Source organism: Esox lucius, chromosome 24 (genome assembly GCF_011004845.1).
Source record: "Esox lucius isolate fEsoLuc1 chromosome 24, fEsoLuc1.pri, whole genome shotgun sequence".
In the NCBI taxonomy this organism is placed as follows: Eukaryota; Metazoa; Chordata; class Actinopteri; order Esociformes; family Esocidae; genus Esox; species Esox lucius.
Window position 1 is genome coordinate 1,700,818 of NC_047592.1, and position 142,278 is coordinate 1,843,095.

The 142,278-nt window shown below is 43.4% G+C and overlaps 9 protein-coding genes across 17 annotated transcripts in view; 2 read left to right on the forward strand and 7 right to left on the reverse strand.

The window, feature by feature from the left end:
* Positions 1–1,243: 1,243 nt before the first annotated feature.
* nfxl1 (nuclear transcription factor, X-box binding-like 1) lies at positions 1,244–26,969 on the reverse strand. 2 transcript variants are annotated; one of them, XM_029117778.2, is made up of 23 exons: positions 26,881–26,969; positions 25,603–25,858; positions 24,924–25,115; positions 23,636–23,745; positions 22,042–22,172; positions 20,965–21,143; positions 20,585–20,746; positions 20,403–20,503; positions 20,083–20,197; positions 18,998–19,122; positions 18,654–18,776; positions 18,364–18,454; positions 16,111–16,231; positions 15,701–15,860; positions 14,885–14,973; positions 12,891–12,912; positions 10,242–10,367; positions 7,784–7,950; positions 7,199–7,268; positions 4,492–4,596; positions 4,050–4,136; positions 3,458–3,511; positions 1,244–2,695 (listed from the first exon to the last, which is right to left on the reverse strand). In XM_029117778.2, the coding sequence occupies exons 2-23, from the start codon at positions 25,847–25,849 to the stop codon at positions 2,519–2,521; spliced, it is 2,754 nt and encodes a 917-aa protein (XP_028973611.1). In that variant the 5' UTR covers positions 25,850–25,858; positions 26,881–26,969; the 3' UTR covers positions 1,244–2,518. The 2 variants fall into 2 exon arrangements, with proteins under 2 accessions (XP_028973611.1, XP_028973610.1); XM_029117777.2 differs by having other exon boundaries at positions 26,840–26,937.
* A 641-nt stretch (positions 26,970–27,610) lies between these two features.
* cnga1b (cyclic nucleotide gated channel subunit alpha 1b) lies at positions 27,611–39,636 on the reverse strand. The gene is made up of 15 exons (XM_034290765.1): positions 39,368–39,636; positions 38,953–39,009; positions 38,647–38,730; positions 38,397–38,501; positions 37,988–38,094; positions 37,791–37,852; positions 37,363–37,475; positions 36,639–36,768; positions 33,892–33,977; positions 33,571–33,664; positions 33,335–33,469; positions 32,940–33,083; positions 30,536–30,767; positions 28,961–29,136; positions 27,611–28,597 (listed from the first exon to the last, which is right to left on the reverse strand). Exons 1-15 carry the CDS (start codon positions 39,616–39,618, stop codon positions 28,367–28,369), a joined length of 2,007 nt encoding a protein of 668 aa, XP_034146656.1. The 5' UTR covers positions 39,619–39,636; the 3' UTR covers positions 27,611–28,366.
* Positions 39,637–46,951: 7,315 nt separating this feature from the next.
* LOC105010009 (alpha-2,8-sialyltransferase 8F) lies at positions 46,952–53,139 on the reverse strand. 2 transcript variants are annotated; one of them, XM_034290757.1, is made up of 8 exons: positions 53,059–53,139; positions 52,123–52,209; positions 51,148–51,292; positions 50,808–50,920; positions 49,997–50,083; positions 48,781–48,898; positions 47,888–48,052; positions 46,952–47,405 (listed from the first exon to the last, which is right to left on the reverse strand). In XM_034290757.1, exons 1-8 carry the CDS (start codon positions 53,130–53,132, stop codon positions 47,280–47,282), a joined length of 915 nt encoding a protein of 304 aa, XP_034146648.1. In that variant the 5' UTR covers positions 53,133–53,139; the 3' UTR covers positions 46,952–47,279. The 2 variants fall into 2 exon arrangements, with proteins under 2 accessions (XP_034146648.1, XP_034146647.1); XM_034290756.1 differs by having other exon boundaries at positions 46,952–47,462.
* Positions 53,140–61,915: 8,776 nt separating this feature from the next.
* On the reverse strand, positions 61,916–62,759 carry LOC117593965 (keratin-associated protein 6-2-like). The gene is made up of 2 exons (XM_034290772.1): positions 62,734–62,759; positions 61,916–62,318 (listed from the first exon to the last, which is right to left on the reverse strand). The coding sequence occupies exons 1-2, from the start codon at positions 62,757–62,759 to the stop codon at positions 61,916–61,918; spliced, it is 429 nt and encodes a 142-aa protein (XP_034146663.1).
* A 972-nt stretch (positions 62,760–63,731) lies between these two features.
* LOC105009063 lies at positions 63,732–67,213 on the reverse strand. The gene is made up of 5 exons (XM_034290763.1): positions 67,192–67,213; positions 66,014–66,160; positions 65,302–65,385; positions 65,012–65,050; positions 63,732–64,396 (listed from the first exon to the last, which is right to left on the reverse strand). The coding sequence occupies exon 5, from the start codon at positions 64,382–64,384 to the stop codon at positions 64,058–64,060; it is 327 nt and encodes a 108-aa protein (XP_034146654.1). The 5' UTR covers positions 64,385–64,396; positions 65,012–65,050; positions 65,302–65,385; positions 66,014–66,160; positions 67,192–67,213; the 3' UTR covers positions 63,732–64,057.
* A 5,744-nt stretch (positions 67,214–72,957) lies between these two features.
* LOC105009062 (sodium/hydrogen exchanger 9B2) lies at positions 72,958–82,225 on the forward strand. Of its 2 annotated transcripts, none has more exons than XM_029117816.2 (12): positions 72,958–73,103; positions 73,931–74,056; positions 75,635–75,805; positions 76,071–76,213; positions 76,323–76,450; positions 78,458–78,633; positions 78,959–79,065; positions 79,341–79,490; positions 79,707–79,815; positions 80,996–81,132; positions 81,340–81,514; positions 81,776–82,225. In XM_029117816.2, the coding sequence occupies exons 2-12, from the start codon at positions 73,942–73,944 to the stop codon at positions 81,901–81,903; spliced, it is 1,539 nt and encodes a 512-aa protein (XP_028973649.2). In that variant the 5' UTR covers positions 72,958–73,103; positions 73,931–73,941; the 3' UTR covers positions 81,904–82,225. The 2 variants fall into 2 exon arrangements, with proteins under 2 accessions (XP_028973649.2, XP_028973650.2); XM_029117817.2 differs by lacking the exon at positions 72,958–73,103 and adding an exon at positions 73,121–73,574.
* A 5,046-nt stretch (positions 82,226–87,271) lies between these two features.
* Positions 87,272–107,326, forward strand: LOC105009064 (sodium/hydrogen exchanger 9B2-like). 5 transcript variants are annotated; one of them, XM_034290744.1, is made up of 13 exons: positions 87,272–87,347; positions 87,894–88,019; positions 88,708–88,875; positions 91,894–92,036; positions 92,213–92,340; positions 98,998–99,173; positions 100,380–100,417; positions 100,578–100,646; positions 101,237–101,386; positions 101,640–101,748; positions 105,341–105,477; positions 105,700–105,874; positions 106,670–107,326. In XM_034290744.1, exons 2-13 carry the CDS (start codon positions 87,905–87,907, stop codon positions 106,732–106,734), a joined length of 1,473 nt encoding a protein of 490 aa, XP_034146635.1. In that variant the 5' UTR covers positions 87,272–87,347; positions 87,894–87,904; the 3' UTR covers positions 106,735–107,326. The 5 variants fall into 5 exon arrangements, 4 of the variants coding, with proteins under 4 accessions (XP_034146635.1, XP_034146636.1, XP_034146634.1 ...); XM_034290745.1 differs by having other exon boundaries at positions 87,302–87,360; XM_034290743.1 differs by lacking the exon at positions 87,272–87,347 and adding an exon at positions 87,371–87,801.
* Positions 107,327–112,816: 5,490 nt separating this feature from the next.
* LOC117593956 (butyrophilin subfamily 1 member A1-like) lies at positions 112,817–122,862 on the reverse strand. Its single transcript, XM_034290759.1, has 5 exons — positions 122,655–122,862; positions 120,638–120,991; positions 116,445–116,726; positions 114,448–114,612; positions 112,817–114,297 (listed from the first exon to the last, which is right to left on the reverse strand). Exons 1-5 carry the CDS (start codon positions 122,722–122,724, stop codon positions 114,221–114,223), a joined length of 948 nt encoding a protein of 315 aa, XP_034146650.1. The 5' UTR covers positions 122,725–122,862; the 3' UTR covers positions 112,817–114,220.
* A 7,136-nt stretch (positions 122,863–129,998) lies between these two features.
* Positions 129,999–142,278, reverse strand: part of LOC117593954 (butyrophilin subfamily 1 member A1-like) — a 13,182-nt gene continuing 902 nt past the window's right edge. The window contains exons 2-5 of one of the 2 annotated variants that reach the window (XM_034290750.1): positions 136,034–136,387; positions 134,292–134,573; positions 132,761–132,922; positions 129,999–132,610 (exon numbers count right to left, since the gene is read on the reverse strand). In XM_034290750.1, the coding sequence (XP_034146641.1) occupies positions 132,471–132,610; positions 132,761–132,922; positions 134,292–134,573; positions 136,034–136,387 (938 nt within the window). In that variant the 3' untranslated portion in view covers positions 129,999–132,470. The remainder of the gene's footprint in view (positions 132,611–132,760; positions 132,923–134,291; positions 134,574–136,033; positions 136,388–142,278) is intronic. The other variant, XM_034290751.1, reaches the window with a different exon arrangement.

Below are 142,278 nucleotides of genomic sequence, written 5' to 3' on the forward strand. Positions count from 1 at the left end.
AACCATCAGCGCTATGTTTGGAGCAGGGTCAACAAGGCCTATAGTGAACAGAATACCATCCCCACTGTGAAGCATGGTGGTGGCTCACTGATGGGGGGGGGGGTGTGTGAGCTCTACAGCCACAGGGAATCTTGTGAATCTTGATGGCAAGATGAATGCAGCACGTTATCAGAAATACTGGCAGACAATTTGCATGCTTCTGCATAAAGCTGCGCATGAGACGCTCTTGGACTTTCCAGCACGACAATGACCCTAAGCACAAGGCCAAGTTGACCCTCCAGTGGTTACAGCAGAAAAAGGTGAAGGTTCTGGAGTGGCCATCACAGTCTCCTGACCTTAATATCATTGAGCCACTCTAGGGAGATCTCAAAAGTGTGGTTCATGCAAGATGACCAAAGATTTTTGCATGACCTGGAGGCATTTTGCCAAGATGAATGGGCAGCTATACCACCTGCAAGAATACTGGGCCTCATAGACAACTATTACAAAAGTCTGCATGCTGTCATTGATGCTAAAGGGTGCAATACACAGTATTAAGAACTAAGGGTATGCAGACTTTTGAACAGGGGTAATTCAAATTTTTTCTTTGTTGCCATGTTTTGTTTTATAATTGTGCCATTCTGTTGTGACCTACAGTTGAATATGAATCCCATAAGAAATCAAAGACGTGTTTGCCTGCTCACTCACGTTTTCCTTAAAAATGTTACATATATTACCAATACTCCAAGGGTATGCAAACTTTTGAGCACAACTGTATTTCCTGAACCTAACTTCTGAGCCGGAAATCTCTCTAGTGGGTGCCGGCCAAGGAATCCTGTGGATATTTACCATGTTTTATCATCTTTGTGCCAAATGTCCTCACTCTGAATTATTTTCCATGTTTTCACACTGTGTTTTGAACAGTAATCAATGTTCAGACGTGTTCATTATTATAATTACAATCTTTACAGCTGACAGAGGCTTCTGCTCAAAAAGGTTGTGAGACAGTGTGTGTGTGCGTGTGTATGTGTGTGTATGTGTGAACAGGTAGGGACACCATGCAAAGCCCCAATTACCAGCCAGGGTCACACTAGGGCACCCACAAATACACACACATGGCCTCAAACAATCTTTGTGTGTGTGTGTCCATCTGTCTGTCTGTCTGTGTGTGTGTGTGTGTGTGTCTGTCCCACCTCAGGTTTGCAACCACAAACATCATTGAGCATCAACCATCATTAACGTCAGAAGAGAAATCCAAACCCCATTAAGTATTTCTAAATTCATATTTTATTACAGAACCAAAAACTAAACATCCTATCATTCATCATCAGCATCATTTAGACAAACAGGAAGACAACATGCAGGAGGACGACTTTCCAAGTGGCGCCCTAAACCCCACACAGCACACTACTTTACGTCAGGCCCTATAATTCATCCAGTAAACTACTGTAATGCCTCATGTACTCTGAGGGCACTATGGAAGTAATTAGGCTGCCATTTGGAGTGTGCCCTCTCCTGTCATCACATGATCTCATCATCCAGCCATCATCCTGTCATCACATGATCTCATCATCCAGCCATCATCCATCAAATAAACCTTCAGAGGGATTCATCTGTTCTAGAAAAGACATCTGATCCAGGATCAGATGGACCTTCGAGAATAGATATCCGATCCAGGATCAGATGGACCTTCTAGAATAGAGACCTGATCCAGGATCAGTTGGACCTCCTAGAATAGAGATCCGATCCAGAATCAGATGGACCTTCTAGAATAGAGATCCGATCAAGGATCAGATGGACCTTCTAGAATAGAAATCCAATCGAGGATCAAATGGACCTTCTAGAATAGAGATCCGATCCAGGATCAGATGGACCTTCTAGAATAGAGACCTGATCCAGGATCAGATGGACCTTCTAGAATAGAGACCTGATCCAGGATCAGTTGGAACTCTATTACAGCATCTGATTACATGGATAAACACAGAGGACCTGATCTTACATCAGCATGATTCTATCCACCTAATTGGTCTTTTGACCAATCAGGTCAGATCTTTTCACACAATCAAACAGATCAGATCAACAGATCAATTGGTGACCGACCCTCAGAATGTGAATGCAGCCTTTCACACGCGACACCTCAGGGGCCCAGACTCACAGAAGAGACTGAACAAACAATAACGTTAATAATTACAGTAATGATAACAGCAGTATTAACTATACCAGAAATAATGGTGATTACAGGACATAAGATAAAAGTATTTCACGTAAATATTCTCATTCAGAGGGAGATGAAACAATCATTGATGAGTCTCCTCTTCTGTTATTGTAGACCGCTACAAAAGGCTGAGAACAGGGGTGGTGTCTGTGTGTGAGACAGTGTGTGTGTGTGTGTGTGTGTGTGTGTGTGTGTGTGTGTACTTGACAGAAGGTGTGTCCTCATCCCAGTTGAATGAAGAAGAAGTGTGTGTGTGTGTGTGTGTCAGAGTGGTGTGTGTGTGTCTGAGTGGTGTGTGTGTGTTAGAGAGGTGTGTGTGTGACTTCATCCCAGGTGGATGAGGTAGAAGGCAGCAGCAGCCAGTAAAACTCCACACAGAGGAGCCATGACCACCAACTTGTACCTCCTCCACCCACTTTCCTCCTCCTCTTCCTCCTCTCCTCGCCTCCCACGCTTCTTACGCCTGCCCTTCTGACGCTTCTCAAAGGCCTCCAGCTCCGCCTGACACAGAGAGAAGACTTAACTGTCCCGGTGGTTATGACAGGATAACGGGAGGAACCAGGGGCTCATAGAGGGACCAGGGGCTCACAGAGGGACCAGAGGCTCACAGAGGGACCAGGGGCTCACAGAGGGACCAGAGGCTCACAGAGGGACCAGGGGCTCACAGAGGGACCAGGGGCTCACAGAGGGACCAGGGGCTCACAGGGGGGATCACAGGAGGGGTCACGAGAGGGGGGGGGGTTCACTGGGGGACCAGGGGTTCATAGAGGGACCAGGGGCTCACAGAGGGACCAGGGGCTCACAGAGGGACCAGGGGTTCATAGAGGGACCAGGGGCTCACAGGGGGGATCACAGGAGGGGTCACGAGAGGGGGGGGGGGTTCACTGGGGGACCAGGGGTTCATAGAGGAACCAGGGGCTCACAGAGGGACCAGGGGCTCACAGAGGGACCAGGGGCTCACAGAGGGACCAGGGGCTCATAGAGGGACCAGGGGCTCACAGAGGGACCAGGGGCTCATAGAGGGACCAGGGGCTCACAGGTGGGGATCACAGGAGGGGTCACGAGAGGGGGAGGGGGGGGGGTTCACTGGGGGACCAGGGGCTCACAGAGGGACCAGGGGCTCACAGAGGGACCAGGGGCTCACGGGGGGGGGGGGGGGGGGGGGTCACGGGAGGGGTCACGAGAGGGGGGGGGGGGGGGGGGGGGGGGGTTCACTGGGGGACCAGGGGTTCATAGAGAGAATCCAGCAGTGTTCCAACTCACCTGCTGTTTTCTGGCTTCCTCTTCTTGAGCCAGTCTCTCCTCAGCTTCCTTCACCTACAATGGTTATATGACAGAAGCATGAGTAAACACACACACACACACACACACACACACACACACATCAGGCATAGAAAGACAGACAAGCAGAGACAGACAGACAGGCAGAGACAGACAGACAGGCAGAGACAGACAGGCAGGCAGAGACAGACAGGCAGAGACAGACAGGCAGAAACAGAAATGCAGACACAGACATGCAGAGACAGACATGCAGAGACAGACATGCAGAGACAGACATGCAGAGACAGACATGCAGAGACAGACATGCAGGCAGCAGGATGCCTCTATTTCTTCAGGAAGATTGGATGATCCCTCTCCACAGCACTTGATACTATTGTCCATTAACCATGTCTAGATGACTACAAGACATGCTGGGTGAGACAAGTGTGTGTGAGGGTCTGGTACTGCACATTCCATAATATGGCTGTAGAGCGTCATTAGTTTTAGGAAGTCATTTAGAGTGCTGTATTAGAGCCTGGCAGCCCCCAGATATTGGTGTTACAGATAAGCTGTAATACCAGGGTAAAAGGGTTACCTCGTAGGCCTTCCTCTTCAGGGTGATACAGGCCTCGTCACACTCCACCTGGGTCTGGTCCTCACGGGCCTTACAACACAGCAACTCCTACACACACACACACACACGTTTACATTAAAGTAGACCCCCACCTCGATGGTTGTTTTACAAATTGACACTCAAGATACTGTGTTCTCCACACAGACAGGCTGTCGTGACCTCTGACACTGAGCAGTGACCTGTGACACTGAGCAGCCCAAATGAGAGAATCAGGGTCCAGCTGGCTAGCCTCTCCCACCAGGGTCGGCTGCCACGCCCACTAACCACTAATATCACCACACAGACGGACACTATGGAAGGTACCTTGGGAAGTGATGCACTCTGGGAAGGCAGACGGACGCTATGAAAGGTACCTGGGGAAGTGATGCACTGTGGGAAGGCAGACGGACTCTAGGGAAGGTACCTTTTTGATCCTCTTGCAGGGACACTTGAGTTTGACCTTGTGGGAGCATTTGTCCTCACAGCTTCCTGGATGACAAAGGTCCTTACAGCGATGTCCACAGCTTAGCTAAGAAGAGAGAAACACACACCCTCACACAACCATCTCCTACTCAACTACAGACAGAGGAAGAGAGAGAAACACCCCCCCTCACACAACCATCCCCCTCTCAACTACAGACAGAGGTGGAGAAGAATGTGGCGGAGGGGGGATTTAGAATCAAGCCAGATCTCAGAGTCTTCATCACGTTGCCAGAAAGCATGAATGGACCATAAACAGCTTATTCTCTGTCTGATTAGATTACCTGCAGAAGGATCACTACAACATAACACCGTTCCAGCAGGAAATTAGATCACCTGTGGTGACTGTAATTCAGACATTCTGACGTACCTACCAGTAAAGAATGAGAACAATCTGTGCTCCCAGAAATGTCCAATTTAAGGGACCTGATTCTGAGGTTGCCAGTGAAACATCCAGACACACATTGATTGTGTCCTTGTGGGGACTGACCTTAACCCCAAACACTAACCACTACCCTACTGGACCCTAAACCTAACCCCTACCCTACTGGACCCTAAACCTAACCCCTACCCTACTGGACCCTAAACCTAACCCCTACCCTACTGGACCCTAAACCTAACCCCTACCCTACTGGACGCTAAACCTAACCCCTACCCTACTGGACGCTAAACCTAACCCCTACCCTACTGGACGCTAAACCTAACCCCTACACTACTGGACCCTAAACCTAACCCCTACCCTACTGGACCCTAAACCTAACCCCTACCCTACTGGACCCTAAACCTAACCACTACCCTACTGGACCCTAAACCTAACCACTACCCTACTGGACCCTAAACCTAACCACTACCCTACTGGACCCTAAACCTAACCCCTACCCTACTGGACCCTAAACCTAACCACTACCCTACTGGACCCTAAACCTAACCCCTAGGTCCAAACGGAGTTCCAGCTCACTGAGACCGGTGAAACCACAAGGTCAAATCTTCCTTGTTTAACTATCCTCATGGGGAACTTTTGGTCCCACCAAGACAGTGGAACTGTACGCACTCACACACACACGCACGCACTCACACACTCCTGATGTCTGAACGGTTCACTGAGAGTCCATTACAGCTCTGGACCACAGGAGAGAAAAGGCACAGAAAAGCAAGTAAATTGTTCCCAGGTGTGAGTGTGTCCATGTGTGTAGCTGTGTGTGTGTGTCCGTCTGTGTCCGTGTGTGTGTGAGTCCGAGTGTGTCCGTGTCTGTGTGTGAGTCCGAGTGTGTGCGTGTGTATGTAACCTTAAGACAGAAACACTGGCGCCACAGATCTGCATCGATTACCCTTCACAGAAAAACATCTCAGAGAGGGCGAGAGAGAGGGACAGATGGAGAGAGGGAGACAAAGGGGGAGAAAGAGAGGGGGGTGTGGGGGTGAGTAGAGGATGGAGTGATATGAGGGAGAGTAGAGGAGGGACTAAAGCAAACATTTTGCTCCCCACACTCCTCCCCCTCCCCCCCCCCACACTCCTCCCCCTCCCTCCCTCCCGCCACACTCCTCCCCCTCCCTCCCTCCCGCCACACTCCACCCCCTCCCTCCCTCCCGCCACACTCCGACCCCCCCCTCCCTCCCTCCCTCCCGCCACACTCCTCCCCCTCCCTCCCTCACTCCCGCCACACTCCTCCCCCTCCCTCCCTCCCTCCCTCCCGCCACACTCCTCCCCCTCCCTCCCTCCCGCCACACTCCTCCCCCTCCCTCCCTCCCGCCACACTCCACCCCCTGCGACTGAAGCAACACAGCTCTTGTCACCTGCTCACTGGCTCCAGGACAGAACCCCTCGCACGGATAAGATAGATCAACACGCGTGTTCACTCTTCCAGGACACGCTATCAGTGTTTTTCACAGCCATACATCTGAGTGTGAGGGCAGGCAGACAGACAGGGAATGTACCAGCCAATATTATTATATTATTATATTATAATACAGATGCCGTGTGAGACCGTGTGACAGATGCCGTGTGAGACCGTATGACAGATACCGTGTGAGACCGTGTGACAGATACCGTGTGAGACCGTGTGACAGATGCCGTGTGAGACCGTGTGACAGATGCCGTGTGAGACCGTGTGACAGATGCCGTGTGAGACCGTGTGACAGATGCCGTGTGAGACCGTGTGACAGATGCCGTGTGAGACCGTATGACAGATGCCGTGTGAGACCGTATGACAGATGCCGTGTGAGACCGTATGACAGATGTCGTGTGAGACCGTATGACAGATGTCGTGTGAGACCGTATGACAGATGCCGTGTGAGACCGTATGACAGATGCCGTGTGAGACCGTATGACAGATGCCGTGTGAGACCGTATGACAGATGCCGTGTGAGACCGTATGACAGATGCCGTGTGAGACCGTATGACAGATGCCGTGTGAGACCGTATGACAGATGCCGTGTGAGACCGTATGACAGATGCCGTGTGAGACCGTATGACAGATGCCGTGTGAGACCGTATGACAGACGCCGTGTGAGACCGTATGACAGACGTCGTGTGAGACCGCATGACAGACGTCGTGTGAGACCGTATGACAGATGTCGTGTGAGACCGTATGACAGATGCCAAAGCCATTTAAATCCAAATCTGATAAAGAGAAGAGCTCAGGAAACGGTACCTGTTTAGGACACTGGTTCCTACAGGATCCAAGATCACTCTTCACCGCGTCAGGGGCACTGCTGAACTTCCTGTCAACATACAATGATAGTGAAGATCAATAACAGATGACTTCCTGTTTACATAAATTGAAAGTGAAGGTCAATAACAGATGACTTCCTGTTTACATACATTGAAAGTCAATAACAGATGACTTCCTGTTTACATACATTGATAGTGAAAGTCAATAACAGATGACTTCCTGTTTACATCATTGATCGTGAAAGTCAATAACAGATGACTTCCTGTTTACATACATTGATCGTGAAAGTCAATAACAGATGACTTCCTGTTTACATACATTGATCGTGAAAGTCAATAACAGATGACTTCCTGTTTACATACATTGAAAGTGAAGGTCAATAACAGATGACTTCCTGTTTACATACATTGATAGTGAAAGTCAATAACAGATGACTTCCTGTTTACATACATTGACAAGGGTCACTGAACTGTTGTTTAGCCACTGATTCTGCTATAAATACTGTATAAGAGGTATACAGTGTGTGTCTGGCAGTGACCGTGTGTGTGTGTGTGTGTGACATACAGGCATTCGATGTAGAGGAGGGAGATCTTGCAGTGACATCGTTGCCGGATCATCTGTTGGCATGGGGGGCACGGCCCCGGGTGGCATGGCAACGGGCAGAGGTGGGGGCAGGCCGGGGGGCGAGGTTTAACACAGCCCTCCTCACACAGCTCACACTCGGATCCCACCTAGACAGACAGACAGAAAAGACAGACAGACAAGACAGACAGAAAAGACAGACAGAAAAGACAGACAAAAGACAGACAGAAAAGACAAGACAGACAGAAAAGGCAGAAAAGACAGACAGAAAAGGCAGAAAAGACAGACAAGACAGACAGAAAAGACAGACAAGACAGACAAGACAGACAGACAAGACAGACAGACAAGACAGACAGAAAAGACAGACAGACAAGACAGACAGAAAAGACAGACAGAAAAGACAAGACAGAAAAGACAAGACAGAAAAGACAAGACAGACAGAAAAGGCAAGACAGACAGAAAAGGCAAGACAGACAGAAAAGGCAGACAGAAAAGGCAAGACAGACAGAAAAGGCAGACAAGACAGACAGACAGACAGAAAAGACAGACAGAAAAGACAGACAGAAAAGACAGACAAGACAGACAGGACAGAGGGAGAGTTAAATAGGTGTCATATGTAAATAAGGTTTATCCGATTTATCAAATAATCGTACTTCTCTCCCCACACTGGGATCTGAGAAGGTTTCATGAATGAGGGCCAATGATACTGTCTGACAGACATAAGGCTTTCTGTGGAAAGTTCCAGAAAGAGTTGGAGACAAAGCGTGTGTGTCGGTTGTTCCAATTGTGATATTCCTGTTCATGATGATGTCACAGGGAGTAGAATTTCCTCATCAGGATCAGAAACACCCCCACATGTTCTCCTTGCCCTCACCTCCTCTCCCTTCACATACCATGTTTGACTACAGACCGTGTTGACTACAGACCGTGTTGACTACAGACCGTGTTGACTACAGACCGTGTTGACTACAGACCGTGCTGACTACAGACCGTGCTGACTAAAGGACTAGAGACCATGAGGAGTTCAGACCATGTGAACTGACAGAATGTGTGTGAATGTTTTTTTTGGTGAGAGAGATAAAGCTATCACCTACTTTATGAGTGTTTCTAAATGTGGAGAACGAGAGAGAGTGTGACGGACAGACAGAGAACAAGAGAGAGAGAGGGAGAGAGAGTATAGATGAAAAAGGGTATAGAGGGACAGGGGTACAGTGGGACAAGGGTATAGAGGGACAGGGGTACAGTGGGACAGGGGTAAAGAGGGACATGGGTACAGTTTGATAGGGGTACAGTTTGATAGGGGTATAGAGGAACAAGGGTACAGTGAGAGATGAGTACATTGTGATAAGGGTATAGAGGGACAGGGGTATAGAGGGACAGGGGTACAGAGGGACAGGGGTATAGAGGGAAAGGGTATAGAGGGACAAGGGTACAGTTTGATAGGGGTACAGTGAGACGGGTACAGTGAGAGACGAGTACATTGTGATAAGGGTATAGAAGGACAGGGGTACAGAGGGACAGGGTTATAGAGGAACGGGTACAGTGGGACAGGGGTATAGAGGAACAGGGGTACAGTGGGACAGGGGTATAGAGGAACAGGGGTACAGTGGGACAGGGGTATAGAGGAACAGGGGTACAGTGGGACAGGGGTACAGTGGGACAGGGGTATAGAGGAACAGGGGTACAGTGGGACAGGGGTACAGTGGGACAGGGGTACAGTGGGACAGGGGTACAGAGGAACAGGGGTACAGTGGGACAGGGGTACAGAGGAACAGGGGTACAGAGGAACAGGGGTACAGAGGAACAGGGGTACAGTGGGACAGGGGTACAGTGGGACAGGGGTATAGAGGAACAGGGGTACAGAGGAACAGGGGTACAGTGGGACAGGGGTATAGAGGAACAGGGGTACAGAGGAACAGGGGTACAGAGGGACCAGGGTACAGTGGAACAGGGGTACAGTGGGACAGGGGTACAGTGGGACAGGGGTACAGAGGAACAGGGGTACAGAGGAACAGGGGTACAGTGGGACAGGGGTATAGAGGAACAGGGGTACAGTGGGACAGGGGTATAGAGGAACAGGGGTACAGAGGAACAGGGGTATAGAGGAACAGGGGTACAGAGGAACAGGGGTATAGAGGAACAGGGGTATAGAGGAACAGGGGTACAGAGGGACAGGGGTACAGTGGGACAGGGGTATAGAGGAACAGGGGTACAGTGGGACAGGGGTATAGAGGAACAGGGGTACAGAGGAACAGGGGTACAGTGGGACAGGGGTATAGAGGAACAGGGGTACAGAGGAACAGGGGTACAGAGGAACAGGGGTATAGAGGAACAGGGGTACAGTGGGACAGGGGTACAGTGGGACAGGGGTACAGTGGGACAGGGGTACAGTGGGACAGGGGTACATTGTGATAAGGGTACAGAGGGACAGGGTTCATACCTGTAGTTTGGCTGTTGTGACACGGTGACATTCCTTACTGCAGCTATGGTTACCACAGGTCAGAGGTCGACCACACACACGCTGACAGGAGAAGGGACCTCTCTGGTGGCACGGGACTGGACTCACCTAACACACACACACACACACACAGTAGTTAATACACACATTATAAATACACACAACACTGCTATACTGATTCTAATACACAAGTCTGTCGGTCCGTCTGTCTGACTGTATTTTACAACAGTCATTCTGTGTGTGTGTGTGTGTGTGTGTCAGTGTGTCTGTCTTTATCACAGTCATTAAATTACACAAGTCATTCTGTCTGTCTGTCCTCCAATGAAGGTGAGCATGAGTTTGCTTTTTGTGGGTGTGTGTCCCTACTAAAGAGACAGTGTGTGTGTCCCTTGTAAAGCAGTGTGTATGTGTGTAACTAATAAATGACTGTGTGGGTGTGTGGCAGTCTGTACTAAATGAGAGTGTGTGTGGGTGTGCTCCTCCTAAATCACCGTGTCCTTACTAAAGGAGTGTGTGTCTGTTCCTACTAAAGGAGAGAGTGTGTTCTTGCTAAATCACTGTCTGTTATGTAAGGAATACTAAGGCAGTCTAAATGGAATCAAGACTATTAGAAAACAGAACAGATAACAACCTTGAGATACAGACAGACTGAGAGATGGAGAAAGAGGAGGACAGGGGAAAGAGAGATGGACAGAGAGAGAGAGCAAGAGGGCAGAGAGGACAGAAAGAAAGAACAGAGGTTCAGATCACTAGGAAGGGAGAAAGGGAGATGAGAAAGACCAGAGAAGGAAAGGTGAAAAGAAGAGGTGGAGAAGAAGGGATGACATTACATTTTAGAACAAAAGAAAGAGTGGAGGGAGTTATTTTGGTTCAACCTGACCTTTATGTTATTACTGGATGAAGGGAGGTAGAAAGACAGAAGGAAGAAGAGGCTGGAGTTAGACAGGCAGGATAGAGAGAGTTAGACAGGCAGGATAGAGAGAGTTAGACAGGAAGGAGAGAGAGAGTTAGACAGGAAGGAGAGAGAGAGTTAGACAGGGAGGAGAGAGAGAGTTAGACAGGGAGGAGAGAGAGAGTTAGACAGGGAGGAGAGAGAGAGTTAGACAGGTAGGAGAGAGAGAGTTAAAAAGAGAAATGTTTTGGAAACCCCAAGATTAGAAAACACTGTGGGTTTAATGAAAAACTAGTGGAACTATATCACCACATTTATCCATGCCTCAATCTGCTGCACAATATGTAGATCCGACCAAATTCAGAGAAGGGATGAAAGAGAGGCAGGGATGTGGTAAGGGGGAAGGGATGAAAGAGAGGCAGGGATGTGGTAAGGATGAAAGCGTGAAAGAGAGACAGGGATGTGGTAAGGATGAAAGCGTGAAAGAGAGGCAGGGATGTGGTAAGGATGAAAGAGGGAAAGAGAGGCAGGGATGTGGTAAGGATGAAAGAGGGAAAGAGAGGCAGGGATGTGGTAAGGGGGAAGGGATGAAAGAGAGGCAGGGATGTGGTAAGGATGAAGGGATGAAAGAGAGGCAGGGATGTGGTAAGGATGAAGGGATGAGAGAGGCAGGGATGTGGTAAGGATGAAGGGATGAAAGAGAGGCAGGGATGTGGTAAGGGGGAAGGGATGAAAGAGAGGCAGGGATGTGGTAAGGATGAAGGGATGAAAGAGAGGCAGGGATGTGGTAAGGATGAAGGGATGAAAGAGAGGCAGGGATGTGGTAAGGATGAAAGAGGGAAAGAGAGGCAGGGATGTGGTAAGGATGAAAGAGGGAAAGAGAGGCAGGGATGTGGTATGGATGAAAGCGTGAAAGAGAGGCAGGGATGTGGTAAGGGGGAAGGGATGAAAGAGAGGCAGGGATGTGGTAAGGATGAAAGGGGGAAAGAGAGGCAGGGATGTGGTAAGGATGAAAGGGGGAAAGAGAGGCAGGGATGTGGTAAGGATGAAGGGATGAAAGAGAGGCAGGGATGTGGTAAGGATGAAGGGATGAAAGAGAAGCAGGGATGTGGTAAGGATGAAAGGGGGAAAGAGAGGCAGGGATGTGGTAAGGATGAAAGGGGGAAAGAGAGGCAGGGATGTGGTAAGGATGAAGGGATGAAAGAGAGGCAGGGATGTGGTAAGGATGAAGGGATGAAAGAGAAGCAGGGATGTGGTAAGGATGAAAGGGGGAAAGAGAGGCAGGGATGTGGTAAGGATGAAAGGGGGAAAGAGAGGCAGGGATGTGGTAAGGATGAAGGGATGAAAGAGAGGCCGGGATGTGGTAAGGATGAAGGGATGAAAGAGAGGCAGGGATGTGGTAAGGATGAAGGGATGAAAGAGAAGCAGGGATGTGGTAAGGATGAAAGGGGGAAAGAGAGGCAGGGATGTGGTAAGGATGAAAGGGGGAAAGAGAGGCAGGGATGTGGTAAGGATGAAAGGGGGAAAGAGAGGCAGGGATGTGGTAAGGATGAAGGGATGAAAGAGAGGCAGGGATGTGGTAAGGATGAAGGGATGAAAGAGAGGCAGGGATGTGGTAAGGATGAAGGGATGAGAGAGGCAGGGATGTGGTAAGGATGAAGGGATGAAAGAGAGGCAGGGATATGGTAAGGATGAAAGAGGGATGTATAAATCTGGAGTTGATATAAAAGCATAGTTACCTCATGTTCTCCAAGACAAGCCCTGCAGAGAGAAAAGACCTGTTAGTTTACACACACACACACACACAAACACACGCACACACACATGCACACACGCAAGCACACGCACACACGCACGCACGCACTCACGCACACACTCACGCACGCACATGCACACACAACATCAGCATGACCACTTGCTCACAAACAAACAGATCAGTGTGTGTGTGTGAAAAAACAGTTCATTGTGTGTGTGTGTGTTGGTGTGTGTGTGAACAAACAGATCAGTGTGTGACTGATGAAAGGCTGGATGTGCAAGCTCCAACATACACAACCTTTTCATTACATATTACCGGTGTTTGCTATTGCACATCAACCAGACCCGTGTGTGTGTGTGTGTGTGTGTGTGTGTGTTCTGATGTAGTTCAGATAACTTGGCTCTACAGAGGAGGTCTGGACACCATATGGCGAAAAACAAAGACCCCTGTTAGTCTGTCAATGTGTAAGAGTGTGTGTGTGTAGGAGTGTGTGTGTGTGTAGGAGTGTGTGTGTGTGTAGGAGTGTGTGCTAAAATTACAAAAACTGGGAGAAGTAAGGACATATTTTTTTTATATGTTAAGATTTAGAATTAGGCATCAGGGTTGGGGTCAAGTTAGATTTCTGGGATTAAAATGTTTTGAATGGGACTACCCTGAATTGCTGATGCTCACTGAGAATTCAAGATTGTGTGTGTGTGTGTATTAGTGAGTATGTTAGTGTGTATGTTAGTTAGTGTGCACTAATGATGCAATGGTACGTGATGGTAATGATGCCCACGGTTCGGTACGTATCGCGGTTAGTGGTAACGTTATGGTTCGGTTCGGTATGTATTGCGGTTCGTGGTAACGTTACGGATCGGTACGTATCGTAGTTGGTGGTAACGTTATGGTTCGGTACGTATCGTAGTTGGTGGTAACGTTATGGTTCGGTTCGGTATGTATCGCGGTTCGTGGTAACGATGCGGTTCGGTACGTATTGTAGTTTGTGGTAACGGTAACGGCACAGTTCGGTACGTATTGTAGTTTGTGGCAACGATGTGGTTCAACTGATTGTAGATGAATCAAGCCAGGACAACTGAATGTAGATCAAGCCAGGACCACTGAATGTAGATGAATCAATCCAGGACAACTGAATGTAGATGAATCAAGCCAGGACCACTGAATGTAGATGAATCAAGCCAGGACAACTGAATGTAGATGAATCAAGCCAGGACAACTGAATGTAGATGAATCAAGCCAGGACAACTGAATGTAGATGAATCAAGCCAGGACAACTGAATGAAGATGAATCAAGCCAGGACCACTGAATGTAGATGAATCAAGCCAGGACCACTGAATGTAGATGAATCAAGCCAGGACCACTGAATGTAGATGAATCAAGCCAGGACAACTGAATGTAGATGAATCAAGCCAGGACAACTGAATGTAGATGCACTAGTTCTGCTTACAATGATCACAATGTAAACAAAAGCAAATTGTGTGTTAGAGGACGGTTTTTTAACCCTCTAGCAGCAACGTAATAATTATGAAAAACGTAAAGATATTTTACACTATTTTTATTAGTTATTGGGCTGCTCTTCTCCCCTTATGACAAAACGCGCTCTGTGTGGTCGGTAAAACGTCAGGTTGACGGGACACTGTTGGCAATGCAACGAGACGCGTATTGTGTCGTTTATACTTTCCTGTTCACAAGCTACGCGTCTGGTTCTGTGGATCTGAATCTGCAACGTGTGTGTGGTCTGCAGCACAATAAGTGTGTTGTGTGGGTGTGGGTGTGTATGTATGGGTGTGTGTGTATGTATGTGTGTGGGTATGCATGTGTATGTATGTGTGTGTGTGTATGTATGTGTGTGGGTATGTATGTGTATGTATGTGTGTGTGTGTATGTATGTGTGTGGGTATGTATGTGTGTGTGTGGGTATTTTTGTGTGGGTGTGTGTATGTATGTGTGGGTGTGTATGTGTGGGTGGTACATACGTTGGTATAGGCACCATACAGGGGGGGCAGGGAAGAGCTTTACAGACAAACGCTGGTTCTGATGGCTGCTCCCATGGGCCAGCTAACACCTGCAGAGACGCACACACACACACACACACACACACACACACACACACACACACACACACACAGACACATACACGAAGTGTAGTAACTCTTGTTAAAACCTGTGACTCAGCAATTCTGAAAAGGCCCCTCAGTAGCTCACTAATGAATTTAAATTACAGAATTACTGTAAATAACTACTGCAATGAATCATTAACTTTTATAAAACACATCACTAAGCTACACTACAAACAATACTTTAAAGGGCACTAGTTTAGACCAGAACAGGGCATGTTTTCAATATTTTGGTGGAGCTCCGAGGGGACCCCAGGGCGAGGGGTTCCCAGGGCGAGGGGACCCCAGGGCGAGGGGTTCCCAGGGCGAGGGGTTCCCAGGGCGAGGGGTTCCCAGGGCAAGGGGTTCCCAGGGCGAGGGGACCCCAGGGCGAGGGGACCCCAGGGCGAGGGGACCCCAGGGCGAGGGGTTCCCAGGGCGAGGGGTTCCCAGGGCGAGGGGTTCCCAGGGCGAGGGGTTCCCAGGGCGAGGGGTTCCCAGGGCGAGGGCACGCCATGTGTAGAATATCCTTGTGTTTCAGTGACAGGGAGGCTGATAGTTCTTCAGCTCACCATCTGAGGTAACAGAAAAGCCTCTACTAGGGACCCCAAACATTATCCCCGAAACCAAACCCCGAAAACCCAACTTTACCCCAAACCTAATCCAGACACCCACACAGACGTCCCAGACAGTCACCTTGTCGCTGGTCTTGACCATGACCTGGTCGTGGCAGGGCTGTGGGCAAGTGTGTGGGCACCGCGGCAGAGCCAGCAGACATGGCTGGCGACAGGGGGGGCAGGGCCCAGGGTGGCAGCGATGTGACTCCCTGCTGGGGTGGTGGCAGGAGGGGGGAGACCTGGGGGAGACAGAAAGGCGTGGTTGACATGTTCATAATGGCGGAGACACTAAGGTGTGGTGTATATAAATACATGTCTTTGAGTGTATAAGTGTGTCAGGTGTATATGAATACATGTCTGTGAGTGTATAAGTGTGTCAGGTGTATATGAATACATGTCTGTGAGTGTATAAGTGTGTCAGGTGTATATGAATACATGTCTTTGAGTTTATAAGTGCGTTAGGTGTATATGTAGAAGTGTGTGGATAACCTGCACAGTTCTTTACAGCGCGGTGGCTTGGTGCTCCTCTCCCGACCACAGGGAACCGTCAGAGAGGTTTTGCCACACACACACTTCACCTGCACTGTCTCTGGACACGGGTAGCAGCTACCTAAACACACACATACACACACAGTTCACCTGCTCTGTCTGTGAGTTTGAGTAGGCCTGTGTGAAGGTCAGAGACCATTTCACCATGCTGAGTCTGCGTTATACCAGTAGTGTGTGTGAGAGGACATTATAAAGCTGAATCTTGACCTCTGAACAATACTTCAGTCAAATAACCTTTGTAACGCCCGTCTGTTTCCTCTTCCACAGCTTCATCAGTCTATTATGATCATGGAGGTTTCAGCCAATCACCATAAAGCGACTGATAACCCATCCTGCCTGTGTCGCACCCAAACCTTTCCCCCAGACAGCACGACACCCTCTCTTCCCCTGCATCCACAGCCTCCAAGCTGAAGGGAAGCCAATAGGAAAGGCGACACGGAGGGGGAACACATTATAAATGTCCTGTCCAGGTTTCTGGAATCGGCCACTCAGGTCACAACACAGGAAATCAGTTTTACAAGAGACACACACACACACACACACACACACACACACGTCTGTACAGCCAGTCTCCGCTCAACATGAACATTCCTGAACTAATCGTTTTAAAAGGCTGTTTCATTTTGCAGTGCCAAGGTTCTCATTACCGCTGTGCACAACCACAACTAGTCCATTCAAACAGAGAACGGTTCTGTAGCTCTAGGACAGAAAGAAAGGTTCTGCAGCTCTAAGACAGAAAGAAAGGTTCTGCAGCTCTAAGACAGAAAGAACGTTTCTGTAGCTCTAAGACAGAAAGAACGTTTCTGTAGCTCTAAGAGAGAAAGAACGGTTCTGTAGCTCCTAAGACAGAAAGAACGGTTCTGTAGCTCTAAGACAGAAAGAACGGTTCTGTAGCTCTAGGACAGAAAGAACGGTTCTGTAGCTCTAGGACAAAAAGAACGGTTAGGTAGCTCTAGGACAGAAAGAACAGTTCGGTACCTCTAGGACAGAAAGAAAGGTTAGGTACCTCTAGGACAGAAAGAATGGTTATGTAGCTCTAGGACAGAAAGAAAGTTTCGGTAGCTCTAGGACAGAAAGAACGGTTCGGTAGCTCTAGGACAGAAAGAACGGTTCGGTAGCTCTAGGACAGAAAGAACGGTTCGGTAGCTCTAGGACAGAAAGAACGGTTAGGTAGCTCTAGGGCAGAAAGAACGGTTCTGTAGCTCTAGGACAGAAAGAACGGTTAGGTAGCTCTAGGACAGAAAGAACAGTTCGGTACCTCTAGGACAGAAAGAAAGGTTAGGTACCTCTAGGACAGAAAGAATGGTTATGTAGCTCTAGGACAGAAAGAAAGGTTCGGTAGCTCTAGGCAGAAAGAACGGTTATGTAGCTCTAGGACAGAAAGAAAGGTTCGGTAGCTCTAGGACAGAAAGAACGGTTATGTAGCTCTAGGACAGAAAGAACGGTTCGGTAGCTCTAGGACAGAAAGAACGGTTATGTAGCTCTAGGACAGAAAGAACGGTTCGGTAGCTCTAGGACAGAAAGAACGGTTATGAAGCTCTAGGACAGAAAGAACGGTTCGGTAGCTCTAGGACAGAAAGAACGGTTCGGTAGCTCTAGGACAGAAAGAACGGTTCTGTAGCTCTAGGACAGAAAGTACAGTTCTGTAGCTCTAGGACAGAAAGAACGGTTCTGTAGCTCTAGGACAGAAAGAACGGTTCTGTAGCTCTAGGACAGAAAGAACGGTTCGGTAGCTCTAGGACAGAAAGAACGGTTATGTAGCTCTAGGACAGATAGGTTTTTAAATTTATTTTATTCCCCCAAACCCCGTCAATTATCGGCCAATGCAAAACCTGCTGCAAACAAACACACTCACACACATGTATCGGACTTGAGAGTTAGTTGGCCCAGAGATCTAAAGCAAAGTCATTCATTACCTTCTAACAAACAACTGCCCTTCTTGTGTAAGTTAGTCACAAAATAGACTGTGATAACACAACACACCATCATGCACAACTACAACTAGTCCATCCATGTTCTACAATTTGACGACACTAGCTGCTAACAAAATGATGCAAGCACGCACACACACAGACACACACACAAACACAGTAGTGCTCTCAAGCTGTAGAACATTCCATTGTTTGACCTTTGACCCCGTTGTGTTGTGTCCCACTCCACTAATCACAGCGTGACTTCCTTGGTGTGTGTTACCTTGGTGACAGACGGAGGGACACTTGTGGTTCCGGCAGCCCAGCGTCCGACCACAACTCTGATCACATGGTGGGCAGTTACCAGGGCAACACTGTCAACACAGAACACACTGCATCAGGCGAGGGTCAGAAACTCAGGGGGGGAGGGTCAGAACTCATGGTGGGGCCAGAACTCATGGTGGGGCCAGAACTCATGGTGGGGCCAGAACTCATGGTGGGGCCAGAACTCATGGTGGGGCCAGAACTCATGGTGGGGCCAGAACTCATGGTGGGGCCAGAGGTTGGAATCACCTTTCTCCGGCACTGATGGCGTGAACATCCTCTGGTGTTGGGGCATTTGGAGTCACAGAGGTACTCCTTATGACACGGCATAACACGTGTGTACCTCCCACAGCGACACTGTTTCTCCACCTCCTGGAGATGGGAGACGGAGAGACGGACGGGGAGACAGACAAGGGAGACAGACGGTAAGGTGGGTTATTGAAACTCTATATGGTCATAACTGCCACACCCATTCTAGTAGTTACAGTCCAAATATGTCTCTTGGTAGGGTAACAATGTGTGTGGGGTTGCATGTGTGTGTGGGGGTTGCGTGGGTGTGTGTGTGGTTGCGTGGGTGCGGTTGTGTTGTCTACCTGACGGCAGGTCTCACATGGTCCTCGGTGACACCTCATGGAGCAGGTGTGTAAGCCACACTCCATCAGCTTGTCACAGGTGTCACCACAAGTGGGGACGTCCTCTGTACAGGGGAGGGAACATTCTGGAACAGACAACACACAGTCACAGACCAGGCAACACACAGTCACAGACCAGACTACACACAGTCACAGACCAGGCAACACACAGTCACAGACCAGACTACACACAGTCACAGACCAGACTACACACAGTCACAGACCAGGCAACACACAGTCACAGACCAGACTACACACAGTCACAGACCAGACTACACACAGTCACAGACCAGGCAACACACAGTCACAGACCAGACTACACACAGTCACAGACCAGACTACACACAGTCACAGACCAGACTACACACAGTCACAGACCAGACTACACACAGTCACAGACCAGGCTACAGTGTCATGAAAGACAACATAAGTCACATACAGAATATTCAAAAATGTTGTGTCACAGAAAGCAAGGGGGACAGTCAGGGGGGACAGTAAAAGGGGACAGTCAGGGGGGACAGTAAAAGGGGACAGTCAGGGGGGACAGTAAAAGGGGATGGTCAGGGGGGACAGTAAAAGGGGACGGTCAGGGGGGATAGTCGGGGGGGACAGTCATGGGGGGACAGTAAAAGGGGACAGTCAGGGGGGACAGTAAAAGGGGACAGTCAGGGGGGACAGTAAAAGGGGACAGTCAGGGGGGACAGTAAAAGGGGACAGTCAGGGGGGACAGTAAAAGGGGATGGTCAGGGGGGGCAGTAAAAGGGGACAGTAAAAGGGGACGGTCAGGGGGGACAGTAAAAGGGGACGGTCAGGGGGGATAGTCAGGGGGGGACAGTCAGGGGGGGACAGTCAAAGGGGACAGTCAGGGGGGACAGTCAGGGGGGACAGTAAAAGGGGGGAAAATCAGGAGACAGTCAGGAGCAATCAATGACTGGTCAAATCAGAAAGGAACCTCAGGCAGATCTCATCCACGGGAGGCTCTGGGACTCAGGGGGTGTGTGTGTGTGTGTGTCTCAGGGTGTGTGTTGGGGTGCACGTATATTTACTTGACTTTCCACAGGGACAGGCTCTGTTGCCAGATCGGGGACAAACCCCACACACCCCTGAGTGACAGACCCTCTCACAGGTGTGATTCCCACAGGACAGAGGACGCCCACACACCTAGAGGGAGAGGGGAAGAGAGGGGGAGAGAGGGGAAGAGAGTCACCTTTAATCTAGAATGTCACGAGGCGTGTGTACGAGGCGTGTGTCCGAGGCGTATGTCCGAGGCGTGTGTACGAGGCGTGTGTCCGAGGCGTGTGTCCGAGGCGTGTGTCCGAGGCGTGTGTCCGAGGCGTGTGTACGAGGCGTGTGTACGAGGCGCTACCTGTGGGCAGTGCCACACTGGGCTGGCACATTGTCTCTCTGCTTCCTCTCGTCCACAAACACACTTTTGGACACTGACCCTGGGACACGGGTCACACACACCTGAGACAGAGACACATGGCAACGGAGGTTGGTCAAACTGGTAAGATGTGTTTTTTATGTGTGTGCGCGTGTGTGTGTTACCTGAGTGACAGCTGCTGGTACAGGTGTGTTGTCCGCAGGGCAGGGTCTTGCCACACCTCTTCTGACAGGACCAGGGCTTGTTGCTACAGCGACGGGGGAGGGGCGAGGCCTTGCCACACATGCAGCTGACTGACACCATCTTGGGGCACGGAGGGCAGGGGCCTGTAACACAAACACACACATGGGTCAACACACACACACGCACACACACACGGGGCTGCAACACACACACACACGGGCCTGCAACACACACACACACACACGGGCCGACACACACACACACACACACACGGGCCGACACACACACACACACGGGCCGACACACACTATCGCCTTTACACAGATGGTCTGTGTGTGTGTGTGCGCACGCGTGTGGTTACCTGGATGACAGAGGAGAAGACAATGGTGTCCGCAGGCTGGACTGAAGGCCTTGTCACACACCAGACCGCAGGAGTGAGGAACCAACCAGGGGTCAAGAGGAGGGTCCTGGACCTTCCCACAGTAACACAGGTACCTGCTGGGCGTCTGGGTCGGGCTGTACTCATAACGACACTTAGGACTGAACACAAACACACAGCACAGTTAGTCAGGTGTCTGTACCCCAGGAAGGTGGTCAGGGGTCGGTACCCCAGGAAGGTGGTCAGGTGTCTGTACCCCAGGAAGGTGGTCAGGGGTCGGTACCCCAGGAAGGTGGTCAGGTGTCTGTACCCCAGGAAGGTGGTCAGGGGTCGGTACCCCAGGAAGGTGGTCAGGGGTCGGTACCCCAGGAAGGTGGTCAGGGGTCGGTACCCCAGGAAGGTGGTCAGGGGTCGGTACCCCAGGAAGGTGGTCAGGGGTCGGTACCCCAGGAAGGTGGTCAGGGGTCTGTACCCCAGGAAGGTGGTCAGGGGTCAGTACCCCAGGAAGGTGGTCAGGGGTCTGTACCCCAGGAAGGTGGTCAGGGGTCTGTACCCCAGGAAGGTGGTCAGGGGTCAGTACCCCAGGAAGGTGGTCAGGGGTCAGTACCCCAGGAAGGTGGTCAGGTGTCTGTACCCCAGGAAGGTGGTCAGGGGTCTGTACCCCAGGAAGGTGGTCAGGGGTCTGTACCCCAGGAAGGTGGTCAGGTGTCTGTACCCCAGGAAGGTGGTCAGGGGTCTGTACCCCAGGAAGGTGGTCAGGTGTCTGTACCCCAGGTAGGTGGTCAGGTGTCTGTACCCCATGTAGGTGGTCAGGTGTCTGTACCCCAGGAAGGTGGTCAGGGGTCTGTACCCCAGGAAGGTGGTCAGGGGTCTGTACCCCAGGAAGGTGGTCAGGGGTCTGTACCCCAGGTAGGTGGTCAGGTGTCTGTACCCCATGTAGGTGGTCAGGTGTCTGTACCCCATGTAGGTGGTCAGGTGTCTGTACCCCAGGAAGGTGGTCAGGTCTGTGCCTTCCGGGAACTGACGGAGCCCCGTGGGGGTCAGAGGTCAGAGACTCACCAGGGCCACGGATGATCTTTCTTTCCAAAGTCTTCGTCAGTGACAGAAGAGATGAGGAAGACGCTGTCCTTGGCCCACTTCTGGATACAGGGAATATGGAAGAGACTGAAACATCCGGAACAACTCCAGACCTGAAGGGGAGGACCGGGGGGGGCATTAACAGAAATATGAACCGTATAATCCACGGTGTGTGTGTGTCTGGGTGTGTATTTGTGTGTGTGTGTCATGAATCACTGCCTGGATTCTGAGTGTATGATCATAAGTCCCCACAAAGACAGTAAAGTCACTAAGTCACTAAGAAAACTGCTATTTAGTTCAGGGTTAAACTTCCAGTAGGGGTTACTTAAGTGTATTCATTAAGGGTTACTTAAGTGTATTCATTAAGGGTTACTTAAGTGTATTCATTAAGGGTTACTTAAGTGTATTCATTAAGGGTTACTTAAGTGTATTCATTAAGGGTTACTTAAGTATATTCATTAAGGGTTACTTAAGTGTATTCATTAGGGGTTAGGTTTAGGATCAGGCTAGAGACAGGGTTACGTTAGGTTTAGGATCAGGCTAGAGACAGGGTTACATTAGGTTTAGGATCAGGTTTAGAGACAGGGTTACGTTAGGTTTAGGATCAGGCTAGAGACAGGGTTACGTTAGGTTTAGGATCAGGCTAGAGACAGGGTTACATTAGGTTTAGGATCAGGCTAGAGACAGGGTTACATTAGGTTTAGGATCAGGCTAGAGACAGGGTTACGTTAGGTTTAGGATCAGGCTAGAGACAGGGTTACGTTAGGTTTAGGATCAGGCTAGAGACAGGGTTACGTTAGGTTTAGGATCAGGCTAGAGACAGGTTTACGTTAGGTTTAGGATTAGGCTAGAGACAGGGTTACGTTAGGTTTAGGATCAGGCTAGAGACAGGGTTACGTTAGGTTTAGGATCAGGTTTAGAGACAGGGTTACGTTAGGTTTAGGATCAGGCTAGAGACAGGGTTACGTTAGGTTTAGGATCAGGTTACAGACAGGGTCACGATAGGTTTAGGATCAGGTTTAGAGACAGGGTTACGTTAGGTTTAGGATCAGGCTAGAGACAGGGTTACGTTAGGTTTAGGATCAGGTTACAGACAGGGTCACGATAGGTTTAGGATCAGGTTTAGAGACAGGGTTACGTTAGGTTTAGGATCAGGTTTAGAGACAGGGTTACGTTAGGTTTAGGATCAGGTTACAGACAGGGTCATGATAGGTTTAGGATCAAGTTTAGAGACAGGGTTATGTTAGGTTTAGGATCAGGTTTAGAGACAGGGTTACGTTAGGTTTAGGATCAGGTTTAGAGACAGGGTTACGTTAGGTTTAGGATCAGGTTTAGAGACAGGGTTACGTTAGGTTTAGGATCAGGTTTAGAGACAGGGTTACGTTAGGTTTACTGGTCTCAGGTGTGTAGACTCACTGCCTGGTTTCCCTTGACAGAGGGTTGAGGTTAGGTAAAGGTTTGTTGACTTACTGCCTGGTTTCTCCAGACCCAGGCGATGCAGATGAGACAGGTGATAGACTTACCGCCTGGTTTCTCTTGACTGAGGCGATGCAGATGAGACAGGTGATAGACTTACCGCCTGGTTTCTCTTGACTGAGGCGATGCAGATGAGACAGGTGATAGCGCCCGACTGGAAGGCATCACTCAGGTATTGACGAGTCCTCTCCAGCTCTGTGATGTCACCGCCTGGTGGTGGTGGGGGGGGGGTGTAGAGAGGGAGACTGTTGTGGGCAAGAGCATCTGAAAGACCCTCCGTCAGACAGTGGTCAACACACACCAATCATGACGCGGCAGTAACCACACCCACCAATCAGAGGCCCAATTACGTCAAACACAGACAGTAAAGAGCACTAGACTGGAGCCTCTGTCCCTGAGATCACACAGCCACTCAGAGTCCTGCTTATTAACATCAACATCCTGTGAAACCTGGTCTCTGAATACTGAATACTGGTCTCTCTCACACACACACACACACACACACACACACACACAAACTAATGAATCCAGAGGGGTATACTACGAAGGGAGTTCAACCTACTCAGATTTAACTAGAGGTTATCAAGGAAAGTCAGGGTTGACAAACTAGTTGATTCTGTGTTAACTTACTGGAGTTTGTGCGGGTTCAACCTAAAGGGGCGTGTTCTGCAACGCAAACTGAGTTGTTGCCCAATGGCTCGTGTTCTGTATTCTTCACCCGGAAGAATGCATGTTTATAATGTCAGGATATGAGGAGTTTAAAGCAAGGTTGACGGCTAAATCTAACTCCCTGGCAGCGAACAAAGACAAGGAGGCTTGTTGGCAGCACATTGCCGACAGAGTAAAAATGTAAGAGCAGCGTTCTTGTCATATGTTCTCTTTTGTCTTATAGAGTCTCAGCCCATTTGTAGTATGACTGATCGCATAAAAAGCATATTTGATCTTTAGAATGCTTGAATGGCGAGGGAACAACTGCAGGGAATACAGTATTCTGATCAGATGTTCAGCATCACTGATGGAATACATTAAATGTCCGCTGGCAAAATATCGCAGAAGCAAAGCACACGTGTCTGTTACACAGTGAGGGCATTACTCTGGTAGTGGCATTAGATATGTCTGGCCCTAGAAGCAGCAAAGATACAGAATTCCCTCAGATGAGGATCGATATCTTTATTAGAGACCATAATCGGGTGAAACTGAAGGAGTTCCACGCTCTCTAAACATCTTCGCCCTATGGAGCAGGCGTCTCACTATTGGGTCTTACAAACAAACTAACTCACTCCTGACGTTACCTTAATAAGCAGGTTACCTGGCTTTGTAGTACACCCCTCCAGTCTCACACACACAAACAAACAGACCAGAACTCTGACAACACAGGGTCCCCTCACCTGTCTGGTCTGTGTAGGTGACGAGGGCGGAGGCCAGAATCTGTCCGCGTTTCCCCTCTTTCCCCAGAACCTCCACACCATCCTCATCCTCTTCGTCATCTGAGGAGGAGCTGTACTGGCTCTGAGCCAATCGTTGAGCAGCAGCCTGGTTTGACTTCCTGATCTCCTCAAACTTGGATTGGCTGGACGCAGCTGTCAACCAGTCAGTACAGGTACTCAATCAATCAACACAGGTAATCAGTCAATAGAGATAACTAATGGATTTACTTGATCTGTCAGTCAGCACACAGTCAAACAGCCAGACAGATACATATTATACCCGTCTCACCTCCTACCCGTCTCACCTCCTACCCCTCACCTTCCCTCCTACCCCCCACCTCACTCCCCTCACCTCCCCCCCTCACCTACGTCCCCTCACACCTCATTCTCCTCTACCTCCCCTCTCACCTCCTACCCCTACACCTCTCCCTCCCCTCTCATCTCATCTCAACTCCTACCCCTCACACTTCCCCTCCTACCTCACCTCCTACCTCTCCTCCCACCCATTTCCCTTATTCCCTCCCACCCACCATCCTCTCCACCTCCCTCTTCCAGTCCATCCCCCTTTCTCTCCCCCATCCTCCCCCCTTCCTGTCCATCCCCCTTTCTCTCCCCCATCCTCCCCTCTTGCCAATCTTACTGTTTTTTGGTGGATCCACCATGTTCTTTCCTCTGTTGACAGGTTTTGTTGAAGCGGTAATGTTCTTCCCTGCTCCTCTTCCTCCTCCTCTTCCTCTCCCGTCTCCAGCCCACACCCCTCCAGGAGGGGTCGGGGTTGCTGCTGCTGGAGCCAACACCTTCTCTCTCTCTTTCTGGGGTCGCGACACTTGACCCTGAGACTGACCCCGGCCACGACCCCGACCCTGTTGACGCCAGGCCGGATCCATGGCAACGACCTGTGACAACGCATGACAGACACACTACTATGAACGGACATAACCAGTATATGAAAATCTATGTCAGCTAAGACACCAATATCTTCATAAAACCAATACTGTTCCAGAGTAAACAATGCGCCAGAAACCCTCCACAGACAGATCAACACATGGGAGTGTTATGGTGCCTGGAACCCAAGCTAACAATGTATATTCATTGATTCTGCCTTTTCCCATATTTGTTCCTATTCTAGACCAGATGACAGGGTTTCATTGCAGACACCAGGACCGTGTGTTCCACGGAGAATGAACTTCATGCATAACTTCAGCAGGCTCCACCTCCCACCCATGATGGCCCCAATAACGTGTCTCTCTCTGCTTACGGACACTAGACGTCCCGACGCACTCGGGATACATAGAAAACTGTTCCATTTGAAACGTACATCTTACTGCGGCAGAAAGAGGGGAAGGCCTACTAACACCCAGCAACTTGGACACAGCATTTATAACTAACCACTCTTCAAACCATGCTTAACCAGTTTTGTAACATCCGCCAGATCAGTCATACATAGTATCAAGGAGGCAGATATCATAGCGCTATTAGTTAACTAGTTTAGCTTTTTAGGATCATGCCCAGAACAATCCACAGAGTGAGGCTGTGCTTCTTTTCTTATACTATAGGTTACTGTAGCTAGCTGTGTTCACTTTAGCATGGCAAACTGAAGTTAGCAGGTTAGCTAACAGACAACTAGCTGAGTAATTCTAGTAGTACTGGTATTTCCATAACTAGTAGTACATAACTACAGCCCGAGATTGAAGTCCCCGTTATATGTGGTGCTACTATCAAGAGTGATAGTAGACAACTAGCTACGTTTCTAACGCAGTGTATTCAAGACAGCAATATCGTAACATATACTTCAGCCCCATGCATTAGAAAACCGTGATTTTTTAAATTCTAAATACTGGTTTCTATTATATTTTCATTGATTTATGCAGACATACCAGACGATTCACCCGAAACCACTCGGCTTGTTCACACTCACCAAGAGCGCTCAGTGCGCAAACTCCAAGAATTGTGCCGCTCAGTGGGAATTGTAGTAATCAAGGGATGGTTTTGTACCACTAGGCAATGGTGAGACCGTGTCTAAGAAACTACAAGTTCCAAATTACATGAACGTAAAAGGGGCTGTGCAACGTGTCAAACCAACGTTATCGCGAAGTTAGTTTAAAAATGTCAGATAATTTTCATTCAGTCACAGCATTTACCGGTGGCTACAATGAAATCATTTGGACTGTGAGTTATAAATAGGTCGAATACAGACTGTACTTTGCAAATAAATAGCCCTTTACATAATGAACATACATTTTTATATAAAATAAGAGACAATAGCCATAAGTACATTAATGATTATTAGTTTGCCCAAAAGGTCAGCAGATGGCGGTAGTAGTCTTTTTAACCAGTACGGGACTTCCCTGATGTTTAAGTTTTGTAATGTTTTTGTTAGTAATATTGTTTTGAGGATCATGTATAATGTATAAATGAATAGTTTGCAGATTGTGTGTTGTGGATAATGTATTAATTAATAGTTTGCAGCCAGCTGTGAATGATGTACAAATTAATAGTTTGTAGACTGTGATAAGGATAATCATTTTATCATTTGCACACTGTGTTGTGGATAGTTTATGCATAGCATTCTACTGTGCAGCACAATCAAATAAAGGCTATGCCTCTGTTTGTCAATTAAATTGACATCACATAAAATATGACACACATTGGTTGAATCATTTCTTTATTGGTTTTATGAAGTAGCATTAGGCGCATTAATTTACTTAGTTGACATTTTGTGGCTTTGTAATATCTACGACCAAACAGATAAGATGTGGTTGGTTCCTGAGACAGTTTATCGTAGGGTAGCTGTGTAAACACTGCGTCTGTGAGGATAGGGAAAAGGTTCTGTGACACCGCCTCTATTCAGAGACCACGGCTTGGCTCCGCCTCCATTCAGAGACCACGGCTTGGCTCCACCTCCATTCAGAGACCACGGCTTGGCTCCGCCTCCAGTCAGAGACCATGGCTTGGCTGGGCCCCAGATGTTTCTAAACAAGCCCTGTAGAACCTGGCCTTTGTTCCCAATTCAGGCCACCACATTGGACCGGTGCCAGATCGGGCAGGTTCTGCCGGGCCGGCTGCAAACTTACCATACATCCTATTTATTTCCCTTAACTAATCTGATCCTTTGACCAATCGGACCGGCGTTGAAAAGAAGTAAGCACTGAAAAGATCTAATGTTAAAACACCATTGTCAAAAGGCCAGTTCATCTGGAATTGCATTTTTATAAGAACTGGGCTTTGTCTGTTAACAGCCCATAGTATGTAGGGAAGAGGGGTCCATTTGAAATGCAGGTGATGATAAAGGGATGATGAAGAGTTCTCCTCACACGACACGACAGCTCTGTCTCCATTCTTGACACTGTTTTCAGCACAGAGAAAGTCCACCACAGGTTTGCCATAGAGTTGAAAGCTGGGGACTATTGGGTCTCCTTGCTGGTTGCCGGGGGAACACCTCCCTCGGTCCCGGTGACCTCCTCGACCTGTGGAATCACCTTCTCCAGTTTGGTGACACGCCGTTTCAGTCGGCTCTGGGCCGCCTCGTGCTCGGCCAGGAGCCGGGCGTAGCGCGTTTGGAGTAAGTCTAGGGTTTCTGTCATCTTCTCCACCTTCTCCTCCATGTCCTTTGGGTCTGGACCCTGTGCTGCCACCTAGTGGATTAGACACAATCTAGGAGTTAATCAATACATAATTCAATAACCCTCAGAGAGTCTTTAGGTTCCTGTTCCTACGCTGCCATCTAGTGATCATCTGTTGATATGACCAGTCACTTGATCGATCAGTTAATATAACAATGACAAATCAATGGGTCAGTCACTTGATCGATCAGTTAATATAACAATATCAAATCAATGGGTCAGTCAGTCAATTAATTAACAAATCAGGGTCCAGCAGGCCTTCCTTATCTTCGTCACTTCACCCCCAACGTTAGCTTTATTTAGGGTGGTAGCTGTTCTTACTGCTGTGTTATAAATATGTTATAACTGTAAAATAGATAATATCTAATAGCAGACCTCCAGGTCCAGCAGGCCATCCTTCATTAGAATCTGTCGTCCTTTCTCTTCCAGCATGGCCTTGGCGTCTGGGTACTCCGTCAATGCCTCCATGAGGTCGTCTTTAGACAGGCAGAAGAGATCTGAGTACCCGATACTCCTGATGTTGGCTGTCCTCCGGTTTCCTGCCCTAGAGCCTGGAAGAAAATAAAGCACAACTTTAATATTAACCCTGATATCTGGCTCCAGTATACTGGATATAATGGAACGATAAAGCAGTACAGTCGTTTTACTAACTCTTAGTCCAGTACAGTTGTGTTACTAACTCTGAGTCCAGTACAGTCGTGTTACTAACTCTTAGTCCAGTACAGTTGTGTTACTATCTTTGAGTTCAGAGCAGTCTTGTTACTAACTCTGAGTCCAGTACAGTTGTGTTACTAACTCTTAGTCCAGTACAGTTGTGTTACTAACTCTGAGTCCAGTACAGTCGTGTTACTAACTCTTAGTCCAGTACAGTTGTGTTACTATCTTTGAGTTCAGAGCAGTCTTGTTACTAACTCTGAGTCCAGTACAGTTGTGTTACTAACTCTTAGTCCAGTACAGTCGTGTTACTAACTCTTAGTCCAGTACAGTCATTTTACTAACTCTTAGTCCAGTACAGTTGTGTTACTAACTCTTAGTCCAGTACAGTCGTGTTACTAACTCTTAGTCCAGTACAGTCATTTTACTAACTCTTAGTCCAGTACAGTCATTTTACTAACTCTTAGTCCAGTACAGTTGTGTTACTAACTCTGAGTCCAGTACAGTCGTGTTACTAACTCTTAGTCCAGTACAGTCGTGTTACTAACTCTTAGTCCAGTACAGTCATTTTACTAACTCTTAGTCCAGTACAGTCGTGTTACTAACTCTTAGTCCAGTACAGTCGTGTTACTAACTCTTAGTCCAGTACAGTCATTTTACTAACTCTTAGTCCAGTACAGTCGTGTTACTAACTCTGAGTCCAGTACAGTCATTTTACTAACTCTTAGTCCAGTACAGTCGTGTTACTAACTCTTAGTCCAGTACAGTCGTGTTACTAACTCTTAGTCCAGTACAGTCATTTTACTAACTCTTAGTCCAGTACAGTCGTGTTACTAACTCTGAGTCCAGTACAGTCATTTTACTAACTCTTAGTCCAGTACAGTCGTGTTACTAACTCTTAGTCCAGTACAGTCGTGTTACTAACTCTTAGTCCAGTACAGTCATTTTACTAACTCTTAGTCCAGTACAGTCGTGTTACTAACTCTGAGTCCAGTACAGTCATTTTACTAACTCTTAGTCCAGTACAGTCATTTTACTAACTCTTAGTCCAGTACAGTCGTGTTACTAACTCTTAGTCCAGTACAGTCGTTTTACTAACTCTTAGTCCAGTACAGTCGTGTTACTAACTCTAACTTTGTCCTTACTTGAATTTCTTTAAAAACTGTTCTCATGTCCATGTCTAACTTGCATGTTAATGGTTTTGATAATTCATGTTACCTTTCGATGAATACCCTGCCAAGACATACAGTTTCAACCTCTTTCAAAGTAAATAAATAAAGCCTATATCTTACAAACCCTTTATTGCTAGGATGCTGATCTCCCCAAAGTAGCTTCCATCACTAAGGACGACGAACTGTTTGATCCCGTCGTCCGCAACAACGGCCAGCTTTCCTTCCTTGATGATGTACATCTCACGTCCGATGTCACCCTTCTTACAGATGTAGTCGCCCGGACTGTAGACCTGTGGCTGAAGCTTCAGGACCAGCTCCACCAAGAGGCCAGCCTCACAGTCAGCAAAGATACGCACCTGGAGGGAGCAGAGGGAGAGAGGGAGTAGAGGGAGAGAGGGAGTAGGGGGAGAGAGGGAGTAGGGGAAGAGAGGGAGTAGAGGGAGAGAGGGAGTAGGAGGAGAGAGGGAGTAGAGGGAGAGAGGGAGTAGGGGGAGAGAGGGAGTAGAGGGAGAGAGGGAGTAGAGGGAGAGAGGGAGTAGGGGGAGAGAGGGAGTAGAGGGAGAGAGGGAGTAGGGGGAGAGAGGGAGTAGAGGGAGAGAGGGAGTAGAGGGAGAGAGGGAGTAGGGGGAGAGAGGGAGTAGAGGGAGAGAGGGAGTAGAGGGAGAGAGGGAGTAGAGGGAGAGAGGGAGTAGGGGGAGAGCGGGAGTAGAGGGAGAGAGGGAGTAGGGGGAGAGAGGGAGTAGAGGGAGAGAGGGAGTAGGGGAAGAGAGGGAGTAGAGGGAGAGAGGGAGTAGGGGGAGAGCGGGAGTAGGAGGAGAGAGGGAGTAGAGGGAGAGAGGGAGTAGGGGGAGAGAGGGAGTAGAGGGAGAGAGGGAGTAGGGGGAGAGAGGGAGTAGAGGGAGAGAGGGAGTAGGGGGAGAGAGGGAGTAGAGGGAGAGAGGGAGTAGAGGGAGAGAGGGAGTAGGGGGAGAGAGGGAGTAGAGGGAGAGAGGGAGTAGGGGGAGAGAGGGAGTAGAGGGAGAGAGGGAGTAGGGGGAGAGAGGGAGTAGAGGGAGAGAGGGAGTAGAGGGAGAGAGGGAGTAGGGGGAGAGAGGGAGTAGAGGGAGAGAGGGAGTAGGGGGAGAGAGGGAGTAGAGGGAGAGAGGGAGTAGAGGGAGAGAGGGAGTAGGGGGAGAGAGGGAGTAGAGGGAGAGAGGGAGTAGAGGGAGAGAGGGAGTAGGGGGAGAGAGGGAGTAGAGGGAGAGAGGGAGTAGGGGAAGAGAGGGAGTAGAGGGAGAGAGGGAGTAGGGGGAGAGCGGGAGTAGGAGGAGAGAGGGAGTAGAGGGAGAGAGGGAGTAGGGGGAGAGAGGGAGTAGAGGGAGAGAGGGAGTAGGGGGAGAGAGGGAGTAGAGGGAGAGAGGGAGTAGGGGGAGAGAGGGAGTAGAGGGAGAGAGGGAGTAGAGGGAGAGAGGGAGTAGAGGGAGAGAGGGAGTAGGGGGAGAGAGGGAGTAGAGGGAGAGAGGGAGTAGGGGGAGAGAGGGAGTAGAGGGAGAGAGGGAGTAGGGGGAGAGAGGGAGTAGAGGGAGAGAGGGAGTAGAGGGAGAGAGGGAGTAGGGGGAGAGAGGGAGTAGAGGGAGAGAGGGAGTAGGGGGAGAGAGGGAGTAGAGGGAGAGAGGGAGTAGAGGGAGAGAGGGAGTAGGGGGAGAGAGGGAGTAGAGGGAGAGAGGGAGTAGAGGGAGAGAGGGAGTAGGGGGAGAGAGGGAGTAGAGGGAGAGAGGGAGTAGGGGAAGAGAGGGAGTAGAGGGAGAGAGGGAGTAGGGGGAGAGCGGGAGTAGGAGGAGAGAGGGAGTAGAGGGAGAGAGGGAGTAGGGGGAGAGAGGGAGTAGAGGGAGAGAGGGAGTAGGGGGAGAGAGGGAGTAGAGGGAGAGAGGGAGTAGGGGGAGAGAGGGAGTAGAGGGAGAGAGGGAGTAGAGGGAGAGAGGGAGTAGGGGGAGAGAGGGAGTAGAGGGAGAGAGGGAGTAGGGGGAGAGAGGGAGTAGAGGGAGAGAGGGAGTAGGGGGAGAGAGGGAGTAGAGGGAGAGAGGGAGTAGAGGGAGAGAGGGAGTAGGGGGAGAGAGGGAGTAGAGGGAGAGAGGGAGTAGAGGGAGAGAGGGAGTAGGGGGAGAGAGGGAGTAGAGGGAGAGAGGGAGTAGGGGAAGAGAGGGAGTAGAGGGAGAGAGGGAGTAGGGGGAGAGCGGGAGTAGGAGGAGAGAGGGAGTAGAGGGAGAGAGGGAGTAGGGGGAGAGAGGAAAGATGAGAGGCGATTTAGTATGCCTGGAGATCAAAGCTCTCAATCAGCACTAACCCTATGTACCAGGAGGGAGGGAGGGAGGGGGGGAGGGAGGGAGGAAGGGGGAGGGGAGGGGGAGGGGAAATGAACAGAGGCAGGAAAGAGAGAAGGAAGAAAGTGAGGGGTAGGAGGAGGTGAGGGGTAGGAGGAGGTGAGGGGTAGGAGGAGGTGAGGGGTGGTAGGAGGAGGTGAGGGGTAGGAGGAGGTGAGTGTTCCCCACCTTCTTTAACGTGTCCAGGTGAACGTTGATGGCGACCTCTGCCCTTAGTTTATCTGGAAGGAACTTGAGGACCTCCCTCTCGTCTACTGCCTTCTTATTGGTCCACAGGTAATCAAACCACTTGATCACTCGCTTCTCCAGGTCCTGCAACACGGTTCATTTACTGCATCCGAATGAAATGATCACTCGATTTCAAAGCATTTTATTGATCCCAGGAGGTGTATTTACATTTGTCATGTCTGCCACAACAACAACATTAACAACAATAACATTACCTGGAACACCAGCAGGGGGATCAGCAGGAACAATGACAACATGACTGCATGGGAAATGCAGCGACGACTAAACAGAGAGCCGTTGACCCTGGCCAATAGGCAGGCACGGGTCAAGCGTACCTTGGTGACCTTCCTGAAGGTCATGTACTGTTTGATGGCGTCTATGCGGGCCTGGAAGTCTGCCCGGGCAGCGTTCATGTTGGTGATCATGGAACCCACGTTACCTACGATGGTGGCAAAGATCAACACGCCAACCTGGGCAGACAAGGGGTCAAGCACAACGAACGTCGGTTCATTCATCCAATCACCACACACCCTGCCAGAAAATGACATCGACACGCTGAAGCCACACCCACCAAAAAGTCTGCAACAACGAAGAAGTATTCCGAGTTCTTTACAGGGGGCGGAGTTTCTCCAATTGTGGTCAGGGTCAGAGTGGACCAGTACATACTGTTGGAGAGGAGAGCAGTGACACATTAGTACCATAGTATTACTACACTGTTACTATATTGTTACTACAGAATGATTGTCCTATTACTACATTACAGGACATGATAGTACATGATTACAGTATTATTACTACATAAGTACATGTATTTATACCATATAAGGAATAAAAGAGGCGTTCTGAAAAATATATGACAACATTATAGAGAAACAAAATGATAGGGGTCTACCTGTAGGCATACTTCCGGACCAGGCGGCCAAACTCAGGGTCAGTTATGTCTGGGTAGACAAACTTATCAGCTCCGAAACCAACAGCCTTAAAGGGGAAGATTCAGAGACAAACTAGTACAAAACCTTAAAATACTGTATGTTTTAGAGACAAACAAAACAAAATAATAGGCAATGGAAGATTCAGAGACAAACAAATGTAATATGGAAATGTAAACTTTGTTTTCCAAAATTTACTCTTATAACACTTTGGAGGAGTAGATCACTATACACTGTAGGTACATGTAATGATAACATATAGTATATGTTAATATACATTTAATAATACTTTTTTGTATATATGAGTATATACTGTAGGTACATGTGATAATATAGTATATGTTAGTATATACTGTAGATACAGTATCTCACAGAAGTGAGAACACCCCTCTTATTTCTTAAAATATTTGATTATATCTTTTCAACATTGAAGAAATGACACTTTGCTTTAATATAAAGTAGTGAGTGTACAGCTTGTATAACAGTGAAAATTTGCTGTCCCCTTAAAATAACTCAACACAGAGACATTAATGTCTATACCACTGGCAACAAAAGTGAGTACACCCCTAAGTGAAAATGTCCAGCACTGCCTTAACTACTTTACACTGTAGCAAAGTGTCATTTCTTCTGTGTTGTCACATGAAAAGATGTAATCAAATATTTACAAAAATGTGAGGGGTATACTCACTTATGTCCTTGTTTTTGAAAGATAATCAAATTCGTTGTCCATTAAAATAACATCAAATTGATCAGAAATACAGTATAGACCTTATTAATGTTGTAAATTACTTTTGTGGTTGTAAACTGCAGATTTTCTATTGAATATCTATGTGTACAGAGGCCCATTATCAGGAACCATTCTGAAAAGTGTTTTAGTGATAAACAAACCAAAAAAACTAGCCTTCTTTAGACTAGTTGAATATATTCAGTATCAGCGTTTGTTGGTTCAATTACAGGCTCCAAATGGCCAGAAACACAGAACTTTCTGCTGAAACTCGTCAGTCAATTCTTGTTCTGAGAAATGAAATGAAGGCTATTCCATGCAAGAAATTGTCAAGAAATTGAAGAACCCTTACTACATTGTGTATTGTGTACTACTGCCTTCACAGAACAGCGCAAACAGTTTCTACAGTTCTCATAGGTTTGCATTCCCTGGCAGAAATTGTGAATTTATGGCTTTGATTTTGCTATTTAAGGATAGTGATTATATGAAGCCATTTATTATCACATAGTTGTTTGGCGCCTTTTTAAATCAGAATGATAACCGACATCACCCAAATGGCCCTTGAATGCTTGGCCTTGCTACAGACACACAAGTTGACACACACACAGGTGAAAACGGCAATTAAAGGTGAATTTCCCACACCAGTGACTTTAATTGCAATTAGTGTCTGTATATAAATAGTCAATGAGTTTGTAAGCTCTCACGTGGATGCACTGAGCAGGCTAGATACTGAGCCACTGGGATCAGTAAAGAACTGTCAAAAGACCTGCGCAACAGGGTAATGGAACTTTATGAAGATGGAAAAGGATATAAAAAGATATTCAAAGCCTGGTTCATGCAAGACGACCAAATACTTTGCATGACCCGGAGGCATTTTGCCAAGTCAAATGGGCAGCTATACCACCTGTAAGAATTCAGGGCCTCATAGACAACTATTATAAAAGACTGCACACTGTCATTGATGCTAAAGGGGGCAATAAACAGTATTAAGAAATAGGGGGAATGCAGACTTTTGAACTGGGGTCAATTAATCTTTTGCTTTGTTGCCATGTCTGGTTTTATGATTGTGCCATTCTGTTAAAAACTACAGTTGAATATGAAACCCATAAGAAATAAAAGACATGTGTTTTCCCTGCTCACTCTTTACTCTTTACAAATAGTACATATATTATCAATTCTCCAAGGGTATGCAACTTTTGACACAGTAACCAGAATAGAAAGAGGAGTGGGAGGCCCCGGTGCAGAACTGAGCAAGAGGACAAATACATTAGAATATCTAGTTTAAGAAATGCCTCAGAAAATAGAATAGAACAGCATCCCAGAGTGGCCTCTTCACTGATGGGTGCTATTTAATGAAGCTGCCAGTTGAGGACCTGTGAAGCGCCTGTACATATCATATGTTTTACTACACACTGTAGGTAAGACACAAATGTGTTTCTGTGTGTGTGTGTGTTTGTGTCTGTGTGTGTGTGTCTGTCTGTGTGTGTGTGTGTCTCTGGTTAGGTCTTACTGAACGAATGGGGACCAAATGTGTAATGAGTATAGTAAAACCAGAAAAAATTGACCTAATTGGGACCTTTTGCCGGTCCCCGTGAGGCAAAAGTCAATTTCCGGCTCAGGGTTTAGGTTTAGGGTCAAACTTACAATTGATTTTACAGTTAGAATTGGGGTTTCTTTAAGGTCCAGGTGTTGTTGGTTAAGTTTAGGGTTAAGGTTAGGCATTACATCTAGGTAAAGTTTAGGCATAAATGTTACTTTATTGAGGTTAAGGTTAGGGTTAGGGTTAGGGTTAGGTTAAGGTTAAGGTTAGGGTTAGGGTTAGGGTTAGGGTTAGGGTTAGGTTTAGGGTTAGGGTTAGGGCAATTTCTATTTTCTGGTCCCCATGAGGGTAGCTGTACAAACTTGTGTGTGTGTGTCTGTGTGTGTGTGTGTGTCTATGTGTGTGGGTGTATGTGTGTGTGTGTGTGTGTGTGTGTGTGTGTGCACCTTGGAGAAGGAGTAGTACAGACATGCGTTCCAGTGAATGATGATGACGATGTACATGACCAGGTTGGAGATGCGCAGCACATTAGGAAAGTTGGTACGAGTCTCTGTCCTCTGGAAAAACTCCAACATCCTGGAGAGACAAGATGTGAATGGATGGATGGAGAGAGACAAGGTGTGGAAGGATGGAGAGAGACAAGGTGTGGATGGATGGAGAGAGACAAGGTGTGGATGGATGGAGAGAGACAAGGTGTGGATGGAGAGAGACAAGGTGTGGATGGAGAGAGACAAGTATGGATGGATGGAGAGAGACAAGGTGTGGATGGATGGAGAGAGACAAAGTGTGGATGGATGGAGAGAGACAAGGTGTGGATGGATGGAGAGAGACAAGGTGTGGATGGATGGAGAGAGACAAGGTGTGGATGGATGGAGAGAGACAAGGTGTGGATGGATGAAGAAAGACAAGGTGTGGATGGATGGAGAGAGACAAGGGTGGATGGAGAGAGACAAGTATGGATGGATTGAGAGAGACAAGGTGTGGATGGAAAGAGACAAGTTGTTGGAAAGTTGACTCACCTGTTGAATCTTAGTAGCCTGTTGAGCCTTATCTCGTAGTAGTTGACTCACCTGTTGAATCTTAACAGCTTGTTGAGCCTTATCCATGATAGTTGAGACACCTGTTGAATCTTAACAGCTTGTTGAGCCTTATCCATGATAGTTGACTCACCTGTTGAATCTTAACAGCTTGTTGAGCCTGATCTCAGGGTAGTTTAGTCCAAAGTAAAAGTACAGGATGTCAGTGGGGATCATGGAGGCCAGGTCCAGTTTAAACTGCAGGGACTGAATCAAACCACATCTTCTATTAGCACATGCTGTATTTATATGTCCTAGTTAAATAATAATGTGAACAGAAGAAAACATTGTAAAATCCCTGAAATGCTGAAATGTGTGTGAGGTAATATTGGGATGTAAAATTTGGATAAAAAGTGGGTGATGTCACCATGAAAAGGTAAGTGAAGTCATAATGTGATCTAAAAGGAGTGTGATGTAATAATGTGATCTAGAAGAGTGATGATGTCATAAGATGATTTTAAAGGGGGTGATGTCTCAAAGAGATTTTAAAGCTGGGTGATTTCATAATTTAAACCCTCTCACCTTTTTGTAGCAATCTCGGAGCTTCTTCTCATCTTTCACCAACAAACCTTGCTCCAGGTAACCTATTCACACAAACAAAAATACATACAGTACACAGATACACAAAGGGAATGGGAAAGTACATCTGTGTGATATGTGTGTGTGTGTGTCTGTCTTAAAATGAGTGTGTGTTTCTGTGTATTTGTGTGTGTTCTCACCTGTCCTGGTTCTGAACACCATGTCGGCCAGGTAGACCAGGTCAGAGACGTAGTCAATAATGAACCAGTAGACCAGGTAGTCTGACTGGAGCTCCTCAAAACATGCTCTAACACACACACACAGACACACACAGACACACGCGGATACACACGGATACACACAGACACACACACAGTAAGAATAGGGGAAATGGCTATCAGAATGGCTTAACAGTCATTTCCTTAATTACTCAATTTATCAATCAGCAAACTCAGTGACTTCTTAATGGCTAAAATTTAAATCAACATATCAGTGTTTACAAAATGTATGCATGAACCAATCAATTAACCATTTAATTAATAAGTGTTTACACAATTTAACATTAACACTTTCCACCAATATATTAACCCCATAATAAATGAGAGTTACCTGGCGATGATGAGGGTACAGTTGTACATGACAGGCATTGTAATGACGAAGAGCCAGTTATAGTATGTGTTCCCTGAAGGGTCTATTACTGTGATCTCTTTAGGCCTGTAAATGCACACACACACACACACACACATACACACCCAGGAGGTATAGACTAAGGTTAAGCGAACAATCTGTGATTCAAAACAGAACTGTTTCTGGAGGCTGAAGAAATGAAAGCTGTTAGATCATCAGACAAAACTCCTACGCCTCGGCTTTGGCCTTCTCCTCCTTCTCCTTCTTCTCCTTCTCCTCCTTCTCCTTCTTCTCTTTTTCTTCTTTGTCTTTCTTTCTCTGCTCCTTCCTCTCCCTTCTCTCCTGCTTTTCTTTTCTGTGGCGGGCAGAGACACACAGAGAGGTAGAGGGAGTTACACAGGTTGACGATGGCTGCTGTATCGGTTTCCATTCATCCACATGTACGACATGTCCCAGGCAATGTCAGAAATGGAGGAGTGAGAAGGAAATCTCCATGGTCATTTTAATAGTCATCTCTATCATAACAGAAATATCTTACTGTTTTTGCTCTTTCCTCTCTTTCTTCTCAATTTTCTTTTTCTTCTTCTGTTCTTCCCTGATAAAGAGCAGACAGTTATTGTTCAGACTTATACAGCAATACAGAACATTGCTATTTTGAGGAATTAGAACATCACATTACATAATTTAGGACATCACATTACATAATTTAGAACATCACATTACAGAATTTACAACATTACATTACAGAATTTAAAACATTACGACTTTTAAAAGGGATTATACCTGCACCGAAGTTAAAATGCTGTGTTCCACTTTAAAGCATATTATCATCTATAATAGCATGTGGTTGTGTGTGTGTGTGGTTGTGTGGTTGTGTGGTTGTGTGTGTGTGTGTGTGTGGTTGTGTGGTTGTGTGTGTGTGTGTGTGTGTGTCTGTACATGTGTATTCTTACTCTTCCTCATTGTTGTTGTTGTTGTTGTTGAAATTTAAGTGAACCTCCTTTCCGGGGATCCTTGTGCACCTGTTCTCCGCCGTCTCCCCTGTCTCCGCCGTCTCCCCTGTCTCCCCTGTCTCCCCCGTCTCCCCTGTCTCCCCCCTCTCTCCCATCTCCCCATCCTTTTTGTGTAGTTGGAAGAGCGGTGCGGGGAAGGTCTGGCTGGGGGCGTGGCCAGCCGGCTTCACAGGGGTTACCCTCAGTGACATCACAGGAGGTACTTGGTTTCCTGTGTGGGTGGAACCAACAGTCTTATGTATCCGTGGACCCATCAGTACCACGTCCCTGTCAGTACCACGTCCCTGTCAGAACCACATCCCTGTCAGGACCACATCCCTGTCAGAATGACATCCTGGTCAGAACCACGTCCCTGTCAGAACCACATCCTGGTCAGCACTACGTCCCTGTCAGAACCCCATCCCTGGCAAAGCCACGTCCCTGGCAGAACCACGTCCCTGACAGAACCACGTCCTTGGGCTAAGGAGCTTCTAAACTACTGATGTTACTCAACTCAGTGGTGTAGGTTATAGTCCAATGAAAATCAATGTAATGTTACAAGGCTCTTAACTGACCCAGAGACTTTGAGGAAGGGTTAGCTGCTAAGCAACCAGCTTACAGCCACATGCCAGTTAACCCCTCTTCCCTAGTCCATTTAACTACCTCTCTTTCCATCTCTACCTCTCTATACCTTTACCATCCTACATTTCCAGCTCTATTGCTCAACCTCAATACCTCAACCTTTCTACAGTACCTCAATACCTCAACCTCTATACCTCAAACTCTACACCGCTACCTCTCAACCTCTATACCTCAACCTTTCTACAGCACCCCTATACCTCAACCTCTATACCTCAACCTCTACACCGCTACCTCTAAACCTCAACCTCTTTACCTCAACCTTTCTGCAGTACCTCTAGACCTCAAGCTCTATAACTCAACCTCTATACAACAACCATTCTGCCTCTATACCTAAGCTGTTTACCTAAACCTTGCAGTCTTTATACCTCAACCTCTATACTTCTACCCTTTTACCTCTGTACCTCAACCTTTCTAGCTCTATACCTCAGCCTTTATGCCTCTACATTTATACCTCCATTATCTCTACCTCAACCTCTCTGACTGCACCGTTCTTTTTATATATTTATACCTCTACATCTATATCTTTAATATTTAATCTAATGATTTTGTAATATCATAAAAACATGCACTTGCATAATCATACCTCAAATCTAACAATTATCCTCAATTAATTGAAAAGGAATTTGGGACAATTCAAAATGAGTTCATGATTATCACTGAAACAGGAAGGGACAGTGTATGCAGACCTACAGTACAAAGAAACACCAACACATGATTCAAGAAAATGAATAAAATGTTAAATAGCATGTTTCTAACATATGCAGAATTGTTAATGCTTTGCATTTTTTTGAAAAGGTCATTTGTAACGTACCTGACGTTAATCCGTTGCCCCAGTAACCCAAAGACATGCTCTTCCTATCCAGCTACGAAGAGAACTCCCGTTCACTCATCGCCAAGCAAACCTGCTGGCTTGGACCTGACCCCCCCACACACTGCACACGCTCCTGAATGTGGAATCCCACCCAGAAACGAGCCGGAAGCTTCCGAAATATTCCAGGTGATATTCCTGTTGTCGTTGCTGGAGGATCACTGGAACATCGACTCTGACCCTTCTGAAGGATTTAAGGATTAGGAACATGGATAATAATGTGAATCACACACAGAGACACAAACACACACACACGTACACACACACACACACACACACATACACACAGAGACACACACACACATACAAACCGAGACACACACACATGTAAACACAGAGACACACGCACACACGTACAAACACAGAGACACACACACAGAGACACACAAAAACGTACAATCAGAGACACACACACATAAACACACATGTACAGAGACACACACACATAAACACACACACACGTACATACTCACACACACAAACGTACAAACACAGACACACACATACACACACACAGGATTTACTATCCTTGTGGGGACAAAAATACAGATTTTTACAATCACTTTGGCACTAATTTCAGAACCTTGACGTAATTTTTCAAAACTCTAGACACAAAACTCTAAACGGTCATCACTTGTAACACAGGCTGTCTAATGCTCAAAACATTGCATTGTGCATTCATATCTTTAAAGAAATGGTGCACTTGCACAATCACTGGTTCAAAAAACTAATTTATTGTGAAATAACATTGAAACATTACAGTTTTTGCCCGTTGCTTGAACACTATAGACACATGCTTAAACCAAAGTAACATAACTTGAAGTTGTTGTTACTATACCTTAAACAAAGTGTAACCATACCTTAAACAAAAGCACTGCTTTGCACTTTAGTTGCAATTCTGTAACACCCTTGCTCCTTTCTGCAACACACTTGCTCCTAGACACTTCACACTATTTCATACATAAGACACTTAGTTCAAAAATAAAATCTCAGGGTACCATTGGGAAAACACATCTATTCAAAATACAACACACATTGGTCAATTGAAAAGATGTAGACACACACCTGAAAATACTTACAAAACTTAACACCAATCAGCCAGCTACAAAAAGGCTTCAGTTAAGCCATTTTGAGAACTTTGCAAGCATGGAGGCAGAGAGAGATAGGAGGATGTGGTCGAAGAGGCCACGCAAGGACCATTATTTCAGATGACATCAGAGCAACTTTGGTGGACCATGTCATAAACCATGCCTGACTGTGAGGGAAGCTGGGCACAGAGTCCATCCTAATCTAAGCCGTTTCACCGTTTCATCCATAATAAGGACATTCAGACTGGAAAACAGGTATGTCTTCAACTCTCTACTCTACTCAGACTGTATCTAGAGTATTTACAGTACTGTACCATATTACGTTACTGTATCACATGTATTGTATTCCAGGGTAGCTAATGCGCCTTTTCCAACAAAAGTGGTAGTTTTGTGAAACATACTGTGATAACGTGTTGAGATGTTTCAGTACTGTGTATGGTAAATACAGTAAAGTTCAGTATACACAGTACCGTAAAAAAGAAGCAAAGAAGAAGCATTTTTTACAGAATGTCTAGAAGACCTACTGGGGGTGGACGCCAACACCTGTTCACCCAACAGCACGAACTTGCCATAGTGAACCTAGTCAGAGCAAACAATGCAATCCGTCTCCACCAGCTACGACAGAAAATACTTGCAGATAGGCAAGAATTCAACAACATAAATCGAGTAAGCATTACAACTATCAGACGCATCTTGGTAAAGCACAACATAACCATGAAGCAATTGTACAGGGTCCCATTTGAGAGGAACAGTGTCCGGGTCAAATAACTTCGACATGAATATGTACAGGTAAGTGTTTCAGTCCTTTACAGTTTTTTACAATCGCTATGACAGTTTTTTCAATACATTTAACAAGTTTGCTAAACTCTTAACGCACCAACACACCTAAAACACACAATTGGCAAAATGGTTAATTTCATGCTCAAAATCACACATTGTAAACTAAACTCCAAAACTAATTTACAAAATACAATAATACACTAACACAATACACTATGTCTAACAAAACACTGCAAACATGTTTCAAAATCAAATAATTATTCAAAACACTAACACATGTTCTCTTCCAACAGGAACATTTAGTCAATCATAACACAATGACAAAAAAAACACTGTCATCAGCTGAAATTACAGAAACTGCATTATTTTATGCATCAGGTCTGCCCTTATACAATAGACAGTATATTGTATTGATCATAGATTGTGTTTTGCACTGCAGTTTCTTTTGATGCCTCTCTACATTTTTGTTTTGTTGGGTTTAGTAAATGCATGCATTTTGTTTCTTTTGCTGCAGAAATTCAATACAAAAAATGAAAAAAGCACTGGAAAAATAATAACAAAAACAAAGTAATCTTCTAATCTGCCCGGTCTTCTGCATTTGGCCACATGTTCTCATCCTCTACCTTGCCCCACTCCTCTCCCTTGTCCTTGCCCCACTCCTCTCCCTTGTCCTTGCCCCACTCCTCTCCCTTGTCCTTGCCCCACTCCTCTCCCTTGTCCTTGTCCTTGTCCCACTCCTCTCCCTTGTCCTTGTCCCACTCCTCTCCCTTGTCCTTGTCCTTGTCCCACTCCTCTCCCTTGTCCTTGTCCTTGTCCCACTCCTCTCCCTTGTCCTTGTCCTTGTCCCACTCCTCTCCCTTGTCCTGGTACTCGTCTTCCTCTCCGTCGTGCAGGCATTTTTTTCTTTCTTTCTTTCTTTCTTTCTTTCTTTCTTTCTTTGTGTTGCTCCATATTGTTCCTTTTCCACACAATATCAGCCCAAAGAGTACTCTTTTAGAACATATGATCATGCGATTGAAAGAACCTCAACACCTGAGTGTGCTTCCTAGATGGGAATCAGCTGTGATTTATATATTTGCATAACTTCAATAAGCTGTTTCTCATTAGCAATAAGATACAGGGAATATATTTGTGTTTCTATTCACAATATAAACAGCTGTTTACCTTGACTTTAGCCTGTAAGGTTAGGTTTAGAACATGGTGTTATCTGTTCTGACATACAGTGTGAAAGCATTTGTAAATTTGACTGTAAAATTACATTGTTTTGGTCTTGGTTGAGCTTGTGTGTAAAAGAAGTTAAATTTGTGTTAACTGTATGCATTTTGTGTCAAAGCAACAAGAAATTTGTTAATTGTATAGCCTACAAAGATGGATGTTGTGCTAGCCGTGTTAAGAGTTTAGGAAACTTGTTAAATGTATTGAAAAAACTGTCATAGCGATTGTAAAAAACTGTAAATGTACAGTAAAGAATGGGTGCAGTCCAGTAACAGATGAATATGTACCACTGGATTAGTACCACATAGATACATTCAGAAAGCTACACAGGTACCTGTGTGGTGGGGTGGGTTGGTTCTGTATGTGTAGTAGTGTAGGTGTGTGCTTTGAGTAAAGCCATCCACAATATGTTTTCTTTTTGTTACAGAGAATCTTGGACATGGATGGAGCTGCCCAGCCCCATGAATGTATTTACATTGACGAGGCTGGATTCAACCTTAGCAAAAACAGACGACAAGGATGTAATGTCATTGGCCAAAGGGCAATGGTGCACGTCCCAGGGCAGCGCGGGGGAAACATCACATTGTGTGCTGCTATCTTGGAGGGCTACTGCACCATCATGCCAAACTGGGTCCCTATAATGCGCAACACATAATCACATTCATGATGCAGTTGTACAGGATGGACCACAGCAGCCCAGGTTTGTTGTTGTCTGGGATAATGTTAGTTTCCATCGGGCTGCTCTGGTCCAGAACTGGTTCATCAATCATGATAATTTTGAAGTTGTGTACTTGCCCCCTTACTCGCCATTTCTGAATCATATAGAGGAATCTTTTTCCACTTGGAGATGGCACGTATATGACCGCCAACCACATGCCTGTATGCCTCTTCTGCAGGCAATGGAACAGGCCTGCGGAGACTTTGAGGTGAGGTCAATCCAGGGATGGATTCGGCACAAAAGGGGATATTTTCCCCGATGCTTAGCGAGAGAAGACATTGCTTGTGATGTTGATGAGATCCTGTGGCCAGACCCCAACCCCTGGATCCATAAGCCCACTTGCGTACAATTGTGTTTTTCTGTGTTTACAGTAGTGTATTGTTTGTTTTATTTTTGATTTAACTGAATTTACTGTACTGTAAAATATACTACTAATGTAATAATTTTGAATTCAGTATTTCATTTTTTGGTTGTTGTGAAAACATTCCCTCTGTGGAACTGAATAAAATCATTGAAAACAAAAGACTGCAGTGTTTTATATAAAGTAGACTAGTGTGTTGCTGCTGATCTGAAAGTGCATTCATATGATGCAAGTGGCTATCATTTTGTCATCAGAGTGACATTTTGACAAAGGATTGTTAGGTTTTGATGGCAGAGTTTCAATTTGACATAGATGTGAATGGTTTATTTCCCAGTGTTGTGTCATATTTGCTTGTGTGTAGAGTTTTGACACAATGGGCCAGGTTTTTCAAAACATGTTCAAGCAACGGGCAAAAACTGTAATAGATTAGGCAACTATTTGTTAGATAGCTGTAACATGGCGCTGCCTTCAAGATAAAACCTTATATGGAATTTACCATGACATTTGAGGAAAAAAGGTGTGTTGGGAAGCACTCTGCCAAAGGATTATTTGAATTTGACAAAGCCACATCAACGTCAATACAGGTTGGCAATGTGATTCTGCTTGCTTTGCATCTTTGGAAATTGTGTTCATTGGTTATCAGGGTTGGGTAGAATACTTTTTAAACGTAATCCATTACAGTTACAGTCAGTAATGTAACTTTTTGAATACTCAAACTCAGTAACGTAATCTGATTACTTTGAATTACTGGTTTTCTAAACCATTACTTTTTACTTCAATATATAAAAAGTCTGTCAGATATTCAGTTATGTTTTTGCATGCCTGGGGTTACTGCAACATTTTGACAATGTTGCTTGTGGAGCAAATCATCAGACTACTGCAGATTTAGTTTATGCGCGAAAAGCTACGGATTTCTTAATTTTATATACAACAATGTCAATACCCTTTTTGAGTAATTGCCATTAAGTTTTCAACAATGTTTTGAAGCAATTCAAAAAATGAATAAAACACAAATAACAGAACAGGTTATAACATCATTAGATTTTTAGTTATGTTCAGATAAAAGATTTATTGAATTAATTGGAATGACTGAATATGGTGGAATGACTGAATAATAGTTTAGAAACCCATTTCCAAAGGCACTGCAGCCTACACAACCCATAAAATGCAAATTCAGTTTTTGGCCATCTACGTAAACTCTAACATTGATTGATCCCACAAAAGGTGTTTAGTTGGTTATAGGCTATTCCTATGTGTTTCCCAATTGTCTTAATATGAAAGTAATCAGATTACATTACTGCGTTTTTAGTAATCAACAAGTTACGTTACTGATTACAAATGTGGACAGGTAACTTGTAACTGTAACGGATTACATTTAAAAAGTAACCTACCCAACCCTGGAGGCAGAGGTGCTGCATTTGCCTCATTGAACATCTGTACATTCCACTGGTATGTATACCCTGTTGGGGTGTGTCCGGTGCAGCTGGACAAGCATCAGAATCAGTATGACGTTTCGCTGATAAACGAAGCTGTTCAGGCGATAAATAAAAGGCTGATACTTAAGCAGCTTGTCAGTACACACACACACACCCACAGGACAAACAGGAGAACAGGAGCATGTGTGTGTGTGTGTGTGTTTGTACTAACCACAGGAGCAGGATTAATAGGCTTACATAGAATTAGAACAGTGAGCTGGGTGTGTGTGTATGTGTGTGTGAGTGTGTGTGTGTGTGTGCAAGCTTTTATGGGTGTGTTTTGAAGTTGCTGAGTGAAGAATCCAGACATTTCAGGCATCCATTCCCTCTACTGCCTTCTTCTCAACATCCATAACAGGAAAAGGCACCTTAATTAATTTTAAATTACTATGGTAGGAGATAGATAGTCAGATTTTATTGGAGGGCATTTGTGTACATATTGGTTTCAGCATTTAGACATTTCATAAACTAATTCAAAGGCAGTACAAAAGTATTTGGAAAGATTGAAAAGATGTTTCCAGTATAGTTCCCTCACATCATTTGTGCAAGCATAAGAAACCTCTGTGTCCAGTCTTGATTGTAGACTTTGTATTTGCCTTTGGAGTCTACTGTTGGTGTCCCTCAACTGGAGGGCAATCTGCAGACACCCGGGCCTCCATGGAATGACATTGACACCTGGAATGTACAGTGCCCAACAGGCTGTTGCAGCGCCCCCTGGCTGAGGAATTAGGCTCTGCAGTGTCCAACATGCAGTTGCAACGCCCCCTGGCTGTGAAGCTGCAATAACAGCAGGAACTCTTCAGGCATTGCGTGCATATAGTGATTCGGACCCACGTTGTCAAAGTAATGATGCTGCAAAGGATTGTGGGATAGATCCACAGAGAATGGCCAGAAACCGTATAGATGAACCTGGAAGTGAGAGACAATGTGACCTAGTCTACATGTACAGGGGCTTTTCGGGCTGTCGTCCACACACACACTGGGTTTAAGCTCATTGAACCACACCACACTCACCTGTTCAGACTCACTCCTCACCACACTCACCTGTTCAGACTCACTCCTCACCACACTCACCTGTTCAGACTCACTCCTCACCACACTCACCTGTTCACAGACTCACTCCTCACCACACTCACCTGTTCACAGACTCACCCCTCACCACACTCACCTGTTCACAGACTCACTCCTCACCACACTCACCTGTTCAGACTCACTCCTCACCACACTCACCTGTTCAGACTCACTCCTCACCACACTCACCTGTTCACAGACTCACTCCTCACCTCACCACACTCACCTGTTCACAGACTCACTTCTCACCACACCTCACTCACCTGTTCACAGATCTCTAGGGCGGAGCTCGCCAGCATCAGCCCAGTAGAGATCCGAGAGGCCTTTTGGCCACGGCGACGCCAGAATTGTCCAAGCTCAAAAAGGTAGTCAGGGTGGAAGAACACCACTTCCTGTTGGGGGAGGGCCTTTTGTAGAGCGTGATACACCTGGAATGAATGTGTGCATGTTATTGTTTGTTTTTCAAGATCGGTTTATACTGTATGTTATATAAGTATGGTAAACATGAACATGGTGTTTACCAGTGAGATTGGTTGGTATATAAGCATTTTAAACATGAACATGGTGTTTACCAGTGAGATTGGTTGGTACTGTATGGTATATAAGCATGAACATGGTGTTTACCAGTGAGATCGGTTGGTACTGTATGGTATATAAGCATTTTAAACATGAACATGGTGTTTACCAGTGAGATCGGTTGGTACTGTATGGTATATAAGCATGAACATGGTGTTTACCAGTGAGATTGGTTGGTACTGTATGGTATACAAGCATGAACATGGTGTTTACCAGTGAGATCGGTTGCATTACGGGCAACAAGCAAACATTTAAAAGAACACTTTTTGGGTTTTCTTGCAGGTGCTGTGAAAAAATTGGAAATTGCTAAATTTCATCTTCTAAATATGCATACTATTGTTTTCTCCATATTTTTCAAGAACAGACAAATACAGAGGATTTTATATAGCTAAATAAAATGTTGCTTCTGTGTAGATTATCACATAAATTCGTAATTTCTAAGATTAGTAATAAGTACATTAGGTAGGTGAACTGTGGTGAAATTCCCCTTTACGATGTTGTGGAAGAGTTACGATGGCAGACTTGGAGTGTTGCTATGACACCGTCCAATAGCATCCAGTTATAAGAGGTAACAGCTCGCCTTGAAGCAGGGGGCGGTCCCAAATGCAAAGGAGAAGGCGGGGAGAAGCAGGCGGGCGTTGCCATAGACTGACATCTGTTCCGCCAGAGGCCCAGGGTTCTTGTGGAGGTCAGGGTACCTGGGGACAGATGTGGGGTCAGAGGGTGGAGGGGTTAAAAAGGAAGGGGTCAGAGAGGGGAGGGGTCAGAGAGGGGAGGGGTCAGAGAGGAGTTCAGGCAGGTGTGAAGCAGAACTGATGTTTATGACAATTGGTCTAAAATCTAAAATATATTTAAACAGTTTTTTAAATTTTTGTTGGAAAGGTGTGAGATGGAGATTATTGTTGCTGCGATTATGGGGTGAGACACCTTCATGCCTCTTTCCCCATGAGGTCTGACAGGAAGGTGAGACACCTTCATTCCTCTCACCCCATGAGGTCTGACAGGATGGTGAGACACCTTCACTCCTCCCCCCCCATGAGGTCTGACAGGAAGGTGAGACACCTTCACTCCTCTCACCCCATGAGGTCTGACAGGATGGTGAGATACCTTCACTCCTCTCTCCCCATGAGGTCTGACAGGAAGGTGAGACACTTTCACTCCTCTCTCCCCATGAGGTCTGACAGGATGGTGAGACACCTTCACTCCTTTCTCCCCATGTGGTTTGACAGGAAGGTGAGACACCTTCCTCCCATGGGGGAGAGAAGAGTGAATGCAGGGATAGCAGCAATGAGGTTCCTGAGGTAGACTTGTACATGTAACAACTGAGAAATGTAAATACAGTAGCAATTCTAAATGTGCAATGAAGGCAAACTGAAGGTGCAAAGTGGCATGTGCAACTGAAATGCAGGGATTTTATGTTATTATTTTATATTACATTGGCAGTTATGATTTTATATTTATAGAACTTTGGACTCAAGACTGATTAAATTTTCTTTTACAGCAGCAGTGAGGTTCCAGAGGTAGACACGTACCTGTAACAACTGAAAACTTATCAGACTTTGCAAGGCAGTGAGTCCAGTAGTACAAGGGAGTATTGCTCAGACTCACTTCTACAGCACCAGTTTCAACACACAGACTGGAGTTTGTTTGCCACTCAGGTCTCCCTTGACTCCCAAATGGACATTGAAACATACGCTTCCTCCATTCTGGATTACATCAACATTGTCACCACCCATGAACTAATATTGACCTTCCCCAACCAGAAGCCATATTGATAATGTATACATGTATCTTACTGTTTAATGATCTGAGAAGGATTGGCTGTAATGAGATCTGTTTTTAGTCCCACGTCACGACTCTGGTTGACAGGAGCCAAGTTGAACCTGTGAAAAACAACACAAATAACAGACAACTTAACAAAGAAAACATGGACACAACATGACACTCAACATTTACAACATTTCATTCAGAATGGGATGAAATGGCAGACATTTTGGTCAGATACGTATTCAACCTGTTGACTTGCCACTGTAAGTCCCTCTATGAATAATAACCTGCTAAATCTATGAAATGTAAATGTAATGTCTTTCCGGATAAAGGTTGTGCATCCAGAGACAACCGGTTGTCAGATTAGAACAGCTTCTGGTAATGGATAAAGGGTGTTATAGTAAATATTAGTAAGTATTAACACTTATCTTAAATATATTACTATCAATACTGACTGATAATGTTATGGATGATACCTGATGATGTAGTCAGCTCTGTCAATATCCTCTCCACAGTTAATTTAAATACATGACTATCAATATTGACTGATAATGTTATGGATGATACCTGATGACGTAGTCAGCCCTGTCTATCTCCTCTCCACAGTTAATTTAAATATATTACTATCAATACTGACTGATAATGTTATGGATGATACCTGATAATGTAGTCAGCCCTGTCTATCTCCACTCCACAGTTAATTTAAATATATTACTATCTATACTGACTGATAATGTTATGGATGATACCTGATAATGTAGTCAGCCCTGTCTATCTCCTCTCCACAGTTAATTTAAATATATTACTATCAATACTGACTGATAATGTTATGGATGATACCTGATAATGTAGTCAGCCCTGTCTATCTCCTCTCCACAGCTGCTGTTCTGCAGGATTCCTCCACTTCCCACCACTGCACACCGACCCAGCAAGCCTTTACTCCAGGGTACGCTCTACCCACACACACACACAAAACGAAGCCGTGATCATGCAATTACTAAAATTATCTGAGAATTGAAGAGTGGTGCACGTGCACAAACACATGTTTGTTTTTCTATCCTTTTAGACACAAAGAAAATCCATGTCCTCTAATGTTTATACTAACTCTAACACTAAATTAAATTTCAACCTTATCCCAGCAACAAACTACAAATTCACTAAGACCTGCCTACATACCCACCTTTGGGAACATCTCCCACAGTGTTTGGTCCACCAGTTTCTTCCTCCATCGTTCTGCCTCGTAGGTCAGAGTCTGGTTCACATGGGTGTTCTGTCTGGTGACTATCAGCCTATCAGATGCATTACAGCATGCCCACAACTCTGTCCTGAAGGGGGTGAGATGATTGCAAGGCTGATGAAGTGTGTTCTATCTCTCACATGTAGGACTCACTTTGTCTCACCTGTATAGTTCTCTGTGTCTCACCTCTGTAGTTCTCTCTTTGTCTCACCGGTGTAGGTCTCTCTTTGTCTCACCTGTGTAGTTTACTGTGTGTCTCACCTGTATAGTTCTCTCTGTCTCACCTGTGTAGTTCTCTCTGTGTCTCATCTGTGTATGTCTCTCTGTCTCACCTGTGTAGTTCTCTCTGTGTCTCACCTGGGTAAGTCTCTCTGTGTCTCACCTGTATAGGTCTCTGTTTCATCTGTGTAGGTCTCTCTGTGTCTCACCTGTGTAGTTCTCTGTGTGTCTCACCTGTGTAGTTTACTGTGTGTCTCACCTGTATAGTTCTCTCTGTCTCACCTGTGTAGTTCTCTCTGTGTCTCATCTGTGTATGTCTCTCTGTCTCACCTGTGTAGTTCTCTCTGTGTCTCACCTGGGTAAGTCTCTCTGTGTCTCACCTGTATAGGTCTCTGTTTCATCTGTGTAGGTCTCTCTGTGTCTCACCTGTGTAGTTCTCTGTGTGTCTCACCTGTGTAATTTTATGTGTGTCTCACTTGTGCAGTTCTCTGTGTGTCTCATCTGTGCAGGTCTTTGTGTGTCTCACCTGTGTAGTTCTCTCTGTGTCTCACCAGTGTAGTTCTCTCTGTGTCTCACCTGTGTAGTTCTCTCTGTGTCTCACCATTGTAGTTCTCTTTGTGTCTCACCAGTGTAGTTCTCTCTGTCTCACCTGTGTTGTTCTCTATGTGTCTCACCTGTGCAGCTCTCTTTGTGTCTCACCTGTGCAGTTCTCTGTGTGTGAGGTTGAGTCTCCAAGGACAATCCATCAGCTCCCTTACTACCTGAAGAAATGGGACAATGTCCACTCTGAGACACACACACACACACACACACAAACACACACAATGGTCATATACACGGGATAGAATCGGTCAGATCAGGATGAAAGACAGGCTGTCCTTTTTTCCCCACAACGTATTTTGGCTACTGTCATGGCTACATGCCTTGAAGGAGCCTTGTTATATTGCTGGGTTGTTTCCAAAAACATTGGGAGTGAACAATGTTTTTCCACCCTGTGTCACTTCATACTGGACACAGAAACAATATGCTTTCAACTCTGGTCAGATCAACACGGCACCTGGTAAGCAGGATGCATTAGGAAAAACTGTCTAAGTATGTTATAAAAGTATGTTGTTACAACAGAATCGTACACTAGTTTCCACTCTGCCATAAGTTCTTGTTTTAATGATGTTGTCTAGGACAAAAACAGAAGTGTGGATTTTTGGGACATTGGCATGTATATGAAGAAACCCAGTGCAGAGACTATTGATATAGGCTCCCTTTGTCTCCCTCTGTCTCCCTCTCCTTCTCACCCTATCTCACTCACTCCTCCTCTATCCCTCTCCTTCTCACCCTATCTCACTCACTCCTCCTCTATCCCTCTCCTTCTCACCCTATCTCACCCACTGCTCCTCTATCCCTCTCCTTCTCACCCTATCTCACCCACTCCTCCTCTATCCCTCTCTTTCTCACCCTATCTCACCCACTGCTCCTCTATCCCTCTCCTTCTCACCCTATCTCACCCACTCTTCCTCTATCCCTCTCCTTCTCACCCTATCTCACCCACTCCTCCTCTATCCCACTCTTGTTCTCTCCCAGGAAGAGACTTCAGCTAATCGACACCCTAATAAGGTTGACATTCAAAACTCCGCCTACTTCTTCATCGTTGTCATGGCCACCAGTCGTTCTCTTAGCTTCCTGCACTTCAGACTCTTCTGGACAGACTCCATGAAGCCGTCTCTGCAACACACAAGTAAAGGGTGGAGGCCCCGGACAGGCTTAGGATTGGGTAATGATTATGATATATTAAAAGGACACACAACAATAGATACAAAGTCTACTGTGTATTATAACCCAGGCCCTATTGCCACCATGAACACAAAGAGCCTTTCTGATACGTTACTTATTGACCAAGCAATGTTACATTGGCATAGAAGTTGTGGTCATACAAGTATTAATATAAATATTGTGGTCATATTATAAGCAACATTACATTTCACCATCTATCTGGTTTTATATTGGAGTGTATTGGTGTATTCACATAGAATTATATTAGTATTTACATATTACAGTTTTTCTGAATTGCTAAGACACATTTCTTGAAACCTGCTCTCCTTTTCTCTAAACTGTGAACACAAAACCCAATTTTCAAGCTACATTCACAAAACCTCTGACTCCTCTTGCAAAACCAAACATTTGACCCAAAACCATTTTAACTTTAATCAAAATCACTCACTACCGTCAAAAACCACACAAAACCAGCTAATGTGCAAACACAACTTAGCAACCATTACACACTACATGAATAAATGCAAAACACTGTGGGATAGCGGGAACATTTTTATTCTTGTACTCAGATTTAAACAAAAAGAAATAAAATAAAGCTTTTAAAAAAACTGCAGCAGAAAAGAGAAACAAAAGTTATGTAAAGAAAAGAATAAATAAGACATGTTTACAGCATTTATTCTGCTTCAGGATCACGCCTCTCTGCTGGGTGAGGCCACAGGACTTCATCCCCGTCACATGCTATGTTCTCCCTTGCAAGGCAACGGGGAAAGAAACCTTTAGCATGCCGAAACCAGCCCTGGCAAGATTCCACACTGATATCGCCACATGCTCCAGTCATTGCTTGAATTAGGTTCTCCTGTGTGTAAGGGTTATGGTCATACACTTTCCATCTCCATGCCGAGAAAAACTCCTCTATAGGGTTTAAGAAGGGAGAGTATGGTGGAAGAAAGACATTAATAAAATGCTGCTCGCGTATTCTCGGACACGGTGAAAGCTCACATTGTCCCAAATGCTCACATTGTCTCCGCCTGCTCTCGCTCCCTCTGCTCGAGCAGAGCACCCCGTAGACCATCCAGGAATGTTAGTAGCAGTTCGGTGTTGTATGACCCAACAGTAACATGACTGTTGAGAACCCCATAGCTGCTGATGGCAGCACAGATGGTTACATTTCCACCACGCTGGCCAGGCAGTTCAATAATGGCACGTTGACCTATCACGTTACGACCTCTTCTCCTTTTGGCTAGATTGAATCCAGCTTCATCCATGAAAATGTATTCATGAGGCATAGCCATTGAGTCAAGATCAAAGATTCTCTGTACACAGTGAAAACTACATTTAGTTCCATAAATGACACAGTAAGATGTATACATGTGCTGCTTCCCAAACTACACAGTACTTTCTAGTACTGAGTTTACTTACTTGCACATATTGACATCGTAGCTCTTTCACTCTCTCACTGTTTCGCTCAAATGGTACCCGATAAACTTGTTTCATCCTTATCTTGTTGCGTTGCAGGAGACGATCAATTGTTGACAGACTCACACTATTTATTCCCTCGAACTCTACGTTGTCTTCTACAATCCGCTGCTGTATTTCATGCAGTGGAATTGCATTGTTCTGACGGACCATATCCACAACAAGTGTCTCCTGGTGTTGTGAGAACATGTGTGTCCTTCCACCCTCATGAGGCCCTCTTTCAATTCTGTAAAAAGAACCCCATTCAGTTAGAAGTATACACATACACACACATTTTATTCAGTAAATGTTTTAGAAACACAGTGCCATGGAAAAGTTCTGTCTCATTGTCCCCTTTCTGAGACAAGTATACTTTACCTGTTTTCTTCTCTGAAGGTCCGGATTATAGAAGCCACTGAGAACCTGCTTAGGTTTGGTTGCACACGTTGCCCTGCCTCCCTCATAGTCATGCCATGCACCAGAACATGATCTATGACAGTTGCTCGAATGTCATTTGAAATTATTGATCTGCTTGGTCTTTGTCCTCGCCCACCACCTCTGACACAGACTCCTCTTCCTCCTCTTCCTCCTCTTCCACCTCTTCCACCTCTTCCACCTCTTCCACTGTTCTGCTCCATTGTTGGATCAACTCATGCCATTTGCATTTGACCAGGCTGAAATACTCTTTTCTAATTGTGTGCACTGATTGGACACATGTGTTTTAAATTTTGAGTGGTAGTGTGTAAAGGATGAGAACAGTGTGTTAGTTGTGTTTAACTTCTGTAGCCTGTGTGCACCATTCTGGGTACAAGTGTATGACACTGCAAAGTTGTGTTCTGTGTTTGAGAATGTGTTTAGAGTTTTGGTAAATGGGCGATTCAGATTCGCAAATTGCGTCCTAAACAGATGAATAGTGTTTAAGATTTTGACAACAGTGTGATTGATTTGATAAAAGAGTTTTGGCAGTTGCCAGTTTAGTTTTTACAATGGGATTTAGTGTTTTAGCAATTCAGAAAAACTGTAATATGTAAACTTCTGAATGGTTACAGTGCCTTGCGAAAGTATTCGGCCCCCTTGAACTTTTCAACCTTTTGCCACATTTCAACAAGTGGGACACAGTCATGAAATGGAACGAAATATATTCGATATTTCAAAACTTTTTAACAAATAAAAAACTGAAAAATTGGGCGTGCACAATTATTCAACCCCCTTAAGTTAATACTTTGTAGCGCCACCTTTGGCTGCGATTACAGTCGCTTGGGGTATGTCTCTATCAGTTTTGCACATCAAGAGACTGAAATCTTTGCCCATTGCTCCTTGCAAAACAGCTCAAGCTCAGTGAGGTTGGATGGAGAGCGTTTGTGAACAGCAGTTTTCAGTTCTTTCCACAGATTCTCGATTGGATTCAGGTCTGGACTTTGACTTGGCCATTCTAACACCTGGATATGTTTATTTGTGGACCATTCCATTGTAGATTTTGCTTTATGTTTTGGATCATTGTCTTGTTGGAAGACAAATCTCCGTCCCAGTCTCAGGTCTTTTGCAGACTCCATCAGGTTTTCTTCCAGAATGGTCCGGTATTTGGCTCCATCCATCTTCCCATCAATTTTAACCATCTTCCCTGTCCCTGCTGAACAAAAGCAGGCCCAAACCATGATGCTGCCACCACCATGTTTGACAGTGGGGATGGTGTGTTCAGGGTGATGAGCTGTGTTGCTTTTACGCCAAACATAATGTTTTGCATTGTTGCCAAAAAATCTGACCAGAGCACGTTCTTCCACTTGTTTGGTGTGTCTCCCAGGTGGCTTGTGGCAAACTTTAAACAACACTTTTTATGGATATCTTTAAGAAATGGCTTTCTTCTTGCCACTCTTCCATAAAGGCCAGATTTGTGCAGTATACGACTGATTGTTGTCCTATGGACAGAGTCTACCACCTCAGCTGTAGATCTCTGCAGTTCATCCAGAGTGATCATGGGCCTCTTGACTGCATCTTTGATCAGTCTTCTCCTTGTATGAGCTGAAAGTTTAGAGGGACGGCCAGGTCTTCGTAGATTTGCAGTGGTCTGAAACTCCTTATATTTCACCAAAAGAAAACATCAACTCTTGGCTAGAGTTTGCAGGTTGGAGACCCTTTAGAAGCCATGTTGGAGACTGGAAGACAAAGTGGAAGATACTATGGTCTGATGAGACCAAAATACAGCTTTTTACACTAATTAATATCTTTGGCTCAAGCTTAACACCTCACACCATCCAAGGAACACCATCTCCACCGTGAAGAATGGTGGTGGCATCATGCTATGGGAATGCTTCTCTGCATCAGAGCATGGAAGGTTTGTGAAGATAGAGGGCAAAATGGATGCAGCGAAATAAAGAGAAATCCTGGAAGAAAACCTGTTGAAGTCTGCAAGAGACCTTTGACTCGGGAGACAATTAATCTTCCAGCAGGACAATGATACCAAACATCACAGCCCAGACCACAACCCAAATGAGAAAATGTGAGAAAAGTATAGAATTCCTGTTCACCCCCCCAAAAAAGAATACATTTATTTTTTAAATCCCTAACTTTTTAAATGAATGCAAAATAACAACATGTATTTATATAGTCACGGTGAAATCATGTATTTGCAACTGACAGGTAGTGATGGTGAAAACAACAGTTCAACTGAAACGCAAGGAACTCTTAAAATTTTTTATGTTCCTTGTTTGACAATCCTTTTGGAGAAGTTGGTTAAACATTAACACACAGACCCATGAACACATGGGTCTTTCTGTCCTTGTGGGAACCTGAGAATCAACCCACTTCCCTAAACAAACCTTAACCTCTGTAACCTAAATGTTATGCCGGATCTATTTTTTCATCATAAACCTAAAACAAAAATGGTAATGCACAAATCTAAACTTTACGCCCAAAACATTTAGCTTTTCTGTAAAACTCACCTTGGGGATAGTTCTTTCAGGTTTTAGGTTGTTTAAGGGGACATCAGATCCCCAAATGTACTGATAGACGTGTATTACACACACACATGCACGCACGCAAACGCACACACACACACACACACACACAGCACTACACTTACCTGGACAATTGATAATAGTCCATGATAGTTGAAGAAATGACGAACAGAAGAAGAACAGACAGGAGACAGAAACGGGTGGCAGCAGACCACCAACGCATGATAGCAGGTCACCAAATGAAAGGCAGAATAGCACCTCCATGATCTGTATATTAAAGAGAGGAGGAGAGGTGGAGAGGAGAGGGGGGAGGGGAGAGGAGGAGTGGGGGGAGGCTCACACCTGCCTGAACTCAGGTTTTATGAACACAGTGTTTTATTGGTTTTGAATAACAGTGCGTGTTGCAGAGTAATGTCCTGTTCTCATGCCAGTGAGGTCGTCAAGATTATGCTTGACTTGGTTCATCTGAAAATAACAGCGTGTTGACATCCCGGTACTTTATTGTAAAATATATTTTGGAAGCTATAGACAGACGTGTGTATATTTAGGTGTTTTATTTATATACAATACTAAAGGGAAGGACCTGTGAGTTATAGTCCAAGTATAATTAGTATTGATGGATACAGTATGTTTGAAGTTAGTACCCTTCATAAACTAAATTCTGGTGAAGAAACTCAGAAGTAATATTCAACTAGATGAATATATTTTCCTTTTTTCATCTTGTTTATAAACTCTTAAAGATTAAATGCTAGTGACGCGTGTGTAACAACTTTCATGACATTCACATCAACTGTCAAAAGGAACATTACATGTCAGCATCTATCTGGTTTTAAACTTTTAAAAGGATATTACATGTCAGCATCTATCTGGTTTTTAACTTTTAAAAGGATATTACATGTCAGCATCTATCTGGTTTTTAACTTTTAAAAGGATATTACATGTCAGCATCTATCTGGTTTTTAACTTTTAAAAGGATATTACATGTCAGCATCTATCTGGTTTTTAACTTTTAAAAGGACATCACATGTCAGCATTAGTCTGCGATTCCTACAATTTTGAAGGAACTTTACCTCTTTGTTTCCTCACCTCTTCTCTCCTTACTCTCCTCCCCAGTCAAGTTTCAAGTTTGTGTTAAACATACAGTTGTGTTCAAAAGTTTGCATACCCATGGAGAATTGATAATATATATACCATTTGTAAAGAAAACATGAGTGAGTAAGCAAACACATGTCTTTTATTTTACTATGGGATTCATATTCAATTTTAGGTTATAACAAAATGGAACAATCATAAAACACAACATGGCAAAAAAAAAAAAAGAACTGACCCCTGTTCAAAAGTCTGCAGGACCACACACACCCAGGGAGCCCAGGGACTACACCTCGGACCCTGCTGAACACACACTCCCAGGGAGCCCAGGGACTACACCTCGGACCCTGCTGAACACACACTCCCAGGGAGCCCTGGGACTACACCTCAGACCCTGCTGAACACACACACCCAGGGAGCCCTGGGACTACACCTCAGACCCTGCTGAACTCACACTCCCAGGGAGCCCAGGGACCACACCTCAGACCCTGCTGAACACACACTCCCAGGGAGCCCTGGGACTACACCTCAGACCCTGCTGAACACACACACCCAGGGAGCCCAGGGACTACACCTCGGACCCTGCTGAACACACACTCCCAGGGAGCCCTGGGACTACACCTCAGACCCTGCTGAACTCACACTCCCAGGGAGCCCTGGGACCACACCTCAGACCCTGCTGAACACACACCCCCAGGGAGCCCTGGGACTACACCTCAGACCCTGCTGAACTCACACTCCCAGGGAGCCCTGGGACCACACCTCAGACCCTGCTGAACACACACACCCAGGAAGCCCTGGGACTACACCTCAGACCCTGCTGAACTCACACTCCCAGGGAGCCCAGGGACCACACCTCAGACCCTGCTGAACACACACACCCAGGGAGCCCTGGGACTACACCTCAGACCCTGCTGAACACACACACCCAGGGAGCCCAGGGACTACACCTCGGACCCTGCTGAACACACACTCCCAGGGAGCCCTGGGACTACACCTCGGACCCTGCTGAACTCACACTCCCAGGGAGCCCTGGGACCACACCTCAGACCCTGCTGAACACACACCCCCAGGGAGCCCTGGGACTACACCTCAGACCCTGCTGAACACACACTCCCAGGGAGCCCTGGGACCACACCTCAGACCCTGCTGAACACACACACCCAGGGAGCCCTGGGACCACACCTCAGACCCTGCTGAAACTACACTTAAAACCAGGGATCAAGTGCATAATCTTGGTGTTCTGATAGACTCAGACCTCACATTTAACAGTCATATCAAAGTGGTAACCAAACAGTATTCTATAATCTTAAAAATATATCCAGAGAAGCTCATCCATGCCTTTTTCTCTAGTAGGGTTGACTACTGTAATGGCCTCTTAACTGGACTCCCCAAAAAGACTGTAAAACAGCTGCAGCTCATTCAGAATGCTGCTGCTAGAATGTTAACCAGGACCAAGAGAACAGAGCACATCACTCCGGTTCTCAAATAGGTCTTCATCTTTGCCTTTGGGGATATTTTAAATATTAGCCTGCTTCCATGATGGTGCAGTAAGGCCCCTACTAATAGTAAAATGAAGTGTGATTGACGAATTGGGTCATTACCTCTTTGAAGGCTTGCCAATGATGAATGATGTGAGGGCATCATTCTGTGTTTTAATAGATGGCAAATATTTAGATTTGAGATTTCCTCACTGTTTCCTCATCTGCTGAAGGCGTTTGTGTAAATATGATTTTATAATAGTTACATGCATTCTCTGTCCGTGTAATTCTCATTTATTGTGTTTGCCATCTATTGCTATCTTAAGCCTCCAGCCAGTGAGCCAGCCTAGTAGATTTAGGGCCTCAGAATAATTTTTCTCTTTACTTAGAATATCTATTGTGTTTTCTTTTCTTCCAAATCTTTTAACTTCCTTTTTAAATATAATGGTAATCAGGTCTTTGAAATGTCATAAGCACAATTATTTTCCCACAAACGTCCACCTTCACTCCACCCCACAGAATAGTGGGATTCAGTATGGAGGCCCTTTAAACAGTGTAGAGGCCCGGCTGCAGGATGAAATGACTGAGGGGGGATTTTTTATAAATGAGGGGGCGTGTCTAATTCATATACCATTTACAGTGTTTATGGGGAAACACAATGGGGGGCACAGATTCTATCTGGAGGGGCAATGCCCCCCTTTTGCCTCCCGAGGCCGGGCCTGATTGTGGCCTTTCTAACAGTGTGGAGGCCCTTATAAACAGTACTGAGACCCTTAAAAACAGTGTGGAGGGGTAAAAGATCTCGGGGTAAAAGGCCCCTTCTAAAAGTCAAGTTGAAGTGTGATGCAAGAAATAGGTCATTTCCTCTTCGAAAGGCTTGTCAATGATGAATGATGTGAGGGCACCATTCTGTGTTTTAATAGTTGGCAAATATTTAGATTTGAGAGAGCTCCTGACTGTTTCCTCATTTGCTGAAGGCATTTGAGTAAATATGATTTTGTAGTAGTTACATGCATTTTCTGTCCATAGGGTCTTGTGCAATTGTGTAATTCCTGGATGTCCTATCTCATTTATTGTGTTTGCCATCTATTGTTAACTTAGGCCTCCAGCCAGTGAGCCAGCCTAGTAGATTTAGAGTCTCTTTACTGAGTATTTTTACTTATTTCCATATCTTTTAATTTCCCAATTAAATATATATCTGATGTAACCTTGTTAGTTGTTATAAGCGCCATTATGATTCTTCTTATTATTTCCCAGAATCCAGCACCTTCCCTGCAGCCCAGAGATTAGATTCACCTTAACACGGCCATTTCCCACAATATCTCCTTATTTCTCTTCTGTTCATAATACGTCTGTACCTTTTAACTGTGTTTGAGACAATGTACTGAGTGAGAATATAATATAGAATTATATTCAAAGAGTAATCAAAATAATTCCTGGGAACTTACATCTTTGCTGGCCAAAACAAACACTGTCAGATTTCCCTCCAGCAACATGGCCAAACCCTATAGGCTCTAAGCTGTTTGATCAGCCAGGCCAGGGGTGGTTTGGCTAAGGTAGACAATTAAAATAGTTTGGAGGTTTTCAAGTAAAACAAACCCTTTCATATATATCGGAATCTGAATTTAAATAATTTAGGTATTATAAAGGACCAACTGTATAAATATTTTAATTATTACACTTTTCTGTTCTGCAAATAATTAATGATTAATAAACTGTGAAAACAATGTGTCCCTTCATTGAATTTCAAAATCCTGATGTGGCCCCCGAGACATACAGGTTGCCCTCCCCCGAGCCATAAAGGTTGCCCTCCCCCGAGCCATAAAGGTTGCCCTTGCCCGAGTCATAAAGGTTGCCCTCCCCCGAACCGTAAAGGTTGCCCTCCCCCGAGTCGTAAAGGTTGCCCTCCCCCGAGACGTAAAGGTTGCCCTCCCCCGAGTCGTAAAGGTTGCCCTCCCCCGAGTCGTAAAGGTTGCCCTCCCCCGAGACGTAAAGGTTGCCCTCCCCCGAGCCGTAAAGGTTGCCCTCCCCCGAGCCATAAAGGTTGCCCTCCCCCGAGTCGTAAAGGTTGCCCTCCCCCGAGACGTAAAGGTTGCCCTCCCCCGAGCCGTAAAGGTTGCCCTCCCCCGAGCCAAGCCCTTCACTATGTCTGCTAACCAGGCAGATTAAAGGGTTTTTTAATACATGTTTTTTACAGTAATATTTCTTAGTATTGCATTATTAAAGCACCAACAAATCCCTTCAACTTCAAAAACATAAATAGCATTAAGACATTGCCTGGATTGGTAAAAGATATGGTCGTTTCTTGGGGTGGCAGTGTAAGGTATTTACAACAGAAGTCCCAATACCTCAATATTTGAAGATGACATTAAACGGATCATATTTCCAAAAACATTGAAAATGTTATAAGAGTAACCAGCCAGCAAGACTATTGGCAAGGAAACAGACAGAAACATCTTATACACACAAACACACACACACACAAACACACACCACACACACACACACACACACACACACACACACACACATAGCCTGTGAATTTTCTTTATAGTACACTGTACAGGAGCCTAATGCAGAATTGTGCCATATACTGTCACCCTCTTCGTCACCAGTCTCCTTCAACAACGTTCACTATGACCTTTACACCCTGACCCTTATGGAGAGATGACACCCTATTCCCTATATAGTACACTACTTTATACCAGGACCCTATGGAGAGATGACACCCTATTCCCTATATAGTACACTACTTTATACCAGGACCCTATGGAGAGATGACACCCTATTCCCTATATAGTACACTACTTTAGACCAGGACCCTATTGAGAGAAGACACACTATTCCCTATATAGTACACTACTTTATACCAGGACCCTATGGAGAGATGACACCCTATTCCCTATATAGTACACTACTTTATACCAGGACCCTATTGAGAGATGACACCCTATTCCCTATATAGTACACTACTTTATACCAGGGACCTATTGAGAGAAGACACACTATTCCCTATATAGTACACTACTTTATACCAGGGCCCTATGGAGAGATGACACCCTATTCCCTATATAGTACACTACTTTAGACCAGGACCCTATGGAGAGATGACACCCTATTCCCTATATAGTACACTACTTTATACCAGGACCCTATGGAGAGATGACACCCTATTCCCTATATAGTACACTACTTTATACCAGGGACCTATTGAGAGAAGACACACTATTCCCTATATAGTACACTACTTTATACCAGGGCCCTATGGAGAGATGACACCCTATTCCCTATATAGTACACTACTTTATACCAGGGCCCTATGGAGAGATGACACCCTATTCCCTATATAGTACACTACTTTATACCAGGACCCTATGGAGAGATGACACCCTATTCCCTATATAGTACACTACCAAGGTCCTATATTGTTTTGGGAACAGGCTACTATTTTCAAAGCAGATCATTTGTGACAATTTAGGGAAAATCCTTATCATTGATTCCAACAACATTCCATTTGTTTGATGGTTTATTATGATACTAAGAAAACATGACATAATTCAACTTACTTTTGGTGTCTTTATTTCATGACAGTATTAACAACATGTTTGAAAAAAGGGAAAACTGTACAGCAATAACAAGATTCAGAGGGAGATACGAAGAGAAAAGTATTTAAGAGAGATAAAGGAGAGAACAGGATTTAAGAGAGATAAGGAGAGAACTGTATTTAAGAGAGATAAAGGAGAGAACAGGATTTAAGAGAGATAAGGAGAGAACAGGATTTAAGAGAGATAAGGGGAGAGTAAGAGACGATGTCACACGTTCCCCCCACCCTGCCCTGCAGAACTGGGGAGTCGATGGGGGATGTGGGGGAGGGGTTAGAGGTCTCTCTTACAGGTGGTTCCTTTTAAAGGGGCAGGGGTGTCTTAAACCCCTCCTCCTTACCCCTCCTCCCCCCAGCCCCCACTTCTTCCCCTCTACACCCCACTGCCCTGGCTTGGTCACATGTTGTGTCCCCGTCTTCATCTGCATCACCGCCGGACCCCCCGCCTCAGGTTTGGGGGTCTCTTGACCCTGCGAGACCATCGGAGCTTCAGTAGGGGGGTTCTGCAGGTGGGCATGGCTTGGGTCAGTCGTTAGGGGGGAGGGGTCAGGGTTAGGGTCAACACTGAGTCCCTGGCTCTGGAACACTGGACCCACCCCAGGCAATAGCATCATGGTATAGATCACCTACAAGACAGGAAATACATCATCAACATGAGATGGGACAGGAAATACATCATCAATATAAGACAGGACAAGAAATACATCATCAACATGAGACAGGCACAGGCATACATCATCAACATGAGACAGACACAGGAATTACATCTTAAAAATGAGAGAGGCAAAGGAAAACATCAACATGTCTTCATTGTTCTTAGCCTACTGATGGGAATGATATGACTATTGTGATGTAATATTTGTATGTAAGCTCAGGTTGTTTGTACATTTTAAATTACAAATGCCTTTTTGTTAATGTTTTGCAAATATGTTAATAAAAAAATAAAAAAACATGAGACAGGCACAGGAAAACATCATCAACATGAGACAGGCACAGGAAATAAAGCAATATCATGATCCTTGACTCCCATTGACTCCCACTGATAATGAAGTAAAAAGTAATTTAAAAATCTAATTGTCCTACATTCTGCATAGGTACTGCCTGAAACAGTCCCTGTTAAATTATCTCTGTGCTCCCTCTAGTGTTTCTTCTGGGTATTACGCGTCAGTCTGGCTATACAGAATGACTTCACTAGTGTTAGGCGTGACTATGTTTCTGTAGTGTGTTGTGGTAGTACTCACACGGGGAAGTACAGCCTCTTCAGAACTTACAGAAGCTGACTGAAGAAGAAGAAGAACACGTGAGTTAGAATGAGTGACATATTAATCAATATAATCCATCAGTATATATAATATGTTGTCTATTGATCAGAGCTTGACTTGGGCTGGAGCAGTTCCCTACCAATCCCTCTGTTTATTTAATCCCAAAAACATAATTGAGCCATCATACGCACACATCCATACACACACACACACACATACACAAAGTCGCATACACACTCACACACATCCACATGCACGCGTATACAGACCTGAGACTGAGCTCCACCTACATGACCTGATAACTGCCAGGTCAGACCATCCTGGGAGGGGACTACATTGTACACTGAGAATATCTAGGAGGAACAGAGGGGGAGAGAGGGAGGAGAGAGGGGGAGAGAGGGAGGAGAGAGGGAGGAGAAAGGGGGAGAGAGGGAGGAGAGAGGGAGGAGAGAGGGAGGAGAGAGGGAGGAGAGAGGGGGAGAGAGGGGGAGAGAGGGAGGAGAGAGGGAGGGTAGGGAGGGAGGGAGGGATGGAGGAGAGAGGGGGAGAGAGGGAGGGAGAAGAATTAGTTGGTGTCTTCAAAAAAGATGAAGTGGATTATCTTACTGTGTGTGTTTGGGTTGGAATTCTATATACAGACAATCAGACCACAGACACACACATCCATCAGCACAGACCATAAACACACACACACATCCATCAGCCCAGACCATAAACACACACACACATCCATCAGTCCAGACCATAAACACACACATCCATCAGTCCAGACCACAGACACACACATCCATCAGTCCAGACCATAAACACACACATCCATCAGTCCAGACCATAAACACACACACATCCATCAGTCCAGACCACAGACACACACATCCATCAGTCCAGACCACAGACACACACATCCATCAGTCCAGACCATAAACACACACACATATCCATCAGTCCAGACCACAGACACACACATCCATCAGTCCAGACCTGTGCTTGCTGTTCAGGAGTGAGCGTGTGCAGGCTGGGCAGTAGTTGTGTGACAGGGTAGATGGGATAGAAAGGCTGCAGCTGAGACTGGGGATCTCCAGGATCCGTCACCAATGTCTCCTCAGCCGGCTCATTCACATCTACCAACTGGATATCATTACATGAAGAATGTTAGCATTCACATCTACCAACTGGATATCATTACATGAAGAATGTTAGCATTCACATCTACCAACTGGATATCATTACATGAAGAATGTTAGCATTCGCATCTACCAACTGGATATCATTACATGAAGAATGTTAGCATTCACATCTACCAACTGGATATCATTACATGAAGAATGTTAGCATTCACATCTACCAACTGGATATCATTACATGAAGAATGTTAGCATTCACATCTACCAACTGGATATCCTTACAGGAAGAATGTTAGCATTCACATCTACCAACTGGATATCATTACATGAAGAATGTTAGCATTCACATCTACCAACTGGATATCCTTACAGGAAGAATGTTAGCATTCACATCTACCAACTGGATATCATTACATGAAGAATGTTAGCATTCACATCTACCAACTGGATATCATTACATGAAGAATGTTAGCATTGACATCTACCAACTGGATATCATCAAATGAAGAATGTTAGCATTCACATCTACCAACTGGATATCATAAAATGAAGAATGTGAACATTCACATCTACCAACTGGATATAGATGTGAATGTTAGCATTCACATATACCAACTGGATATCATTACATGAAGAATATTAGCCTTCACATCTACATCTATAACAAATGTAGTAATTTCATCAACATGTTTACATTATTGTAGTGAGTCGTCACTCACGATCTTATAATCTCCACCCGGCACAGACAGAAAAGGTCTGGCAACCACTTTGAGCCCGGTTCCCCTCTAGGTTTCTTTCTAGGTTTTAATTGTACTAAAAACCTAGAAAGGAGGTTTTCCTAGCCACTTTATATCTGTTTTTACATCAGCATCACTTGCTCAAATGCCAGATATCTATACAAGCCCTTAGTGACAACTACTGATGTGAAAGGAGATTATTAAAATAGATTTCAATGATTGACTGTAGAGATACTTAATATTTACGTATTGTACATGGAAAACATGACATAGTAATGTGATGTCTAGATTATCTCACCTGAGGGGAAGGAGTCTGAAACACAGGCCCTGATAGTGGATTCTGACCAATCGCAGGTTCTGATAAAGAATGAAAACGAGGGTCCTGGCCAATGGCAGACATCCGTAGAGCATTCTGGCCAGTGGCAGACTGTGTTGGTAGGTTGTGGTTGTCTGGGGTCAGAGGGTAGAGGACCGTCCTGGTGGAGCCTGTGTGGTCAGGTATGGTCATAGGATAAAACAAGGTCCAGCCAGAACCAGGAAGAGATGCTCTGGATTGTTGTACCTGCACAATACAGCCATAAAACCATTCATCATCATCATCATTTTGGTAATTTAGCAATCAATCCCCATCACCGCCATCACCATCATCAACCACAACAGCCCCATCATCATCATCATCATCAACGACCACATGACTCACCAGGTAGGATGAGGTGGGGGACCAGAGACAGACCCAGGACAGTAGCAGGCTCAGTCGGTGAGCAGGTGTCCTTCTCCTCTCCATGATCACTGTGGCAACCAGACTGTCTGACCCTCTAATGGATCTCTAATGGTCCTGACACCTGCTGTCTTGAGCCTTCAGATGGATCTCTAATGGTCCTGACACCTGCTGTCTTAAACCTTCTGATGGATCTCTAATGGTCCTGACACCTTCTGTCTTGAACCTTCAGATGGATCTCTAATGGTCCTGACACCTTCTGTCTTGAGCGTTCAGATGGATCTCTAATGGTCCTGACACCTTCTGTCTTGAGCGTTCAGATGGATCTCTAATGGTCCTGACACCTGCTGTCTTGATCCTTCAGATGGATCTCAAATAGTCCAAGCACCTTTTTTCTTGATCCTTCAGATGGATCTCTAATGGTCCTGACACCTGCTGTCTTGAGCGTTCAGATGGATCTCTTATGGTCCTGACACCTGCTGTCTTGAGCGTTCAGATGGATCTCTTATGGTCCTGACACCTGCTGTCTTGAACCTTCAGATGGATCTCTAATGGTCCTGACACCTGCTGTCTTGAACCTTCAGATGGATCTCTAATGGTCCTGACCCCTTCTGTCTTAAACCTTCTGATGGATCTCTAATGGTCCTGACACCTTCTGTCTTGAACCTTCAAAAATGTCTATCTTCAAACGTCAATCTTTTTCAGTTTTCTTCTCTTTGTTGTTCTACTCCACCAGCCGGCAGTTTGTTTTCAGTTGTATTTTTTGTCAGATTCCCAAACTGTAAAACTATTAACATCAGCTTTTAAAAGTTATATTTTCAGTCACCAACCTCAATCCGTAGTTTTCTTTCTGACCCTTTGAGATCCAGAAGAAAGTCCCAAAATGTTGTAAATCATAGACATCAGCTGGCTGTTCTTCCTTCTGCCTCTGAACTGCTCTGATGCTTCTATTTAACCTCTGACCCTTCCTTACGTCAGCCTATCAGACGGCAAGGATTTAGGAGAGGAAACGCATCATCATGATCACATACGTCTGAGGAAGGAACACATCATGTCTGTCTAGTCTGGAATTTAAGACACATGCACCACACACACACCCACACACACACAGACACACACACCCACACACACACAGACACACACACCCCCCCCCCCACACACACACATACATACCACCCACACATATCATATATACATACATGCATACAGACACGTCATAGAGACAAATAAAAGGAAAAACACACACATACCAGAGACACACACACACAGCCATACACACAAAGACACACACTCTATACATAGAGAGAAACAAACTACATACATGGTCACCCAAAAACACACACAAACACACACACAGAGGTTTTAGTGTGGTTGATTTTCTGAGATGGTCATCATCTGGTTAATCCCCCTCTGACTGTTTACATCTCAGCATCAATTAACACCTGTGTGTGTGTATGTGTGTGTCTGTGTGTATGTGTGTATGAATGTGTGTGTGTGTGTGTGTATGTGTGTGGCCTTGACATTTTGTCCCCATAAGTTTCTGGTCCCCACGAATCAAAAGTCAATTTCAGGATCAGTGTTTAGGTTTAGGGTCAACCTTACAATTAACTTTAGAGTTGGAATTGGGGTTTCAGGTGTTGTTGGTAACGTTTAGGGTTCAGGTAAGGCATTACATCTAGGTAAAATGTAGGCATAAATGTTACTTTATTTGGGTTAAGGTTAGGGTTAGGGTTAGATTAGGGTTAGGGTTAGATTAGGGTTAGGTTAAGGTTAGGGTTAGCGTTAGATTAGGGTTAGGTTAAGGTTAGGGTTAGGGTTAGATTAGGGTTAGGTTAAAGGTTAGGGTTAGGGTTAGATTAGGGTTAGGTTAAGGTTAGGGTTAGATTAGGGTTAGGTTAAGGTTAGGGTTAGATTAGGGTTAGGTTAAGGTTAGGGTTAGGGTTTTGTTTAGGGCAAGGGAGCATGGAATTTAGTTTTTCTGTTCCCCAAAAGTTAAAAAAACATAGTGTGTGTGTGTAACTGTGTGTGTGTGTTTGTGTATGAAGGAAAGAAGAAGAAGGGCAGATACACACACACTTCAACTTCTTCCTCCCTCGCTGCATCAATCCTCCTTTTCTCCTTTCTTCTCCCTCCCTCCTCATCTCTTTTCCTCTTTTCTCATCCCTCCCTTCTCTCCTCCTCGTTTCTCCTCTTGTCCTCTCCTCTCCTACGTCCCTCCCTCTGTCCCCTTTCCTACCTGGTTCCCTCCTTTTCTCCTCTCCTAGATCCCTCCCTCACTCCCTCCTCTGTCAACTCTCCTTCTTCCCTCCCTTCTCCTCTCCTCTGTTCTTTTTCTCTCCTCCACCCCTCCCTCCTCGCTCCTCCTCTCCTCTGTTCTCCTCACCTCCTCTAGTTAATCCATTAATTCTAGGGTGCTGAGAGTCAGACACAGACAGCAACACCCATAATCACACAGCTTTTATAATCAGAGTGTGTGTGTGTGAGCGTGTGTGTAGGTGAGCGTGTGTGTGAGCGTGTGTGTGTTTCTGTGGTATAGAGTGATTATTCAGACAGTGCTGAGAGCAGACATGTTCATTTGATAACGTCATGACACTGGGTCCCTTTGTTGGGTTGATCTTGTGGCTAGCAGGGAGCCAGCGGGAGATCTAGTGTCTAGTGGCTTCTCCCTTACGTTTAAATTATCATAAAGATCACTGATTAGTTAGAGACTCCTCACCTGGTTGATTTATCATTATGTTCACTAATTAGTTATACAGTAGACTCCTCACCTGGTTGATTTATCATTATGTTCACTAATTAGTTATACAGTAGACTCCTCACCTGGTTGATTTATCATTAACAGTAGACTCCTCACCTGATTGATTGATATTTCATTTAATTGATTAGTTAAGTAATCTCCTCACATAGTGGATTTTTCATTGAGGGAATACATTTGTTTGGGGTGAGTTCATGTTTTACCACAGCTTTGTCAAATTATGGTTAACACAAAGAGTAGGTCATATTTCCCGTTATGGTGTCTGAGTTTATTGTCTGATATATCTGACTTTAAGAGGGTCAGCAACCACAAATATATCAAATATAGCACAATAAATAAATCCCACCCAGTTTACTACATTAAAATGGTAGCATCTATCAATTACTATCTGCTAGAATCTTGTTTTATGGTTATATTGGTAATATCCTAGTTGTATCTTGGTTATATATTGGTTATATTTTAGCTGTATTTTGGTTCTTTGTTGATTGTATCTTGACTGTATCTCGGTTGAATTGTGTGAGTTCATCAGGATGTGAGCAGGAATGGAAAAAGGAAGGGTTTCGGAAGGCGCCAAAGGAATTTCTTCAGGAACCCTGAGATGAAAAAAACAAACAACAATAACAGCACATCATTTTATGTAATCTCCCAAAGAATGAAGTCGTCTCTGAAACAGAAGAAATCTCAGAACCACACGAACAATTAAAAGCTTGTATAATTTGGTCAGCAGCATGATGTAGCAGACAACATGGAAAATGTATCAATGTTGCTGCAGCAATTTTTCAATTGTTTTTTTATGATGGAAATTCCCAGACATAATCTGATGTGAGTATGCCCTTGCCATCAAGAACCCCCTTATGAATGAGGACACAATCTGATGTGAGTATGCTTGATACTGTCCACCTTTGCTGTCTTGCCAGGTGGGCTTTCATCGCCACTGGGATGCCCTCCCTCCATTGCCATTCAGGGGGCAGAGTCTCTGGCTTGTTGCGGTCTCTCTGTTGTGCACATTGTGCAATTAGGCTGAACTCTGCTGGCAATACTCAGCTTTCATTCAGGCCATCTTTATGTAGAGCAACAATTCTTTTTTAAGAGAGTTATTTGCCATGAGGAACCATGTTGAACTTCCAGTGACCAGTATGAGGGAGTGTGAGAGCGATGACACCAAATTTAACACACCTGCTCCCCATTCACACCTGAGACCTTGTAACACTAACGAGTCACATGACTCACTTTTGTTGCCAGCGGTTTAATGGCTGTAATGTATGTGTGTGTGCGTGTGTGTGAGTGTGTGTATCAGTTGAGGCCAGTGCTCAGGTCATACTGGGTTAAAACACTTGTTTCTCAATCTGTCTGTGTGTCTGGGGAGAAAAACATAGGAGAAGAAAGTTTAGCCTGAATGATAGTTAGCAGTCTGTTTCTGCCTGAATGCCTCTTCAAGCTTTAACCTGCCACTTCTTGTTCGGCGTGACAGCATGGAGTAGACAGAAGACAGACACTCAGACATGGACACAACCGAGCTCCACACCTGAGGGAAGAAATGAGCACAGACACAGAATGAACAGCAGTACAACAGGACCTGGATCATTCTGGTTCCCACTGTATTTTTGGGTTATAGATGAACTGTTTACTACCCTGCCACAAACAACAGATTGTATTAACGGCAGCCTGACAGACAGTCCTTCTGCTCAAGGCCAGTATGTGCCGATGGTCTTTTAAAGTACAGTATTACACAGATTATCTGGCAGACGTTCTACATACTCAGAATTACCATGAAAAAACACATTCCAGTCAGGATCTGTCTTAAAATACTCCATGATAATCATAGACAGCTGTTTGGCCTTTGTGGTTGTCAGGTCTGGGGTGTCAAGAAGAAAACAAAACCCAAAATAATGCATGCAATGTTAAATTAGGAATCATAAAATCAAGTGTAAAATGTAACAGCCAGCTTTCATTAGAAACAATCTAGAGAGAGAATAAACTAGAGAAGAGGCCCTCTGAGAAATGTAGATTTAGGCTAGGGAGTATTTTTAGGAAATAGGGGTTAAAATGAAGGGAATATGGACTACAGTTAGGGATTAGAGACTAAGGTTGTGGAATAGGAACTATGTTTAGTGAAAAGGGATTTAGGTTCGGGAATATGGACTGAGGTTAGAAAATAGGGATTAAGGTTAGAGAATAGAGACTAAGGTTAGAGAATAGAGACTAAGGTTAGAGAATAGAGACTAAGGTTAGAGAATAGAGACTAAGGTTAGATAAAGAGGGATTAAGGTTATGGATTAGAGACTAAGGTTAGGGATTAGAGACTAAGGTTAGTGATTAGAGACTAAGGTTAGTGATTAGAGACTAAGGTTAGAGAATAGAGACTAAAGTTAGTGATTTGAGACTAAAGTTAGAGAATAGGGAAAGAGTCCAAAGGTGTCTCTCGGTTCTTTTCTGTCAAGAACTGAGGAGTCCAAAGGTTTCTTTCTCTTTTTCACTGTTCTCCTCTGTCCTTTCTCTTCTCCGTCACTCTCTCTCTCTCTCTCTCTCTGTCATCCTCACTCTCTTTTTTTCTGTTTCTGTGTCCTACTCTCCCTCATGCACACACACACACACACACACACACACACACTCACACACACAAGAACATGCAACAGTTGACCGATTTGCTGACAATCAGGAGAGTTTGATCAGGTGTCTCCATGCTCGGCTCAGTATCAGAAGAGAAGAAACGACAGGAGCCGGCTGGAAAACCCAGGTAAATGCTGGGTGTGTCTTTCTATTTTCACAATACAATGAAGACATATTTTAACAACATAATGAGGACATATTTTAACAACATAAAGAGGACATATTTTAACAAAAAGGGAGGACATATTTGAACAACATAATGAGGACATATTTGAACAACATAAAGAGGACATATTTGAACAACATAAAGAGGACATATTTCAACAACATAATGAGGACATATTTGAACAACATAAAGAGGACATATTTGAACAACATAATGAGGACATATTTGAACAACATAATGAGGACATATTTGAACAACATAATGAGGACATTTTTTAACCCAAGTTCCAACTGGGGCCATGGTTAGTCATACATGTTGGGTTGTTGATGTTAGATTTATATTGAGATTAGGGTTTGAGTACAGTTTAAGATTAGGAGAAGTAAAAGTAGAATTTTTCAAGGACTGTCAATTTTGGTGTCGCTATTTAAATAGGTAAGTAAACGTGTGTGTGAGTGTGTGTTTCCTGTACGCAGATAGACTGTGTTCCCGATATATCTGGCCTTTATTAATTCTTGATATATCTGGCCTTTATTAATTCTTGATTTATCTGGCCTTTATTCATTCTTGATATATCTGGCCTTTATTAATTCTTGATTTATCTGGCCTTTATTAATTCTTGATTTATCTGGCCTTTATTAATGCCCAATATGTTCTGGTTCTGAGATGACCTATAATAACCCCAGAGTTTTGTTGTATATTTCTGTCAGTCCATCTTTATCGGTCTGTTTGTTTGTCTGTTTCTGTATTTTTAGTAAGTAAGGTGTTTGCTTGTTATCGTGTGTTTCCAGGTGAGGAAACCATGTCGGACTCTTCGATGTCAGACTCCTCCCCCTGCTGCTCGTGTTCCTGCTTCAAACAAATGAAACAGCGATGTCCCCGACCACACGGCTTTCTGGCCCACGCTGTCACTAAGGGTACGTTGCTTCTCTGTGTGTGTGAGTGTGTGTGTTTTGGTGTGGGTGTGTTATTTTGAGTTAACAGCAAATTTACACTGTTATACAAGCTGAACACTCACTACTTTACACTGTAGCAAAGTGTCATTTCCTCAGTGTTGTCACATGAAAAGATATACTCAAATATTTACAAAAATGTGAGGGGTGTACTCACTTTTGTGTGTACTGTTTGTTTAGGTGTGTGTGTTTGGGTACGTGTGTGTGTAGGTGTGTGTACTGTTTGTTTAGGTGTGTGTGTTTGGGTACGTGTGTGTGTAGGTGTGTGTACTGTTTGTTTAGGTGTGTGTGTTTGGGTACCTGTGTGTGTAGGTGAGTGTACTGTACAGTATATGAGCACCAGATGACCCAGCGGTTAGACCAGATTACTATTTATCTAGCTATTCCCAACAAATGTAAGTCCCCAGTAAAACATGACTATTTATCTACAAGTTTCTCTAGCTGTTCCCAACAAATGTAAGTCCCCAGTAAAACATGACTATTTATCTACAAGTTTCTCTAGCTGTTCCCAACATATGTAAGTCCCCAGTAAAACCTGATTATTCACCCACAAGGTTCTTTAGCTATTCCCAACATATGCAAGTCCCCAGTAAAACATGACTATTTATCTACAAGTTTGTCTAGCTGTTCCCAACATATGTATGTCCGCAGCAAAACATGACTATTTATCTACAAGTTTGTCTAGCTGTTCCCAACATATGTATGTCCGCAGCAAAACATGACTATTTATCTACAAGTTTGTCTAGCTGTTCCCAACATATGTATGTCCGCAGCAAAACATGACTATTTATCTACAAGTTTGTCTAGCTGTTCCCAACATATGTATGTCCCCAGTAAAACATGACTATTTATCTACAAGGTTCTCTAGCTGCTCTCAACAAAAGAAACATCTACTTCTATCATAGGGGCAAGTTTCAGGGTAAGAGTTACATTTGGATTTAGTGTTAGAATTGGGGGTTGTTTTAGGATAAATGGTAAAAGCATCTCATTTGGATCTTGAATGGATGTAGGGATTCAGGGTTAGGTTCTGGTTCTGGTTGTGGTTGTGGGTTTCAAATCCCAGCGGTTGACCAGTATGATAATAGATGTAAGAGATAGATACACAATGTTAAGAAAGGCTATTATCTAGAGTGAATTAGAGGTTCTGTGTTCTCCTCCAGTGGTTATATGTGTCTTTTCTGTGTTCTCCTCCAGTGGTTATCTGTGTGTCTGTTCTGTGTTCTCCTCCAGTGGTTATGTGTGTCTGTTCTGTGTTCTCCTCCAGTGGTTATATGTGTCTTTTCTGTGTTCTCCTCCAGTGGTTATCTGTGTGTCTGTTCTGTGTTCTCCTCCAGTGGTTATGTGTGTCTGTTCTGTGTTCTCCTCCAGTGGTTATATGTGTCTGTTCTGTGTTCTCCTCCAGTGGTTATCTGTGTGTCTGTTCTGTGTTCTCCTCCAGTGGTTATCCGTGTGTCTGTTGTGTTCTCCTCCAGTGGTTATCTGTGTGTCTGTTCTGTGTTCTCCTCCAGTGGTTATCCGTGTGTCTGTTGTGTTCTCCTCCAGTGGTTATGGCAGCGTTGTGGTTCGGGGTGGTCTGGTCCATCACTGGGAAGGAGTGCTATCCAGGGGGGAATCTGTTCGGCATCATCATCTTGTTTCTCTCTGCCGTGTGTGGAGGAAAACTGGTCGGATTGATCAAATTTCCAACAATCCCCCCGTTTCCACCTCTACTTGGTATGATCCAACTACCAACACTCCCTCACTTTCCCGCCTCTACTTGGTGTTGATCCAACTAGACACAGCAGTTGTAGCTAATTGAGTGTTACAGAATTTGTGTCTTTGACCAGAACTTCTATTTATGTATTTATGTGTCACATACTAAGCGCACACAAATATTGTTTTTTAAATCTGTGTTTGGTGTGTGATTCAGGTATGTTACCAGCAGGTGTCTTCCATGATGTCCTGTACAGTATCTAACGGATGTTTTGTGTGTGTTCAGGTATGTTAACAGCAGGTCTCCTTCTCCGTAACGTCCCGTATGTAACAGATGTGGTCCACATTGAGCAGGCCTGGTCAGCGTCTCTGAGGAACATCGCTCTGGCCATCATACTGACCCGTGCTGGACTGGGCCTTGATCCCACGGTACACAGAAGTTCCATGGCTAAAGGTTTAACGTGTTTGTTCTCAAGGTGGTGTGTGTGTGTTCTCCAGGCTCTCAGCAGGCTCAAGGTGGTGTGTGTGTGTTCTCCAGGCTCTCAGCAGGCTCAAGGCGGTGTGTTTGCGAGTGGCAGTTGGACCGTGTACAGTTGAGGCCTTGACAGTAGCTGTGATGTCCCACTTCCTGATGGACCTGCCCTGGATCTGGTCATTTATACTTGGGTAAAACACTTCACACACAGACACAAAAACACACTATATTCAGAAAACCACGTGTAGACAGACAGTTCAGCAGGGCTTTGTCAGTAGTACGGTGTTGCGGGAGCAAGGAACCAGGCGCAGGCAGACGGTAGTCTGTGTTGACAATTTTTTTATTCAAACAAACACCGAGCACAAAACAACGAAAGAAAAGAGCTGACTAAAGCTGCAAAACGACAGTATACAACGGCTCTAAAGAACCTTACGTACAAACGGCAACACACACGACGACATCCAACAATCACAATGATCCACAAATGCAGGGAGCAGAGGGGAAACATTTAAACACATGGTGTGATAGGGACCTGGTGTGCATGATTAAAGACATATGACAGAAAACAAGTCAGGGATGTGTTTGTAAGTGATGGGAACTGAGGGTGTATGGAACGGTGGCGCTGCTGCTCATTGTATCGTGACACTTTAATTGGTTCAACAGAAAAACATGCTTTATTTTTTATTGAAATTTAACAGTGGTCTACAATTTTCTTCCTGCATAAATTCTGCACCGTTTCCCTAGTATTAAGAAATTTATTATTTCATATCATACTTATCTGAGGCATTGGTGGCATATAGCCTAAAAGGTGTGAAAATAATTTGTTTTTTTATCAAGTTAATATAAACTAAATTATAAAATTTTGCAAAGGCTTTGTTGTATCAAAAGCGTGACCGAGGGACCCAAGTATGGGTTGTGGAGGGACCCAGGTATGGGTTGTGGAGGGACCCAGGTATGGGTTGTGGAGGGACCCAGGTATGGGTTGTGGAGGAGGGGTCTTAAAATGTTTTGTGGAGGAGTCCTGGAAAAAATTGAGGTGGAACTCGGGGGCTCCGGTTTGTTATGGATTGGGGGGGAACTGAGGGGCCCTGGTATGAGCTGTGGAAGGGCCCTGGTATGAGTTGTGGAAGGGCCATGGTATGGATGGTTGAAGGGCCCTGGTTGGTATGGGATGTAAAAGGGCCCTGGTGTGGGATGTAAAAGGGCCCTGGTATGAGTTGTGGAAGGCCCCTGGTATGGGATGTAAAAGGGCCCTGGTATGGGTTGTGGAAGGGCCCTGGTATGAGTTGTGGAAGGGCCCTGGTATGGGTTGTGGAAGGCCCCTGGTATGAGTTGTGGAAGGGCCCTGGTATGGGTTGTGGAAGGCCCCTGGTATGAGTTGTGGAAGGGCCCTTGTATGGGTTGTGGAAGGGCCATGGTATGAGTTGTGGAAGGGCCCTGGTATGGGTTGTGGAAGGCCCCTGGTATGAGTTGTGGAAGGGCCCTGGTATGGGTTGTGGAAGGGCCATGGTATGAGTTGTGGAAGGGCCCTGGTATGGGTTGTGGAAGGGCCATGGTATGGGTTGTGGAAGGCCCCTGGTATGAGTTGTGGAAGGGCCCTGGTATGGGTTGTGGAAGGGCCATGGTATGAGTTGTGGAAGGGCCCTGGTATGGGTGGTAGAAGGGCCCTGGTTGGTGTGGGTTGTAGAAGGGCCCTGGTATGGGATGTCTGTTCCTCTCTCTAGTTAGAAGCCCATTCCCTGGGACACCAGCCCATTCCTTGGGACACCAGCCCATTCCCTGGGATGCCAGCCCTCTCTGGTCACGATTGTCTCAAATACTGTGATGTATGGTTCCATCATCCGTAGAAAGGCATGGTAGCAGGGCTGCATGCAGCCGATGTTTGTCCTGAGGTTTGTCTCTGTGTGTAAGGTAGTCCTGAGGTTTGTCTCTGTCTGTAGGTTTGTCCTGAGGTTTGTCTCTGTCTGTAGGTTTGTCCTGAGTGCTGTCTGTAGGTTTGTCCTGGGTGCTGTCTGTCTCTGTCTGTAGCTTTGTCCTGAGTGCTGTCTGTCTCTGTCTGTAGGTTTGTCCTGAGTGCTGTCTGTCTCTGTCTGTAGCTTTGTCCTGAGTGCTGTCTGTCTCTGTCTCTAGGTTTGTCCTGAGTGCTGTCTGTCTCTGTCTGTAGGTTTGTCCTGAGTGCTGTCTGTCTCTGTCTGTAGGTTTGTCCTGAGTGCTGTTTCTCCAGCGGTGGTCATTCCCTCCATGTTGTTGCTCCAGAAGAATGGCTACGGGGTGGAGAAGGGAATCCCCACCCTCCTGATGGCTGCTGGGAGTTTTGATGCCCTCTTGGCCATCACAGGGTTTAGTACCTGTCTGGGTGTGGCCTTCGCTACAGGTAAAATACTGTACATTACACACATAGCTGAGACAGTTCCCAGTTCAGTGATGAACAAACCTATTAAAGGGGCACTTCACCCTGGGGGGTCCATGTTATTTATCATGTCTGACAGACTTCTAGGGTGCATCTCCATGTGTGTCAATACGTGTGTGTGTGTCCTGTAGGCTCTACCTGGATGAACATACTAAAAGGTGTACTAGAGGTGGTCATTAGTAAATGTGTGAGTTTCCATGTGTCCTGTAGGCTCTACCTGGATGAATATACTAAAAGGTGTACTAGAGGTGGTCGTTAGTAAATGTGTGAGTTTCCATGTGTCCTGTAGGCTCTACCTGGATGAACATACTAAAAGGTGTACTAGAGGTGGTTGGGGGGTCGGTGGCTGGACTGCTCCTAGGACTCTTCATCTGTTTCTTTCCCAGTCTGGACCAGGTAAGACCTCACCAGGGAGGTGTTACAGAGGGAGGTGTTACAGAGGGAGGGGTCCCAGAAGGGAGGGGTCCCAGCGGGATGGTGTCACAGAGGGAGGTGTTACAGAGGGAGGGGTCACAACGGGATGGTGTCACAGAGAGAGGTGTTCCAGGGAGATGTTAACCTGAGGGAGGGAGATGTTCCGGGTGGAACACCTCTCCTATAACCCCTCCCCTGCACAACCACATCCCGCCAACCCCTCCTCTCACCTATAACCCCGCCCTCTCCCGCCCCAGGAGGATGTGGTTCTGAGGAGGAGTGCCATGTTGCTGGGTCTGGCTGTCTTCTCTGTGTTTGGGAGTCGAGTGGCTGGTTTCCCTGGAGCAGGAGGTCTCTGTACTCTGGTCATTGCCTTCCTAGCTTCCCTGGGCTGGGGGACAGAGAAGGTCAGTGTGTGTTTATGGACTTTGTAGTGGACTGTTAATGATGTGTGTCATCTCTTCAGACTTAATTCTGGTGTTTATTTTTATGAAGTATATAAAACATGTTTATTGGGTTTTTAGAAAGTATTTAACATATTTAAGAATTGCTTGTTGGCCACAGTTGTTTTGATGGTTATAAAGTGTTTATCATGTCTTTATTAATGTTTATAACCTCTCCAGGCCCCAGTTGCAGCTGTGCTGGGTAGATTCTGGGATGTCTTCCAGCCACTGCTGTTTGGACTGATAGGAGTAGAGATTAAAATATCTACACTGAACCCCAACACAATAGGTAAATACACCAAACTACTATAATATTACTACTACCACTATCTACACTGAACCCCAACACAGTAGGTAAATACACCATACTACTATAATATTACTACTACCACTATCTACACTGAACCCCAACACAGTAGGTAAATACACCAAGCTACTATAATATTACTACTACCACTATCTACACTGAACCCCAACACAGTAGGTAAATACACCAAGCTACTATAATATTACTACTACCACTATCTACACTGAACCCCAACACAGTAGGTAAATACACCATACTACTATAATATTACTACTACCACTATCTACACTGAACCCCAACACAGTAGGTAAATACACCATAATACTATAATATTACTACTACTACTATCTACACTGAACCCCAACACAGTAGGTAAATACACCATACTACTATAATATTACTACTACTACTATCTACACTGAACCCCAACACAGTAGGTAAATACTTTTACTATCACTGCTGCACTACATTAATATTACTATAATGACTATCACCACCACCAGTTCTTCTACCACAACTGTTATACTACTTAGTACTACAACTCTCCTTGTCTTTGTGTTTGTGTAGGTCTGGGCCTGTCTGGTTGTGGGTCTGGTCATTAGACTCTTGTCTTTGTGTTTGTGTAGGTCTGGGCCTGTCTGGTTGTGGGTCTGGTCATTAGACTCTTGTCTTTGTGTTTCTGTAGATCTGGGCCTGTCTGGTTGTGGGTCTGGTCATTAGACTCTTGTCTTTGTGTTTGTGTAGGTCTGGGCCTGTCTGGTTGTGGGTCTGGTCATTAGACTCTTGTCTTTGTGTTTGTGTAGGTCTGGGCCTGTCTGGTTGTGGGTCTGGTCATTAGACTCTTGTCTTTGTGTTTGTGTAGGTCTGGGCCTGTCTGGTTGTGGGTCTGGTCATTAGACTCTTGTCTTTGTGTTTGTGTAGATCTGGGCCTGTCTGGTTGTGGGTCTGGTCATTAGACTCTTGTCTTTGTGTTTGTGTAGGTCTGGGCATGGTGTGTCTGGTTGTGGGTCTGGTCATTAGACTCTTGTCTTTGTGTTTCTGTAGATCTGGGCCTGTCTGGTTGTGGGTCTGGTCATTAGACTCTTGTCTTTGTGTTTGTGTAGGTCTGGGCCTGTCTGGTTGTGGGTCTGGTCATTAGACTCTTGTCTTTGTGTTTGTGTAGGTCTGGGCATGGCGTGTCTGGCTGTGGGTCTGGTCATTAGGCTCCTCGTCATGTTCCTCATGGTTTTCTTCGGAGGCTTCAACATGAAGGAGAAACTGTTCATCTCTGTGGCCTGGATCCCCAAAGCCACTGTCCAGGTAGAAGAATAAAAGACAAATAAAATGTATTAAATGTGACAGCATCTCTCCTTTTCATGTGTTGTTATATCCAAACACCTCTGAGGGTTAAGGGGAGTCAGATCAGTGTTCTGTTCTACATCCTTGGTATTCTAGGTTTTCAGCACTTTTACTTGTTATTTTGGGTTCCAAGATGCCTGGGTTCTAACAGGTTCTGTTTGGTTCTAGGCAGCAATAGGTTCTACAGCACTAGACATGGCCCGTATGTCTGGGGATGAAGTTCTGGTGAAGTATGGTCTGGATGTTCTGACCGTGGCGGTTATGGCCATCCTCACTACAGCACCCATCGGAGCTCTGGGGATCGGCCTGGCAGGACCCAAACTACTGAAAAGACACACACAGAGTGAGTACACATACACGCACACACACACATTAATGTACACACTCACGCACAAACATGCACGCACACATACACACACAAAAGTTCACATGCACACAAACAATTTTGCACACAAAGAAACCCAATCAGCCTGTGGTACCCGATAAACGGCCAATCATCCTGTGGGACCCGATTAACGGCCAATCAGCCTGTGGCACCCGATTAACGGCCAATCAGCCTGTGGCACCTGTACGGGTAATCATCTCCCTGTCCCCTATAAAACAGGTGCCACTTTGCCAATCGAGGAGGTCAGACTGCAAGAGGCATCAGAAACCTCCGGTTCTACGAAGTGTAAAAGGAACATCTGTGGGATGGCTCAGCTTCATCCTCTGCTCCCACGTCATTCTGTCTAGATGACCCCCAATGACCCTGATCTAAGGTCACAGGCGCTAACATCAGCGCTGGGGAACTACTGGGGATGACGGGCCCTTTTCTGTGGAAAAGGAAGCTCCTGTCATTTGTGTCATTTTTAAAGTCACCCATTTTTCTGTATTGTTCAGTTTTTTTAAATGTTGAAGGTAACCGGGAGTCCGTCCTTTACCAGCGAAATATGTCTTCAGTGGACATTTATGCCTTTTCTGCTTTTTGCTGGTTGGATGAGATACTGTTTACATTATTGCACAAACCTGTGCCTCAATGTGCCCATTATTTAGTAAAAATAAAAAAATGTATAAAAAAACAAAGAAACATTGTTGGCTCATTTATTAGCCATCTGCCCAGCTGTTTTGAGTTGATCCGCCAAATGTTTATAACATACACACACGCCAGAGGTGGCACCACAAGTCCAAGTGGTCGAGCAAAATGTGGGACATCGGGACATTTCTCGGGGACCAGACCATTTTTACTCAACTTGTGAGGTAAACTTGTGTCCTACTTATATGCTTAGTTGACGAAAGATAATTGTAATCATTCACATACATTGGAGTAACTCAGTAGACACTTATCCAGATGGACAAGGCACAGAACTTTTATAGAAAAGTATACAATCTTGTGTATCCTATTATTAAATTAATCAACAGCTCACTTCAAAAAGGTGTTTACAAAATGATATTCCCATTCCATACATCATATTATATTGAATCACGTCTCTATATATTGCACTCTTCTTACTAACACTTTCCTACTTTATCGCTAGGTGACTGTCTGCAAAAAACAGTTTTGTTGGTGCTAGAATTCATTAGCTACTTATCCTAGTGCATTAGTCGTCATTCATCTGTTACGGTTGGACAAAATTATTTATACTTTCCGTGTAGACGACTGGAATCTTTAGCTGGCTAGGTTTTGAAAGGTTTTACAAATGTCAACGTAACAACCCCACGTCACCAGTCTCAATTTAACAAACTGACTTAACTGGTGTCCCTTGCCTTTGCCTTGGGTAGCAGCAGCAGAACGTTTCACCTGTTCGCGTTTTCACCTGACAAAGAGGCAGGCGATAGGGGGGCATGAGCAAAAAAAAGTATCAAGTAACCATCTGCAGTGACTCCATTCTAACGATGACCTGCATTACTGAGCAATGATTTGTTGAGGGGCGTGGTCGACGCTCTGCCTCCGGGGCCGAGTTGGCTGTAGCTAGGAGACCACTGTGACTGACAGGTGCATTCACCTGTTGCAGTCAGCGTTTGAGGTACTGCGTTATATTCAGCAGAGTAAACGGCCTGAAATCTGTATTTTATCAACTTGTTCAATTGCAAAAAAATCACAAATATATTTTTCGTTGCGATTGTTTTTTTCCCCAGTGTTGTAGTGCTTGAGTCCAGCACCAGTTTTGTAGTATTTGAGTCCAGCACCAGTGTTGTAGTACTTGAATCCAGCACCAGTTTTGTAGTACTTGAGTCTAGCACCAGTGTTGTAGTACTTGGGACCAGCCCCAGTGTTGTAGTACTTGAGTCCAGCACAAGTCTTTTAGTACTTGAGTCCAGCACCAGTGTTGTAGTACTTGAGTCCAGCACAAGTATTTTAGTACTTGGGTCCAGGACTAGTGTTCATTGTGACTAAAGTCTCGATTTTGATGGCTTGACTCTGACTTTATCTATTGTTAACTCAGACCTGCCTTCTACCACTGGTGGTCAGATTTCTTGAGTATTTCATTTTGTATGACGCAGAATATAAGCAGGCCTCTGCAGGGCAGCGCTCTTCATGTTATCTAGCAGAATGAAAGACACACATCACCCGGCACTCACACAGCCTACATCAGCAGGCAGGTAGCCAGGCGCCGATCCACCTCAGCTCAGCCTCCGACAGACAATATGAATAAATCACCCAAAACTTTCCTTTTCTTTTTACCATCACAAGTCACAAGCTTACAACTTTGCTTTGCTTAAGAAATAGAAACTGCATTGCATGCAGTAAGACATTCAGAGGTCCTGGGCATTTTCCTTCAGCCAGGTTGTCATGGAACATTAGTACTGGTTCCCGGCTGGCCTGGTTAAATAACAATGAAATAGAGTAAACACATGGTTGGTTGTGTTACTGTGGGTGACTTGTCTGTTCTCCCTGGTCAGGAGACCCTGAGGTTGAGATGGAGACACTGCAGAAAGAGACCTCCACCATCGAGCAAGTTTTAGTCGCTCCTGTTGGAAGAGAAAAGGGAGGAGAAGTCATTAAACACTCTTCTTTTCCATATTGTTTCTGTTGTACTGAACCCTTGGGGTGAAATGCTTCCACCAAACACAACAAAACACAGGAAGGGGCCCACCTTGAATTTGTCCAATAGAAAATCTGTATGATATAAGGCTGTGACCCCATTGGTCACTTTCAGACGAAGTTTAAATGGATGCCATCATAAAAGGATGTTTCGGGTCTTTAAATTCTTGTTTAGCCAGCAAGTTTACTTAACTACTCTGTCCTGAGGTGGACTGGTTAATGTGTTTTGTGGTGGTCTGGTTAATGTGTTTTGTGGTGGTCTGGTTAATGTGTATTGTGGTGTTCAGGCGGTTGGAACTGACACCTTCAGAAACTTAACAGAAATGACCTTTCTCAGTCAGTCAATACATTATAATATCCAAGGAACAGATAAAAGACATGTTGTAACAGTTAAAACCAATTCAATTATTAAAGACTTGATGCAGGATTGTTTGTTTTGAAGTTGGCCTACATACTTCAGATGTAAATTATTGGTAGATGTAAGGTGAATGATTACCTCCTGCTACAACATTGATCTAATCAAGATCATCATAAGATTTGATTTGGGCAATATAGTCATAGTTGGGCTACCTACCCCTAGGCTAATCTGGATTATCAGTAAATTCATAGTTGGGCTACCTACCCCTAGGCTAATCTGGATTATCAGTAAATTCATAGTAGGGCTGCCTACTCCCAGACTTGTGTAAGCCATGATTTAATTCTAAATCCGTTTTTAAACCCAGAGATCTAAGCGGCATACAGAAACATTTATACATTTTTCTCTCCAATGAAATTGTGGTTTTACCACATTCTCTTTCATTTTATTTATGATGCAGGAAATGCTGTAATCTGTGTTGAATTCAATGGAGCACCGCCACCAAGTGGCAGAAAGAGGTTATTGCAAAATACAAAAAACGAACTTAACAAAACAGAGTTTACCTTACCAGGTAGAATATTAAATTGCATCTATGGCCATGGAACAGAAGAAATCAGAATTATTTCTGCTTTAGAACCATACCCCACTCCCTCAGTAAGGCCTGAATCTCAGAGGAAATTCATATGACTGCACAAAAATACTGAGTACATACATTTTTTAATTATTACCTAATAGAAAACGTGTTGTTTTGTTATTAAGTCATAAATAGATTTTACTCTAATGTTTTATTTTACTGACATGTTATTCCATCAGGTTTGGAGTTAATTGAGAGGCTAAAAAATCCAACATTACTAATCAGGTCCGCTTTATCTTGTCAATTCTTCTTTGGCATGACATCATGGAGTAGACAAGTGCACAAACACTCAGGCACGAACCAAACCCAAGATCAACACCTGAGGGTAGAAATGAGCACAGAAACAGAATGAACGGCTGTAAAAAAGAGACCTTTCAGCAGGACCTGGATCATAGAACTAAAATGGATAGAACTTACCTAGACATGGATCATATAACTATAATGGATAGAACATACCTAGACATGGATCATAGAACTATAATGGATAGAACATACCTAGATCTGGATCACAGAACTATAATGGGTAGAACGTACCTAGACCTGGATCATAGAACTATAATGGATAGAACATGCCTAGACATGGATCATTGAGATATAATGGACAGAAGGTGCCTAGATCTGGATCATAGAACTATAATGGATAGAACGTACCTATACGCCTGACAGTGTTTGGCAGGATCAGGTGCAGATTTTACACAGCCAATGTGCTCTCCTTCCCACCACATGTTGGTTATAGCCAGACAGACGGATGACTGTACATTGCTGTCATGAACAATAAACTGACTGTATATAACTATCATTAACAATAGACTGACTGTACATTACTGTTATTAACAATAGACTGACTGTATATAACTATCATTAACAATAGACTGATTGTGCTTTACTGTCATTAACAATAGACTGACTGTATATAACTATCATTCACAACAGATTGACTGTGCATTACTGTCATTAACAATAGACTGACTGCATATAACTATCATTAACAATAGACTGACTATGCATTACTGTCATTAACAATAGACTGACAGTATATAACTATCATTAATAGACTGACTGTATATAACGATCATTAACAATAGACTGACTGTGCTTTACTGTCATTAACAATAGACTGACTGTACATAACTATCATTAACAATAGAATGATGGTACATTACTGTTATAAACAATAGACTGACCATATATTAATTTCATAAACAACAGACTGACTGTACAGTACTGTCATAAATAATAGACTGACTGTACATTACTGTCATAAACAATAGACTGACTGTTATTACTGTCATTAATAATAGACTGACTGTACATCACTGTCATAAACAATAGACTGACTGTTATTACTGTCATTAAAAATAGACTGACTGTACATCACTGTCATAAACAGTAGACTGACTGTTATTACTGTCATTAAAAATAGACTGACTGTACATTACTGTCATAAACAATAGACTGACTGTTATTACTGTCATTAAAAATAGACTGACTGTACATTACTGTCATAAACAATAGACTGACATAATTGACTGAATACTACGGTCATATGCAGTATAATGCAGAACCCCCCCCCCAAAATCAATGCTGAATTCAGACTATACTTCCTTATTATGGCTTAAGTTTAGAGAATAGGAACTGAACTTAGGGATATGGATTAACGTTGGGGAATAGTGACTAGAGTTAGGGAATTGGGAAAAAGGTTAAGGAATAGTGATTAAAGTTAAGGAATAGTGACTCAAGTTAGGGAATTTTGAATAAGGTTAAGGAATAGGGATTCAGGTTATGGAAAAGGTAGTATTTGGGACTCATAGTTCAGCACCCATTAGGAAAACTACCATGAGCCTCTGGGCTTAATAAGGAAGCACATGTAGAAAGGTCACAAGTTAGTTCTGTCTCAGGCTTCTGCACCTCCTCCACTGCTCTGCCACAAACCAGTCATGAAGTACCAAAGGTCTCTCTCTTTCTGTATTTTCCTCTCTTTCCTAGAGAGAAAAAGAAACACACACACACACACACACACACACACACACACACAGAGACACACAAACGCACAACAGGTGACTAATCGGCGGACTATAAAGAGTCTGGTCAGGTATAAAGTTCGACTCAGTGTCAAGAAGGAAAAGACACAGGAGGAATGACATAAGCCTACTGGAAAATAACAGGTGAAAGTCGAGGGTGTGTGATTTCAATATAGAGATAAACTGCATTTAACTGGCCTTTATTGGTGTTGTGCTGGTCTGGCTTGCAGAGCCGACCTATAATCACTTCTTCATTTAAGTCTGGACAGGGTTCGCCGCCTCTCTGATTTTTCTCAGTTTGTTCCGGCACCTTTCAACGGATCCGGTATCCATTGCGCATTATTCGTTATTTTCCATCGCTATGTTGCGTTTTGCACAAACATTACACTAAAAGCGTTCAGTGTTCATGAGGTTGTCTATTTCTGTAGCCTCAACACCGCCTGACAAGATTGGGAACGTTTTTGCTTTTTATTTGCGCAACTGATGTGTTTCATTCACGTCGATTTGATCGTGGTGGAATTTAAGGGATAGCCTATTGAACGCGCAAGAGACGCGTGTCCGTCGGATAAAATGATCCGCCTCATGCCAGCCAACAAATGTACGGGAATCTCACTTCTAATTCCCACAGCTATCACGGCATCTCTCAGTGCTTTTAAAGTAAGGTGTCAGCTTGTTATCGTGTGTTTCCAGGTGAGGAAACCATGTCGGTCTCTTCGATGTCAGACTCTTCCCCCTGCTGCTCGTGTTCCTGCTTCAAACAAATGAAACAGCGATGTCCCCGACCACACGGCTTTCTGGCCCACGCTGTCACTAAGGGTACGTTGCTTCTCTGTGTGAGTGTGTGTGTGTGTTTAGGCTCCTCCGATGACCCAGTGGTTAGACAATATGACCAGTTTTAAATTGTATCCCCAAACCAGCAAGGTGAAAAAAGTTGTTTTGTCCCTGAACAAGTCAGTTAACCTTATTTAGATTGGGTTGAATGTGAAACCATGTGGGAAATTTGTGCAAACAGGGACACATCTGTGTGGTCCTGGTTTTACTATGTAAGTCCCCAGTAAAACCTGACAATTAAACTACAAGGTTTTCTACCTGCTCCCAACATATGTAAGTCCTGTTCCCAACATATGTAAGTCCCCAGTAAAACCTGACTATTAACCTACAAGGTTCTCTGGCTGCTCCCAACATATTTAAGTCCCCATAAACTTGACTATTCAAGTACATGGTTTTCTAGCTGTTCCCAACATATGTAAGTCCCCATAAAACCTGACTATTCACCTGCAAGGTTCACTAGCTGTTCCCAACATATGTAAGTCCCCAGTAAAACCTATTCACCAACAATTTCCTCTAGTTGTTTCCAACCAAATTCCACTTCCGGTTCAGGGCTAAGTTTTAGTCTAAAAGTTACAATTGGGGTTAGCATTTGATTTGGGGTTGTTTTAGGTTAAAGGGTATAAACATTTAAAGTGTGTGTGTGTGTTTTTGTATTAACCCTTTTCTCCTCCAGTGGTTATGGGAGCGTTGTTGTTTGGACTGGTCTGGTCCATCACTGAGCAGTGCTATCCAGGGGGGAATCTGTTCGGCATCATCATCTTGTTTCTCTCTGCCGTGTGTGGAGGAAAACTGGTGGAATTGATCCAACTACCAACAATACCCCCGTTTCCACCTCTACTTGGTATGATCAAACTTTCAACACCCCCTCACTTTCCCACATCTGCTTGGTATGATCCAACTATTAAACCCCCCCACCTCTACTTGGTATGATCCAAATAACCCCTCACATGGTATGATTCAACTACACGTTCCCTCCTTCACTTGGTATGATCCAACTACTAACACCCCCTACACATTCCCTCGTCCACTTAGTATGATCCAACTTGAAACAGTATTTGTAGCTAATTGAGGGCTACAGTATTTCTTTGAACGGTAGAGGGCCCAGGACTTTGAAACACAGACCGACCCAGGACCCGTGTACAGTTCCCAATTACAAATTCACACACCATCCACTGTATGATAATAAACTATGATTCAGTGCTGTCGTTGGCTCAATCCAACATTTGATTTAATAATACAGTATTTAAAAATGTAGATGGCACCAGAAGCCTGTCCTACCCTAGACGGTCAGCAAGTGGCGCATCAAACAACTGTTGATTGCAGTGTAGGGATTTTATGTCTGAAAGTATGTATCCGCACAGTCTGAGCAACGACTCTTTGGCTCCCATCTCCTTGGGTGCATGTGACCAGGTTTTCATGCCATCCTTAACCAACACATTCTAATTTCCGGCTTTTGAAAATGCCACTATAGGGAGTGTGTTTCATCACAGTAAGGAAGCCATTTTCTGCTGGATCCCTCCTTGTTTAGAAATACATTTTCCACATTAGCATTAGGAATGGTTGGTGGTTGTTGTGTATGAAAATTGAAAAACATCTGTCAGTCTTAATATATTGGGTGCGTTTGAAATAATGTTCCTTGACCCTGTGTCTTTTTTCTCAGTTTCTCTTCTCACTGCTCTGTGTTTCTAAATCTAACCCTATCTGGTGACTTAACTATAATCAAAGGTGAAAATCAATTGTACTAACTCATTTGTATATAATAACCCTGTTAACTTATATTGTGTTGTGCAGAGTTGCATTGCTGCGCCTGTCATATTCTCTGTACTGGACCCTGCCACGACCTTCACAGCAGCCTCCATCTCTTTCTGTCACCACCGTCACAGCAGCCTCCATCTCTTTCTGCCGCCATCATCACAGCAGCCTCCATCTCTTTCTGTCACCACCGTCACAGCAGCCTTCATCTCTTTCTGTCCCCACCGTCACTGCAGCCTCCATCTCTTTCTGCCACCACCGTCACCGCAGCCTCCATGTCTTTCTGTCCCCACCGTCACAGCAGCCTCCATGTCTTTCTGTCACCATCGTCACAGATGCCTCCATCTCTTTCTGCCACTACCGTCACCACAGCCTCTATCTCTTTCTGCCACTATGGTCACCGCAGCCTCCATCTCTTTCTCTGTCTCCTCATTCCCAGCTTCACCTGTGGCTGCTTTCACACGCAGAACAGAAAAATTAAGACAACTGAGTTTTATCCACAGCACATTTATTATTTAAAGTCAGTAAAATAACATTGTGCATTTATAGATTTGTGTCCCTTTCTCTTGGGCATTTATTTTTCTTAATTTAAGAAATATTAATATTTACAAGCTACAGCTAGTCATCTGTCCCACATCATGAACCTAATCTTAATTGGCTAACAGTAATACCAAATGTATAAAAATTTGTAAATTGATGATATAATATTGTTTGGATATAATTTGCTGAACGTCTAAAATGCAGCTGCTTGCACCTGTCGTCTATCACAGTTGTAGGTAGGCAGAACACGAGGCACAAAGCCGGAGTGGGAAGTCATTCCTTTTATTACTTCTTCAACAGCAACAAAAACAACAAAAGGAGAGAATAACCGCAAACTGAGGCATAACAAATAAACAATGATCCATAAACGGAAAGATCAAAAACGGCAACTGTGTGCAGTTTGTCAGGCCCTGACTACAGGCCCCCAGCCAGGACCTGACATCAAACCCCCCCCCCCCCCCCCCTCAAGTTTTCACAGAGAACCCCCACAGAGAAACCCCATGGAGTTTGGATTGCTCCACTACAGCAGTTGCATGGGATCGAGGCCGTGCTCAAAGCGAACACGGCCAAATAATCTAATATTATTAAATCTCCCGACGGCCAGTCTGACCATGGGTTTGTTACTAACAGGTCTCATTCTCTGTAATGTTCTGTATGTAATGGATGGTTTGTGTGTTTTTCAGGTTTGTTACTAACAGGTCTCATTCTCTGTAATGTTCTGTATGTAATGGATGGTTTGTGTGTTTTTCAGGTATGTTACTAACAGGTCACATTCTCTGTAATGTTCTGTACGTAATGGATGGTTTTTGTGTGTTTCAGGTATGTTACTAACAGGTCACATTCTCTGTAACGTTCCTTATGTAACCGATGGTTTGTGTGTGTTTCAGGTATGTTACTAACAGGTCTCATTCTCTGTAATGTTCCGTATGTAACCGATGGTTTGTGTGTGTTTCAGGTATGTTACTAACAGGTCACATTCTCTGTAACGTTCCTTATGTAACCGATGGTTTGTGTGTGTTTCAGGTATATTACTAACAGGTCACATTCTCTGTAACGTTCCTTATGTAACCGAGGGTTTGTGTGTGTTTCAGGTATGTTACTAACAGGTCACATTCTCTGTAATGTTCCGTATGTGACCGATGGTTTGTGTGTGTTTCAGGTATGTTACTAACAGGTCACATTCTCTGTAATGTTCTGTATGTAACCGATGGTTTGTGTGTGTTTCAGGTATGTTACTAACAGGTCTCATTCTCTGTAATGTTCCGTATGTAACCGATGGTTTGTGTGTGTTTCAGGTATGTTACTAACAGGTCACATTCTCTGTAACGTTCCTTATGTAACCGATGGTTTGTGTGTGTTTCAGGTATATTACTAACAGGTCACATTCTCTGTAACGTTCCTTATGTAACCGAGGGTTTGTGTGTGTTTCAGGTATGTTACTAACAGGTCACATTCTCTGTAATGTTCCGTATGTGACCGATGGTTTGTGTGTGTTTCAGGTATGTTACTAACAGGTCACATTCTCTGTAATGTTCCATATGTAACCGATGGTTTGTGTGTGTTTCAGGTATGTTACTAACAGGTCTCATTCTCCGTAATGTTCCGTACGTAACGGATGCAGTCCACATTGAGCAGGCCTGGTCAGCGGCTCTGAAGAGCATCGCTCTGGCCATCATACTGACCCGTGCTGGACTGGGCCTTGATCCCACGGTACAAAGAAGTTCCATGGCTGAATATATAACGTGTTTGTTCTCAAGGTGGTGTGTGTGCATTTTGTTCTCCAGGCTCTCAGCAGGCTCAAAGCAGTGTGTGTGTGTGTGTGTGTTTTCTCCAGGCTCTCAGCGGGCTCAAAGCAGTGTGTGTGTGTGTGTGTGTGTTTTCTCCAGGCTCTCAGCAGGCTCAAGGCGGTGTGTTTGCGAGTGGCAGTTGGACCGTGTACATTGGAGGCCTCAACAGTAGCTGTGATGTCACACTTCCTGATGGGCCTGCCCTGGATCTGGGCATTCATACTGGGGTAAAAATGCATTAATGCATGTGATTAATTAAAAATGCTTACCACCATTAATAAATGTTTTGCCGTTAACATATATATTTTTTTGCATTAGAGTCATCCATAGTCATCCATATGTTAGCGGTAGCTTTAACACTTTAGCGGTAGCTTTAACACTTTAGATGTAGCTTTAACACTTTAGCGGTAGCTTTAACACTTTAGCGGTAGCTTTAACACTTTAGAGGTAGCTTTAACACTTTAGCGGTAGCTTTAAACCTCTGGACCGATTCAAGAAGGCGCCAGTTTGTTCTTTGGCGAGCCGTCACATCGAATTTCTCAGTTTGTGTTGTTCGTCTACATGTCTACCCAAGTTGCCTCCTCGCTCATAGTATATGAATGCCTAGCTCTCCTTGATATTCGGGCAGCCACTGCTGATCCATGCAGTCAGTCCAGGGGGACGGGAGTTCTCTCTACCGCGTTTACCAGCGAGTCCGTGCCAGCTCCCCTACTGCACCTCTCACAAGAGAAAATGCCGCAGAAAATGTGGTAAACGAGGAGGCATATTAGCCAGCATTAAACAAACTTCTTGGCAAAGTGGTTCAGTGTTTCCTGGAGATCGTCCCTGCCGCAATCCATTCATCTCTCTGAGACGTACCTGCCTCGTACCTATTCTTCTGGATCCAGCACAAACAGCGCTGTACCTGCCGGTTAGACCTCACGTTCGTAAGAGAGGAATCAACCACTGTAATCTACGTTCATTGGGCTACAATCCCATTCCAAAGAATCCTGGCGATCCTGTTGCATGCCATCTGGCCGAACACATCTCTGTTAAAATGGCCTTGGTAAATGCAAGGTCTATTTCCAACAAAACTTTTATTCTGAATGATTTATTTTTCTCTTGTCAATTAGATTTCTTGGTTGTGTCTGAGACATGGCTTAACTTCGGTGAGTTAAGTCCTCTTTGTGAACTTTCTCCCAGCGACTGTGTTTTTTTAGTTCCCCTTAAATCGCTGGTCGTGGTGGAGGATTAGCAGTTATTTTTTAAATCATTTTAAGTTTCACACTGTGTCCGTTGAGAAGTTTGGAAGTACAGCTGATCAAGATGGAACTGTCCAGTCCAATGCTGTGTGTGACTTCCTATCTTCTATTGTACCTACTTCTGATAATCTTCTGATTATTATTGGTTATTTAATCTCAGTCAGTTGTGGAATCTACTCACCAGCTTGGTCATACACTAGATCTTGTTTTGTCATTTGGTTTTCCAGTTTGCAATGTTGAGATAGATGATATTTGTTTGTCTGATCATAAACCTGTTGTTTTTAATGCCACCCTTCCATTCCTACTCCCTAAACGCAAACTACCAGGCAATTTCTCTGCTTTTAACCCTTCCACTGCCAAACTCTTCTCAGATGCTTATAAGGCTTCTCCCCTCATCAGCAGTATTGAGGCTCCCTCCAGCCTGAGCACAGAGGGCTTAGTCACTATGTTTAATTCCACTTGCTCTGACATCCTGGATTCTGTTGCTCCTTTTGAGGGGAGCGAAAGCTAGAATTCAGCCCTGGCTAAATAATGTTACCCATACTCTCAGACAAGAGTGCAGAAAAGCAGAGAGGAAATGGAAAAAGGTTGCAAGTGTCATATGAAATTCTGAAAGATTGTTTAATTCAGTATCAACTCTCTGTTAAAACAGTAAAAGCCAAATATTTCTCTGATATTATCTCTAACAACTCAAATAATCATGAAGTCTTGTTTAGTGTGATAAGTAAGGCTTTACATCCGGTTGCTACGGCTTTTCCTGAAGCGACTTTTGAGACTTGTGAAGACTTCCTCTGTTTCTTCACTGGCAAGATAGACAGACAGACAGACAGACAGACAGATAGACAGACAGATAGACAGACAGATAGACAGACAGACAGATAGACAGATAGATCTTGCATCTTACCTCCAGATCACGACCCCTCTGATTTAGCCACATGTTCTGCTCTTTTTAACCAGTTTGAACCTGTATAGACATGTCTCACACATGAAGCCTACTTCCTGCCCCCAGGACGCCTACTACCTGTCCCCAGGCGCCTTTTTAAAGAAGAGCTGGACACTATTGGTCCCAGTATATTGTCCATAATAAATAGCTGCCTCATCAATGGCACTGTCCCGTCATGTTTTAAACATGCAGTGGTCCAGCCCCTTATTAAAAAACCTAATCTAGATTTAACTGTCCTTAATAATTTCCATCTCATTTCAAAATTGCTATTCTGGATAAATTCCAGTCAGGTTTTAGGGCACACCAGAGCACCGAATCAGCTCTTCTTAAGGTGTTTAATTATTTATTGTTGTCTTTAATCTTTATCTTAGCGCTCCTTTTAACACGATTGATCATGCCATCCTTCTAGACCGTCTTCTCTTCTCTTCTTCTGCATCAATCACCTGTGGAGTACCTCAAGGCTCCGTCCTAGGCCCTATCTTATTCTCGTTATATATGCTTCCCTTGGGCTCCCTCTTCCAATAATATAACATCTCTTACCATTGCTATGCAGATGACACTACCTTCCCCTGAAAGTGTGTGAAAAGAAATCCCTGAAATCACTCTCTTATTGTCTTAGAGACGTTAAATACTGTCTAGCTAAAAGCTTTCTTCAATTAAATAATACAAAAACAGATTTTACTGTATTGGGCCCCACAGATTCCACCAAGGTTATTGTTAATAACTTAGGGCCCCTATCCAACAAATCCTGGGATTATTTTTGATTCAGATCTCAATTTTGATAAACAAGTAAATGCTGTTGTCAGAGGCAGCTTTTTCCAACTCCGGGCCATTGCCAAATTGAAACCCGTTCTTTCCTTTAAGGATTTATCGGCATAGGGGATTTTCTTGTGCCGCCGTGTTCCAGCAACATCTCTGGCAGGGCGGGGCCTCCGACTTGGCCATGCATATGAGGCAATGTAAGAGTTTCTTCCAACGTGTTGGCTCACATTGACTTCCTGGTTAAGGACAGGTTTTGGAGGAGGACTGTGGTGATCTAAGACACTCCTGACTCCACAGGGATTGTAATGGTGGCGCGTGGTCATATTGGGAGAAAAAAAGAGACTTTGCGGTGGATTTCGTGGGTAGTAGCAAAACGTTATGACCACCTGCGTAATATGCTGTTGGTTCTCCACGTGCCACCAAATCATCCCCGACCCACTGAGTCATGGACTCTCCAAGACCCCTGAATGTGTCCTGTGGTATCTGGCACAGCAGATCTGTTAAGTCCTGTAAATTAAGTACTGGGTGGAGCTACAGTTGATCGGACTTCCTGGTCCAGCACATCCCACAGATACTCAATTGGATTGAGATCTGGGGAATTTGGAGGCCAGGGCAGCACCTTGAACTCTTCATCGTGTTCCTCAAACCATTCCTGAACAATGGCCCTCATTCTTGAAACCTTCTCAGAAGAGATCTCAGACTTGAACGTTGCAAGAGACTTACGATCATCTCCAAGTGGGATTCACTAAACTGTCGCACCTGGTTGAAATGAGCATAGAAGTCATTGCAGATTGATTAATGGTAGAAAGCCATGTACGCAAGAACGCGCTGCACCTGTCCTTATTTACATATAACACATCAGGAATTTATGAAGGCTTTGTGATCTGCAACCTATGAATTGACAGATTTCAACATAAATTATAGCCTGAAATGGCCAATTAACCATTTGTCATTCTCTGTGACCATATATGTGCAGATAGGGAGCTTCCCTCAGTCCAGAGCCCATGTCCTTTAGAAGAACAAGCTCTGCCATCATTAGGGTAACTGCTGGTTTATTTATCCTCGCACTAGTCAATTTAAGACCTGTTAGCTAATCAAGATGCCAGCCACCGAAATTATAACAACCCTCATGTTATAAATGTCGAATATAGTGAAATACATAAATAATACAGTAATAGTCTATAGTAGTGATACAATATTTAATATTGTGGTTCGTTTGTATGTATTATATTCCTCGTCATCTTATTTTATATTACTTATTATTATAACTGTGGTTGTTGTTACTGAGGCTGTTACGATTGTTGTTTTTCTGGATAATGATGGTCTTATTGCCAATCAAGCATGATTTTATTTTTTGTACCTGATCTGCAACCATGTTTAGGCAGGTTGCACCTGTCAAATTGACGTCCACATGAATGCCTGGACCCAGGGTTAGCCAGCAGAACTGTGCCCAGAGCGTCACACTCCCTCCACTAGCATGTTTTCTTCCCACAGTGGATCTTGATTCCTCAGTGTGGAATTGTATGAAATATATGCTTGTTATGTTTAGATTACAACAGAACATATTTCTGTATACAGGAAGTCACATTCTGTCAACGTTTGCGACTGTAATTAGCCAATGGGCTTGTTGTATTTTGAGTAATACGCTTCTGTATAAATGAGTCGGCATTTGCTATTTCCTGCAAGACTGAGTTGGTTAACGAGGCCACAAGTAGTGCGATACTATACTAATAAACACATTGATACTATACTAATAAACACATTGATACTATACTAATAAACACATTGATACTATGCTAATAAACACATTGATACTATACTAATAAACACATTGAATTACTCTCCCTGGACACTTGATGGGTACATCCTTAATGAAAGTAACCACTATAGGAGAAGGCCAGTATTCTTTACACTGGATAAACGGCGCACACGTACACGGCCGTCCACGTGATGTAAAAGAAAACGGGACTCATCGGACCAAGTGGAACTTCTTCTACTGCTCCAAGGTCCAGTTCCGAAGCTCGCATGCTCATTGTAGGTGCTTTCAACAGTAGAATCTCACACAACTTAAGGAGGTTGGAGCAACTATTGCAAACAAATGTTTTGATTTGCAAAGAAAGCAATATCCCGTTTTTAGTGATTTCTTCTCTTTCAATGTTCATTTATCACAGACTGTCATCCAGACTGGAATGATTAAGTTTTACAGTAGTGTACCCAGTTAGCCAGGTACGGTAGTTTTACTGTAGTGTACCCAGTTAGCTAGATACAGTATTTTTATTGTAGTGTTCCCAGTTAGCCAAGTATGGTAAGTTTACTGTAGTTTACTCAGTTAGCCAGGTACGATAGTTTTACTGTAGTGTACCCATGGTACGGTAGCCAGGTACGGTAGTCAGTGCTGATGGTAAGAAGCCTTTTGGGTCAGCGTTTTCATAGGGCTACTTGTTTACGGGACAGTGCAGGAATGCCTAAGTACATTTTCAGTAGAAATGCCAAAACGTCTCTTTTTTTTCTATTTGTTTGAGAAGAAGATTTGTAGTGTCTCAATCGACAATGTTTTGTAAATACAGCACACTTCTTCCAAAGCAGAATTGTGTTACCAACTGACAACTCCCTGGGAGTGTTCAGCGACACTGACCAACGAGTGTGTGTGGGGGGGTTTCTTGAAATGTGACGTCCAATAGAAAATCTTAGATCTAGCACTCAATTTAAACTGTTTTTGAAAAAGATTTAGAGACCGGGCCTTGCAAAACTAGTCTTGGCATATTGTCCTAACAGGTCTCTAACAAGCACCCAGAATTCACCTGGGGAAGTAGTCTAAAGAAATTGCATGTTTTCCATCTGTCTGTAGGTTTGTCCTGAGTGCTGTCTGTCTCTGTAGGTTTGTCCTGAGTGCTGTCTGTCTCTGTCTTGTAGGTTTGTCCTGAGTGCTGTCTGTCTCTGTCTTGTAGGTTTGTCCTGAGTGCTGTCTGTCTCTGTCTGTAGGTTTATCCTGAGTGCTGTCTGTCTCTGTCTGTAGGTTTGTCCTGAGTGCTGTCTGTCTCTGTCTGTAGGTTTGTCCTGAGTGCTGTCTGTCTCTGTCTGTAGGTTTGTCCTGAGTGCTGTCTGTCTCTGTCTGTAGGTTTGTCCTGAGTGCTGTCTGTCTCTGTCTGTAGGTTTGTCCTGAGTGCTGTCTGTCTCTGTCTGTAGGTTTGTCCTGAGTGCTGTCTGTCTCTGTTTGTAGGTTTGTCCTGAGTGCTGTCTGTCTCTGTCTGTAGGTTTGTCCTGAGTGCTGTCTGTCTCTGTCTTGTAGGTTTGTCCTGAGTGCTGTCTGTCTCTGTCTGTAGGTTTGTCCTGAGTGCTGTCTGTCTCTGTCTGTAGGTTTGTCCTGAGTGCTGTCTGTCTCTGTTTGTACGTTTGTCCTGAGTGCTGTCTGTCTCTGTCTGTAGGTTTGTCCTGAGTGCTGTCTGTCTCTGTCTTGTAGGTTTGTCCTGAGTGCTGTCTGTCTCTGTCTGTAGGTTTGTCCTGAGTGCTGTCTGTCTCTGTCTGTAGGTTTGTCCTGAGTGCTGTCTGTCTCTGTCTGTAGGTTTGTCCTGAGTGCTGTCTGTCTCTGTCTGTAGGTTTGTCCTGAGTACTGTCTGTCTCTGTCTGTAGGTTTGTCCTGAGTGCTGTCTGTCTCTGTCTTGTAGGTTTGTCCTGAGTGCTGTCTGTCTCTGTCTTGTAGGTTTGTCCTGAGTGCTGTCTGTCTCTGTCTGTAGGTTTGTCCTGAGTGCTGTCTGTCTCTGTCTGTAGGTTTGTCCTGAGTGCTGTCTGTCTCTGTCTGTAGGTTTGTCCTGAGTGCTGTCTGTCTCTGTCTGTAGGTTTGTCCTGAGTGCTGTCTGTCTCTGTTTGTAGGTTTGTCCTGAGTGCTGTCTGTCTCTGTCTGTAGGTTTGTCCTGAGTGCTGTCTGTCTCTGTCTGTAGGTTTATCCTCAGTGCGGTTTCTCCAGCTGTGGTCGTTCCCTCCATGTTGTTGCTCCAAAAGGATGGTTACGGGGTGGAGAAGGGAATCCCCACCCTCCTGATGGCTGCTGGGAGTTTTGATGACATCTTGGCCATCACAGGGTTTAGTACCTGTCTGGGTGTGGCCTTCGCTACAGGTAAAATACTGTACATAGATGCAGGAAAACAGTTTGCGTGCTGTAATAGAAAAAAGTATTGGAAAACATCGAGCAGTGTGTAGAATCATAGGGGGCCTGGTATGAAGACAATATGTGTAATTCCATGTACCACACAACTGGAAAATATTTTTATGGCAGCAACTGATGAATGTTGCTACTTTGACTAAGTATTCCATGCAAATCCTGTAATAACAGAATGTTATTGTATTGTGATTTATCAAAGGGTTGCAGCCTTTACCGTAGCTATCGTTACACACACACACACATACAAACAACTCTGAATTTCCTCAAAAGTGCTTAAAGCGCTCCAACAATTGTGCTAGGATCTTGGCATATAATTGGGTTAGGGTTAGTTTTAGGGATAGTATTAGGGTTAGGTTTTGGGTCAGTAACAGGATTTGGTTTAGGGTTAGGGGTTAGGGTTAGTAATAGAATTAGGGTTAGGGTTAGTTTTAGGGTTAGGTTTTGATACTCATCGTATCAGACATCTGGTTTGGTTTCCAGTGTTTTACTGCTTGGATTAGAAGCTGTGTTAATGTACGTCTAGTTAAGGACAGTCAACCTGGTGTCCCCATATAAATAGCTAGGTAAACGTGTTAGTTCCCATGTGTGTCCTGTAGGCTCTACCTGGATGAACATATTGAAAGGTGTACTAGAGGTGGTCGTTAGTAAACGTGTGAGTTTCCATGTGTCCTGTAGGCTCTACCTGAATGAATATACTAAAAGGTGTACTAGAGGTGGTCATTAGTAAATGTGTGAGTTTCCATGTGTGTCCTGTAGGCTCTACCTGGATGAGCATATTGAAAGGTGTACTAGAGGTGGTCATTAGTAAATGTGTGAGTTTCCATGTGTGTCCTGTAGGCTCTACCTGGATGAATATACTAAAAGGTGTACTAGAGGTGTTCGTTAGTAAATGTGTGAGTTTCCATGTGTGTCCTGTAGGCTCTACCTGGATGAACATATTGAAAGGTGTACTAGAGGTGGTCATTAGTAAATGTGTGAGTTTCCATGTGTGTCCTGTAGGCTCTACCTGGATGAATATACTAAAAGGTGTACTAGAGGTGTTCGTTAGTAAATGTGTGAGTTTCCATGTGTGTCCTGTAGGCTCTACCTGGATGAACATATTGAAAGGTGTACTAGAGGTGGTCGTTAGTAAATGTGTGAGTTTCCATGTGTGTCCTGTAGGCTCTACCTGGATGAACATACTAAAAGGTGTACTAGAGGTGGTCATTAGTAAATGTGTGAGTTTCCATGTGTCCTGTAGGCTCTACCTGGATGAACATACTAAAAGGTGTACTAGAGGTGGTCATTAGTAAATGTGTGAGTTTCCATGTGTGTCCTGTAGGCTCTACCTGGATGAACATATTGAAAGGTGTACTAGAGGTGGTTGGGGGGTCGGTGGCTGGACTGCTCCTAGGACTCTTCATCTGTTTCTTTCCCAGTCTGGACCAGGTAAGACCTCACCAGGGAGTAGTCACAGAGAGAGAAATCACAGAGAGAGGAGTAACAGAGGGAGGTGTTACCGAGGGAGAGGTCACAGAGGGAGGTGTCACCAAAGGAGGGGTCACAGAGGAACCATTTTTCACACTCTGATACAGAATGCTTTTTACCAATCTGATACAGGACGCTTCTTCACACTCTGACATAGAACAATTATTCACACTCTGATAAAGAACAATTATTTACACTCTGATGCAGAACACTTTATCACACTCTGACACAGAAAGGTTATTCACACTCTGATACAGAAAATGTTTTCAAACTCTGATGCAGAATAATTATTCACACTTTCATACACAACACTCATTCACACTCTGATACACTATACTTATTCACACTTTCATAAAGAACACTTATTCACACTTTCATACAGAACACTCTCATTCACACTGAAACAGAACACTCTAAATTCGCACTGATACAAAACACTCATTCCTTTCCTTATCTCTTGCTGTTTCATATCTTAAGTTGATTTAATTGATATAGATTTTTGTACTTAAATCAAACACAGTTCATCTACTCTCCCCTTTCACCTCCTCTAGGAGGATGTGGTTCTGAGGAGGAGTGCCATGTTGCTGGGTCTGGCTGTGTTTGCTGTGTTTGGTAGTCGAGTGTCTGGTTTCCCTGGAGCAGGAGGTCTCTGTACTCTGGTCATGACCTTCCTAGCTTCCCTGGGCTGGGGGACAGAGAAGGTCAGTGCCAACAAAGTGAAGTACTTCTTAACATACCTTATTTTGCACTGTTAATTAAGTCTGTCCTTTCTCCAGACAGAATTGGTTCTGATGTTTATAATGTTTTCAATATTATTCATTATAATTTTATTTGGTGTTTTAATCATGTTTATGGAATGTTTATAGAATGCTTATGGGCAACAGTTGTTTTGGTGGTAGTGAAATATTTATGATGTCTTCATGAATTCTTACAACATGTTTATAAAATCTCGAGGCCCCAGTAGCAGCTGTAGTGGGAAGGTTCTGGGATGTCTTCCAGCCACTGCTGTTTGGACTGATAGGAGCAGAGATCACAATATCTACACTGAACCCCAACACAGTAGGTAAATACACCATAATACTATAATATTACTACTACTACTACTACTACTACTACTATCTACACTGAACCCCAACACAGTAGGTAAATACACCATACTACTATAATATTACTGCTACCATTATCAAACCTGAATCTCAACACAGTAGGTAAACACACACTGCTACTGCTACCACCACTACTATTATATTACTACTATTCTTACTTCCACAACTAGTAGTACTTCAATTACTACTATAGTACTACTAATATGCGTTACACAGTGCTCGTTACCAAATGTAACTACATAACTTCTCTTATGTCTCCCTGAGAAAATAAATTAGTTAATTATCTTTTAGATAAGGCCCAAACAAGTCATACACAATAGGCTAAACCAGGCAGAAGATAGTGGTGAGACCCTTGTATTTAGGTAGCCAAGCCACGTTTTGTCTTTAGGTAGACACGTAATGTCTTTGGGTAGCCAAGCCACGTCATGTCTTTAGGTAGCCAAGCCACGTCATTTCTTTAGGTAGCCAAGCCACGTTTTGTCTTTAGGTAGACACGTCATGTCTTTGGGTAGCCAAGCCACGTCATGTCTTTTGGTAGCCAAATCACTTTAGGAACACTTGCATTAATGTCTTTAGGTAGCCAAGACACGTCATGTCTTTAGGTAGCCAAGCCACGTCTTGTCTTTTGGTAGCCAGGCCACGTCATGTCTTTTGGTAGCCAAGCCACGTCATGTCTTTAGGTAGGCAAGCCACGTCATGTCTTTAGATAGCCAAGCCACGACATGTCTTTAGGTAGCCAAGCCACGTCATGTCTTTAGGTAGCCAAGCCACGACATGTCTTTAGGTAGCCAAGCCACGACATGTCTTTAGGTAGCCAAGCCACGACATGTCTTTAGGTAGCCAAGCCACGTCTTGTCTTTAGGAAGACACGTCATGTCTTTGGGTAGCCAACCCACGTCATGTCTTTAGGTAGCCAACCCACGTCTTGTCTTTAGGAAGACACGTCATGTCTTTGGGTAGCCAAGCCACATCATGTCTTTTGGTAGCCAAATCACTTTAGGAACACTTGTATTCATGTCTTTAGGTAGCCAAGCCACGTCATGTCTTTAGGTAGCTAAGACACGTCATGTCTTTAGGTAGCCAAGCCACATCTTGTCTTTAGGTAGCCAAGTCACGTCATGTCTTTAGGTAGCCAAGCCACGTCTTGTCTTTTGGTAGCCAAGCCATGTCATGTCTTTAGGTAGCCAAGCCACGTCATGTCTTTAGGTAGCCAAGCCACGTCTTGTCTTTAGGTAGCCAAGTCACGTCATGTCTTTAGGTAGCCAAGCCACGTCATTTCTTTAGGTAGCCAAGCCACGTTTTTTCTTTAGGTAGACACGTAATGTCTTTGGGTAGCCAAGCCACGTCATGTCTTTAGGTAGCCAAGCCACGTTTTGTCTTTAGGTAGACACGTCATGTCTTTGGGTAGCCAAGCCACGTCATGTCTTTTGGTAGCCAAATCACTTTAGGAACACTTGCATTAATGTCTTTAGGTAGCCAAGACACGTCATGTCTTTAGGTAGCCAAGCCACGTCTTGTCTTTAGGTAGCCAAGCCACGTCTTGTCTTTTGGTGGCCAAGCCACGTCATGTCTTTAGGTAGCCAAGCCACGTCATGTCTTTAGGTAGCCAACCCACGTCTTGTCTTTTGGTAGCCAGGCCACGTCATGTCTTTAGGTAGCCAAGCCACGTCATGTCTTTAGGTAGCCAAGCCACGTCATGTCTTTGGGTAGCCAAGCCACGTCATGTCTTTAGGTAGCCAAGCCACGTCATGTCTTTAGGTAGCCAAGCCACGTCTTGTCTTTTGGTAGCCAGGCCACGTCATGTCTTTAGGTAGCCAAGCCACGTCATGTCTTTAGGTAGCCAAGCCACGTCATGTCTTTAGATAGCCAAGCCACGTCATGTCTTTAGATAGCCAAGCCACGACATGTCTTTAGGTAGCCAAGCCACGACATGTCTTTAGGTAGCCAAGCCACGACATGTCTTTAGGTAGCCAAGCCACGACATGTCTTTAGGTAGCCAAGCCACGTCTTGTCTTTAGGAAGACACGTCATGTCTTTGGGTAGCCAAGCCACGTCATGTCTTTAGGTAGCCAACCCACGTCTTGTCTTTAGGAAGACACGTCATGTCTTTTGGTAGCCAAATCACTTTAGGAACACTTGTATTCATGTCTTTAGGTAGCCAAGCCACGTCATGTCTTTAGGTAGCCAAGACACGTCATGTCTTTAGGTAGCCAAGCCACATCTTGTCTTTAGGTAGCCAAGACACGTCATGTCTTTAGGTAGCCAAGCCACATCTTGTCTTTAGGTAGCCAAGCCACGTCATGTCTTTAGGTAGCCAAGCCACGTCATGTCTTTAGGTAGCCAAGTCACGTCATGTCTTTAGGTAGCCAAGCCACGTCTTGTCTTTAGGTAGCCAAGCCACGTCTTGTCTTTTGGTAGCCAAGCCACGTCATGTCTTTAGGTAGCCAAGCCACGTCTTGTCTTTAGGTAGCCACGCCATGTCTTGTCTTTAGGAAGACACGTCATGTCTTTGGGTAGCCAAGCCACGTCATGTCTTTTGGTAGCCAAATCACTTTAGGAACACTTGTATTCATGTATTTAGGTAGCCAAGACACGTCATGGCTTTAGGTAGCCAAGACACGTCATGTCTTTAAGTAGCCAAGCCACGTCATGTCTTTAGGTAGCCAAGACACGTCATGTCTTTAAGTAGCCAAGCCTTGTCATGTCTTTAGGTAGCCAAGACACGTCTTGTCTTTAGGAAGACACGTCATGTCTTTGGGTAGCCAAGACACGTCATTTCTTTAGCCAAGACACGTCTTGTCTTTAGGTAGTCAAGCCACGTCATGTCTTTAGGTAGTCAAGCCACGTCATGTCTTTAGGTAGCCAAGCCACGTCTTGTCCTTAGGTAGCCAAGCCATGTCATGTCTTTAGGTAGCCAAGACACGTCATGTCTTTAGGTAGCCAAGACACGTCATGTCTTTAGGTAGCCAAGCTATGTCATGTCTTTAGGTAGCCAAGCTATGTCATGTCTTTAGGTAGCCAAGCTATGTCATGTCTTTAGGTAGCCAAGCCACGTAATTTCTTTAGGTAGCCAAGCCACATCTTGTCTTTGGGTAGCCAAGCCACGTCATTTCTTTAGGTAGCCAAGTCACTTTAGGAACACTTCAGGAACACTTCACCTCAGTATTCTTCAGCTTTTTCTATTTCAATTGCATTTAGTTAAGATTACCTTTGACGTTTTTCTTGAAACAAATATCACAAATTAACTTTTCCAACCTAGTCATGCAGCATGTCAGGCACTAAGATCCCAGTAAACACCTTCCTGTCATAGATGGAATCACACTCTCTAGTGATTCAATCTATTAGGCTCCTCTTGACTATGTGTCTGTGTAGGTCTGGGCCTGTCTTGTTGTGGTTCTGGTCATTAGACTCTTGTCTTTGTGTTTGTGTAGATCTGGGCCTGTCTGGTTGTGGGTCTGGTCATTAGACTCTTGTCTTTGTGTTTCTGTAGATCTGGGCCTGTCTGGTTGTGGGTCTGGTCATTAGACTCTTGTCTTTGTGTTTGTGTAGGTCTGGGCATGGTGTGTCTGGTTGTGGGTCTGGTCATTAGACTCCTCGTCACGTTCCTCATGGTTTTCTTCGGAGGCTTCAACATGAAGGAGAAACTGTTCATCTCTGTGGCCTGGCTCCCCAAAGCCACTGTCCAGGTAGAAGAATAATTTAGTTATTATACACCAGCTGTTTAATCATTATTTACTGTCATGGTGACTCTCCTTTTGAAGTGTTGTTTAATCCAAACTGAGGCAAGAAGTCAGATTAGTCCTGACACTGTTCCAACTAAGTTGTTATCAAGGTTTCTAGACCGCCACAGGTTTCAAGTCCAATATCTGGTTCTCACTGAGTCTTTTGGGTTCTGGGTTTGGTTCTAGGCAGCAGTAGGTTCTAAAGCACTAGACATGGCCCGTTTATCCGGGGATGAGGTTCTGGTGAAGTATGGTCTGGATGTTCTGACTGTGGCGGTTCTGGCCATCCTCACGACAGCACCTATAGGAGCTCTGGGGATCGGCCTGGCAGGACCCAAACTACTGAGAAAACACATACAGAGTGAGTACACACACACACATACACACATAAATGTACACACACACACATACAGAGTGAGTACACACACTCAAACATACACACGGAAACGTTCACACACACAGACACACACAAACGTATAAGTGACACAAACATACACAAACACTCACATACTGAGGAAACACACTCACACTCAAGTGTGTTTTTTTAATGTTTTGTACCATTGAACTTATTGTGACTGTTAATGTGTGTTAATGTTATGGTTCTGCTATGATACAGCTGTTAGACATTGAGGGAAGGATTCCCTTGAAATCAATAAAAGTACACTTCTGCACCGCATCAAATTGCAGCATCCAGCCTGGAGAATCAGCTCAGGTTTGATTCTCCACGAGTGACCCACCATTCATTCAGTCTTGTAAATGAACATAATTGTTTGGTTGGTTCCTGGTGAAGCAAACACAATGTCAGTTTGACATGTTGCCAAAGGCTTCTGGAGACATAGTTAGACATAATGCCGACTATTTTGCATGTATCGGAGCTAAAGGCTACAGGAGATATTGTACTGTATGTTCACAGTATGTGTCTACTGTATAATTTGATGATTGTACTTCCCCTGTTCTATAGCGTTCATTTGAATTCATATCATTTACATTATTCTTGTGATTCAGTGTGTATCCTAATTAGACTGTGTCTTTGGTCAGGTCATTATGGAATATTAGAACTGGTTCCCAGCTAGCCTGGTTAAATAACCATTAAATAGAATAAACACACGGTCAGTTGTGGTACTGTGTCATGACTGTGTCTGTTCTCCCTGGTCAGGTGACCCTGAGGTCGTGATGGATACGCCGCAGAAAGAGAACGCCACCTTCGAGAGCAAACTGTAACCATTCTGATTAGACAGTGAAGGTTATTGACTACGTCCAGAAATGAACATGAGGGTTATAGACTATAGGTTAATAATATAATATGAGGGTTATAGACTACAAGTTGATAGTTGAATATGAGGGTTATAGACTATAGGTTAATAATATAATATGAGGGTTATAGACTACAAGTTGATAGTTGAATATGAGGGTTATAGACTACAAGTGAATAATTTAATATGAGGGTTATAGACTAGAAGTTGATAGTTGAATATGAGGGTTATGGACTATAGGTTAATAATTGAATATGAGGGTTATAGACTACAAGTTGATAGTTGAATATGAGGGTTATAGACTATAGGTGAATAATTGAATATGAGGGTTATAGACTACAAGTTGATAGTTGAATATGAGGGTTATAGACTACAAGTTGATAGTTGAATATGAGAGTTATAGACTATAGGTTAATAATTGAATATTGTTCTCCCTGGGAATATGAGGGTTATAGACTACAAGTTGATAGTTGAATATGAGGGTTATAAACTATAGGTTAATAATTAAATATGAGGGTTATAGACTACAAGTTGATAGTTGAATATGAGGGTTATAGACTATAGGTGAATAATTGAATATGAGGGTTATAGACAACAAGTTGATAGTTGAATATGAGGGTTATAGACTACAAGTTGATAGTTGAATATGAGAGTTATAGACTATAGGTTAATAATTGAATATTGTTCTCCCTGGGAATATGAGGGTTATAGACTACAAGTTGATAGTTGAATATGAGGGTTATAAACTATAGGTAAATAATTAAATATGAGGGTTATAGACTACAAGTTGATAGTTGAATATGAGGGTTATAAACTATAGGTTAATAATTAAATATGAGGGTTATAGACTACAAGTTGATAGTTGAATATGAGGGTTATAGACTATAGGTGAATAATTGAATATGAGGGTTATAGACAACAAGTTGATAGTTGAATGTGAGGGTTATAGACTACAAGTTGATAGTTTAATATGAGAGTTATAGACTATAGGTTAATAATTGAATATTGTTCTCCCTGGGAATATGAGGGTTATAGACTACAAGTTGATAGTTGAATATGAGGGTTATAAACTATAGGTTAATAATTAAATATGAGGGTTATAGACTACAAGTTGATAGTTGAATATGAGGGTTATAGACTATAGGTTAATAATTGAATATGAGGGTTATAGATATGGAATCCCAGGAAGGACAAACATCAGAAAAAGGTTATTTAATGAGTGAGTTATTTAAAAGGATAGTGACATTATTTTCACACCTTTTAATATTTTCTCAGGCCTAGCACAGTTTAATCATTTATCCATTTCCTGTTTTCCTCATGTACGATATCCCATTTTCCTTGTGTAATATTACAATTATAAGGGTGTGTCTAAACTACGTGGGCAGTATCTGATAAACCATTGGCTAATCATTGCGCGCAACAAACACTCGACTAAAACCTTTTGTTGGGACTAATACTACCATAGTCAGACACTAGATGTCAGTGAGATTATTTTTACAAGCCCGTTTTTCAAAAAAGTTGGGACGCTGTGTAAAATGCAAATAAAAAAAGAATACAATGATGTGCTAATCTTCTATCTCTGTATTTTATTGAAAATAGTACAAACACAACATATCAAATTTTGAAACTGAGAGAAAGAGAAAACTTAGAAAAAGGTTGTTGTATTGGCCCATGGGTGCACAACACAACATTAGCAAAACAAACAAAAGTTGAGAACACAACAACATTATCACACAACACAACAGCATTAACATAAATGAAACAGTTATAGAAATGCTGAATTCCAGAAAATAATCAACTACTTACAACACCACAACATCAGGTAATAACACAACAGCATCACCCGACAACACAACAACACTAGTTCACACCACAACATCAGGTAATAAGACAACAGCATTGCCTCACAACACAACAACACTAGTTCACACAACAACAGCATCAGCCCAGAACAAAACAGCATTAGCCCAGAACAAAACAGCATTAGCCCAGAACAAAACAGCATTAGCCCAGAACAAAACAGCATCAGCCCAGAACAAAACAGCATCAGCCCAGAACAAAACAGCATCAGCCCAGAACAAAACAGCATCAGCCCAGAACAAAACAGCATTAGCCCAGAACAAAACAGCATTAGCCCAGAACAAAACAGCATCAGCCCAGAACAAAACAGCATCAGCCCAGAACAAAACAGCATCAGCCCAGAACAAAACAGCATCAGCCCAGAACAAAACAGCATTAGCCCAGAACAAAACAGCATTAACCCAGAACAAAACAGCATTAGCCCAAAACCCTACATTTGCAGAATCACTGCATTTTAAGCGATTTCAAGTTGCTCAAAACAGAAGTGCTCCAGACCATAAGGGGCAGTGGAAAGTGGGTTGTTTTTGGTGTTTTACATTTGGTCGAAAAATCTATTGAAGGCTGGTGAAGGCACTCAACCTAAGATTATAATTCATTTATAATTTAAAAAAACGTACATTGGTGAATTTATGTTGTGTTTTTCTTGATTGGGATGACTTCAAATAGGCCTTACGCACATTCCATGACCAAAGGTTCCACACCCACTTCCCACACCATATAACACCAGTGGAGGTAATATTGCTAGCGCTATGTCCGCTATGTCGCCGTTTTTTACAAGGTACCTCCATGACTTGCCTAAACTTAACATTACTGATGTACATCGAATCGTTCTATCCACCTACGAGAGTCCAGCTAGCAAGAAGGAAAAGGGATCCAAGGTGTATATAGGAAGCTACATAGGCAACTACACTGCTCAAAAACATTAAGTGAACACAGTACAACACCAAGTCAATTACTCTTCATGGATATCAATCTGTCCAGTCAGGAACATGTAATCATCACAGTACAACACCAAGTCAATTACTCTTCATGGATATCAATCTGTCCAGTAAGGAACATGTAATCATCACAGTACAACACCAAGTAAATTACTCTTCATGGATATCAATCTGTCCAGTAAGGAACATGTAATCATCACAGTACAACACCAAGTCAATTAAACTTCAGGGATATCAATCTGTCCTGTTAAGAAGAATAAGCGATTGCGAATCAATGTCACCTGTTTTGGACCAAATGCAAGCGACAGCAGGTGCACTGGAAAGGCAACACCAAGACAACCCCCAAAAAGGGAATGGTTTAGCAGGTGGTGGGCACCAACAATTTCTCTCTCTGTATCCATCCTAACTAATTCTTCTAGTGTCCTTGTCACTACTGGTAGCATGATGCGGTGCCTGCAGCCCATTCAGGATGGACAGGGAGTCCAGCTCCTCCAGGATGGCACGTCCATATAGGCCGTCGCAAGAAGGTTTCCTGTGTCTCCCAGCACAATCTCAAGAGCATGGAGGAGATGCCAAGAGACAGGCCGTTACACGAGGAGAGCTGGACAGGGCCGTAGAAGGGCATCAACCCAGCAGCAGGACCAGTATTTGCTTGTTAGTGGAACAGGAGGAATACAGCCAGATCCATACGAAATGACCTCCACAAAACTTTCAGAAACAGACTCCATAAGGGTAGCATGAGGGCCAAACCTAGCGGGACCTGTGCTCAAAGCCCAGCACCGTACAGCTCAATTGGCATTCGTAAGAGACCCCAGAGACCCCTGTTCTCTTCACAGATGAGAGCAGGTTCACACTGAGCACATGACAGATGTGAAAGAGTGGAGACGCCGTGGTGAACGTTATGCTGCCTGCAACATCATCCAGCATGACCGGTTTGATGGTGGGTCAGTGATGGTCTGGGAAGTCATATCCTTGGAGGGTCGCACAGACCTCCACATGCTGGCCAACGGTACCCTGACTGCTGTTAGGTACCGGGATGAAATCATCATTAGATCTTACCCTGGTGCAGTGGTCCCTGGGTTCCTCCTGGTTCAGGACAATGCTGGCCTCATGTGGCCAGAGTGTGTAGGCAGTTCCTGGATGACAAAGGTTTTGATGCCATTGATTGGCCCTCACGTTCCCCAGACCTGAATCCAATTGAGAACCTCTGGGGGGGTCATACACACTACTGAGTCACATTATGAGTTGCTGTGATGAAATTCACGCAAGGTGAAACAGCCTGTTATTTCAATTGTTTACTTAGATTTTCGGTGTGAGTTTGAATTCAGCCCTCAATTGGTTGGTGATTTTGGTTTCTATTTACCGTTGTTACATAATTTTGTTCTCAACGAATTACACATGTATAGTAAAGATTTTGATCTTTAATATATTTTCTTCATCGAGAACAAATGTGTGATTTATGCATTCCCTTAAATTTTTTTGAGCAGTGTCTGAAGTTAGATGCCAAGTCAATGACAGATTTGCAATCGCACATATTAGTTAGTTAGATAATTTACAGTTTTCGTGTCTGCTAACAAGCATTGGTCAATACTGAAACCACAATAACAAAACTTTTCACAGCCAGCAAAAAAAAAAAGTGTATGTGAACCAAACTGTGAATCATTTCTCATTGCCTTCACACAAAATGCGTTCAATGAACACATTCTCCAAAATCTATGAACTCTTTTCTCATTCATACTCCACCACCTGCAAAACATTATATTCACAGCACGTTTCCTCAAATGCACATTCAAAACAGAATGATGGCAACTGGTGTGCATTTCTGCAGTAACCAGATTGAAATATACAGAAAATGTTAGCAGAATATTTAATTATTCCAAACACAGCTAATTGCAATTTCAGCTGAAAACCTACCCAAGTGTCCTGTATTTAGATAAGGACCACTATAATAGACCATGTTATAAACCATGGTCTCTCTTTGAGATAAAGGCCCCTATAATTGACCATGTTTTAAACCACGGTCTCTCTTTGAGAGAAACCAGCGACCAAATCTGCAGCGTTCAACCATTGCATGAATAGTATGAATACTCCAGCAAAAAAACTGGTAAGATGTACATCCTTCAATGATAATTGAGCTGCATATTACAGTACAACATAGTACTTTTACATGTACGGACATTTTGAAATATATTGAGAGTTTTGTGTTTTCTGTAGGAAGAATATTTTCAGACATGAAGGAAATTGCCATTGTTGTCATGGTAACCGGTAACAGTGCAATAAAACTGTGGGAAATTCGGGACAGAGTGCTGGCAGACAACGTAACTTTTGGGAATGTGAATACGGTCACCACAATAATAATTTCCAGAGTCCTGGAGAAACATAAAGTAAGGATGAAGCAGTTGTACACTGTACACTTCGAGAGAAACGCTGAACGTGTGAAATAACTCCAGTATCAATACGTCCAAGTAAGATATCTGTTCAATAACCAAAGAGGGTATTGTGATGGTAATTCCATGTATCGACACTCTTAAAGGAGTAAGAAACAGAGACAAAGCTCTCTTGGCACATTCTAACAGTTTTATTAACTATTATGCAAATATGAGAGACGCGTCAAACGCTTACATACATAATCGTCCGAGGAGTCTCTGACTGGATACATGTCATTCAACAGTATATAAGGGAGGAAAAGGGGTGTGGTAAGATGCTGCCCATCTGTCTCATGTCAATAAAATACATTCCCTTTGTTCTATTACACAAGTCAAATGCTATCTTCCCCCACCTTATCCTTCCTGCCATAATGTTTACTGTTGTGTTTACCTAAAGGAGCCAACTGATCTTACTTCCCCCCAAGGACCACATTCCTGAGGATTAAAAGACTGACACCCTTCTTCTAGACAGGAGGACATGGCCCAAATGCTTAATAATCCTCTGATATTATACAGACATGTGTGTCACAATCAAAGTAAAGATTTACATAGCAGCCAATAGAGAGACAGACATTTCGCAAATGTACCTTAGTTCAACATTTCCATAACAGTATACACACATCTACACATAAAGTACTGTAAAACTGTTTTTTTAAGAGGGCAATGGAGATGGAAGCCAGGCAAACTTCTCATGAATTCATCTTTGTGGATGAAGCTGGATTCAACATGGCAAAAACACATTGCATGGGGAAGATATGTATCTTGGAGATGTTACTTGTTAGCATCTATAGAAATTCCTTTTTTCTAAATAAGTATTAGTGTTCTTATATAAAAAAAAAATTATTTGGGTTGTATAAAGAATAGATTTTAATGTGTATCATTTCAACAGTTCAGTTAATAACAGTTCATATTTACATATTTTCTGTATTAGACTGACATTGTATTGAATCTTTCATTTTGTTTGGCGTTCACTACAACTCATTTTCTTATTAATGCCAATACAAGATCATACCCGGGTCGCCCAAGTGAGTGGCTGTGTCTTTAAACACTACACCATGATTCTAAACATTCACCCAGTGTTGCTATAGCATCTTGAGATAAGCTCTTTTCATCACGTGTTAACATCACGCCACATTTGAAATGTTTACCTCCACCACAAACAGCAACAATGCATCTATGACTGCGGTCCGGAAAAAATGTATATACAGAGTAATGCAATGTTACAAGCAACTGATATATTTCATCTACATATTACACAATTTATATTTCTCATTTGCAAAGTACCCTACAGCCTATTGGTAGGCACAAAATCAGGTAATATCCAATAAACATTTAATTACATGTAGCTATTATTTAAATACGCAGATGGTTGTCTTTAAGAAAAGAATGCATGAATCGCCAAAGCATCTCTCCAACGATTGATCCAAATCAAAGTGACCCAAATCAAAACCAAAGGTCCATTTACACAGGCTTGGCCCATATTCTGACCAAAGGTCCATTTACACGGCCTTGGCCCATGATCTGACCAAAGGTCCATTTTGATTGTTGACCAGCAAGCATGACAATGCAAACAGTTGGTTGATGCTGCCTGAGATGGTCAGAGGAGTGACTGTGTCAAACAGCTTGTGCTCCTTTACTCTGTGGATCATCCTTTTGACAAGCCTGGCAATGGTTAGGATCTCTATAACCTCTGTGCTGGCACCTGTGTGCGCCTCGGCAGAAATGCTGGCTCTGCCTCATCCACCATTAAGGCCACAATCAGGAATGAATTCCTGACGGCTTAACTATCGCCTTGTCACTCACAGAACCAACATACAAAGAGGATACAAAAGTGACAGCTCCATGTGGTGACATTCCCAACATGCCCTTCAACGTACAGTGTGACTTGAAGAAAACACCTCACTCTGCAGGAGTAGGGAAGACTTGTGTGTAAACTTATGTATTACCTCCAACCTGAAATATGGAAATACCTAGTCTGTCTTTGGCTATAGATCTAATTATTTTATTTCACATAAGTGATTCCCCAAGATCTCTGGATATTACAAAAAGCTCTCCCCATACAAGCCGCTTTTAATAATAAAAAGTGTTGGTATTGGTATTGATATCAGTGATTCTGGCCCTGTATTACTTAGTATCGGATAAAACCCACATTTTGTGGTACCGCACACCCATAATAAATACTGGTTTTCTCAGTTAGAAAGTTGATTTCTTCATGATCCAGTTGATTTCTTCATGATCCAGTCTGCACAGCCTCCTTATTCCCATCCTCAACTCCACTCATGGGTGAATCCTCATCATCAGTCGTATCTAGAATTAGAGAACTTGGAGTTAACAAGAGATTTAGACCACAGTAGAGACATAACATCAACACGCTGTGGTAACTTTTTCATGTGTTACTACTGATGATAAAGCAACCAAACAGAAGCTCATCTCACACTGCCCACCAACACAACTTGCCTCTGTTCCTTTTTTTACGTATCCATTCATTGATCTTATAGCGGATATATCCATACAGAGGCAGACCCCAATAAATTCCACAAGCTCCTCCTGTCAGACCACCAATCAGCCAGGCCCACCAGTAGGACTGACTCCAGTAAGACCAGGGTTCAGAAAACATTTGATCTGAAACACAGAAATCCCAACCATTACAACATACTGTACACATACAGTACCAATCAAAGTTTCGGACACACTTTCACTTGAATGGGTGTGTCCAAACTGTTGACCAGTACTGTCAATCAAATGATTCCTGATATCAGAACTGTAAAAGAGAATGTGTTTTAATAACATAAACATACACTCACCTAAAGGATTATTAGAAACACCATACTAATACTGTGTTTGACCCCCTTTCGCCTTCAGAACTGACTTAATTCTATGTGGCATTGATTCAACAAGGTGCTGAAAGCATTCTTTAGAAATGTTGGCCCATATTGATAGGATAGCATCTTGCAGTTGATGGAGATTTGTGGGATGCACATCCAGAGCACGAAGCTCCCATTCCACCACATCCCAAAGATGCTCTATTGGGTTGAGATCTGGTGACTGTGGGGGCCATTTCAGTACAGTGAACTCATTCTCATGTTCAAGAAACCAATTTGAAATTATTCGAGCTTTGTGACATGGTGCATTATCCTGCTGGAAGTAACCATCAGAGGATGGGTACATGGTGGTCATAAAGGGATGGACATGGTCAGAAACAATGCTCAGGTAGGCCGTGGCATTTAAACAATGCCCAATTGGCCAAGGGGCCTAAAGTGTGCCAAGAAAACATCCCCCACACCATTACACCACCACTACCAGCCTGCACAGTGGTAACAAGGCATGATGGATTCATGTTCTCATTCTGTTTACGCCAAATTCTGACTCTACCATCTGAATGTCTCAACAGAAATCGAGACTCATCAGACCAGGCAAAATTCTTCCAGTCTTCAACTGTCCAATTTTTGTGAGCTCGTGCAAATTGTAGCCTCTTTTTCCTATTTGTAGTGGAGATGAGTGGTACCCGGTGGGGTCTTCTGCTGTTGTAGCCCGTCAGCCTCAAGGTTGTGCGTGTTGTGGCTTCACAAATGCTTTGCTGCATACCTCAGTTGTAACAAGTGGTTATTTCAGTCAAAGTTGCTCTTCTATCAGCTGGAATCAGTCGGCCCATTCTCCTCTGACCTCTAGCATCAACAAGGCATTTTCGCCCACAGGACTGCCGCATACTGGATGTTTTTCCCTTTTCACACCATTCTTTGTAAACCCTAGAAATGGTTTTGTGTGAAAATCCCAGTAACTGAGCAGATTGTGAAATACTCAGACCGGCCCGTCTGGCACCAACAACCATGCCACGCTCAAAATTGCTTAAATCACCTTTCTTTCCCATTCTGACATTCAGATTGGAGTTCAGGAGATTGTCTTGACCAGGACCACACCCCTAAATGCATTGAAGCTACTGCCATGTTATTGGTTGATTAGATAATTGCATTAATGAGAAATTGAACAGCTGTTCCTAATAATCCTTTAGGTGAGTGTATGTACTGTGTGAAAAATCACACGATGAATGAAATATCATTCTCAAATATACACCTAACCAGAATACCTAATGACCATTTAGACAACTCAAAACAACCTTGTTATACATTAGTAAACCCATGTATCAAAAACCACCTCACATGAATCTCTGTCCACTAGTCTGGTCTAACAAGGTGTCTGGTATTCAGGTTAACTAATGAAGACCTCACCTGGGACATGAATCTCTGTCCTCTAGTCTGGTCTAACAAGGTGTCTGGTATTCAGGTTAACTAATGAAGACCTCACCTGGGACATGAATCTCTGTCCACTAGTCTGGTCTAACAAGGTGTCTGGTATTCAGGTTAACTAATGAAGACCTCACCTTGGACATGAATCTCTGTCCACTAGTCTGGTCTAACAAGGTGTCTGGTATTCAGGTAAACTAATGAAGACCTCACCTGGGACATGAATCTCTGTCTCCATCTTGTGGTTGATCTGATGCTGTTGAACTCTACAGGTGAACTTGTTGTTGTCAGTCTTCTGGATGGTCACATGTCCTCTCACAGTGTAGCGACCATCTGAGTCTGTCTCTGTCTCTGTAGGTCCATCAGGGAGGATGTTTCCATCACTATTCAACCAGGTCATCTCAGGTCCGTACATCAACCCTCCAGCCTCACACTTCAGGATGACTCCCATGGGATCAACTCCAAACACAGTGATCTGTGGTTTAGATGCAGCACCTTCACAGATTCAACAGAACAAATAAGTCTGTAGGGTCATACGAAGGACTAGATGATGAACTCACTGTAGAAAATTAATTTACTTATTCATTGTCTTATTGGAAAGGATTTGTACTCTGTATGTTTGATCAATTACACATATGCTGAAAAGCTAGTCTCTCTCTGTCTCCAACTCATAAGGCCAGTGTCTTGTGTTCAGGGGCAGTGATGAATGGAATGTTGGCTGAGCAGTAATGTTGGCTCCTTTTAGTAGTAAGAGAAACAGGCCTTTGGCATAAAACCGCCATAAGAAACTGTTCTCTAGGAGGAAGCTCTTGAACAGCAGGGGGGTTATTATTACTTACATCCTACAGGTGAACAGACCTCTATTCCTTATTGGGAAGAGCATAGTTAACTTAAGTCCCCATATAGTAACTGTCCAGATTGATATATCTCAGTCTTTAACCGGGTTGTCTGGGCAACCGACATTCTATGATTTTCTGTCTCCTGGAGCTTTTTGTGCAACATTGCATTTTTAGATTACACTGTAGTGGCTACCATGCCTTGTATGCACATTCTGCAAATGATAATTCTGTCATCTTTACTGTTGGAAGAGAATATAAGCTTGAAACTTGAAATGCATAATTAGAACAGTCTGTCATGACGTTACTCTGCTGGTCTCTGTACTCATTCTCTGTCAATGCCATGATACTTGTTTCCATGGCACCACGTAATTAAACTTTAAATAATCAACTGTTATACCAGACTCTGAGAAGTTTTTATTGTAATAAATCGCCCTGGAATCTGATTGGTGACTTACATTAGATAGTGTGATGGAGCGATTACCTGACAAAGACTTCAGATCACATGTAGATGAAAGACTTAAGACAGATGGGACCAATTTGCATAAAGCAGTGTTGCGTTTTTTTTCCCCTTTAATTTTATTTCAGAACAAATGTGATTCCAGTGCTTATACAACTGCTACAATGGATATATAAGTCTACAAACCCCTGTTAAAATACCAGGTTTTTGTAAAAGAATGAGACAAAGATAAATCATGTCAGAACTTTTTATGAGACCTATAATATGAACAATTCAATTGAAATACAAACTGAAATCTTCGAGGGGGTAAGATGAAAAAAAATAAAATAAATACTTACAATAACCTGGTTGCATAATAGCATAAGAGTGCACATCCTCTTATAACTGGGGATGTGACTGTGTTCAGAATTAACCAATCACATTCAAACCCATGTTAAATAGAAGTCTACACACCTGCCATCATTTAAAGTGATTAATCTCAAATAAAGTTCATCTGTTCTAGTAAGATTTTGCTGACATTTTCTTAGTTGCATCTCAGAGCAAAAGCCATGGTCCACAGAGAGCTTCCAAAGCATCAGAGGGATCTCATTGTTGAAAGATATCAGTCAGGAGAAGGGTACAAAATAATTTCCAAAGCATTAGATATACCATGGAACACAGTCATCATCAAGTGGAGAAAATATGGCACAACAGAGACATTATCAAGAGCTGGACATCCCTCCAAAATGTATGAAAAGACAAGAAGAAAAATGGTCAGGGAGGCTTTCAAGAGGCCTACAGCAACATTAAAGGAACTGCAGGAATTTCTGGCAAGTACTGACTGTGTACCTCATGTGACAACAATCTCCCGTATTCTTCATATGAATGGGCTATGGGGTAGGGTGGCAGAATTGCCTTTTCTTACCAAGAAAAACATCCAAGCCCGGCTGAAGTTTGCAAAAACAAACATCAAGTCCCCCAAAAGCACATGGAAAAATGTCTGACGAAACCAAAGTTGAACTTTTTGGCCATAATTCCAAAAGGTATGTTTGGCGCAAAAACAACATTGCACATGTTGTGGAAATTCTGCCACCCTACCCCATAGCCCATTCATATGAAGAATACGGGAGATTGTTGTCACATGAGGTAGTTCACCTTTCAGCACGACAACGACCTAAAGCACACATCCAAATCCACAAAAGCATGGCTTCACCAGAAAAAGATTAACATTTTGGAATGGCCCAGCCAGAGCCCAGACCTGAATACAATTGAACATCTGAAGAGGGCTGTGCACATGAGATGTCCTCGCAATCTGACAGATTTGGAGCGTTTTTGCAAAGAAGAGTGGGCAAATATTGCCACATCAAGATATGCCATGCTAATAGACTCCTACCCAAAAAGACTGAGTGCTGTAATAAAATCAAAAGGTGCTTCAACAAAGTATTAGTTTAAGGGTGTGCACACTTGTACTCTCTGAGAGTGTGCACCCAGGTTATTGTGAGTTTAAAATGTTTCCCTCTCAAACATTTCAGTTTTAATTGTTCACGTTGAAGGTCACATTAAAAGGTGGACAAAGTTTTGACATGATTTATCTTTGTCAAATTTTTTTACATCACAATCACCCGCCATTTTAACAGGGGTGTGTAGACTTTTTATATCCACTGTATATCACCTTGGTTTTAGTACAAAAATCCCTTTTCAATAGCACCTTGTCAGTCTGACATGCTAAATAGCTATGATCTTCCACAAGCACAAAAAGGTGGAATCTATCAATGATGATTTTCTACCGGTGGTCATAAAATGGTCGTAGAATAATTTTACAAATCCCACTGTTTGATGTGTACAGACAATCTTAATTTCTGGACATAAGTACAAATTTAGGATTGTTTCTGCGCAATACTGATAAATGAAGGTGAAAAAACAAAGGCGATATGAGGTAATCAAAGAGAGACTTATGACTAGTCCTATACCTCATATTAAGGGAGAAAAAGACTAAGGCAAGCAGGTTAGACATAACTCCAAGAATCTCAGCACGTAAACTTTTGTACATTTCACCAAGCTCCAGGCTAAAAGCAAAGCCAGTATATTTCTCAGATGATGTTCTGTATGGTGGTCTTATGCAACATAATATTCATTTTTTGTATAAGATATTTATGTTTTGTTTGTTTCTGGATGGGGTTGAGGACAAATGACCATTGGACAAATAAATCAGTGCTACCAGTCCACAGGACAAGGGCCTTAAAAAAATATAGTTTGCCCATGTTTGTTAAAACCTATTCAGCTGACAGTGCCTAAGATCATGGTACCAGTTAGCAATATATATCCATATAAGAAGGACAGTGCCTGACTCTGAGATCAGGACAAGTTACACATCTCTTGAGATAAAGAACAGGAACAAAGGAACTCAATGACAAATTTGGCTAGCACAAAACATTGCTAGCCACTATACATACAGGTTCTATTGCAAACCACTTTGATAGTTTTTTTTTAAACGTGCATAGTTTTGTAGCCATGGAAGTAAGCTTTTCAGACGATACATGTTTCAGGGTGGCACCTTGTCATAAGAGACTTGTGTAGCTGTGTGCAGGGATTTATTTTTATAGCAAAACATTGGTCAGCACTACAGCTATTGTTTCCACTTTGCTAGGTCTCTTTTCAAATATTTCTGACAAGTGTGAGCCTTTTAATGACTTTTTGTGATATGACACTTTCAGGGTACAAGTTGCCAGCATGCCTGTGACTTCACTCACAAAAGTCCTTGTAAAGGCTGTTGTTTGTATTATTAGCAGAGTTCACAGTGGGTGGTAACAAATACCTGAATAGATGTAAAGTGTCAAATCCCTATTCATCTTCATTATGTGCCTTCATTGTGTTATATCAAACATTACAATAAAAGTGAACATTTCCTTCACATAATCTTGTGTTGTTTATGTAGTACTTATATTCTTACATATAATCTAATAATTGGAATTCAAACTAAAAGGTTGCATCATCAATATAAAAACAGCCTTGTGCTTGCGCTTCAAATAGTTCCTGAGCTATACGGTTTTAGTCTGGGTATGACATTTTCGGCGAAAAAAAAATAAAATGCCAGTCAGCTGTAGAGGTTAAGAATATTTAAAATAACCTACCAACACTGAGTTGAACAGAGGCTTTCTGGTTGAGGCTCTTCAGAGTAGGAATAAAACAGATGTATATGCCATCATCAGAGAGTTTCACCCCGGTCAGTTTTAAGGAGATGTTCCCGTTCTTCAGTTCTTCCTTAAACAGAGACGTCCTTCCTCTGTAATTGTTATTCTGGTCATCATTGTAGTCGTCACGGCTACGGTAGAAATGCACCTCTTTAGGTTTGAGGTCAGGTCTCTGCCACACCACGGCTTCTTCAACAGCGTTGATGGTTCTGACGATAGTTCTCAGAGTACAAGGAAGGATGACATCATCATCTACGGTGGCCACAACTGGTTCTGACTGGCCAACAACTTTAGCTGAAAAACAAATAATGTTTTGAGAATGAATAGGAAACACATGCACAGGTAGTCACATAGAAGATCAGTGAGTGTTCAGTAGGGCTGTCCCGAATACAGTAGATTTTCAACGATTCTCTCGTCTTTTCACTTGACGAACAAATCAGTTATTGTCACCTATATTGATAGTTACTTCCTCAATGTCATTCATGAATGAAAGAAAAACAAACGTTGTTGTGCCATGAAATGAAATAGCTTTGACAGTGTAAAGTTCATCTTCAGTCGAGCTAGCAAATGCTCAGTTGTTTTGACTATTTCAATTACTAAGCTAGTAGACACTAGTACGCCTATTAGTGGCTAATAAGCTGTTAAAACGGTCAATGGCAAAAGCCATACAGTTCATAGATGCCATTTGGGGTGGAGGTAAACTAAATAAGAAATGTTTGTCAGTTTAACACAATGCTTAATGGTATCTAACAAAATATTCAAATTTGGTGTGATGTTAATGAGTGACAAAAGAATTCTAATATCTAGGTGTTATACCAACACATGGCAAACATATAGGGTGGTGTAGTGGTTAAAGACACAGCCTCTCATGTCTGAGCCCTGGGTTTGAATCCAGTGAGTGCAACAACACAAACCTAAACAAACCTATACGAATGCTCATACCCTCAGAATCCGAGAAAATGCCTAAAACAAATTTAAGATGTATTTCTAAGATGTACCGTCATTCCCCGTTTATACGCCGCACCGTTTAATTCATTTTATAGCTTTGTATGTATACAAACCCGAGTATTAACAGCATATATGCCCGTCGTACATACATTCAGGGACATTATTCCAGCAAAAGCCAAGGTATGGCAATGTGAAATGACGTCAAGGACATACTATGCTATTGAAAACTGTTTTAACAGACATATAGCTCTCTATCACATTCACAATATTCAATGTATGGAATGCGCAATTTAGAGAGTGCAATGAAAACGCCTTTTGTCGTATCTATTTTGGCAAATATTTCCACATAACGGACAGAGTGGAGGTTTAATTATCATTAGTAATTTGTTTTAACAGAAAATAAAAAAATGCATTGAATTACATGCTGATTTCTAGTAGGTAATCCATTACATGTAATCCGTCAAAGCATGGATATCCATGCTTTGATAGTTAGTGAAAAATCTATGTTGAGGCACATAGATAATGTAGTGTAGAATATACCGATGCGATATGTGATTCTGACATTTTGAAACGAAACTTTTTGAAAACGAAAATGAAACATGTCACTTCTTTTTAACGAATCGTTCGCGAATTGCACAACAGGAAGTCACGTGAAAGTAAAGGCTCTTTAAAAAACAAAATAACGCGTGTCTTGTTATTCCTCGCTATCAACGTTTTTATAACATTCGAAAGTAATGGCACTAACAAAAACAGTAGTACATCCCCTTTTCTTAAGTTTAATGTAGTAATCTGTACATACCGATTTAGAAAAAAGACTGACGACTTTTTTTATATATAAACTTTTATTTGCTTGAGGACGCTATTTCACAGAGAACTACTGCTGTTGGGAAATGAAACGGTATATCTCATTTCAGCGCCTTGCGATGCGTATTAACCTGGTTACGTTTTGAGGCCGTCTTTATTCCGCCAGCAGTTTTGGCAGTGTTTGTAAACAAGCATTAACTCCTACCTGTATCCTCTGCCCAGACAGGAAATGCCAGAAAACCGTAGACAACAATACGCATCAAATAATCCTTCATTTCGTTAAGACACTGGCATTACACCACTAGTTAAACTATTGTAACCGAGCAAGAAGGTTCGCCTAACTTAAAACTTGAATAAGAAAATAATGAACGTACACAAAGTTCAAGAGCAAGATGAGTTATGCAAGAAAGCATGTGACAATAGCAACACTAACGATGGCATCACAATTGTATTGTAATCAAGAAACCTTAAAGCGCCAGTGTCACTTTATTGCATTGTGTATAATTGGTTTAAAACAAAGTAAATTGCAAACAATTGCCATTTTTATGTTGTTTTCGAATGAATGCAAAGAACTATTAACGACAAAAGTATATATACATAAAAATAATGTTTTGTTAAATATATTGCCTTACTCCATGAAGCCAACATGCTCGTTAGCAGGTTTTATCCAACTAACTCTGAGTTTGTCCTACTCTTTCACTGAAACCTGCAATCTGAATGTGTCAGACAGGGCGTCCTTTTCTCGAAGAGCGCAGAAATCTTATTCGGGAGAAGGTGATCAGACCCCGCTTGAATGTTTTATCATTCCCTAATGATTATCTGTTTGAGCAGCATTACAGTTTCTATGCACAATCGATCATTTATCTGAAAAATATTCTCACAGTTCAGAACACATTCTTTGTGTTGCAGTTTTCAGTAAAACAGGTGATGCGTAGCATATGTCCAAGGCAACCGTCTCGGGCTGTCATAGATGTGACACTTGTACTGAAACGTTTGTTAGTACACTCTTGTAGTGTTCCCAAGTCACAGACCGACGAGACTCATCGAAAAATAATTCCACAGAATTGCATGCATACCCGGCGCCACGGGGGGGCCAGGGGGACTTAGCCCCCTCAGTTGTATTTTCTGCCCCCCAGTTTAAGTTTTAAATTCCCTATAGAAAATAACAAAAAAATATCATAATTTTTAACTGGTGTCAGTCTAAGCACTAATCAGTTAATATTTTAGGAAATTCATTGAACTTATCATCCCCCCCCTTATCAACCCCACTCATCATTCCCTACCATATCTGCCTTAATCATCATCCCCTCCCATATCTACCTTAATCATCATCCCCTCCCATATCTGCCTTAATCATCATCCCCTCCCATGTAAGACAGTGAAGGGAAAGGATCATAAGGACTGCCGATCTCCAAGTCATCTTCCATAATAACAAACAACACATTACTATCTGTAGATCACTCAGTATTTACTGATCTTTTTAACCCTTTTAAAAGCTATTTTATGTAAAACATGAATGCAAAAAGATACCCTCTTCATAAAAAAAACATCTGCCAATTAATTCCTGCAGAGAGAGAAGTTATATTAATCTCTCCTCTACCTTCAAGACATTCAGATTCCCCAGGTACAACATAGAGGCAAATCATTTCATATTTTATTCCATGTGTAACAAACATACTTAAAATCAACCAAAATCAATCAAAAGAAAATCAGAATGAATGCATTATTCTAAACAAACAAAAACAATTTACGAAAAATGTTTTTGATTGTGATGTAAACAAACGTATGAGTACTGACTATTATCTTTTTACATCAAATGACTGAGTCTATTTGACAATACTACTCTTCTCTTTATGTACCAATTTTAATGCACTAAGAAAATTATTGAAGAATGTACAAAACAAAATCTTGGTTGTGGGGAAAGCAGGACGCCAGTTGTGGTGTTAAAGGACAACAAAATAATTTAATAATGAAACAACAAAACATCAGAAACAAGGCAGACATGCAGCCAGGCAGGACCACAGAACGGCATGCAAGACACACACAAAAAGACTCAATGACTTGACAAAGGGCTGACAGAACTGGGCAAACTAAATAGGGTGAACAGGCTATTCAAGAACAAAAGCAAAACCCAAACTGGACCTCACATTATACCTTTTTATATTATACTTATTATACATTTGTTCCAATGAACTTCTATTTTGTACATAAAGAACATGTTTTTTTTTTTTATGTCACCATGGTTGGACAAAATTAAAACACTTCACCAAGCATCTCCTTAGATCCAGAGGATTGTAGTAGTTCCATTCTGATGGTTGTCATGGTGATCAACCTCACTCTTCTTCAACAGGCTCATCTGCTTAACATAGAGGAGACCTCTGTGATATTATACTTTTACCTTTTCAGACACACAATACAGATAACCTTTCAGACAACTAAAAGAGGGGTGCCTCAGAAGTGTTTGTACCCTTTCATACAACTAAAAGAGGGGTGCATCAGAAGTGTTTGTACCCTTTCAGACAACTAAAAGAGGGGTGCCTCAGAAGAGTTTGTACCCTTTCATACAACTAAAAGAGGGATGCCTCAGAAGTGTTTGTACCCTTTCATACAACTAAAAGAGGGGTGCATCAGAAGTGTTTGTACCCTTTCAGACAACTAAAAGAGGGGTGCCTCAGAAGTGTTTGTACCCTTTCAGACAACTAAAAGAGGGGTGCCTCAGAAGTGTTTGTACCCTTTCAGACAACTAAAAGAGGGGTGCCTCAGAAGTGTTTGTACCCTTTCAGACAACTAAAAGAGGGGTGCCTGAGAAGTGTTTGTACCCTTTAAGACAGAAGAATTCTGCTCCAGCATTGACAACATAGTTTATTGTTGTCATAGAAAAAGAACATGTGTGAGGGTTCATGTGCTATGTGTTGTTTTAACTCTGTTTGGTCACTGTAGGATAGAAAGGTTCCTTTAATTTCAACAAAATATTGTATTAAGTCAAGTCACAAACCAACCATAATGTAGGCCACTTTAATGAGTGAGCGGTCTGCAGACAGATGGGAGACAGACAGGATGTGCTTTCAGTTTAAGATTATTTGACAGTCCTGGTTGCCTATTAACAAACATTAGTCCCGTTTCTGGCGAGGCATTTCCTTACAGGCTCTGCAAATGCACCTGGAGTGGTTTGAAATCATCTCCAGAGGTTTCGTGTTGGCAGTTGAAAATGTGTACTGTGCCCTCACAGATACACAGCTACGGTGTAACTGAAACAATTCAGAATTGTCTGAAAAGAGTGATAAACTGCTCAATACAACAATTATTATAATATAATAAATACAGTATTTTAATATTAATAGATAAATGTTGACCTCAACTGGGGATGTCGTCGGGCGGTGGAAGGAGTACTTCGAGGATCTCCTCAATCCCGCTGTCACGTCTTCCATTGAGGAAGCAGAGGATGAGGGCTCAGAGGTGGACTCGTCCATCACCCGGGCTGAAGTCACAGAGGTGGTCAAGAAACTCCTCGGTGGCAAGGCACCGGGGGTGGATGAGATCCGCCCTGAGTACCTCAAGTCTCTGGATGTTGTGGGGCTGTCTTGGTTGACACGCCTGTGCAACATCGCATGGGGGTCGGGGACAGTGCCTCTAGGATGGCAGACCGGGGTGGTGGTCCCTCTTTTTAAGAAGGGGGACCGGAGGGTGTGTTCCAACTATAGGGGGATCACACTTCTCAGCCTCCCCGGGAAAGTCTATGCCAGGGTTCTGGAGAGGAGAATACGGCCGATAGTAGAACCTCGGATTCAGGAGGAACAGTGTGGTTTTCGTCCAGGCCGTGGAACACTGGACCAGCTCTATACCCTCTACAGGGTGATGGAGGGTTCATGGGAGTTTGCCCAACCAGTCCACATGTGTTTTGTGGATTTGGAGAAGGCATTCGACTGTGTCCCTCGCGGCATCCTGTGGAGAGTGCTTCGGGAATATGGGGTCCTGGGTCCTTTGCTAAGGGCTGTCAGGTCCCTGTACGACCGAAGCAGGAGCTTGGTCCGCATTGCCGGCAGTAAGTCAGACCTGTTCCCAGTGCATGTTGGACTCCGGCAGGGCTGCCCTTTGTCGCCGGTTCTGTTCGTAATTTTTATGGACAGAATTTCTAGGCGCAGCCAGGGGCCAGAGGGTGTCAGGTTTGGGGACCACACGATTTCGTCTCTGCTCTTTGCGGATTATGTTGTCGTGTTGGCCCCTTCAAACCAGGACCTTCAGCATGCACTGGGACGGTTTGAAGCCGAGTGTGAAGCGGTGGGGATGAAAATCAGTACTTCCAAATCCGAGGCCATGGTCCTCAGTCGGAAAAGGGTGGCTTGCCCACTTCAGGTTTGTGGAGAGTCCCTGCCTCAAGTGGAGGAGTTTAAGTATCTAGGGGTCTTGTTCACGAGTGAGGGAAGGATGGAACAGGAGATTGACAGACGGATCGGTGCAGCTTCTGTAGTAATGCAGTCGATGTATCGGTCTGTCGTGGTGAAGAAAGAGCTGGGAAGGTGTTCCGGGCCCGTTCTACCGGGAGGAGACCCCGGGGAAGACCTAGGACACGCTGGAGGGACTATGTCTCCCGGCTGGCCTGGGAACGCCTCGATGTCCCCCCGGAAGAGCTGGAGGAAGTGTCTGGGGAGAGGGAAGTCTGGGCATCCCTGCTTAGACTGCTGCCCCCGCGACCCGGCCCCGGATAAGCGGAAGATGATGGATGGATAAATGTTGTGTTTATATAAGAAATCATGCACTAACCATTGCAATGAATCATGGTACGTGTGTACCATAATATTCTGTTTATAAGCCCCAAATTAGGCTCTTTTTAATGACAGTGTGCGTTTTTTATGTGGAGTCAGCGGGTGATTGGGCCTCTATTGTCAGTGAATCTGGCAACCCTGGGTGTAACGTCAGATTTTTGAACAGTGGAAAATTAAGTAACAAAACATAAAAATGCAATGTAGATTTGTCTGCCACACAGAGGAAAGAAAACCAATTAAATATAATGATATGTGCCCTTGAGAAATGTATTTAATAAAGTTGTTGAGCAGAAGAAGCAAGAGAAAAATGTATAGATCTGACTTTACAATGACAGGACCAGCATCACAGCATTATAGCAAAGGGGAATTACAGTTATGGTCCAGGTCCAAAAGCAGCTAGCAGCGAAGTTTGTACCTGGAGTTCCTTTTTTAAGCTTCTGTTCATCATTGTACGTGAAACATATGTAAATTTTTGGGACAATTGTATAAAAAAATATATTATCTGCCTATATTTTAGTTGAGAAATCAGGTAGCGAGACTTTTGCGATGGGGGCTGGTGGTAGGGGGGGCCTCCATGGATTAGGTTTTCACCCATGGAAGGGAATAACTTTAACAGGTGACTTTCTGCTGAAGTTGATTGGATGATGTTGACTGATGAAAGAGTCCAATAGCTATGTAAACAGAACTTACACAGCAGTATAAAAGCATGACTGGTCCACAAGGCTTTGCTGGTCACATTTGAGTCATGGGGTTGCTCATTCTTTGTTTGAGATCTATATGCTTGTTTGAATTATTGTGTCCCCTTGTTTATCTGAATAGTATGAAAATATCCTTCCACTGCATATTGCAGTCCCTCGATTGCAAATGCCTCTATCAATGCCTCTATCTGGAGGACATTGCAGAGGTATTACACCACAAATAATCAATTACACTGACAGTTAAACGAGACATACTCATATTCAAGGAATTGAGATCTGTTGGGACGGACAAACACTGGCTATTTAATGTTGTTGCCACTCACAAAGAAGCTCAGCTTGATGGGTGTAGCAACAGTAACTAAGATAGGCGGGGCTTTTTGCGAAAGGTCAGTTATGACTTGTACATATATTGTACATTAATATTAAACATCTGTCATAGGGCGCTAACAAATTAATTTGTTTATAGAATTATATATGTTTTGAAATCCCTGTTATGCCAATTGTATAATATTGACTACACAGGTTTCTGAGAACTCTGTCGTTAAGCAACCATCTGTGAAAAAGTTTGCCAGTGGAAACCGTTTTAATAATGTAAACTTGTGTTATAGCCACACCCATTTATTTACCGCTGTGGTGGAAAATGTTTTCAAAATCTGTTTATAAGCCACGGTTTATGAACAGGAATTAGGTAATGTGGTTTATGAACAGGAATTATGTAATGTGGTTTATGAACAGGAATTAGGTATAGTGTTTTTTATAACAAAACATTGTGTTTTTGAATTTCTTTAAAGCTTGTGGACAAAAGCAGAAGTAAAACAAAAAACCAGGCAAGCCTAGTTCAGCCGGCCCACGATTAGAAGAATGAATGTTGTTGCCCTGGATTCAATCTGCAGTGTCCTATGTGTCAGACTGTGTCTTTAACCACTACGTTATTTAAGCAGCGGGTGTTGTTGCACTGTATATGTGTGTAGAGATGTGGGGTCTGTTTACATCCTGCATTGACTCCAATCACTCCATTGCCAATTCGTTCCTTTAGAAAACAGTGACAGTTAAATAGTTCGAATTTGTTCGGTCCGTGGAAAGGATGGAAGCCCTGTCAACTGTGTGGCAGTTCACGTCTCTAACCACTACGCTATTTAACAAAGGGTGGTCGTTCAGTGAGTGACATTCACTCTTCTTGGCCGGCTCCGTTTACACAGTCCAGCAAAAACAGTTTTCACAAAATGGGGCAGGAAAGGTGATATTTAAAATTTTGGGAAGTGTGATGGTCTTGTAATTTTCTGATCTTCCACATGGGGGACAGATCTAACATGTAGTACGTTTTACTCCAGTCATGTATATAGTATATGGTAGTACCTTTAACTCCAGTCATATAGTATATAGTATACTGTAGTACCTTTAACTCCAGTCATATACTATATAGTATACTGCAGTACCTTTAACTCCAGTCATATACTATATGACTGGAGTTAAACTCATATACTATATAGTCATATTCTACATAGTATACTGCAGTACCTTTAACTCCTGTCATATACTATATAGTATACTGTAGTACCTTGAACTCCAGTTATATACTATATAGTATACTGTAGTACCTTTAACTCCAGTCATATACTATATAGTATACTGCACACAAAGTGACACACACAGGTTAAAATGGCAAATAAATGGTCAATTTCAATTCGTTTCTGTGTACAGTCAATGAGTTTGTCAGCGCTCACGCGGATGCACGCTCACGTGAACTAGTGATTATACGTACTCTACATGTTGATGAGAACTTGAGGCTGAATTCAGGTGACAGGGTGAACTAGTGATTATAGTACTCTACATGTTGATGAGAACTTGAGGCTGAATTCAAGTGACAGGGTGAACTAGTGATTATAGTACTCTACATGTTGATGAGAACTTGAGGCTGAATTCAAGTGACAGGGTGAACTTTCCTCCCCCACATAGGTAACCATCTCAACTCCTGGGGAGTCACAATGCCTGGACAAACAACAGATAGACACTAAAGGGATTTATAGAGATTTACGAGTAAATGCTTTTATTATACAAAGTAGAAAAAGTCTTTTGCATAATGTTGGTATAAAAACTCGTCAAATAAAATTTTTGTTAATTTAAAAATAAATGTCTGACAGGCTCATGGGCAAAGTTAGCATTGAATACCATTTGGTTTTTTACAAATTTTCAGAACACTATATTCATACATTACTGTATGGTCATATCATAAAAATATAATGTGAATTCACATTACATTCAGAATACATTTTTTTTTTTTTTTATCCTTTATTTAACCAGGACAAGCCCATTGAGATTAAAAATCTCTTTTGCAAGGGAGACCTGGCCAAGATAGGCAACTGAATTACATCACATCATTACATACATACAAAAACACAACAAAACATATAAATTAATAAAAACAATTTGAAAGCCAATTATGCACTTACAAGGAAATCACAATTAAAAACATTGACATGTGAGGGAGTTCAACTCAAAACACCTCATTCTTATCTTAAAAACACTCAAAGGAATCAATTTACTGAGTTATTCTGCAGCAAATTCCATGTAAAGGGAACAGAATAAACAAAGGCCTTTTTACCCAGCTCAGTACTTACATGTGGGACAGAAAGCAAGACAACAGCCTGAGAACGGAGAGAATAATGACCAGCACTTTTTTTCATAAGAAGTGAACATAAATAGGATGGAAGCACACCAAGAATAGCCTTATATATAAATGTGTACCAATGACAAAGCCTCCGTGTGGCCAGAGCAGGCCACCCTACACGAGAGTACAGCTCACAGTGGTGGGTGCGAGGTTTACAATTAGTAATAAATCTGCATGATAGGCTGCGTCAATCATATGAAGGCATTTAACAGATGAATGCATATACAATATATCACCATAGTCCAACACAGATAAAAAAGTGGATGCCACTAGCGGTTTTTTTTACATTAAAAGAAAAGCACAGCTTATTTCAAAAATAAAAACCCAATTTTAGCCTCAACTTTCTCACTAGACAGTGAACATGAGGCTTAAATGATAGGCAATCATCAATCACAATACCAAGATACTTATAAGTTGAAACAGTCTGTATTTCACGTCCGTCAAGAGTAGTCACTGAGGGAACATTCAGCGGTCTATTCCGGGGGCCCGTGAAAAGCATAGATTAGGTTTTTTCTACATTGAGCACAAGTTTCAGCTGTAGCAACGTGTTTTGGACCACAGTAAAGGCATTCTGTAAATGTGCAATGTCTTGTTTAAGAGTAAATAGTAAATAACTGTGTCATCTGCATAAAAATGAAAGTTTGCATCAGACACATGCCGATTAAGGTTATTAATATAAATAGTAAATAAAAAAGGGCCTAACACAGAACCTTGTGGAACCCTTTTAAGGATTGGTAAAATACCAGACTGAACACCATCATACTTAATGCACTGGGTTCTGTCACTAAGATAGTTTGAGAACCAAGAGACAATATTCTCTGAAAACCCTGAATTAAGAAGCCTAATCTTTAAGACATCATGATCAACTGTGTCAAAGGCTTTTGACAAATCAATAAACAGTGATGCACAGTGCGGCTTCTTGTCACAAGCAAAAGAGATATAATTTATCACCTTCATTGCAGCTGTGATGGTACTATGTTTTTTCCTAAAACCTGACTGAACTGGGGATAAAATGTCCTGAACATGCTTAAAAAGGTACGTTAAAGGCTGTGCTACACAGTCTGCAGCTATTTTTAAGAAATAGGGCTCTATAAGATCAGGTCCTAAAGGTTTTTCAGGAGCCAGCCCTTTTAGGGCTTTTTGAACATCAGCCACTAAAAATGGAGTGAGATTGAAGACACTTGTAGAGACTGGTTCATCTCTACAAGGTGTCACAGTATAAGGACAAGCAGTGTCAAACAAAGAACCAGACTGGGATCGTTTAAGGAATTAGTAGTGGCTGACAGATAAAAGTCAGATTTTGCTTTCTTAATAAAAGAAGAACATTTATTTCTTAACTGCCTAAAAACAAGCCAATCAGATGAAGATCCCGTTTTTCTTGCTTTGGCCCAAGCTAAATTGTGGTCATGAAGAATATCTCCAAGCTCAGAAGAGAACCACGGATTGTCCCGCCCCTTAACTCTAAATCTCTGTAGTGGGGCGTGTCTATTTATTATTTGCAAAAAGCTATCCCGGAAAAAGATCCAGGCTGACATAAAAATATTGCTAAACATAGAGGAAAAAGGGGTGTGGTAAGATGCTGCCCAACTGTCTTATGTTAATTAAACACATTCCCCTTGTTCCATCACATATCCTGGGCTTCAAACAAAGGGACAGGATGTCCTCCCCCACATGAAAGTACATAAGCCGCTTTTAATAATAAAAAGTTTTGGTACTGGTATTGATATCAGTGATTCTGGCCCTGTATTACGTGGTATCGGATAAAACCCAAATTTTGTGGTATCGGGCACCCATAATAAATACTGATTTTGTCAGTTGGAAAGTTGATTTCTACATGAAAAAGTAGATTTCTTCATGAAAAAGTAGATTTCTTCATGAAAAAGTAGATTTCTTCATGATCCAGTTGATTTCTCCATGATCCAGTTGATTTCTCCATGATCCAGTTGATTTCTCCATGATCCAGTAGTCTGCACAGCCTCCTTATTCCCATCCTCAACTCCATTCACGGGTGAATCCCCAACATCAGTCATATCTAGAATTAGAGAACTTGGAGTTAACATGAGATTTAGACCACAGTAGAGACATAACATCAACACGCTGTGGTAACTTTTTCATGTGTTACTACTGATGATAAAGCAACCAAACAGAAGCTCATCTCACACTGCCCACCAACACAACTTGCCTCTGTTCCTATTATGTTCGAATTTATTGATCTTATAGAAGGTATATTTCAACAGAGACTGAACATAAAAAAGTCCAACAACTCCTCCTGCCAGACCACCAATCAGCCAGGCCCACCAGTAGGACTGTCTCCAGGAAGACCAGCATTCAGGAAACATTTTATCTGAAACACAGAAATCCCAACCATTACAACATACTGTACACATACAGTACCAATCAAAGGTTTGGGGACACTTTCACTTGAATGGGTAAACTGTTGACTGGTACTGTACACTCACCTAAAGGATTATTAGGAACACCATACTAATACTGTGTTTGACCCCCTTTCGCCTTCAGAACTGCCTTAATTCTACGTGGCATTGATTCAACAAGGTGCTGAAAGCATTCTTTAGAAATGTTGGCCCATATTGATAGGATAGCATCTTGCAGTTGATGGAGATGTGTGGGATGCACATCCAGGGCACGAAGCTCCCGTTCCACCACATCCCAAAGATGCTCTATTGGGTTGAGATCTGGTGACTGTGGGGGCCATTTTAGTACAGTGAACTCATTGTCATGTTCAAGAAACCAATTTGAAATGATTCGAGCTTTGTGACATGGTGCATTATCCTGCTGGAAGTAGCCATCAGAGGATGGGTACATGCTGGCCATAAAGGGATGGACATGGTCAGAAACAATGCTCAGGTAGGCCATGGCATTTAAACGATGCCCAATTGGCACTAAGGTGTCTAAAATGTGCCAAGAAAACATCCCCCACACCATTACACCACCACCACCAGCCTGCACAGTGGTAACAAGGCATGATGGATCCATGTCCTCATTCTGTTTACGCCAAATTCTGACTCTACCATCTGAATGTCTCAACAGAAATCGAGACTCATCAGACCAGGAAACATTCTTCCAGTCTTCAACTGTCCAATTTTGGTGAGCTTGTGCAAATTGTAGCCTCTGTTTCCTATTTGTAGTGGAGATGAGTGGTACCCGGTGGGGTCTTCTGCTGTTGTAGCCCATCCGCCTCAAGGTTGTGCGTGTTGTGGCTTCACAAATGCTTTGCTGCATACCTCGGTTGTAACGAGTGGTTATTTCAGTCAAAGTTGCTCTTCTAACAGCTTGAATATGTCGGCCCATTCTCCTCTGACCTCTAGCATCAACAAGGCATTTTCGCCCCCACAGAACTGCCACATACTGGATGTTTTTCCCTTTTCACACCATTCTTTGTAAACCCTAGAAATGGTTGTGCGTGAAAATCCCAGTAACTGAGCAGATTGTGAAATACTCAGACCGGCCCGCCTGGCACCAACAACCATGCCACGCTCAAAATTGAAAAGTTGAAAAATCACACCATGAATGAAATATTCTGAAATATACTACTAACCAGAATACCTCATGACCACTTAGACAACTCAAAACAACCTTGTTATACAGTAGTAAACCCATGTATCAAAAAACACCTCACCTGGGACATGAATCTCTGTCCACTAGTCTGGTCTAACAAGGTGTCTGGTATTCATGTTAACTAATGAAGACCTCACCTGGGACATGAATCTCTGTCTCCATCTTGTGGTTGATCTGATGCTGTAGAACTCTACAGGTGAACTTGTTGTTGTCAGTCTTCTGGATGGTCACATGACCTCTCACAGTGTAGCGACCATCTGAGTCTGTCTCTTTCTCTGTAGGTCCAACAGGGAGGATGTTTCCATCACTGTCCAGCCAGGTCATCTCAGGTCTGTACATCAACCCTCCAGCCTCACACTTCAGGATGACTCCCATGGGATCAACTCCAATCACAGTGATCTGTGGTTTAGATGCAGCACCTTCACAGATACAACAGAACAAATAACACGTCTGTAGGGTCATACAATGGACTAGATGATGAACTCACCCAGGAATCTGATTGGTCACTTACATTAAATAGTGTGACGGAGCGAATGTGATTCCAGTGCCTATACAACTGCTACAGTGGATATAAAAAGTCTACATACCCCGGTTAAAATGCCATATGTGATGTAAAAGAATGAGACTAAGATAAATTATGTCACAGCTTTTTCCACTTTTAATGTGACCTATACTCAGCAAAAAAGAAACGTCCCTTTTTCAGGACTGTGTATTTCAACAATAATGTTGTAAAAATTCAAATAACTTAACAGATCTTCATTGTAAAGGGTTTAAACAATGTTTTCCATGCATGTTCAATGAACCATAATCAATTAATTAACATGCACCTGTGGAATGGTCGATAAGACCTTAACAGCTTACAGAGAGTAGGCATTTAAGGTCACAGTTCCAAAAACGCAGGACACTAAAGAGAATTGTCTACCGACTGTGAAAAACACCCAAAGAAAGATGCCCAGGGTCCCTGCTCATCTGCGTGAACGTGCATTAGGCATGCTGCAGGGAGGCATGAGGACTGCTGATGTGGCCAGGGCAATAAATTGCCATGTCCGCACTGTGAGACGCCTAAGACAGCGCTACAGGGAGACAGGAAGGACAGCTGATCATCCTCGCAGTGGAAGACCATGTGTAACAACACCTGGACAGGATCGGTACATCTGAATATCACACCTGAGTGACAGGTACAGGATGACCACAACAACTGCCCGAGTCACACCAGGAACACACAATCCCTCCATCAGTGCTCAGATGGTCCGCAATAGGCTGAGAGAGGCTGGACTGAGGGCTTGTAGGCCTGTTGTAAGGCAGGTCCTTACCAGACATCACAAGCAACAACGCCGCATACTTTAGATTTTGAGCCTCCCTTCATTCAGGGACACGTTTCTGTTAGTCACATGTCTGTGAAACATTTTTAGTTTATGTCTTATGGTGTTGACTCTTTTAGTGTTCATACAAATATTTACACACATTAAGTTTACTGAAAGTAAAAACAGTTGAAAGTCAGAGGGCGTTTCTTTTTTTGCTGAGTATATAATGTGAACAATTCAATTGAAAACCAAACTGAAATCTTTGAGGGGGAAAAATGAAAAAATAAAAAACGTATAATAACCTGGTTGCATAAGTGTGCACACCCTCTTATAACACCCCCTGTGTTTAGAATTAAGATAGATACATATCTATCTTGCGTTGTTTATGTAATACTTATATTCTTATATATCCTCTAATAATTGGAATTCAAACTAAAAGGTCTCATCAATAAAATACCAGCCTTGTGCTTCAAATAGTTTTTGAGCTATAAGGTTTTTAGTTTGGGTATGTCATTTTAGGCGGAAATAAAAATGCCAGTCAGCTGTAGAGGTTAAGAATATTTAAAATAACCTACCAACACTGAGTTGAACAGAGGCTTTCTGGTTGAGGCTCTTCAGAGTAGGAATAAAGCAGGTGTAGTTTCCAGCATCAGAGAGTTTCACTCCGGTCAGTTTTAAGGAGATGTTCCCGTTCTTCATTTCTTCTTTAAACAGAGACGTCCTTCCTTTGTAGTTGTTATTCTGGTCATCATTGTAGTCAACACGGTTGCGGTAGAAATGCACCTCTTTAGGTTTGAGGTCAGGTCTCTGCCACTCTACTACTTCATCAACAGCGCTGACGGTTCTGATGGTGGTTCTCAGAGAACAAGGGAGGATGACATCATCACCTACGATGGCCACAACTTGTTCTGACTGGCCAACAACTTTAGCTGAAAAACAAGTAATGTATTGTGAATGAATAGGAAACACATGCACAGGTAGTCACATACCAGATCAGTGAGTGGTGTGATGGCAATTTCATCGATCAGAACATTTAAAGGAGTAAGGACAGAGACAAAATTCTCTTCCACAATTTAATAGTTTATTTCAAATAGAGAGACGCATCACATGCAAACTAATCATCCGAAGAGTCTCCAACTTAATACATGAACAGTCATCAGTACTTACAGTGGAAAAAGGGGTGTGGTAAGATGCTGCCCATCGGTCTTATGTCAATTAAACACATTCCCCTTGTTCCATCACATATCCTGGACTTCAAACAAAGGGACAGGCTACAGCAAAACCTTTTATGTTAAAATCATCGTCAAAGGAAGTAATTTCAGGTGACATATACTGACAGATTGGGATATGTGGCATCGACCCGTCGGTGTGTAAACACCTAGCACTGAATACATCCTTCAATTTGTCACTGGTACAAAGTCCTCTCATGCTAATTGCTCAAAATTTTAGGCGGAGATGAGGTCCTGGTCCACACCTGCGGAGTACCTGGTTTGGGGGGCCCGTTGCTGTACCTATCCTTGTCCACCTGGTCATACTTCTGACCTAGTCTAAAATCAAATAGACTTTGGATTTAGCCCAGAGAAATGTATTTATTATTCCAATTGGACTTAATATCTCACCCGGCACAGCCAGAAGAGGACTGGTCACCCCTCTGAGCCTGGGTCCTCTCTAGGTTTCTTCCTAAAAATCAATCTTCTTAGGGAGTTTTTCCTAGCCACTGAAATTCAACAATACTGTTGTTTGCTCCTTGGGGTTTAAGGCTGGGTGTCTCTGTAAAGCACTTTGTGACAACTGCTGTTGTAAAAAGGGCTTTATAAATAAATACATTTGAAAAAAAATTCACTGATTAATTAGATCAATTAGATGTACTTCTAAAGTCATCACAAATGTTCTGCTCCTCCAAACGTCAGACAATCAGTTATGAACCATTTCTTGGCAGACCGGTGTAACAGAACGTGAAAGTCAGATGTATATTCCAAGGTGTTGTCCTTCATAGCTCAAATGCAGGTTATCATGACACAGCTCTAGTTGTCTTCATTCTAGCTGCTTTATCAGCCAGGTCAGGAGAATCTGTGTTATCCTATGTAAATGCCAAAATGACCAGTTTTATCTAAGAACTCTATAGCTGCAGGCCGGGTCAGAAGTGATGGTTACTAGCACCAGAAAATTCGCTTTTCCCTCAGTGATTTCAATTCACTGTGCCTTATGTTTAAACACCGAAGCCCTCCTGTAGCTTGTGTCGTCGACCTGCAGGTTCCTCTCTCAGCTACCTGGACAACAGATGAGATGTACCTGGTATGGACACAATCAGCGTGGCATGATGTCGTGCAGTTGGTCTTTCTGTCCCCCAGTAAACAAGCTTTCCTTAGCCTCCATTCTCTCGGTTTGAGGTTGCCTTCTTCCATCTCATGGCAGAAAAATCAGGACTAGAATTAGTCCAGCTGTCAGGGAACAGGCATTACTGTAGACGTGCGGCACCCCAGGGTAGAGACCGATCGTAGCTGTAAGACAGTCTGTGTGTGTGTGTGTGAGATCCATCTCATCTCAGCCACCTCACAGTTGTTCTTAAAGCCAAACTGAGTCTCTCTTGCTCAAACCAGTCCTCTATCGCTTAATCGCTTTCAAGTGTCCTGTACCTGTCAGTGAATTCTCTTTGAGTAGATTAGTTGCAACTGCACAATACACAACCAGAAATATGTCCATTACCTCAGTTTGTTGCTTATTGTTAATGCATTAGAACCCAGTCCTACCAAACACTTGTGTTGTATTGGAACTACAATCAAATTCACCTTTCCTTCATATAAATGATCAAATACCTTATTGTATAGGACAAAGTATACATCAGTTCAAGAATTTCCACAACAGTGTTCAGTAGGGCTGTCCCGAATACAATTTTCTGGGCTCCGAAGCTTCGGTAGTGATCAGCAGTGAATATTCAGAGCTTCAGTTGGGGGGGCGAGAAAACATTTCTCTGGTGTTGGCTGAGATGGACGGCATAGCACTGCAACAATTTTCTTTCAGTTTAATTTAAGTATTAAAGGATTTTTGCCGGACCGCGTTATTGGAGCCAGCCAAGAAGCGCACATGTCTCTTACGGAGTGAGCTGGCTGGCAGACTGGCTGGCTAACTAGCTGGCAGGCTGCCTGACTACCCCTTGTTAAATAGCGTAGTGGTAAGAGACGTGGACTACCAAGCCAGAGGTCCCTCCCTCGAGCCTCAACACAGTCAAAGTAAATTATGCAGTAGGATTTATGCAGGATAGACAACATTTTCACAGGCTACAATCATCAGTAGCTATGTTACAGTAAGTCTAAAATGAAACTTTACGGTAATATTGTTTCTGGTGCATTTTCAAAGTACGCATCCGTGCATATTTTTGGGGGTAATATAGACTAGATCACCCCCTTGGGCAGTAAAAGAGTAGGGTTTCAACGATTCTCTCGTCTTTTCAAATCAGTTATTGTCACCTATATCGATAGTTACTTTATCAAAGTAATTCACGAATGAAAGAAAAACAAATGTTGTTGTGCCATGAAATGAAATAGCTTTGACAGTGTAAAGTTAATCTACAGTCGAGCTAGCAAATGCTCAATTATTATGACTATTTCAATTACTAAGCTAGTAGACACTAGTAAGTCTATTAGTGGCTAATAAGCTGTTAAAACGGTCAGTGGCAAAAGCCATACAGTTCATAGATGCCATTTGTGGTGGAGGTAAACTAAATAAGAAATGTTTGTCAGTTTAACACAATGCTTAACGGTGTCTAACAAAATATTCAAACTTGGTGCGATGTTAATGGGTGACAAAAATGTTCTAATGTCGAGATGTTATACCAACACATGGCAAATGTATAGCACCGTGGTGTAGTGGTTAAAGACACAGCCTCTCATGTGGGAGAATCCAGTGAGCACAACAAAATGTATCCCTTGTATTGGCGGGCTGGCCTTTTCTGTTTTTTTAAGCATTTTTTTCTACAATTTTAAATACCATGGATAAACATAACCTACAGAAACGCTCATAATAATTCCCTCCGAATCCGAGAAAATGCCTAAAACAAATGTAAGATGTATTTCTAAGATGAACCGTAATTCCCCGTTTATACGCTGCACCCTGTATAAACCACACCATTTTATAGCTTTGTACAAACCCGAGTATTAACCACACCAATATATGCCCGTCGTACATACATTCAGGGGCATTATTCAAGCAAGCCAAGGTATGGCAATGTGATATGACGTCAAGGACCTACTATGCTATTGAAAACGGTTTTAACAGACATATGGAGAGTGCAATGAAAACGCCCTTTGTCATATCTATTTTGGCAAATATTTCCACATAACGGACAGAGTGGATGTTTATTATCATTAGTAATTTGTTTTAACTTCACAGCAAATAAATGCATTGAATTACATGCTGGTTTCTAGTAGGTAATCAAGGGGTGTTAGATGTAATCCGTTAAATGTAACTGTAATCCGCTACGTTACCAACTAAAATATTGTAATCGGATTACAGATACTTTTGAAAAAATTTATGTTTCTTTAAGATTACTTAAACTGAAAAAGATTAGGTGCCAGAAATATTTACGACACATTGCATGCTTGATATTTCAATGTTTTGAATGAAAATAACAATTGCATGCAGGGCCATTGCCAGAGTTTAAAGATTAGTGAGGTCCAGATTTTATTTTTTATTTTAAGAGAGCTTATTTATGGCAATTCACACCAAAGTTGCACCTGACCACTACCAAAGTTATAGACTACAGTCACACAAATTAATTATCTATAGTGAAATACATACTTAAAGACTTGTTGGACCTCGGTTCTTTCTGTCCTAATGGTCACATTTTTCTGGGTTTTGTTTTTTACAAATAAATCTAGCCTGATTTGCAGTTTGAATGATTTGAGTCCTGCACATGTTAACAAGCTAGTTAGCCATCATAGGGGGGTTAAGCCTCTTTTAAGGGTGTCTGGGCATGCTCCCCCAGGATTTTCATATATTTTTAGAGTAACAACGTGTGTAAAATCTATCAAAATAAGGTTATGTTTGGTCAAGCTTTGTTAAAAGTATACCTGTCTCATAGTTTGTGTTAACCACTGATTTAATATGCCTTACTGAAATCCTATCCAAATAAAGAAATTAAAGTCCACTCTGTCCCCCATCCATCCAAAACCAACAAAAGGAACAAAAATGTACCATGTAGCCAAATTACTTCTGTCAACTATAGTTTATAGTAAATTAACATCTACATATTGTTTCTAAATTCGATTTTGCTGAATCATTTCAAAACAGATATAAACAGCCTATTAATTTTGGAATGAATTCATTAAAAAAGATGCTATAATTAAAAAAAGAAACACTTAATAACCGGATCTCCCTTCCTCTGAACAGAATAGAAATATGTTCACTTCAAACCCAAATAAACATGTTCCTGTGAAACATGCACGGTTTTGCAACTGTGTTCCGTTGAAACCGATGAATTGAACACAGTAACTAATCTAGAACCCCCTATTATCGGCATATTCAACTGCAATTTTGAAATAATAATAATATATACACGTGTATACACACACACACACACACACACACACACACACATATATATACACTCACCTAAAGGATAATTAGGAACACCATACTAATACTGTGTTTGACCCCCTTTCGCCTTCAGAACTGCCTTAATTCTACGTGGCTTTGATTCAACAAGGTGCTGAAAGCATTCTTTAGAAATGTTGGCCCATATTGATAGGATAGCATCTTGCAGTTGATGGAGATGTGTGGGATGCACATCCAGGGCACGAAGCTCCCGTTCCACCACATCCCAAAGATGCTCTATTGGGTTGAGATCTGGTGACTGTGGGGGCCATTACAGTTCAGTGAACTCATTGTCATGTTCAAGAAACCAATTTGAAATGATTCGAGCTTTGTGACATGGTGCATTATCCTGCTGGAAGTAGCCATCAGAGGATGGGTACCTGGTGGTCATAAAGGGATGGACATGGTCAGAAACAATGCTCAGGTAGGCCGTGGCATTTAAACGATGCCCAATTGGCACCAAGGGGCCTAGAAAACATCCCCCACACCATGACACCACCACCACCAGCCTGCACAGTGGTAACAAGGCATGATGGATCCATGTTCTCATTCTGTTTACACCAAATTCGGACTCTACCATCTGAATGTCTCAACAGAAATCGAGACTCATCAGACCAGGAAACATTCTTCCAGTCTTCAACTGTCCAATTTTGGTGAGCTTGTGCAAATTGTAGCCTTTGTTTCCTATTTGTAGTGGAGATGAGTGGTACCCGGTGGGGTCTTCTGCTGTTGTAGCCCATCCGCCTCAAGGTTGTGCGTGTTGTGGCTTCACAAATGCTTTGCTGCGTTCCTCGGTTGTAACGAGTGGTTATTTCAGTCAAAGTTGCTCTTCTATCAGCTGGAATCAGTCGGCCCATTCTCCTCTGACTTCTAGCATCAACAAGGCATTTTCGCCCACAGGACTGCCGCATACTGGATGTTTTTCCCTTTTCACACCATTCTTTGTTAACCCTAGATGGTTGTGCGTGAAAATCCCAGTAACTGAGCAGATTGTGAAATACTCAGACCAGCCCATCAGGCACCAACATCCATGCCACACTCAAAATTGCTTAAATCACCTTTCTTTCCCATTCTGACATTCAGTTTGGAGTTCAGGAGATTGTCTTGACCAGGACCACACCCCTAAATGCATTGAAGCAACTGCCATGTGATTGGTTGATTAGATAATTGCATTAATGAGAAATTGAACAGGTGTTCCTAATAATCCTTTAGGTGAGTGTATTTAAGA

Bases quoted from the DNA above. Each gene is read 5' to 3' on its own strand.
- nfxl1 (XM_029117778.2), bottom strand. From the start codon at position 25,849: ATGGATCCGGCCTGGCGTCAACAGGGTCGGGGTCGTGGCCGGGGTCAG. The intron at 12,913-14,884 runs GTATGTACCACC...TTCTCTCTGCAG, and splicing joins TGTATGGTGCCTATACCAAC to GGCTTGTCTTGGAGAACATG. The intron at 7,269-7,783 runs GTATGTCACACA...GTATGTTGACAG, and splicing joins CTCCTCTACATCGAATGCCT to GAAGTTCAGCAGTGCCCCTG.
- cnga1b (XM_034290765.1), bottom strand. From the start codon at position 39,618: ATGTCACTGAGGGTAACCCCTGTGAAGCCGGCTGGCCACGCCCCCAGC. The intron at 30,768-32,939 runs GTGGGGAACACT...TGCTCCCTCCAG, and splicing joins ACCTGGACACGTTAAAGAAG to GTGCGTATCTTTGCTGACTG. The intron at 29,137-30,535 runs GTTTGTAAGATA...ATTTTCTTCCAG, and splicing joins CAGCATCCTAGCAATAAAGG to GCTCTAGGGCAGGAAACCGG.
- LOC105010009 (XM_034290756.1), bottom strand. From the start codon at position 53,132: ATGGAGTCTGTCCAGAAGAGTCTGAAGTGCAGGAAGCTAAGAGAACGA. The intron at 50,921-51,147 runs GTGGGTATGTAG...GTGTGTGGGTAG, and splicing joins TGTGGGAGATGTTCCCAAAG to AGCGTACCCTGGAGTAAAGG. The intron at 47,463-47,887 runs GTGAGTGAGGTG...TCTCACTTCCAG, and splicing joins CCCTAGAGATCTGTGAACAG to GTTCATCTATACGGTTTCTG.
- LOC117593965 (XM_034290772.1), bottom strand. From the start codon at position 62,759: ATGGCACAATTCTGCATTAGGCTCCT. The intron at 62,319-62,733 runs GTACAGTGTACT...CCTGGTTAGCAG, and splicing joins CAATTCTGCATTAGGCTCCT to ACATAGTGAAGGGCTTGGCT.
- LOC105009063 (XM_034290763.1), bottom strand. From the start codon at position 64,384: ATGATGCTATTGCCTGGGGTGGGTCCAGTGTTCCAGAGCCAGGGACTC.
- LOC105009062 (XM_029117816.2), top strand. From the start codon at position 73,942: ATGTCGGACTCTTCGATGTCAGACTCCTCCCCCTGCTGCTCGTGTTCC. The intron at 79,066-79,340 runs GTAAGACCTCAC...CTCCCGCCCCAG, and splicing joins TCTTTCCCAGTCTGGACCAG to GAGGATGTGGTTCTGAGGAG. The intron at 79,491-79,706 runs GTCAGTGTGTGT...TAACCTCTCCAG, and splicing joins TGGGCTGGGGGACAGAGAAG to GCCCCAGTTGCAGCTGTGCT.
- LOC105009064 (XM_034290743.1), top strand. From the start codon at position 87,774: ATGATCCGCCTCATGCCAGCCAACAAAT. The intron at 88,020-88,707 runs GTACGTTGCTTC...TTTCTCCTCCAG, and splicing joins GGCCCACGCTGTCACTAAGG to TGGTTATGGGAGCGTTGTTG. The intron at 105,478-105,699 runs GTAGAAGAATAA...GTTTGGTTCTAG, and splicing joins TCCCCAAAGCCACTGTCCAG to GCAGCAGTAGGTTCTAAAGC.
- LOC117593956 (XM_034290759.1), bottom strand. From the start codon at position 122,724: ATGAAGGATTATTTGATGCGTATTGTTGTCTACGGTTTTCTGGCATTT. The intron at 120,992-122,654 runs GTAGGAGTTAAT...TTTGTTTTTCAG, and splicing joins TGTCTGGGCAGAGGATACAG to CTAAAGTTGTTGGCCAGTCA. The intron at 114,298-114,447 runs GCAAGTTGTGTT...CTCTAATTCTAG, and splicing joins ACGTAAAAAAAGGAACAGAG to ATACGACTGATGATGAGGAT.